This window comes from Myotis nattereri, assembly GCF_964212035.1.
Source record: "Myotis nattereri genome assembly, chromosome: 9".
Taxonomy (NCBI): domain Eukaryota; kingdom Metazoa; phylum Chordata; class Mammalia; order Chiroptera; family Vespertilionidae; genus Myotis; species Myotis nattereri.
The window spans coordinates 3,242,727-3,378,052 of NC_138084.1; the positions used below are offsets into that span (position 1 = coordinate 3,242,727).

At 57.4% G+C, this 135,326-nt stretch overlaps 9 protein-coding genes across 14 annotated transcripts; 1 reads left to right on the forward strand and 8 right to left on the reverse strand.

Moving 5' to 3' along the window:
- Positions 1-18,960: 18,960 nt before the first annotated feature.
- On the reverse strand, positions 18,961-48,282 carry AHNAK (AHNAK nucleoprotein). Of its 3 annotated transcripts, none has more exons than XM_081099729.1 (6): positions 48,144-48,282; positions 37,970-38,078; positions 37,550-37,706; positions 36,804-36,991; positions 35,293-35,703; positions 18,961-34,521 (listed from the first exon to the last, which is right to left on the reverse strand). In XM_081099729.1, exons 3-6 carry the CDS (start codon positions 37,704-37,706, stop codon positions 19,786-19,788), a joined length of 15,492 nt encoding a protein of 5,163 aa, XP_080955855.1. In that variant the 5' UTR covers positions 37,970-38,078; positions 48,144-48,282; the 3' UTR covers positions 18,961-19,785. The 3 variants fall into 3 exon arrangements, with proteins under 3 accessions (XP_080955855.1, XP_080955854.1, XP_080955853.1); XM_081099728.1 differs by having other exon boundaries at positions 35,287-35,703; XM_081099727.1 differs by having other exon boundaries at positions 18,961-35,703.
- Positions 48,283-58,139: 9,857 nt separating this feature from the next.
- EEF1G (eukaryotic translation elongation factor 1 gamma) lies at positions 58,140-68,435 on the reverse strand. The gene is made up of 10 exons (XM_081099922.1): positions 68,285-68,435; positions 67,086-67,244; positions 66,075-66,138; positions 65,784-65,926; positions 64,914-65,057; positions 63,198-63,327; positions 62,660-62,864; positions 58,807-58,979; positions 58,601-58,725; positions 58,140-58,375 (listed from the first exon to the last, which is right to left on the reverse strand). The coding sequence occupies exons 1-10, from the start codon at positions 68,294-68,296 to the stop codon at positions 58,217-58,219; spliced, it is 1,314 nt and encodes a 437-aa protein (XP_080956048.1). The 5' UTR covers positions 68,297-68,435; the 3' UTR covers positions 58,140-58,216.
- Positions 68,436-69,672: 1,237 nt separating this feature from the next.
- On the reverse strand, positions 69,673-77,313 carry TUT1 (terminal uridylyl transferase 1, U6 snRNA-specific). Its single transcript, XM_081099328.1, has 9 exons — positions 77,220-77,313; positions 75,236-75,426; positions 74,145-74,460; positions 73,891-73,991; positions 72,431-72,900; positions 71,750-71,859; positions 71,503-71,613; positions 71,236-71,328; positions 69,673-70,853 (listed from the first exon to the last, which is right to left on the reverse strand). Exons 1-9 carry the CDS (start codon positions 77,299-77,301, stop codon positions 69,727-69,729), a joined length of 2,601 nt encoding a protein of 866 aa, XP_080955454.1. The 5' UTR covers positions 77,302-77,313; the 3' UTR covers positions 69,673-69,726.
- Positions 77,314-79,734: 2,421 nt separating this feature from the next.
- MTA2 (metastasis associated 1 family member 2) lies at positions 79,735-88,540 on the reverse strand. The gene is made up of 18 exons (XM_081098127.1): positions 87,966-88,540; positions 87,323-87,390; positions 86,879-86,972; positions 84,811-84,928; positions 84,631-84,694; positions 84,348-84,465; positions 83,973-84,075; positions 83,696-83,795; positions 83,348-83,536; positions 83,173-83,247; positions 83,034-83,092; positions 82,773-82,870; positions 82,503-82,642; positions 82,023-82,251; positions 81,760-81,849; positions 80,991-81,109; positions 80,748-80,890; positions 79,735-80,535 (listed from the first exon to the last, which is right to left on the reverse strand). The coding sequence occupies exons 1-18, from the start codon at positions 87,991-87,993 to the stop codon at positions 80,370-80,372; spliced, it is 2,001 nt and encodes a 666-aa protein (XP_080954253.1). The 5' UTR covers positions 87,994-88,540; the 3' UTR covers positions 79,735-80,369.
- A 159-nt stretch (positions 88,541-88,699) lies between these two features.
- EML3 (EMAP like 3) lies at positions 88,700-98,620 on the reverse strand. Of its 3 annotated transcripts, XM_081099731.1 has the most exons (22): positions 98,301-98,620; positions 97,368-97,539; positions 97,008-97,292; positions 96,789-96,896; positions 95,468-95,535; positions 95,176-95,299; positions 94,786-94,956; positions 94,518-94,587; positions 94,321-94,431; positions 94,010-94,105; positions 93,488-93,643; positions 93,199-93,340; positions 92,619-92,770; positions 92,415-92,540; positions 92,200-92,331; positions 91,726-91,793; positions 90,837-90,925; positions 90,668-90,765; positions 90,450-90,537; positions 89,619-89,717; positions 89,213-89,343; positions 88,700-89,127 (listed from the first exon to the last, which is right to left on the reverse strand). In XM_081099731.1, the coding sequence occupies exons 1-22, from the start codon at positions 98,320-98,322 to the stop codon at positions 88,924-88,926; spliced, it is 2,712 nt and encodes a 903-aa protein (XP_080955857.1). In that variant the 5' UTR covers positions 98,323-98,620; the 3' UTR covers positions 88,700-88,923. The 3 variants fall into 3 exon arrangements, with proteins under 3 accessions (XP_080955857.1, XP_080955856.1, XP_080955858.1); XM_081099730.1 differs by having other exon boundaries at positions 97,008-97,539; positions 98,301-98,339; XM_081099732.1 differs by lacking the exons at positions 95,176-95,299; positions 97,368-97,539; positions 98,301-98,620 and having other exon boundaries at positions 92,619-92,800; positions 94,786-94,898; positions 97,008-97,232.
- A 71-nt stretch (positions 98,621-98,691) lies between these two features.
- Positions 98,692-101,075, forward strand: ROM1 (retinal outer segment membrane protein 1). Its single transcript, XM_081099735.1, has 3 exons — positions 98,692-99,700; positions 100,061-100,307; positions 100,420-101,075. Exons 1-3 carry the CDS (start codon positions 99,111-99,113, stop codon positions 100,627-100,629), a joined length of 1,047 nt encoding a protein of 348 aa, XP_080955861.1. The 5' UTR covers positions 98,692-99,110; the 3' UTR covers positions 100,630-101,075.
- B3GAT3 (beta-1,3-glucuronyltransferase 3) lies at positions 101,073-106,316 on the reverse strand. The gene is made up of 5 exons (XM_081099733.1): positions 106,027-106,316; positions 104,886-105,060; positions 102,645-103,005; positions 101,927-102,217; positions 101,073-101,556 (listed from the first exon to the last, which is right to left on the reverse strand). Exons 1-5 carry the CDS (start codon positions 106,106-106,108, stop codon positions 101,458-101,460), a joined length of 1,008 nt encoding a protein of 335 aa, XP_080955859.1. The 5' UTR covers positions 106,109-106,316; the 3' UTR covers positions 101,073-101,457.
- A 4,025-nt stretch (positions 106,317-110,341) lies between these two features.
- Positions 110,342-127,359, reverse strand: GANAB (glucosidase II alpha subunit). 2 transcript variants are annotated; one of them, XM_081098138.1, is made up of 25 exons: positions 127,307-127,359; positions 123,888-123,992; positions 123,633-123,741; positions 123,254-123,381; positions 119,800-119,979; positions 119,332-119,397; positions 118,536-118,605; positions 118,280-118,367; positions 118,098-118,194; positions 117,673-117,853; positions 116,983-117,136; positions 116,566-116,801; positions 116,362-116,488; positions 116,176-116,255; positions 115,807-115,950; positions 115,613-115,709; positions 115,208-115,309; positions 114,794-115,037; positions 113,923-113,987; positions 113,679-113,755; positions 113,495-113,569; positions 113,209-113,322; positions 113,014-113,126; positions 112,773-112,873; positions 110,342-112,667 (listed from the first exon to the last, which is right to left on the reverse strand). In XM_081098138.1, exons 1-25 carry the CDS (start codon positions 127,342-127,344, stop codon positions 112,558-112,560), a joined length of 2,901 nt encoding a protein of 966 aa, XP_080954264.1. In that variant the 5' UTR covers positions 127,345-127,359; the 3' UTR covers positions 110,342-112,557. The 2 variants fall into 2 exon arrangements, with proteins under 2 accessions (XP_080954264.1, XP_080954265.1); XM_081098139.1 differs by lacking the exon at positions 119,332-119,397 and having other exon boundaries at positions 127,307-127,346.
- Positions 127,360-127,623: 264 nt separating this feature from the next.
- On the reverse strand, positions 127,624-132,142 carry INTS5 (integrator complex subunit 5; the record flags this gene model as incomplete). The annotated part of the gene is made up of 2 exons (XM_081098140.1): positions 127,624-130,767; positions 132,063-132,142. 2 exons carry the CDS (start codon positions 132,140-132,142, stop codon positions 127,788-127,790), a joined length of 3,060 nt encoding a protein of 1,019 aa, XP_080954266.1. The 3' UTR covers positions 127,624-127,787.
- Between the last annotated feature and the right edge of the window lie 3,184 nt (positions 132,143-135,326).

The following is a 135,326-nucleotide window of genomic DNA, read 5'->3' on the forward strand; positions in this document are numbered from 1 at the left end:
CATGCACCTGAACTCTACCAAGCCCACATCACTCAGGCACGTGGGGCCGCGTGTTCGGACCACAGGTTCAAGCTCACAGCTGCAGCTGTTGGCTGTCACTGTGCTGGGAGGGCCCTGCCCTCCAAGCTGGGACCTGCACGTGGCTTTGCCATGAGAGGACCGTGCCCTCTCATCAGCCCGAGGCTTGAACCTGCCCAGACACTGCAGCCGCTCTCCCCAGGGGGCAGGTGTGGTCAATAGCTTGAGCTCCCCTGGGCCTTCCTGAAGCCTCATTGGGGGTCCCCACCAGCACCATCTCGGAGTAGGCGTCCCATCAGGAAGGAAAGCACCCCCCCCCCCACACCGCACCACCCGGCACAGGACTCCTGGCCAAACCAGGATTGTCCGGCAGCGCCATGGAAACGGTTCGTGGAGCACGTGGTGCTCTCGATGGCCTCCACGGCTTGCTTTCCCGTGTTTGCTCGAGGAGCACAGCATCGCCAGAAGTGGCGGTTCCCGGAAGACAGGAACTTGGAGGCTGATGAACAGAGGAGTCTGGATCTTCAACTTGAACTTGTGAATTGTCTTATCCGCGCTCCCTTCTGACACAACGTCTACCTTCCCGGGCCCCAAGCTTGCAGAGGGGTGCTGGGGCGGCTTCAGTGTTTCCTCAGCCATAAGGAACAAGCAAGCCCTTCATGAGTCCTCCCTAAGGCTGGGCATGGGCTAGTCACCCTGGCACCCTGTTCGGAGAGCCTGGCACGGCGTCCCAGTGCTCCGGAAATGCTGTGGCTTGGGCAGATGACCAGGGAGGGAGGGAGGGAGGGAGGGAGGGAAGGAGGGAGGGAGGGAGGGAAGGAGGGAGGGAGGGAGGAAGGAAGGGAAGGAGGGAGGGAGGGAGGGAGGGAGGAAGGAAGGGAAGGAGGGAGGGAGGGAGGGGAACTCTGCCATTTGAGAGCTTGTGGGAAGAGAGGAGCCAGGAAAGAGGGCAAAGCCATCCTAACCACACAGACATTAAGACAAACGGCCTGGCCATTGTGGCTCACGGGTTGATGTCAACCTATGAACCAGGAGGTCACGGTTCGATTCCCAGTCAGAGCACAGGCCCGGGTTGTGGCTTGATCCCCAGTAGGGGATGTGCAGGAGGCAGCCGATCCATGATTCTCTCATCATTGATGTTTCTCTCTCTCTCCCTCTCCCTTCCTCTCTGAAATCAATAAAAATATTTTTTTAAAAAAATAAAAGACAAGATGTCAGTAAGCCAGGGGAGGAGAGGGCTTCCAGGAGGGAGGGCACAGCACCAAGTGCCCAGACACTCCCTGGGCAGAATAAAGGAGCAGTGGGCGGGCCCTGGAGTGATGGGAGGCCAGGAAGAGGCTGTGGACCCATCCCAGCGGGGAGGGGAGGGGAGGGGAGGGAAGGGGAGGGGAGGGGAGGGGAGGGGAGGGGAGGGGGGAGATACACTTCCCCTGAGGGACACTTGCATGCCTTTAGCAGCCAGCGGCGTGAAAACGTCCACAGCTGGTTGAAAGCCCACACAGCTTCGTCCCATCCCACCGACCCCTCCAAATCCACAGCTGATCAAACGCCCCAGCAGGCGGGCCGCGTGGTGAGTGACTTCACAGAAGCAATCTCGCCTTTTCCGGGAAGGACTTGGCTGCATAATTAAGCGCTCGAACACTCGCCCTTCTCTTCCCATGGGCTCGTTGTTCAATTACAAAATGAAACTCAAAATAATTCTGAGTAACCGCAGAAGAAAGGGATGTTTCTTTCGCTCAGAACGGCCTGAATAACAGCGGCGCACACACCAGCACTCCGCCTGCGCCCAGCAGCTCCACGTGAAAGCTAACTCCTTAGGGCCGTGGGTCTCCGCCTCTGGCCCTTAAATACGGCTCCTCGTGGGGTGGCCCAACCATAGAATTATTTCCGTGGCTGCTCCATAACTGTCATGTTGCTGCTGTGATGAACCGTCATGTAAATATCTGATCTGCAGGATGGTCTGAGGCGGCCCCTGTGAAAGGGTCGTTCGACCGCCAGAGGGGTCGCGACCCACAGGTTGAGAGGAGCTCGGAAGGGAGCGCTGCTACTGCTCCGCTTCCGGCCAGAAAACGCTAAGCTTAGCTCGGAGGGTTCAGGGTTCGAGTCACTCGCCCAAGAGGAACAGCCAGGAAGTGGCAGCGAGGAACTGGCACCCAGGCTGCCAGGCTCATGGACCCACGCTCAAAACTGGCCAACCCCCCACTCGTGTGTTGCCGCATCTGTTAGGAAATACGAAAGACAAAAGTCCACGCCAAAGTTACCAGAATGCCCCAAACAAGAAGTTATCCGAAGGAAGGATGGCCCGTGGCCACGGGTACCGTTCCTCGCCGTGTCCTGCGGGGCAGCGTGGGCGCTTCAGAAACGACAGTGTTCGTACTGGACCCGGCACCAGGTCGGGCAGCAGCCGGGCACGAAATTCGGCTTCAGTGCATTTCAGAAAACGGAACCACCACATCGTCAAGCAAAGGGTTTTCTGGTGCAAATATGGTACCTGATCCCGGCGCAAAATGAACCTGAAACCATGAGGACAAGCCGCACTGTCTTACAACCCTGTGCTCCCTCCAGAACCGGGAGCCTTAGCCGGGAGCCGTGACCAACTCCACCACACGGGGCGGGGATCCGATCGAGGGCCCTAAGCTGATCGGGCCAGTCGCAGGAGCAAACTTTCAGGGAGGAAAATCCCTCCACAGCCACCCGTTTGGTGTTACCCTGAAGGCAGAGGGTTAGGGAAACAGAAGACAGAACCCATGACATCAAGGCGGGAGGGGGGGGGGGTCGCCCTGAAATTAAACAGTGTAAAGTTTCAGATGCTCCTAAAGCTTCTCCTTGTAAAAGGCTCTGCTCTCTGGAAAATGCTGTCCACGGTGAGGTGTGCGCTTGGACAGGATTAAGGCCTGCCCTCGCTGGACTGGCTCAGCGGATAAGAGCACCAGCCTGCAGACTGACGGGTCCTGGGTTCGATTCCTGCCAAGGGCACATGCCCAAATTGCGGGCTCATCCCCAGTAGGGGGCATGCAGGAGGCAGCCGACCAATGAGTACTCTCATCCTTCATGTTTCTCTCTCTCTCCCTCTCCCTTCCGCTCTGAATCAATAAAAGCATATGAAGAAAAGAAAAAAAGAGGAAGGCCCGTGGTGTAGCTTCTGATATACCAGGAGATGGGCCTGCTATCATCACAGCCAAGCCAGGGGCAAACCAGCAACTTCCGCTGCGTGTGCTGAGCCGATCCAGGGAGAGACCTAGAGGTGGGAGCAGAGGGCGACGTTGGCACCGTCATCCCAGGGCACGGCCACTGTGGGGCAGGAAAGAACGTGGAGGAAGGGCCGCTGTGGCCGCAGAGAACTCGGAGCCTCTCTAGAGAGAGGGGACAAGCAGGGGAGAGAGCTCATTCCCGGGGCCCTCCAAGACCCAGGCTCTTTCTCATGGAGGGGGCGTCGGGGGGGAGTAAATTGAAAACCAATACCGTGCAATCTTAGGTACGGTTCCCTGTAACCCAGCAAACTGTAGATGTCTGTGTTCATACACAGCTATGTCCAAAGGCACAGAGCACAGTCCCCAGGGTGCAGGCCCAGATGACGGACGGCAGGCGTTACGCGAAGGAGGAGTGGCCAACTGAGTGTGAGACAAGGAGAATTCTCCTGTTGTCTCAGTTCTTTACAAAAATGAACGGCTATGTGGTGTCATGAAAACGTCAGGCCTTGGGAATGTCAGTCCTAACGATGTCCACCTGCCCAGTCGAGTGCTGGGAGTATCTTACCCACTGTGGTTCTTTCAGCAGGAGGAGGCGTGCTCAGCAACTGCTTATTGGGCACCTACTATGGGCCAGCCATTGTTCTAGACCAGGGGTCCTCAAACTCCGGCCCGTGGGCCACACGCAAATACAAATATTGTATTTGTTCCCGTTTTGTTTTTTTACTTCAAAATAAGATATGTGCAGTGTGCATAGGAATTTGTTCATAGTTTTTTTTTTTTTTAAACTATAGTCCGGCCCTCCAACGGTCTGAGGGACAGTGAACTGGGCCCCTGTTTAAAAAGTTTGAGGACCCCTGTTCTAGACTTTAGAGAAATATTAAAAATATCTGCCTTCAGCCCTGAGCGGTGTTGCTCAGTGGTTAGAGCATCAGCCTGTGCACCAAAAGGTCAGGAGTTCAAGTTCCAGTCAAGGGCAAATGTGTCTCTCTCACATCAACGTTTCTCTCTCCCCCTTCCTTCCCTCCCTCCCTCTCACTCTCTCTGAAAAGCAATGGAAGAACAATCTCACGTGAGGATTAACCAAAAAACAAATCCTATATAATAAAATCCTAATATGCAAATCGACCGAAGGGTGGAATGACCAGTCGCTATGAGGCGCACTGACCACCAGGGGGGCAGATGCTCAACGCAGGAGCTGCCCCCTGGTGGTCAGCGTGCTTCCACGGGGGGGGGGGGCGGGGGGGCGGGGCGTCGCTCAGCCAGAAGCCGGCTCTCTGCGGCAGCGCTAACGATGTTCGACTGACAGCTTAGGCCTGCTCCAAGTGGGTCTAAGCCATCAGTCAGACATCCCCTGAGGGGTCCTGGACTGCGAGAGGGTGCAGGCCGGGCTGAGGGACCACCCCCTCCAGTGCACAAATTTTCGTGCACCGGGCCTCTAGTATATATATAATCTGCCTTCATGGAGTTTTAACCCAGGGGCGTTTATGTCATCATCCCCTTTGTGGGAGGGCCCTCTGGGAGTGTCAGGGGTTGGTACAATATGCCCAGTGGCAGGGGCGTGACCGAGATGGGCTCTGGGCCTCTCTTCTCACGAACAATGAAATTGCAGACAACCTTGACCTGGGAGAGAGGAAAAGGTGGGAGTGGATTAAGGGTTTAGTGCAAGCGCACGGCCCCTGGCTGGCCCCTCACTAAACTCTCCGTCTGCTCCAACCAGCTGCACAAGTTGGGGTGCCTGCAGTTGGACAGCTCCAGAGCCACTCCCAGGCCCCACGGAGGGAGTGAGAGCCAAGTGCGGAAGGGGGAGGGTGCGGCCAAGCAGGCCTGGCTTAGGGGATCCCGGCTCCCTCCTCCTGGTTATCGGTACAGTCCCCTTCCCAAAGGGGCCGCGGAATGGAGGACGGTGCGTGATCAGCGAGCGAGTGGCACGGGAATGGAGAGGCGAGGAGCCGAGTAGAAGCTGGCCGTGCCCCACCTCGGCCCAAAAAGGGGAGGACAGCCCCTCACCAGCCACCTGCACCAGGGCAAGGCCAGCGGAGAGCCTGGGGTCCTCGGCCCCCTCGCTGCCCCTCCCCCGCATCCCCTGTCCCCCGCACTGGGCACCTGGCTTCCAGCTCCACTGCCTGTCTACGCTGAACAGACTGGGGACAGGGCAGGGGAGGTGACTCCTGAGGGCCCAGCCTGGAAAAGGGGAGGTGAGACTAGACAGCTTCCGGTGAGTAGCATTTCGCACGCAGACATGCGGCCATTCCTTGTGCCGTGCACCTAAGCATGACATGAAACCTCCGTAAAACTGGAGAAACGCAGAGTGGCTCTGAGTCTGAGGTTTAAGCAGAAGATGAAACGGACACGTGAAAGGGAGAAGGTTAAGGGAGTCCCAGGCCCAAGTGCATTTACAGGACAGCCAGGAGTGGGCCTGTGGCACACAAAGGCATGACTCACCCGCCGTGAGCCTGCAGGCGCCCTTGACAAGCCAGCAGCGGAGCGGGTTCAGGCTGGGCGGCCTCTCCCAGGGCCTCAAACCACAGGTCACGGGCACCGGGCGGCCCCACCTGCGCCGGGCCAGCCTGCTTCCCTCCCATGTCGGTTCACACGGGTGCTGGACGGCCGGGGCCGCCTGATTGGCCCAGAGACTCCTGTTTGCTCAGGACGCCCGGCTTTGCTCACCGTCAGCGTCAGGTTGGAACCTGTTCCTCCCCGACCTACGTGTACGTGCCGTCGCTCAGAAAGCCGGCGGAGAGCACGCGGGGCGCGGTGCGGGCTCCCAGGGCTCCGGGCGTCCACGTGGGCTTGGAAGCGCCCCGCCGGCTGACTGGCCTGCAGGTCCCTCTGAAGACCCACCTGCACTGCCTTCCTTTCCACAATGAGGAGACGCCCTGGGAGGCTCCTGACCCACCACTGCCACTGCCACTGCGACTGGCCCAGGCGATCGCTCTGCGGACCAGGAGCCAGCACAGCCTCCTGCGCCAGCTGCCGCCTGAACGACTCTGCGAGGGGCTGGGCACGACACTTCTCTCTTGAAAACCACTGTGAACTTCACAAACGCCCGCATCACAAGCACACGGTCCCCGGCCCACTTCCCCACGAGGTCTCTTTTCTAAAAAAATATGTTTTTATTGATTTTTAGAGAGAGGAAGGGAGAGGGAGAGATAGAAACATCGATGACAGAGAGGCACATCATCGATCGGCTGCCTCCTGCATGGCCCCCCCCGCCCACCCCCGCCGCAACCCTGGCATGTGCCCTGACCGGGGAATCGAACTGGCAACCTCTTGGTTCCTGGGTCGTAGCTCAACTATTGAGCGACACCAGCTGGGCCCCCTAGGACAGTGATGGCGAACCTATGACACGCGTGTCAGAGGTGACACGCGAACTCATTTTTTTGGGTTGATTTTTCTTTGTTAAATGGCATTTAAATATATAAAATAAATATCAAAAATATAAGTCTTTGTTTTACTATGGTTGCAAAGGTCAAAGAATTTCTCTATGTGACACGGCACCAGAGTTAAGTCAGGGTTTTTCAAAACGCTGACACGCCAAGCTCAGAAGGTTCGCCATCACTGGCCTAGGAGATGTCCGATCTCAATGCCTCAACATCTACTTTCCAGAAGGACTTTGCCCGCACCCGAGACACCCACATTCACCGACCCCGCCTCGCTGACCCCCAGGAGGCTTGGGAACGCTCTGAGAGGCGGCCGTGGCGGCCTGGCCCAGGGGGACAGCGCAAACGCCCCCCCCCCCCGTTCTCCCCCCACCCCCCCCCCCCCCCCCCGCCCACACGGCAGCAGCTCACAGCCGGTGCCTCCCAGCAAAGCGCACACGGGCCTCTCTCCTTCTGCTGCGCTCAGTCCTGGCGGAGCCACTTCCCCGCGTCAGTCCCTGCAGCCCAGCCCCAGCGCGCTTCGGGCGGAAAACATAAAAATGATAAAAATGTCACTAGGAAGGAAGGGAGGGGAGGGGGGAAGATAGCAACAACAAGTCAGGTACTTGTTGTTTTAGTCTTAATAAAACAAAGCCGGGGCCGGGCACGCAGAATCTCATGAGAAACGTGCACTTTTATTGATTTCTGAGAGGAAGGGAGAGGGAGAGAGAGAATCATCCGTGATGAGAGAGAATCATGGATCAGCTGCCTCCTGCATGTCCCCTACTGGGGACTGCGCCACCACCCGGGCATGTGCCCTGACCAGGAATCGAACCCGGGACCCTTCAGGCCACAGGCCGGTGCTCTATGCACTGAGCCACACCGGCTAGGGCAGAAAGATGAATTTTTTAATTAGTAAAAGTTAAAGTGACCCGTTGGGAGCAGAATCATGAAAAGTCACGTTCCCCAGGTTCAAGCAACAAGTGACACTTCCAACGTGAGTCGCCGCTTTGAGATCAAACGGGCCAGGTTTGGGGAACCCCCTCCTCCTCCACCGCACTTCCTTCCCCTCCACTTCCTTCCCCTCCCGCGTCCTCGGCTTCCATTCTGGGCCGTCACATTTCAGCTGCCATTCTGGACCCCACCCTCCGGGGGGCAGCTGGTTCGCAAACCTTGACAACAGCCTATTAGGGAGCCAGCTCTGGGGGTGTGTGTGTGTGTGTGTGTGTGTGTGTTTATTGGGGGGGGGTTGTTTGTGGGATTTTGTTGTTGTTGTGTTTAATCCTCACCTAAGGATTTTTTTTTGTAAATATATCTTATTAATTTTTACAGAGAGGAAGGGAGAGGGATAGAGAGTTAGAAACATCGATCAGCTGCCTCCTGCACACCTCCTACTGGGAATGTACATGCCCTTGACCAGAATCGAACCCGGGACCTTTCAGTCCGCAGGCCGACGCTCTATCCACTGAGCCAAACTGGTTAGGGCACCCAAGAATTTTTTCCCATTGATTTTTAGAGAGAGTGGAAGGGAGGGGGAGACGAGAGAAACATCGATATGAGAGAGACACATTGATTGGTTGCTTTGCCACAGGGACCCAGGATGGAACCTGCAACCGAAGGTTAATGTACCCTTGACCGAAATCCAACCCACAACCTTTTCTGTCAGAGGGCCAACTCTCTAACCACTGACCCATACCGTCTAAGGCGGTTTTGTTTGTTTTTATTTATTTTTAGACAAATCTAGATCAATGCCTTGGGAGACCAGGGAGATACACAGTAATGGACAGGAGGAAGATGGGAGGACATGGCGCTAAGGGGAAGGGTATGAGTGACAAGATGGTGCTAGGAGGGCTTCCCGGTTCCTGCCGTGTGCCGTGTGCCGTGCGCCGTGTGCCTGGCACTGTGCTGGAGGCATGCTGGGGTACAAGCCAGCCGCACCCCCCTCCTTCCCGGAGTTGCTGACTGTCGGATGGCGGAGGCAGACAGACAAGCAACCGGTCACTGACAATCTAATATGAGCAGGTGCTGAGAGCAGGGAAACGCAGAGCAACATGAGCACACGGACGGGCGGACGGATGGACGGATGGACAGTGGGGGGCCCGGGGGTGGGGAAGTCAGGGAAGAAGGAAACGCTCTCTAAGCTGAGACCCAGAGGAGGAGGGGGAAGCCGCTTAGAAAGCCAGGGGCTGGAGAGGGCGGAGTGGGGAGAGCAGGGGGGGGTGGGTGGCCAGGCCGGCATGGCCTGAGTCCTCAGCGGCAGGGTCCTCGGGGGACGGGTGAGCACCCCACCCCGGGCCTGCTCAGAGTCCTGCCAATTCCTTTCCTTCTCTGGGCGACCCTCCTTGCAGTGCAGCTGTCTCCATAAGCATTCCTGTCCAGCTTGTCCCCCTTTTTCCCTTTTTTTAATGATTTTAGAGAGAGGAAGGGGCGAGGGAGGGAGAGAGAGAGAGAGAGAGAGAGAGAGAGAGAGAGAGAGAGAGAGAGAGAGAAAGAGGTGCTGTTCCACATCTGATGCATCCTTAGCTGAGTCTTGGTTGTGCCCCGACCGGGGATCGAACCTGCTGCCTTGGTGTGTGGGGACGACGCTCTAACCAACTGAGCTGCCCGACAGGGCAATGCCCATGAACACAGAACGGAGCTCGCAGTCCGTGGGGAGTCGAGTGAGCAGGGGGCACGCCCACTCCGTGTTTTTTCCTGTGCTTCTTTCTGCCGCCAGAAAAGCCCTCCCAGCGCTCCTCCGTGATTACGTAACAAGAACACGGCCAGCAAACGCGGGCGGAGACACGGGATCCGAACGCTTCCCCTTCGGAAACTGTAGAACCCCGACGATGACGACGGGCGCTGGCAGGACGCACGCAGGGCTCCCCTCGAGCCGGCCAGGGCTGGCCTCGCCTCCCTCGGCAAGCACCCTATCTATCCAAGGTGTTTATTTCCTTCTGATAAACAGTACCGTGTAATTTCCCATTTTTAGGAACAGTAATTACTTCAAACAAAGAGCAGTTAACAAAAACAGTACTTGCTAGCGGAGGGAGTGGTATTTCTCCCTATGAGGACAGCAGCTCAGTTAAAAAAATAATAATTTTTTTTCAGAAGACAGAACCTACACAGAACCTAGAGACAGAAGAACTTCGCTGGAGAGAACATGGCAAAAGATCCTGGACTGAACCTGACTACAGAAATTGGCAAGAGAACCTGACTAGAACCTGGTGACTGAACCTGGCTGGAGAACCTGGACAGAACCTGGCTGGAGAACCTAGCGAGGGAACATGGCTACAGAACCTGGCTGGAGAACCTAGCAAGGGAACATGGCTACAGAACCTGGCTGGAGAACCTGGAGAACCTAGCAAGAGAACATGGACACAGAACCTGGCTGGAGATCCTAACCAGAACATCGCTGAAGATCCAGACCAGAACTTGGCTGGAGATCCTGGCTAGAGATCCTGGCTAGGCTGCTGATCAACTGAACGCTGTCTCCGTGTCATTCCTTCTTCGCCGACTCCGTCTACACCTTTGGGGACCCCTGGACCTGTTGTGGCAGGACCCCAGCAAGGTGGGGCAAAAGTGGGTTTATATGGAAAACAATATAATAATGAATAAATAATTATGTAAGAATAAACTCTGTATTTCGTGTACTCACAACTATAAACTTAAAAAATAAAAAATTAAAAAAAAATAATAATTTTTTTTAAGAAAGCCCTTGGCTTAAAGCATTCATTTGTCTCTTCAATAGGATTCAAGAGACAAGTAACATGTGGAAAAGGGGGTGTTCAAATGGAGAGAGGAGAGCAAGGCCTCCCAGACCAGCTGTGACCCCTGATGTGCCTGGCCGAGGGTGCGCACACCTGACGTGCCCCCCACCCACAAGCACATTCCTAGAATTTATTTTCTAGGGATTTGGACCATCCACGCCGGCTGCCTCCACTCTCTCACTTGGCCTCCCTAACCTGCCTGAAGGGCCCACTTGAAATTTAAGTTGTGAACCGAACTCACACTCTTCCAAGTAGAAAATGCCCATCACTGTCCTGCCAGCTCACATTCCAGCCCGCCCCGCGGTTCCAGAGGTGGTGGCGGGCGCCCTGGAGGAGAGGGAAGGCCCGGGTAAAACGCAAAACCCAGGCCGCCGGACACTGCCTGGAAAAGCCAGACATGACCTCAGACCTAAAGCCCCCCCCCCCCTCACCGGGGCCTGAGTGGGGACCTAAGACAGGCAGGGGTCCCAGGCCTGCTCCTGCCCCAGTGCCCCAGCCCAGGGAGCAGCAGCTGGGCATCGGGGCTGTCGGGTCCAGGTCCGGGGGCAGGGAGGGGCCGGGGGGCAAGGGGTGCAACCACCCATGCCGCTTGCGACACTTTGCTAAAAGGCTCTCCTGTCCCAAAATACGCACAGAGGCCGCCCACATAACCGCAAGGAGACCAGTCACCCCAGTGTTAACACCTGCAGCGCTGGCCCCCAGCACAGCAGTGCCAAGCTGTCTGCGCTCAGTACAGAGTGAGATGGAGAGGATCTGGGTTAAGAGAAAAGCAGATGTCCCAGCGCTGCTAGGGGCTCCGGGACCCCCAGGGTGAGGGGGCTCCCTTCCGCCCGCCACGCCTAGGAAATGGGAACTTGGCCCCGAGCAACTTCACCACAGCCTCCCGAGTCCTCCTTCCCCCGTTCCCCAACCTCCAGGCCAACCGTTCTCAACCTGTGGGTCGCGACCCCTTTGGGGGTCAAACGACCCTTTCACAGGGGTCGCCTAAGACCCTCGGAAAAAGCGTATATAAATTACATGTTGTTTTTGTGATTCATCACTATGCTTTAATGATGTTCAATTTGTAACAATGAAATTGGGGGTCACCACAACGTGAGGAGCTGTATTAAAGGGTCGCGGCGTGAGGAAGGTTGAGAACCACCGCCTCTGGGCCCCACTCCCCACCCCGCCCCACCTCACCCGGCCATGGCAGCCCAGAGGTGGCTAAAAAATCTGCCTGGCAACGGGTCACGGGACCAAAGTGTGCCCTGGCGATTGGCAGTTCAGACAAACGGGGCGTGGCGTCAGCTACTGGGGGGACTCTGCTCCTCCCTCCCCTCCCTCCTGCTCCTCCGGGACCAGGGGTCTCTGGGCGACCCCAGGATGGGGGGGGGGGCGCGTATCAGTGCGTCCCCTGGTTTCTGGCTGGACAGGGAACTTGACGTTGCCCGCACACTGCTTCCCTTAGGATGTAAGTTCATTTGGAGCCCAGGGGACTCTCAGAGATGGGGAGCGGCGGTCAAGTCCCCCAAGGCCACTGGGCGCTGTCCCTGCTCACGGTGGGCCCTCTCCTCCCTCCTTCCCTCTCCTCCCTCCTTCCCTCTCCACGCCCTTGCACGTCTGCAGCCGCTCCCTCCAAACTCCCCCTCTCCTCATCCCCCCCACCCCACCCCCCGCCTCCTCCCCTCGGGCCCCCCAGCCTCTCCGCACCGCCTCAGCCTCATCCTGGGCTCGCTCTTCTGTTTGCTCCATTGATTCCTTCTCCCCTCGCGTCCAGAATGAAGAGCCAGTGATCCGACCTGGTGGAGGCCGGTTCCTTCTCCCCGGCGGGGCGCCGGTGGGGGTGCTGGGTGGGAGAGTCCCCTCCTGCTCACCCGGCTGATTCTAGCAGGTTCTAAAAAGCCGGAATTGGCCTCAGCCTGGAGCCAGGCAGGGCTGGCAGGGACACCCCAGGGAGAAAAGGGGGGACACATGTTGTGGAGAGCGGCTCCAGCGTTTGGGCAGGTTCAAGCCTGGGGCTAATGAGAGGGCACGACCCTCTCGTGGCAAAGCCACGTGCAAGTCCCAGCAGTTAAAGCCAAAGGCTGTGGCTGTGAGCTTGACCTCATGGTCCGAACCTGTGGTCCCAGGAGGCTGAGTGAGGTGGGCTTGATGGAGTTCAGGTGCGTGTAATTGAGTAGATTCGAACCCCGAGAGAACGTTGTAAACATCTTGACCCACCCTTACTCAATTCGTGGAATCTGCTATAAAATAAAGACTCGGCTTGCAGGCCGGGGCGCTGTCTCTCTAATCCAGTGGTTCTCAACCTTCTGGGCCTTTAAATACAGTTCCTCATGTTGTGACCCAACCATAAAATTATTTTCGTTGCTACTTCATCACTGTCATGTTGCTACTGTTATGAATCGTCATGTAAATATCTGATATGCAGGATGGTCTTAGGCGACCCCTGTGAAAGGGTCGTTCGACCGCCAAAGGGGTCGCGGCCCACAGGTTGAGAACCGCCGCAGGGCAGTGTCCCATCCAGCCCCAGCTTTATTCTCTCATCTGTCTTCTGTAATCCTTCACCAATCCCCGCAGATTCACCCATGGCCGTGCTGGGGCGGCACAACATGTAATACTTTCAACAATAAAGATTTCAAAAAGAGAGAGACTCCGTCCACAGTTGGGAACAACTGAGTTCTGCCCGAAATTCCTCCCTGGAGTCCCCATCACATTCCCCAAGCTCTCTCTCCCCCAGAAAGGGGGCTTGGCCCCACAGGGCCCCAGCTGGCCAGGGGGCTTCCAGCTGCCAGGATGGGCCGCCAGGGACCAGGTGGGGCTCATTATAATGCAAATGCTCTAATCGCCTTTCTCCCTTATTTATCCTAGTTCTGGAAGCCCTCACTCTGGAGGGAAGAGACCCAGGGTGACACTGGCCAGAGGGACAGGCCGCTGCTGAGAAGGCTGACCCTGGGCCAAGGGTTCACTGTGCTGGGGACCTCGAGCCTCCCCGCCCCCTTGGGCAAACTGGTAAGAGCCTTTCCTTTAACTTTCTGGACTGGACCGGAAACCAGCCAGGCTGCCCGGAGTCTGAGTTACATTCTCGGTGGTCTGTGCTTGCTCCCCCACCTCCCCACCCATCTCACTTGCACCCTCTCCGCCTGCAGCGCCCTCCCCGGCTCCCCTCCACACCTGGACGCAGCGCACACTGCGATTAGCGGTCTCCCCGGAAGCTGCCAGCGAGGCAGAGAGCGGCCTCTCCACCCCGGCCAGACCCAGTGCGAATCCTGCACCTGCCGCTTACTAGTCGTGTGGCCCTGAGCATCTTGCCTGACTTCTCTGAGCCTCTGTTTCTTTGTGAAAAAAAACAAGACGCTCGTCACGGGGTCCTGTAGGAAGTCACACACACGAAGCACGTACAGTCCTCACGCAAAGTAAGCGCCCGCGGGTCACAGCGAACACCGACAGTCCGTCCTATGCGCTGAGCACATTGTGTGTGTTCGCTGACGTCGCCCTGGCCACACAGCGCTGAGACAGGTACGAATCCCCCCTGCTTGCTAGATAAGGAAACTGAGGCACAGAGCGGTCCGGTAACTTGCCCAGGACCCCGCAGCGAGGAGGCGGCGGCACTGAGAGCTGTCAGTACGCCTCGGACCGGTCCCTACTCCTGGGTGGGCTGGCTGAGGAGCGGGGCTTTGAGAACTCCTGGCTATTTCTGGGATCTTGTTGAAAGGTCAAGGCCCTGCAAATTTCAAAAGACATCTTCCATTTCCTAAAACCTCCTCAGAAAAACATTCCCAGCTTCCTCGGGGAAAACAGCAGTGGCATCATGGGAAAGGAAACACGCAAAAAGTAATTTATTTTTTTAAACCAGAAGGCTCGGGCTGACCCCGGCGGAGTCATCTCTTCCCAGCTGTTGGTGAAGGCCCAGCACTGGCTTCGCTTCTCCCGTCCTCACCCTCCTGGCCCTTCTGGCCGGGGCAGAGCCGAGAACCCGTGTGAGATCTGCAAAACATAGAGCCCTGCGTGGGCGAGAATGCCCCGTCCAAACAGAAGGCCTTTTCTTTCTTGGTGTTGTTTGCTTTTGTTTTGTTCGTTAATCCTCACCCGAGGATATTTTTCCATTGATTTTTAGAGAGAGTGGAAGGGAGAGGGAGAGACGGAGAGAAACATGGATGTGAGAGAAACACATCGATTGGTTGCCTCCTGCACTCGCCCTGGCCGGGGCCGGGGAACCTGCAACCAAGCTCCGCGCCCTTGACCGGGATGGAACCCGGGACCCTTCAGTCCATGGGCCGCTCTGTCCATGGAGCCAAACCGGCTAGGGCAGGTCTTTTCATTCTTTTTTTTTTTTTTAAATATATTTTATTGATTTTTTACAGAGAGGAAGGGAGATAGAGAGTTAGAAACATCGATGAGAGAGAAACATCGATCAGCTGCCTCCTGCACATCCCCCACTGGGGATGTGCCCGCAACCCAGGTACATGCCCTCGACCGGAATCGAACCCGGGACCTTTCAGTCCGCAGGCCGACGCTCTATCCACTGAGCCAAACGGGCTAGGGCAGGTCTTTTCATTCTTAACCCTTCCCACCCCTCGGCCCCACGGCTGGGAAGGCTTCCCATCCAGGCCAGGCCTCGGGCTGGGGGTGGAAAAGAGCAGAGGGTGTGGAAGGGAACGGGAAGCGCCCTCCTCAGCAGAGCGCTCCCCACTCCCCAGGCGCTGCGCCCTGGCAGCCGGTGCTGTGCTGGCAGCGGCAGCCTCTGGGAGCCCTGTGCCTGGGGAGGGACGCCGCGGCCGGTAAGCAGCACATGGCACCCCGGCCTGTGGCAAGCATTCATGCCCCGCATTCTTTGTCCTCGTGAGGAGAGACAGAGGGCCGCTCTGTACTGCGACGCCCAGAGCCAGGACGCAGGACGCCACTTCCCAAACCCCCCCGCCCCCCACGGAGCGCGCCAAGGCCGGGCAGGCCCGCATGCCACCGGCCCGTTAAAGTGTGCTTGCGAAAGAAACTTGCCCAAACTTGGACTTGTTTCTTGAAAATGTGGGTTTGCTTGTTAATTCCAAAGGGAAAGCAGGGCGCTGGTACCATGGAGAAACTGGCCCGTCTCCTTAGCCCAGGGTCCGGAGAAGGGCCCATCCCGTGGTGCTCCTGCCCCCAAAATGCAGCACCTGAATCTGACCACGAGGAAACATCGGGCAGGCCCAGCCTGGGAGCCCTCTTCAAACCCACGGCCCCATCGGCGTCCCAAATGACAGCCAAACGCTGAAGGAACCACAGGGGCCACGACACCTGTCATGTGGGATCGTGGGCGTGGGCTGAAGCCTAAGGAGGGAAGGCATTGCCCTCAGGAAATGATGGGCCCGTTAGTGGAATTTGCGTGGACCTGTAGGTCAATAATAATCCCTCCCGGGTAAGTTTTCTGAATTTGGTCATTGTAAGCCGGTTCTACAAGAGGCGTCCTACCTGCTAACGTGTTCTAAAGGGTCATGGTGTCTGCAATTCGCTCTCAAATGATTCGGCAAAAATAACCATTATAACATCTAGAGAGAGGGGGGGGGTTAAAACAAACAAGTAAAGGCATGTGGATAAGCATTGTCTATTCTTGCAACGTCTCTGTCGGTTTGAATTCAAAATAAAGACCCTTAACAAAAAAACAAAGCCCCAGCCAACGTGGCTCAGTGGGTAGGACGGCGGCCTGTGGACTGAAGGGTTCCGTCCGGTCAGGGCACAGGCCGGGCTGCGGGCTCGATCCCCAGTAGGGGACGTGCAGGAGGCAGCCGGTCCATGATTCTCATCATTGAGGTTTCTCTCCCTCTCTCTCTCCTTCTCCCTTCCTCTCTGATATTAATAAAAATTTAAAAAATAAAGAACACGAACATCTGTGACACGCTTAGCTGAATCTCCCAGATGCTATTCATGTCACAGCGACTGTGCGACACCAGAGAGCAAAGGTGGGACTCTGACGACGGCACACACACACACACACGTGCGCACACGTGCACATGCACATGCACATGCACACACACACACACGTGTGCACTGGCCACGTGCAAAGCCCCGGCGGGTGCTGTTTTGCTTGGGCCAGTGGAGCCCACACCGGGCCCGCAATGCAGCCGCTGCTCAGCACACCTGGTCCCGCTTACCCCCCACAGGGAAGTCGGCTGGGCTACATTCCAATCACGTCTTGCTTTTGACCAGGGCAGCCCCATCCATGCACCTCCTTAACCAGCCTGGCTCCTGGAAGGACCGTCGGCTATTGGAACGGCCATGCCTTATCCATGTCACAAAGGGGGAAACTGACGCCCAGAAGGATCTTGATTTGCCCACGGTCACTCTAACCCAGCGGTTCTCAACCTGTGGGTCGTGACCCCTTTGGCGGTCGAACGACCCTTTCACAGGGGTCGCCTCAGACCATCCTGCTTATCAGATATTTACATGATGATTCATAACAGCAGCAACATGACAGTTATGAAGTAGCAACGAAAATAATTTTGTGGTTGGGTCACCACATGAGGAACTGTATTTAAAGGGCCAGAAGGTTGAGAACCAACCCCACCGACTCCCAGGCTGGTGTTGTTTTTGGGGTTCTGTCCTGGGAACCTTGGAGCGTCTTCCAGGCCTTTTGGCTTTTTGCAAAAATCAAGAGGGAGGTTTTTGTTTCCCCAAGAAAATGCTTTTTTAATGCACAGGTGACGTTGGGAGCAGTCCCGGAAAGAGGGAACCACAATATTCTCCACCTCGGGCTCAGGCTGGGCTCCCCGGACCCCTCAGGCCCAGGGCAGCACCCGCTTCCGTGGCCAGCTGTGCCCTGCCCGCTCCCCCAGGGCTGAACTATCTTCAGCCGGGATTCCAGTCCCTGCAGGGACCCTGACGGACACAGGAATGAGTCTGGGTTGATGAAAAATATTTACTACTGCTTGTGAGCACGCGATGCATTCCAAAGTAATTCCCTTTCCCAGTGTCCCCTGAGCCACACGCTTCCCACGCAGGCGCCCCGGCAGGCTGCAGCCCGCTGCCCGCTCCTCTCCAGGCGGCACCCGCCTTCCCAGGCCCCCCGGTGCTGCTCCCACGGGACTGGGGCCTCCGAGTTTAAGACCCCGCAGCTGCGGGGACTAACTTGGCCCATCCCCCTGGGGGCTGAGAGAGGGCAGGGTGGGTGGCCACGGTGTCAGGGGGAGCAGGAGGAGAGGGGCGATGAGAGTGGGCGGGCAGCCAGCAGGGGCCGCCACGCGCCACGCGCCACTGCAGCCCCTGGCGCCCCGCCAGGCGCCCCTCGGGGAACAGCCCCTGCAGGACGGAGGGTGCTGCGCGGAGGCACTGCCTCACCAAACGCTCCTCCCGTTTGAGTGGCCAGCGGCCAGTTTACTCTTCCATCTTACTCACCAGCCCTGCCTGTCCCCGCCGGTGAGATCTGGTCTTGGGAGGCAGGGCCCCATCCCCGTCCTCACCACCCAGAAGCAGCATGTTCCCACCTTCCCAGGGCTCGGAGCATTGGTGGCCCACACCCACCATACCCCTTGGTCTGTGGAGGATGCTGAGACCCGGGGGCTCCAGAAATACTAGCTTATACTAGCTCTCTCCAGTGCTTCATGAGCATCCCTGGCTGTGTACGCAAATGCACCCCACAGTCACCCACTCATCCCACCCTCCCGACTCCAGGGCCACACCCCACAGAGCTGTCAGCTTCAGAACGGAGGGCCAGGAGTTGGGCCTGTGGTTGAGTGACAGAAGCGCCCTGGGAGGTGCAGGCCCATCGGGACAGAAGGCAGCGGTGGAGGCGTGTGCCAGGTGTGTGTGTGACCTCCGGTACGCGTGTGCCCTCACTCGAGTGTGTGTGGAGGGGCTCAGACTCCATCCACACCTCGTGCTCTCCGCCATTAGCATGTGGCTGTGCCATGGGCGCTGCACGTGTAGATGTGGTACCTTCGCAGCGATAGACGCCCAAACACCCCAAGGGACTCCGGTCCTATGGATACTCTCCCATTCCATGGACGAGGAACCTGAGGTTCGAGGAGGGTGACGTGTCTTGCCCAATTCACAAAAGCAGCCGTGGGTTGGCCATCTTGTGAAGAGCAGCGAGAGGCTCAGACCCAGCCCTTGTAACCCAGCTCTTTCCAAAACCGACAGCCACCCCGGAGCTCCACCCCCCGGCCAGGGACACGGGCTGTGCTGGCTGAGGGGATGAATGGGCGGAGCCGGCAGACATTGATCTGAAATCCAAGCAAGGGTAGGTGGGGTTCGCACTGGGCAGGCCCCACTGCTGTGGGCAGGAACCCGGAGGGCGGGGTGGGGTGGCGGCTGGGATCTGGCCTGAGGGTGATGGCGGAGGCTGCAGCTCCGGGGAAGGGGGTGGGGGGGCTTTGTCTACTTGCTTTGAGGTCAGAGGGCACTTCCCACTGCCCAGCCATGACCAACATGAGGGGCACTTCCTGCAAGGTGAGGAGTAGGTCCCGGCTGGGCTGCCAGCGAACCAAGCCTCCCCTGACTTCTCAGCGATGGTGCACCAGCCTCGCCAGGAGCATCAAGACCCAAGAGTTCCGCCCACCACCCGTTACTGACCCAGCGATGCTGCCACCGGGCGGGCCCGGACCCGGACCCGGATCCAGATCCCGTGGGCACTGTCGGGGCTGGTGCGCAGCCTCCTGGGGCTTCCTCCCCCAACGCAATGCAAAGGCGCGGACATCAGGTTAATAAACAGCTTTATTTGCCTCTGACAGCATTGATTCTCTTACATTCTTAATTAAGTTGCCATTAAAGTGCGGGGGGGGGGGGGGGGGAGTTCTTAATCACGGTAACATTTGTTAAAAGAAACCAGAACTAGGATCGGGAACAGGGTGGCCATGAAGAAAACGCTCCCCTCACCGTGCCCAGAGGGGAAGCCCCGCGTGAGCCGAGGGCCGGCCCAACTGCACACAGATTCTAACTCCCTCTCACCCCGAGCACCACGCAGGCGGGACACCCACGCGGGGGGGGGGGGGGGGGGGGCAGCAATGCTCAGCGTTTCTCAAGAAACACCCCCAGGCCCCGCCCGCCCGCTCCTCTGGGCCATCGTGGGGGGCTTGCGGTTTGAGCGGACCCAATCTTAGGAGAAACGGGGTCTGGTTCCCTTTACTGCCTTCTCCCCCACCCCACCCTCACTAACAAACACCCGCAAAGTCATTGCAATGAGAAAGTAAGTGGGTTTCCGATGACCCCAGCGCTACCCATGTTCAGTAAAAATAAGGGTAATAAACAAAAGCTTGCGTAGTAAACAGGAGTTCTCCGCGTTCAATGCAAAAAAATAAAAATAAAGAGAAATCTGAAGGCAAATACTGTTGACTCTGCACGCGGCTGGACAGACCTGGGACTCTGAGGCGTCGGGAGCCCGGGGCCCGGGCGGCGGGCCGGCCAGCACCTGCCCTGCGAGGCCAGCTCTTGGCCTTGCTGCTGAGCTGCGGGCGCGCTGCTCTCTGAGGTTATATACAAACACACCCAAGGCTGTCGCGTTTATACATGTATGTACACAGACTACTCCTTCTTTGTGGACACCGCCAGCTCCACCTCGGGCAGCTGGATGCCGACCTTCGTCCCGCTGTCGTTGCTGGAGGAAGAGGACAGTCGGGACTTCTTAGAGGCCAAGGACACGCCGCTCCCCTGTAACTTGCCGGCCTCGTCATCACTTCCAGTCACCTCATAATGACCTTTGCTCTTTGACCCTAATCCACCAAAGGTACCAAATTTCAGCTTCCCGTGTTTCCCTTTGACCTTTCCGCCCTCCAGCGACACTTCGCCGCCTTCGAACTCCAGAGTCCCGGTGGGCGTGGACGGCGCCGAGAACTCTCTTTCGTCGCTGAAGGAGTTGGAGCGGTGCCGCGGCTTCCTGCTTTTAAACAAGGAGAACTTGGCTTTGGGCGAAGATGCTTCGGCCTCTGCTTCTCCTTCCAAAGAGCCCAGGCTGGCCTTCGAGCTCTTCAGGTCCCCTTTGGACCCCGAGATGGAGGCCTCTGGCGAGCCGGTGACGCCGCCTTTCCCTTTCGGTTTGGAGAAGTTGAACTTGGGCATTTTGATTTTGGACTTCTTCAGTCTGGCGTCGGGCTCTTCCCACTCGCCCTCTCCGGCACCCGCCTGGGCGCTGGCCTCGCCTTTGGGGAAGTTGACATCCACCCCCACTTCCCTGCCCACCAGCTCGCGGCCAGAGAAGGTGAACTTGGGGATTTTCATCTTCGGGAATGTTACTTTTCCAGATCTGCTTTCCAAGTGACCTTGGGGCCCGGACACGCTCAGCCCAGGACCGTGGAGTCCAATCTGGCCTCCTTTCCCGCCTCCTTCCACCTTTGGTCCTGAGAAATGAAGTCCACCGGCAAGCGTGGGCGCACCCAGGTTGAGAGCAGAGACCTGGGGGCCTTTCCACTCGACCCCAGAACCTTTGGCGCCCAGGTGCCCTTCACCCAGGCTGATGTCTGGGGCACTGACACCCCCTGAAACATCCACACCTCCTTTGATTTTCGGGCCCTTCAAGCTGACACCAAGCTCGGACTCAGGAGAGGCCATAGCAAACGAAGGTCCTTTCACGCTAATGTCGGGAGCGGCCCCGTGGACACCGATCCCTGAACCTTTCAGGTCACCTTTGATTTCAGGGCCAGAAACCTGCCCCGTGGGGAGTCTCACCTTCCCCCCCTGCAGCTCCAGACCGCACGCAGGGGCCTTGATGCCAGGCATGTGGAGGTTCCCCTCCAGGCCGTGAACACTCACGCCCGGGAGCCCTCCTCCGACGGAGGGCCCTTGCAGCTCCCCACTGCCCCCGAGGTTCCCTCTCACTTTTGGTCCTTCCAAGTTCAAGTCCACGTCCGGTGCCGAGATTTGGGGCCCTTTCACGTTGAGGCCTCCGAGGTTCACATCCATGCCTGGCCCCTTCAGTTCTCCAGTCACCTGGGGCCCCTTGATGTTAATGTCCAAGTCAGACCCTGGAGTGGAGATGCCAAACTGGGGCAGCTTCATTTGGGGGAGTTTAAGGCCACCTTCAGGTGCCTCCCAGCTTAGATCCGGAGCACCGACTGATACTTTAGGGCACTTGATGTCACCAGAGACAGCCAGGTCTCCTCCCTTCACACTTGGTCCTTTCAAGTTCAGGTCGAGATCAGGTCCAGAGACTTTTGGCATAGAGAGGTTCACGGAAGGCAAGTCTACTCTTGACCCCTTCAGAGACACATCAGGCCCTTCCAGCTTAACCCCCGGTGCGCTCAAGCTTCCTTCAAGCGAGGGCAGCTGGATCTCCGCTCCCCCACCCTCCATTTTCACGCCGGGGACGCCGATCTTGGGCATCGAAAACTTGGGGAACTTGATTTTCGCTTCTGGACCTTGCAGATCTATGTCTGGTCCTTCCAGGCCCACACTGGGGACATCACCCTTTATCTTTGGTCCTTTCAAGCTCACGTTCACATCGGGGACGGAGACTTGAGGGGCAGAAATGCCGAAGGACGGTGCTCTGACTTTAGCATCTGGGCCTTCAATGTGGATGCCAGGTGCGTCCACATTCATCCCTGGCGCGGAAATATCCAGGTCACAGGCCTGGATTTCGCCCTCCATTCTGGGGCTAGGGAGGGAGGCCTCCGCTTTAAATTTAGATGATTTAATGTCAAATTCTACATCAGGGAAGTACATCTTTCCAAACATAGGTTTCTTGGTTTTAGGAGATTTCACATCGACTTTAAGTGTGGCATCCGGCCCGGCAACATTCACATCTACATCAGGAGCCTTGAGACTGGCATCAATTTCGCCGCCAGGAACGTTCAAATCAAATCCTTGTTTCTTGGTTTTAATTTTGGGACCACTCATGTGAATCTTAGGCATTTTAAACTTACTTTTCTTGCCCTTGCCACCGACACTAATTTCAGGAGTCTCGACGTTCAGCTCTGCCTCGGGAACAGTCACATCGACCGAGGGTGACTTGAAGTCAGCTTTGGGGCCTTTTGCCCCAAATCCAAACTTGGGTTTCTTAAGTTTGGGAACTTTAACATCTGGCCCCTCAAGATTAACATCTGGGCTCTCCATGTGTACATCTAAGGTTGGCGCTTCTAAGTCAACTTTAGGCCCCTTAAGGTCCAGTTCACCGCCTTCTAATTTGGGCCCAGAAATTCCCATTTTGGGTGTCTTGAGATGCAAATCAACATCAGGAACAGTTACTTTAGGGGCAGATATATCCAGTGATGGCATCTTCAAATGTGGGCCACTGAGTTTGGCATTAGGGCCTTCAAAATCCAGACCTGGACCTTTCAAGTCTACTTCTGGGCCTTTGAAAGTACCTTCAATCTTAGGGACAGACACATCAAAATCTCCTTTGACTTTGGGTCCCTTCAAATCTAGGTCAACATCAGGCATGGAGATTTTGGGAGCTTTGATATTTATCTCAGGCATCTTGAACTTGGGACCCTTCAGTTTCGCATCTGGGCCTTCAATATTCACATCTGGAACATCAATGTCCATCTTAGGTGCTGAGACATCAAAGTCGGCCTTGGGCAGGTTCACATCCACATCTGGGCCCTCTCCTTTGAAGCCCGGCATGCTGAACTTGGGCATCTTCACCTTGGGCATCTTCAAGTGCCAGTCGGGACCATGCATGTCCACGTCAGGGACATCGATGTCCACTTTGGGCCCTTTGATGTCAATTCCAGGGCCCTTGAGGTCACCTTCCACCATAGGCAAAGAAACATCCACATCGCCCTTCATTTTGGGGCCCTTCAGGTTCAGATCAAGATCTGGCATGGAGATCTTCGGAGCTTTGATGTTCATCTCAGGCATCTTGAACTTGGGGCCCTTCAGTTTCGCATCTGGGCCTTCAATATTCACATCTGGACCTTCAATGTCCACCTTGGGTCCTGAGACATCAAAGTCGGCCTTGGGCAGGTTCACATCCACATCTGGGCCCTCTCCTTTGAAGCCCGGCATGCTGAACTTGGGCATCTTCACCTTGGGCATCTTCAAGTGCCAGTCGGGACCATGCATGTCCACATCAGGGACATCGATGTCCACTTTGGGGCCTTTGATGTCAAGTTCAGGGCCCTTGAGGTCACCTTCCACTTTGGGCAGAGAAACGTCCACATCGCCCTTTACTTTAGGACCCTTCAGGTTCAGGTCGACTTCAGGCATGGAGATCTTGGGTGCTCTGAGATGCAGGTCAGGCATTTTGAACTTGGGGCCCTTGAGTTTCCCTTCTGGGCCATGAATGTCAATGTCAGGAGTGTCTATGTCCAGCTTAGGGCCTTCAATATCCACTTTGGGGCCTTTCAGATCTCCTTCCAGTTTAGGAGCGGAAAGGTCCAAATCTCCTTTTACTTTAGGTCCTTTCAAGTTCAAATCAATGTCACTCATGGAGATTTGTGGGGTTTTGAAATGCACATCAGGCATCTTAAACTTGGGGCCTTTGAGTTTCCCTTCAGGACCTTCAATGTCCACCTCTGGCCCTTTCAGATCACCTTCCACCTTAGGCAGTGAAAGGTCCACATCGCCCTTCACCTTTGGCCCTTTCAGGCTTAAGTCAAAGTCAGGCATGGAGATCTTGGGAGCTTTAATGTTCATCTCAGGCATCTTGAACTTAGGGCCCTTCAATTTTGCATCTGGACCTTCGATATTCAGATCTGGGGCAGCAATATCCACTTTGGGGCCAGAGATATCAATGTCAGCTTTAGGGAGGTTCACATCCACTTCAGGGCCCTCTCCTTTGAAGCCCGGCATGCTGAACTTGGGCATCTTCACCTTGGGCATCTTCAGGTGCCAGTCGGGACCGTGAACATCCACATCTGGGACATCGACGTCCACTTTAGGGCCTTTGATGTCAATTCCAGGGCCCTTGAGGTCACCTTCCACCTTAGGCAGGGAAACATCCACATCGCCCTTTACTTTGGGACCTTTCAGGTTCAAGTCAAGGTCAGGCATGGAGATCTTTGGAGCTTTGATGTTCATCTCAGGCATCTTGAATTTGGGGCCCTTCAGTTTTGCATCTGGACCTTCGATACTCACATCTGGACCATCAAAGTCAGCCTTGGGCAGGTTCACATCCACATCTGGGCCCTCTCCTTTGAAGCCCGGCATGCTGAACTTGGGCATCTTCACCTTGGGCATCTTCAGGTGCCAGTCGGGGCCGTGCATGTCCACGTCAGGGACATCAATGTCCACTTTGGGGCCTTTGATGTCAAGTTCAGGGCCCTTGAGGTCACCTTCCACTTTGGGCAGAGAAACGTCCACATCGCCCTTTACTTTAGGACCCTTCAGGTTCAGGTCGACTTCAGGCATGGAGATCTTGGGTGCTTTGAGATGCAGGTCAGGCATTTTGAACTTGGGGCCCTTGAGTTTCCCTTCTGGGCCATGAATGTCAATGTCAGGAGTGTCTATGTCCACCTTGGGTCCTGAGACATCAATGTCAGCCTTGGGCAGGTTCACATCCACTTCAGGGCCCTCTCCTTTGAAGCCTGGCATGCTGAACTTGGGCATCTTCACCTTGGGCATCTTCAGGTGCCAGTCTGGGCCGTGAACGTCCACGTCTGGGACATCGATGTCCACTTTGGGGCCTTTGATGTCAACGTCAGGGGCCTTTAAGTCACCTTCCACCTTAGGCAGAGAAACATCTACATCACCTTTCACCTTAGGACCTTTCAGATGCAAATCAAAATCAGGCATGGAGATCTTGGGGGCTTTGATGTTCATCTCTGGCATCTTGAACTTGGGGCCCTTCAGTTTTGCATCCGGACCTTCAATATTGACATCTGGCATTTCAACATCTACTTTGGGTACTGAGACATCAATGTCAGCCTTGGGGAGGTTCACATCCACATCTGGGCCTTCTGCTTTGAAGCCAGGCATGTTGAACTTGGGCATTTTCATCTTGGGCATTTTCAGGTGCCAGTCTGGGCCATGAACGTCCACATCTGGTGCATTAATGTCCACTTTGGGGCCCTTGATGTCAACTTCAGGGCCTTTCAGATCACCTTCCACCTTAGGCAGGGAAACATCCACATCTCCTTTGACCTTAGGACCTTTCAGATGCAAATCGAAGTCAGGCATGGAGATCTTGGGGGCCTTGATGTTCATCTCCGGCATTTTGAACTTAGGACCTTTCAGCTTTCCCTCAGGTCCCTCAATATTCATGTCAGGGCCTTCCAGGTCCACTTTGGGTGCTGAGACATCGATGTCAGCTTTGGGCAGGTTCACATCCACTTCTGGGCCCTCTCCTTTGAAGCCCGGCATGCTGAATTTGGGCATTTTCACCTTGGGCATCTTCAGGTGCCAGTCTGGGCCATGGACGTCCACATCAGGGGCATTCATGTCCACTTTTGGACCTTTGATGTCAATCTCAGGGCCTTTCAGATCCGCTTCCATCTTGGGAAGAGAAACGTCCATATCACCCTTCACCTTGGGGCCTTTCAGGTTTAAGTCAATGTCAGGCATGGAGAGCTTGGGAGCCTTTAGGTGCATCTCTGGCATCTTGAATTTAGGCCCCTTCAATTTCCCCTCTGGGCCTTCAATGTTAATGTCAGGAGTGTCAATGTCCACTTTGGGGCCCTTGATGTCCACCTCAGGGCCCTTTAGGTCACCTTCCACTTTTGGCAAAGACACGTCCACATCGCCCTTCATTTTGGGGCCCTTCAGGTTCAGATCAATGTCAGGCATGGAGATTTGGGGAGCTTTGATGTTCATCTCAGGCATCTTGAACTTGGGGCCCTTCAGTTTCGCATCTGGACCTTCAAGACTCACATCAGGAACATCAATGTCGGCCTTGGGAAGGTTTATGTCCACATCTGGGCCCTCTGCTTTGAAGCCCGGCATGCTGAACTTGGGCATTTTCACCTTGGGCATCTTCAGGTGCCAGTCTGGGCCATGAACGTCTACATCAGGGGCATCGATGTCCACTTTGGGCCCTTTGATGTCAATCCCTGGACCTTTCAGCTCTCCTTCCACTTTGGGAAGAGAAACATCCACATCACCTTTTACCTTGGGACCCTTCAGATTTAAATCAATGTCAGGCATGGAGATCTTGGGAGCTTTAATATTCATGTCAGGCATCTTGAGTCTGGGACCTTTTAAGCCTCCTTCTAGACCTTCCACATTGATTTCTGGGCCCTCAATGTCCATTTTGGGAGCCTCTATGTTGATATCTCCTTTCGGCAGATCCACAGACATATCTGGCCCTTCTGCTTTGAAGCCAGGCACACCAAACTTGGGCATTTTCATCTTGGGCATTTTCAAATTCCACTCTGGACCGTGAACATCCACATCAGGTGCATCAAGATGGACTTCTGGTGCCTTAATATCCACTTGGGGTCCTTTAAAGTCACCTTCTACATCAGGGCCTGCCACATTCAAGTCTCCTTTGACTTTAGGACTTTTCAGGTTTAACTCTACATCAGGCATAGAAACTTTAGGGGATGAAATACTGAGGAAAGGCATTTTGAACTTGGAGCCTTTCACTTTTCCTTGGACTTCGACATCAGGAGCGTTGATGTCAACTTTCGGGCCTGTTACATCAACATCTGGCTTTTTAACTTTGACATCCACCTCAGGTGTCTGGACTTTGGAGCCCGAAAAATTAAATTTGGGAAGCTTAAAACGAGATTTCTTTGACTTGCCTTCAATATTGAGCTTAGGACCAGAAATGTCCACTTCTGGGCCCTTTACATCCAACTTGGGAGCTTTAATGTCACCTTCTAATTTGGGCCCAGAAACATCAACCTCTCCCTTAAGCTTTGAACCTTTCAAATTCAGGTCAATTTCTGGCATGGAGATCTTGGGCATGTTTACATGCATGTCAGGCATCTTCACTTTGGGGCCTTTTAGTTTGCCTTCTGGACCATGAATGTCAACAGCCGGAGCATCTAGATCTACCTTCGGGCCCTTGATATCAAGAGTAGGCCCTTTCAAATCACCTTCTACATTTGGAAGTGAAACATCCACCTCTCCTTTCATTTTAGGGCCTTTAAGATTAAGGTCCAAATCTGGCATGGAGATCTTAGGAGCTTTGATGTTCATCTCTGGCATCTTGAACTTGGGGCCCTTCAGTTTTGCATCTGGACCTTCGATATTCACATCTGGACCTTCAATGTCCACCTTGGGTCCTGAGACATCAAAGTCAGCTTTGGGCAGGTTCACATCCACATCAGGGCCCTCTCCTTTGAAGCCCGGCATGCTGAACTTGGGCATCTTCACCTTGGGCATCTTCAGGTGCCAATCAGGACCATGAACATCCACATCAGGAACGTCAATGTCCACTTTAGGGCCTTTAATATCCACTTCAGGAACTTTAATCTCACCTTCCACTTTTGGTAAAGACACGTCCACATCACCTTTCACTTTGGGGCCTTTCAGGTTCAGATCAATGTCAGGCATGGAGATCTTAGGAGCTTTGATGTTCATCTCAGGCATCTTGAACTTGGGGCCCTTCAGTTTCGCATCTGGGCCTTCGATATTCACATCAGGACCTTCAATGTCCACCTTGGGTCCTGAGACACTGATGTCAGCCTTGGGCAGGTTCACATCCACTTCAGGGCCCTCTCCTTTGAAGCCTGGCATGCTGAACTTGGGCATTTTCACCTTGGGCATCTTCAGGTGCCAGTCTGGGCCGTGAACATCCACGTCTGGGACATCAATGTCCACTTTGGGGCCCTTGATGTCAACTTCAGGGCCTTCAACTTTAGGCAGAGAAACGTCAACATCACCCTTTACTTTGGGACCTTTCAGATGCATGTCAAAGTCAGGCATGTTGATCTTGGGGGCCTTGATGTTCATCTCAGGCATCTTGAACTTAGGACCTTTCAACTTTCCTTCTGGCCCTTCAATGTTAACATCAGGGCCCTCAATGTCCACCTTGGGTCCAGTTACATCAATGTCAGCCTTAGGGAGGTTCACATCTACTTCTGGGCCTTCTGCTTTGAAGCCTGGCATGCTGAACTTGGGCATTTTCATCTTGGGCATCTTCAGGTGCCAGTCTGGGCCATGAACATCCACATCTGGAACATCAATGTCCACTTTGGGGCCTTTGAGATCAACTTCAGGACCTTTCAGATCTCCCTCGATCTTGGGACCTGTGACATCCATATCGCCTTTTATTTTGGGTCCTGTTAGGTTAAGATCAATATCTGGCATGGAGATCTTTGGTGTCTTAAAATGCATATCAGGCATCTTAAATTTTGGACTTTTCCACTTTCCTTCAGGCCCTTCAATATTCACATCAGGACATTCAAGGTCCACTTTGGGTGCTGAGACATCGATGTCAGCTTTGGGCAGGGTCACATCCACTTCAGGGCCCTCTCCCTTGAAGCCTGGCATGCTGAACTTGGGCATTTTCACTTTGGGCATCTTCAGGTGCCAGTCTGGCCCTTGTACATCCACATCTGGTGCAGCAATGTCCACTTTGGGGCCCTTGATGTCAACTTCAGGGCCTTCCACTTTAGGCAGAGAAACGTCCATATCACCCTTGACTTTGGGACCTTTCAGATGCAAATCAGGCATGGAGATCTTGGGGGCATGGAAGTGCATGTCAGGCATCTTGAACTTAGGGCCCTTCAGTTTTCCTTCTGGGCCCTCAATGTTCACGTCTGGGGCTTCAATGTCAACCTTGGGTCCGGAGATGTCAATATCAGCCTTGGGTAGGTTCACATCCACTTCTGGGCCCTCTCCTTTGAAGCCTGGCATGCTGAACTTGGGCATTTTCATCTTGGGCATCTTCAGGTGCCAGTCTGGGCCTTGAACATCCACATCTGGGGCATCAATGTCCACTTTGGGGCCCTTGAGGTCACCTTCCACCTTCGGCAGGGAAAGGTCTATGTCTCCTTTCACCTTAGGACCTTTCAAATGTAAATCTACATCAGGCATGGAGATCTTTGGGGCTTTGATGTTCATCTCTGGCATCTTAAATTTAGGCCCCTTGATTTTTCCCTCTGGACCCTCAATGCTCACATCTGGGGCTTCAATGTCAACTTTGGGTCCGGAGACATCAATGTCAGCCTTGGGCAGGTTCACGTCCACTTCTGGGCCCTCTCCTTTGAAGCCTGGCATGCTGAACTTGGGCATTTTCATCTTGGGCATCTTCAGGTGCCAGTCTGGGCCATGAACTTCAGGAGCACTTATGTCTACTTTGGGGCCCTTGACGTTCACATCTGGTACTTTAATTTTACCTTCTACTTCAGGCACAGACACATCGACATCCCCCTTGATTTTCGGTCCTTTCAGATTTAGGTCCACATCAGGCATAGATATATTTGGGGCTTTGAAATGCATGTCAGGCATCTTGAACTTGGGGCCTTTCAATTTGCCCTCAGGTCCTTCAATGTCGATATCTGGCCCACTGATGTCACCTTCCAATTTGGGAACATCGACATCCACCTCTCCCTTGACCTTGGGGCTTTTTAAGTGTAGATTAATGTCTGGCATGGAGATTTTAGGAGCTTTAAAATGCATGTCTGGCATCTTGAATTTAGGACTTTTCCATTTGCCATCTGGGCCTTCCACAGCTACATCTGGCATGTCAACATCCAATTTGGGGCCCTTAACATCCAATTCTGGACCCTTTAGCTCTCCTTCCATCTTTGGGGCTGAAACATCAAAGTCTCCTTTAATTTTAGGCCCCTTTAAGTTGAAGTCAACATCAGGCATGGAGATCTTGGGGGCATGGAAGTGCATGTCAGGCATCTTGAACTTGGGCCCTTTCAACTTTGCATCAGGACATTCGAGATCAACGTCAGGCACCTTCACATCCACGCTGGGGCCCTTCAAATCTCCCTCCAATTTCGGCACAGAAACATCGACATCGCCTTTGACTTTGGGGCCTTTCAAGTGTAAGTCCACATCAGGCATGGAGATCTTGGGGGCATGGAAATGCATGTCAGGCATCTTGAACTTGGGACCCTTCAGCTTTCCCTCTGGTACCTCAAGGCTCACATCTGGAGCTGCAATATCAACCTTGGGTCCGGAGATGTCAATGTCAGCCTTGGGCAGGTTCACATCCACTTCTGGGCCCTCTCCTTTGAAGCCCGGCATGCTGAACTTGGGCATTTTCATCTTGGGCATCTTCAGGTGCCAGTCTGGTCCATGCACATCCACATCTGGGACATCAACGTCCACTTTAGGTCCTTTGATGTCCACATCTGGCACTTTCATTTCACCTTCTATCTTGGGCACTGACACATCCACATCCCCTTTGACTTTGGGGCCTTTCAAGTTGAAGTCCACATCAGGCATGGAGATCTTGGGGGCCTTGAAGTGCATGTCAGGCATCTTAAACTTGGGCCCTTTCAACTTTGCATCAGGACATTCGAGATCAACGTCAGGCACCTCCACATCCACCCTGGGGCCCTTCAAATCTCCCTCCAGTTTTGGCACAGACACATCGACATCGCCTTTGACTTTGGGGCCTTTCAAGTGTAAGTCCACATCAGGCATGGAAATCTTGGGAGTCTTGAAGTGCATGTCAGGCATCTTGAACTTGGGACCCTTCAGCTTCCCTTCTGGTACCTCAAGGCTCACGTCTGGGGCTTCAATGTCAACCTTGGGTCCGGAGATGTCGATGTCAGCCTTGGGCAGGTTCACATCCACTTCTGGGCCCTCTCCTTTGAAGCCTGGCATGCTGAACTTGGGCATCTTCACTTTGGGCATCTTCAGATGCCAGTCTGGTCCATGCACATCCACATCTGGGACATCAATGTCCACTTTGGGCCCTTTGAGGTCAACATCTGGCACTTTCATTTCACCTTCTATCTTGGGCACTGACACATCCACATCCCCTTTGACCTTGGGGCCTTTCAAGTTGAAGTCCACATCAGGCATGGAGATCTTGGGGGCCTTGAAGTGCATGTCTGGCATCTTAAACTTAGGGCCTTTTATCTTTCCTTCAGGACATTCAATATCAATATCTCCAACATCCACATCCACCTTAGGGGCTTTCACGTCTATTTCAGGAACTTTCAAGTCTCCTTCCACTTTAGGAAGGGAAACATCGACATCGGTTTTCAGTTTAGGAGCTTTCAGGTTAAGTCCAACATCAGGCATAGAAATTTTGTGTGTCTGTATATTCATGCTTGGCATCTTGAACTTGGGGCCCTTTAGTTTCCCCTCTGGACCTTCAAGAGTCACATCTGGAGCATTAATGTCCATCTTGGGTCCAGAGACATTAATGTCGGCTTTGGGCAGGTTCACATCCACATCTGGGCCCTCTCCTTTGAAGCCTGGCATGCTGAACTTGGGCATTTTCACCTTGGGCATCTTCAGGTGCCAGTCTGGGCCATGAACTCCCATGTCTGGTGCATTAATGTCTACTTTGGGTCCTTTAATGTTGACATCAGGAGTCTGTATCTCTCCTTCTACTTTTGGGACAGTCACGTCATAATCTACTTTCATTTTAGGACCTTTCAAATGCAAACCAACATCTGGTATTGGTATCTTCTGAGGCTTTATGTTCATTTCTGGCATCTTAAATTTAGGACCTTTTAGTTTTGCATCTGGACCTTCGATATTCACATCTGGACCTTCAATGTCCACCTTGGGTCCTGAGACATCAAAGTCAGCCTTGGGCAGGTTCACATCAACTTCAGGGCCCTCTCCTTTGAAGCCCGGCATGCTGAACTTGGGCATTTTCACCTTGGGCATCTTCAGGTGCCAGTCTGGGCCATGAATATCCACATCTGGAGCACTGATGTCAGCTTTGGGCCCTTTAAGGTTGACATCTGGCACTTTTATTTCACCTTCTACATCAGGCAAAGACACATCCGCATCTCCTTTTAGTTTTGGTCCCTTAAGATTCAAATTCACATCAGGCATGGAGATCTTGGGAGCCTTGAAGTGCATGTCAGGCATCTTAAACTTTGGACCCTTCAGCTTCCCTTCTGGTCCCTCAAGACTCACATCTGGAGCTTCAATGTCAACCTTGGGTCCGGAGATGTCAATGTCAGCCTTGGGCAGGTTCACATCCACTTCTGGGCCCTCTCCTTTGAAGCCAGGCACGTTGAACTTGGGCATTTTCATCTTGGGCATCTTCAGGTGCCAGTCTGGTCCATGCACATCCACATCTGGGACATCAACATCCACTTTGGGTCCTTTGATGTCAACATCTGGCACTTTCATTTCACCTTCTATCTTGGGCACTGACACATCCACATCCCCTTTGACTTTGGGGCCTTTCAAGTTGAAGTCCACATCAGGCATGGAGATCTTGGGGGCCTTGAAGTGCATGTCAGGCATCTTGAACTTGGGACCCTTCAGCTTCCCTTCTGGTCCCTCAAGGCTCACGTCTGGAGCTTCTATGTCAACCTTGGGTCCAGAGATGTCGATGTCAGCCTTGGGCAGGTTCACATCCACTTCTGGGCCCTCTGCTTTGAAGCCAGGCACGCTGAACTTGGGCATTTTCATCTTGGGCATCTTCAGGCTCCAGTCTCCACCTTGTACTTCCACATCTGGTGCTTTAATGTCTACACTGGGCCCTTTGAGGTCCACATCTGGAACTGTCATCTCACCTTCTAGTTTTGGTGCAGACATCTCTAGATTTCCTTTCATTTTGGGTCCTTTAAGATTGAGGTCAACATCTGGCAGAGTCATCTTAGGAGCTTTGAAGTGCATCTCAGGCATCTTAAACTTGGGGCCTCTCAACTTCCCTTCAGGTCCCTCAAGGCTCAGATCTGGAGCACTAACATCAATCTTGGGTGCAGAAAGGTCTACATCAGCCTTGGGCAGGTTCACATCCAATTCTGGACCCTCTCCTTTGAGGCTGGGCATGGTAAATTTGGGCATTTTCATTTTGGGCATCTTGAGGTTCCAATCAGGACCATGAACTTCAACATCTGGGGCACTGACATCTACTTTTGGCCCTTTCAGGTCACCTTCCAGCTTTGGCACTGTAACATCATATTCTCCCTTTACCTTGGGACCTTTCATGTGCAAGTCCACCTCAGGCATGGAGATCTTGGGGGCCTTAATGTTCATCTCAGGCACCTTAAACTTGGGACCCGTCAGCTTCCCTTCAGGTCCTTCAATATTCACATCTGGAACGTCAACATCCACCTTGGGTCCTGAGATGCCAATGTCTGCTTTAGGCAGGTTCACATCCACTTCTGGGCCCTCAGCTTTGAAGCCAGGCATGCTGAACTTGGGCATTTTCATTTTGGGCATCTTCAAGTTCCAGTCTGGGCCTTGAACGTCCACATCTGGAACATCAATGTCCAACTTGGCACTTTTAAGTTCAACATCAGGAACTTTAATCTCACCTTCAGCCTTTGGCGCCGAAACATCGTATTCTCCTTTTACACTAGGGCCTTTCAAATGTAAGTCCACATCTGGCATGGAGATCTTCGGGGCCTTGATATTCATCTCGGGCATCTTAAATTTGGGTCCTTTCAATTTTCCTTCTGGTCCCTCAATTCTCACATCTGGAGCAGTCACATCTACCTTGGGCCCGGAAATGTCCACATCGGGCTTGGGCAGGTTCACATCCACATCTGGGCCCTCTGCTTTGAACCCTGGCACACTGAACTTGGGCATTTTCATCTTGGGCATCTTCAGGTGCCATTCTGGGCCGTGAACATCCACATCTGGGGCATTAACGTCCATCTGGGGGCCTTTCAGTTCCCCTTCAAGTTTTGGTACCGTTACATCGTACTCTCCTTTCACCTTGGGGCCTTTAACATGCAGATCTACGTCAGGCATGGAGATCTTTGGTGTCTTGACACTCACTTCAGGCAACTTCATATCGGGACCTTTAAGTTTGCCCCCCAGGCCTCCTATGTTGACATCTGGAGCTTCCATGTTGACGCTGGGCCCCGTAATACGGACATCTCCTTTGGGTAGATTTACATCTATGTCTGAGCCTTCTCCTTTGACTCCTGGAGTGCTGAACTTGGGCATTTTCATTTTGGGCATTTTCAGGTTCCATTCCGGGCCATGAAGTTCCACATCTGGGGCGCTGACATCCACTTTGGGGCCTTTGACATCCATCTCAGGGACTTTGACTTTCCCTTCTACTTTGGGGAGGGTGACATCTACACCCCCTTTCACTTTAGGTGCAGCCACATTTAAGTCTACATCTGCCATGGAGATACTGCAGGTTCCCATTTTTCCAGAAGGACCACTCAGCTTCGGTCCTACCAGAGTCCCCTCTAGGCTGGGTGTCTCTATGTCCACTTTGGAGCCTTTAACTGCCACTTGAGGGCCTTTGACATCACCTTGCATTCCCGGAGCGGAAACCTTAATATCTCCTCTCAGCTTGGAGGACCCAAGGCTCAGATCCACATCCTGCATGGAGATTTTAGGTTTCTGAATAATCATTTCAGGAGTCTTGACTTTAGTACCCTTCAGCTTCCCTTCCAGCCCCCCGGTAGCAACCTCGGGCAGGCTGACGCCCCCAGAGACCCCAGGAAGAGTCATGTCACCTGTGGGTAGTGTCACGTCAATTCCAGTTCCCTCTCCCTTAGATCCTGACACAGAGAATTTGGGAGTTTTCATCTTGGGCATATTTAGTTTGCCTCCAGGCCCATGAATATCAACATCAGGGCCTTGACCTTCCACATGGGGGCCGGTGATGGTGCCCTTGATTTGGGGAGCAGAGATGTCCACCCCTATGCTCCCCTGTGGCTTGGCACCTTTCAGGCCTAGGTCTCCCTCAAATGATGACCCGGTAATTTGGGGGCCCTTCAGTTTCCCCTTAAGCCCCTGAACCGTGCCACAGGGAGCACCGACTTCCACCTGAGGGGCCTGGATGTTCCCACCGATGGTCATGCCTGCCTGGCCTCCCTTGTGCCCCACAGAGAATTCAGGTGCAGAAACACTCAACCCTGCCTCTGGGGCCTGGTGCTGGGGCCCTGTTGAGACACCAAATTTTGGCATCTTCATGGTGGGAATTTTAATTTTCCCATTATTGTCACTCTCAAGAGATGGGCCCTGAACCTCCACTGCCCCACCGCCAAGAGAAGACGAAATGCCCACTCCTGGAACGTGGATCCCCCCTTTGCCGCCCAAGTCCAAGCCCTTTGCACCGACACTGATGTCTGGGCTTCCCACCTTTACCCCAGGCACGGTGACCTGCAGCTTCGAGTGGCCAGCACCATGGCGCTCTGGTCCCGAGGTGGCAATGGAGCCTGCTCGAATGTCCACAGCAGAGCCTGTGGCCGGAGACGCCGCCCCCGAGCCCGAGGGCAGCCTGATCATGGTCTTCCCAGACTGGGTCTCCACATCCACAGTGGAGATTTCGGTCAGCTCGTGCCGTGGAATCTTGATCTTGAACTCGGGGCTGCTGATGTCGATGTCCTTGGCTCCCTCCCGGCCCGTCACGTCCACAGTGTAGGCCGTGACCCTTCTGGTCACCGTGATGGTGCGGCTCTGGGTCTCCCCAGGCTCCCCTTCCACTCCGTCCTCCGACTTCAGCCGGGGCTTGATCTTCGTGGCATAGATGCGCCGGTACTCCTCGTCATCCCCGCTCTGCAGAGAGACAGCCCGGCAGAGGTTGCAACAGAGTCTGCCTGAGTTACCGACGCCCGGCCGCAGCCCAGCCTTTTCCCAAAGAAGCCGGGACCAAAACAGGGGTCCACGGAGCCTCCTGGGGCAGAGCACAGAGGGCTGACGAAAGGGGCTGACCACCACATCACAGGAGGAAAGCAAATTGCGTGGGGCAACTCCGGAAAGCAAAAGCCATGGGGCGACGAGGGTGTAGACAGCTGGACTGCACGGTCTGGGAGAAGGATTTGCAATCAATTCTAGACTCAAGTCGGCCAGTCAAGTACCCAGGACGCCTCTGGGTGACCAGCTCTGCACTGACTTGACCCTAAGGCTCTCAACTCTCAACTCCCTGGTGTGTTTGTTTAAGCAGGAGGGGGACCCTCCCAAGGATCCCCGAAAGCTGGGTGGAGAGTGGCTGTGCTTGGGCGAACTCCCCCTGTGAGCACCCATTCTTTGTTGCATAAACAAGTCGTCAGAAGGAGCAGGGAATCGTCCCACAGGCGCTTTGCAGCCCAGCTTCCGACTCACAGGTGAGTCCAGGCCTCTGGAAGTAGAAAAATGCTCTGTGAGCGCTGGCCAGTGCGGCTCAGTTGGCTGAGCATCATCCCGTGCACCGAGAGGTCGCCAGTTGGATTCCTGTCAGGCTGCCTGGGTTGCAGCTCAATCCCCAGTAGGAGGCGTGCAGGAGGCAGCCGACCAATGTTTCTCTCTCCCTCCATCTCCCTTCCTCTCTCTCTAAGATCAATAAAACACATATTTGAAAAAGAAAAATGTTCTGTGAGGCAGAACTGGGCACCTGTGAAATCATTCCCAAGATCCCGGCAAAGCGCTGGGGCCCAGCAGCATGAGCGGCGCCCGGCTGCGGCGCTCTGAAGAGGCTGACTTAGGGCAGCACCAGCCACGCGGCACACGTGGCACAACCAGGAACAACCAGGCTGACTCAACAGAGTGCAGAGGGTGAGCTCAGGAGAAGGAACGGCACGAGAGGCCCGCAGGCAGGCAGAAGCCTCGGGAAGGGGCACCGGCGGGGGGCAGGCGGCGCTGCCGGAGCTCAGGGCGCGGCTGGCCGGCGAGGCACTCACCAGAACCACCTCGGAGGTGCGGGAGCTGAAGACTTCGTGCGTCCAGGTCTGGCCCGGCTCAGGGGAGCGGTCCCCCTTCCGGTGCAGCTTCAGGCCCACCGTGTGGTGCCCCATGGTGCTCAGCAGCTGCGTCACCTCGCCCGACTGCAGGTTGTCAAAGTAGATGGTGGCACCCACAATCTGGTCCCCTGAGCCGGGAGGAAAAGAAGCGGGTCTCAGGAAAGCAACACACACACACACACACACACACGCACATCGAATGCATGACACGCACGCACGCACACGCACACATGCACACACGCACGCACACACGCGCACGCGCGCGCGCACACACGCATGCACGCGCACACACACGCACACACGCGCACACACACGCACATCGAATGCATGTCACGAGAGGCAGCTGCGGCAGTGCCCACTGTACAGATGAGAAAACTGAAGCTTAGACAGGTCCTCTGATTTGCCCAAAGCGGCCAGAGCCCGTGAGCGGTGGAGTTGGAACTGAGGACGGGGTCCCCGCCCCTCCTCACACGACCTCCTCCCCCAAGGACTGGGGGCGGGTGACGGACACAGGGTGGGCACACAGGGTGGGCAAGAGAAGGTGGGGCTTGGGTACTGACCATCCTGCTGGCGCTGGGACCAGGCCCTCCAGGGCCACGTGCCCACTTCTGCGTGCCCCCTGCCCTTCCCTCCACCACCCCACCCACCCCAACCCAGCACCCGGCCCACACCCCGAGGGGACTCACCCTCCTTGACCACCCCCGTGCGGGCCGCAGGGGAGTTCTGCACGACCTCCTGCACGAAGACGCCATCGTCCCTCTGGGCAATGGTCAGCCCGTGGGAGCCGCTGCCCTGCCAGTTGGGCAGCAGCAGCTCGCGCGTGGTCTCCTCCTCCTTCTCCATCTGGGACGGGGGAGGGGAATGAGCTGAAGCGATGAGCGGTGAGAAGGCGGGGGTCTTGGGTGGGTGGGCTCCCGGGGAGTGAAGCTCCGTCTGCCCCGGCGGAGATGCCCGAGGAGCAGCAGAGCGGACGGGCAGTGGATGCCACCGGCCGGGAGGGCCCAGCCCCGCCGCGCCCACCGAGCCCCGCCTCCCGATGCCACCCCGGGGGTCTCCACCCCCCACCCCGCACCTCCACCTCTCTCACCACCCTCCCCCCTGCTGACCTTTTGCAGGACTCGTCCAGGAGCGAATGCCTTGCCAGGAGCCCGCCCCTCCTTCCGGTCCTCTCCTCGGTCCTGTCCTCAGTCTCTCGCGGAGTCCCGGTCACACAGCCTGGGGAGAAGTCCACAGTGAGGCTGCACTCCACCCGCTGGCGGAACCCCGACCCGCGGCCACGCCAGCGATGGCGGGTGCTCTGTTCCCCAGGCCGGACCCTCGCTGCTGCCATCCGTTCCCTGCAGGCGTGACTCAGCCTAGAAGCCCGGAGAGGGGCTCAGGAGGCCAGACTCGGTCAGATCCCGGCTCTGCGCCCTCCCAGCTGGCGGCCCTGGCCAAGCCCCTGCCCTTCTCTGAGGCTCCATTTCCTGATCTGTGAGATGGAGATAAAGGCGTCGGTGAGGAGGAAGGAGAGAGCGGGCGTGCAGAGCTCCGCATGCAGGAGCCTCAGGACGACGCCAGCTTCAGGAGGGAGACGCCGGCCCCAAAGGACAGATGGGAAGACCGAGAGTCACAGGCCGATTGCCCCAGGTCCACAGTGAGGAGGCAAGTCTGCTGGGCTCAGACCCAAATCTGTACCTCCTTCCCTGGCACCCTCTCCTACTGGGCACCCTGTCCTACCGGCACCCTGTCCTCCCTGGCACCCTGTCCTCCCTGGCACCCTGTCCTCCCGGCACCCTGTCCTACCAGGGCTGCAGCTCTAACCGGTGAGACTCCTCAGAGCAGATACTCCTGCAGTCTCAGCACCGGTGGCACCGGCAGGCCTGGGAGCAGGTTGGGAACAGTGACTCTGGGTCGCCCTGTCCAACTCAGTCCTCAGGACCAGAGACCCTCTGCGGCTGGGAGCCGAGCCCTGTCACAGGCAGCAGCTGGACAAAGGAAGCCCAGCCCCCAGGCACTGGCCCCCGCCCCAGCGGCTGGAGTCCAGCTGAGCGGCCTCAGGGACCTGGTGAGTCAGGGCCCATCTGCTGCCCACGCCGGGCGGAGCCAGGCCCCAGGAGGAGCAGGCAGCAGCAGAGGTGCCCTGAGAAGTGCCCTGGACGCGGCCACAGCCTACAGCCACCCACACGAAATGGTGGCGCCCGCGTCACCGGCAGCAGGTCCGTGAAACGGGGGGTGGGGGGGGTTGCACTGTAAGTCACGGAGCACCTGGCCCAGCACCCCGCCCGCCCACAGCTGTGCACACGCAGGAATGAGTCAGCGGATCGATAAAGGTGAGCCTGCTGCCCGAGCCCACAGGCGCAGTGCATAGCGCGTCCCAGCAGACTGAAGGGTCCCGGGTTCGATTCCGGTCAAGGGCACATGCCCAGGTTGCAGGTTTGATCCCCAGCCCTGGTCAGGACCCGTGTGGGAGGCAACCAATAGATGTGTCTCTCTCACATCGATGTTTCTCTCTCTCCCCCTCCCTTCCACTCTCTCTAAAAATCTCTGGAAAAAACATCCTCGGGTGAGGGTTAACAGAAATAAAAGATCCAGGTGCACATGCTGATCGCCTCCTGTACACCCCACAGTGATCGTCACCCCACTCCACTCTTGATCCTCTAACAGCGGTTCTCAACCTGTGGGTCGCGATCCTTTGGGGGTCGAATGACCCTTTCACAGGGGTCGCCTAAGACCATCGGAAAACACATATATAATTACATACTGTTTTTGTGATTAATCACTGTGCTTTAATGATGTTCAATTTGTAACAATTAAATTGGGGGTCCCCACAACATGAGGAACCGTATTAAAGGGTCACGGCATTAGGAAGGTTGAGAACCACTGCTCTAACAGTTACTGAATGCACTCCATGTGCCAGATATGGAGATTTAGAAGACTCAGTTCCTGTCCCGGATATAAATTATGAGCCAGGTAATCTCGGTATGACCAGTTTAGCCTCGGAATGTTCCAGAAGGCTTGGGAGAATTGGGGGGGGGGGGGGGGCGGGGAGGATGAAACATAAGTGAGCTCTTGAAGGTGTAGAGTTTGCCTCTGAGAAACGGGATTATCCATGGGCATTCACGGGCACTCAGCAGTTCCAATGTCGGGCAGATCACAACGGGGGGGGGGGCAACTTCATGGACCCCAAGTGCCCCCACCGCCTGAACTCACACCTGCGGTTTGTGGCTAGGAGCAGAGCCGTGCAGGAGGGCGGCCTGCTGGCACGGGTGTGAGTGGGGGCAACATCCCCTCCCTGAGAGCAGCAGAACGGGGAAGTCATGCTGACCCTTCCCATCGTGAAACAGCAGAGCCGGAGCCTAAACTGTGCCCCCCGCCCCCACCTGAGAAGCCAGCCCTGGATGGACGAGCACCAGGCAGGATGGAGAGCTGACCGCCTGCCAGGCCTCCGATCCCTGCAGCACCGACCGCCTGGCACCCCAGCTTCCTCCTTGAGCGGGGCCCCGTCTCTCAGCCTCGCATCCTGGTGCTGAGCCAGCAGCAGGTGAGGGGGGAGAGCCAGCTCACCCTCGCCCACATCTCGGCCCCACCCTCCCTGCTTCCCCGATGAGTCACTGCAGCCACAACAGCTCCAAACATGCTAAGGGTCACACCTAAACGCCAATCGACAATCGACAAAGTGCTTCCGGGGCCAGACCCTGCAGCCAGAGGGGCTGGGGCTCCAACGGACAGGACACGGGCAGTGGGCTTCCCTGCCAGCCCCTCAGGTGGAGCCCCAAGCTGGATGCAGCCCCAAATCGGACAGAGCCCCAAGCCGGTCGGAGCCCTGGCAGCACAGCCGGGAGGCTCGCGAGGGACTGCGCCACGCCTGGGCCCGGCTGCCGACGAGGAGGGGGAAGGCCAGCCGGGTAGAGAAGGGCCCACCAGCCGTGAGAACGGAGGCCTCCGGTTGGCCTTGGCAGAGCCCCCGCGGGCCTGCCAGCCAGGTGGAGCTGCCAACCACCCTGCTGCTCTGGCCCGGCCGCCTCCTGGCACAGCGGGAAGGACTCCCGGCCACCTGATGCGGGCCAGGCCGCCGGCTGGGCATGGGGGTGCTGGCAGGGGACTGGAGGCCCCGGGGCCAGGGCCTGTTCTCTGCATTTGGCCCCAGCCCCCGTCTCCCCCACCCCTGGAGCCTGTCCCAAGCGAGCTGGTCCTTCCTCCTCCCACACCGGTCAGGGGGAGCCGGGCACCCCACGCAGGCCTGTGGCGCCGTGAGCCATTCTGCACATTCAGCCAAGTGTCACAGCCCTTGGAGCTGTGTGGCCAGCGCGGTAGCCACATGGGGTCCTTTACATGTAAGTGAGCTGGAATTCAATTTAAAATTTAGTTCACTGGCCCTGGCCGGGGGCTCAGTGGGTTGGAGCTCTGTCCGGTGCACCAAAGGGTTTCGGGTCCAATTCCCGTTCAGGGCACTTACGAGGCTGTGGGTTCGATCCCCTGGTGAGGTGCGTAGGGGAAGCAACCGATCAACATTTCTCTCTCTCTACCTCGCTTCCTGTCTCTAAGAATTCAATAAAAACATATCCTTGGGCCCTAGCCAGCTTGGCTCAGTGGATAGATCGTGGGCCTGCGGACTGAAGGGCATGTACCTCACTTGCCGGTTTGATCCCCGGCCTGGTGGGAGCATGTGCAGGAGGCAACCAATTGATCTGCCTCTTTCACATCATTGTTTCTCTCTCTCTCTGTTTCTCCTCCTCCCTTCCACTCTCTCTAAAAATCAATGAAAAAATATCCTCAGGAGAGGATTAAAAAACACACACACACAAGCATATCCTCGGGTAAGGATTTTAAAAGTTAAAAAAAAAAATTTGCTGGGTCAATGTGTCTCAGTGGTTGAGCATCGACTTAGGAACCAGAAGGTGGAGGTCATGGTTTGATTCCTATTCAGGGCACCTGCCCGGGCTGCAGGCTGGATCCCCAGTAGTGGGGGTGCACAGGAGGCAGCCGATCAACGATTCTCTCTCATCATTGATTTCAGAGAGGAAGGGAAAAAGAGCATCATTGATTGGCTGCCTCCGGCATGTCCCCCACTGGGGATGGAGCCCACAACCTCGGCATGTACCCTGACTGGGAATCAAACCGTGGCCTCCTGGTTCATAGGTTGACCCTCAACCATTGAGCCACGCCAGCTGGGCAATAAAAATATATTTTTTAATTTAGTTCATTGGTTGCATTAGCCACATTTCAAGAGCTTAACAGCCACAATGGGCACAGAGAGCATTTCCACCTGCAAAAAGGTCCCAGCGTGCCTGCTACTTACACACGGGGAAGCGAGGTCCAGAGGTGAGCATGGGGAGCACTGGGCCCTCGCCCATGGCCTGCGGGCTGCCCGCTTGCCCCCCCCCCCACCTGACACCGGCTCACGGTGTCCTGGTGAAGGGCAGCAGGGCTGGAGTGGGACCCTGGAAGGCAGAGGGCTGCTTGCAGGGCAGGGAAAGAGGGAGAGGGTGAGGCCACTCCGCTAAGGCTGAGAGGACACGCGTCTGAGACTTCAGGACAGAGTGTAATTCCAGCCAGAGGCAGCGAGAACGAGGCGTCCTGTCCATTCAAAACCTCCGAGAGGATGTGCAGAGCAGGCCTGCGCACACCTGGAGCTGGGGCCACACCTGGGCGGGTCCAGGAAGAAGACTCCTGGTTTCCGCCAGGTGTGAGCCCCAGGGGCGCATCCTCTCCCCTGTACCCCCGGGAACAGAGCCCCTTCTTCCCAAGCCGATGGGAAGCCAGAAACAGGGCTGGGGCCGGCATCCGTGTCCAGATGACAGGAACAGATACACACCCCCGAGGGACAGGCCCTGGGCCTCCAGGCCTCCGCACCCCAAACCTGAAGACCACATACAGACCAGGGAGGCACGGGTCCGCTCATCACCCAGCGCCGGCTGGACTAGAGGTGACACCCGAGGCAGAGAGCACGCCCGCCCGCCACGAAGGGGCCAGAACAGCAATGCAGCTCCCGCGGGGAGCCCACCACCACACACACAGGCCAGGGACGGGCAGGGCCAGTGCCCAGAACAAAATGACTCAGCGCCAGAGGGAGAGGCGCCACCAGAGGGGAAGCCCCAGCACCAATCACAGGACCAAGGGTCGGCCTTTCAAAGAGAGACACACCCCGAGGGGCCACCTCCTCTCACCCCGCTCACCAGACATCACAGAGGAAGCGAAAGCTCCCCAACTGAAGGGCACCCGGCAGGCGGGCGAGCTCTGCGCGTTCCACGCCTGGGGTCCCGTTCCATCCCCAAATAACTCTACGTGATTAAAAATTCATATCCTTATTTCAGAGATGCAGCAACAGGCCCCGGAGGGAGGTGACTTGCCCAAGGACAAGACGGGGTGGGCACGCACGCCTTGCAGCCTCTGACACCGAGGCCAGCTCGGGGGACGAAGGCAAAATACAAACACACAGGATGAGCAACCACAGAGCGCGATGCGTGGGGGGGGGGGGGGATAGAGACACAGAAGAGAAACCTGCACGGAGGTGGGTGGAGTGAGAACCAGGGGACACACCCACAGGAAGGTGGGGACAGCAAACCCCGAGCGGGCCGCGTCCCGGCACCCCCGAGCCGGGATCTGAGGGGTCTTTTACGCCCTAAACCCCGCTCACCTGTAGACTCTCTTGGGCCCCAGCAGGTCAAGGCCAAGAGCACCTTCCCCCTCTGGGGCTTGGCCAGCACAGGACCCCAGAGGCAGGCACCGCAGGGCGGGGCAAATGTTCCCCCCACGCCCCCCCACCCCCAGAAATGGGAACAGCCCTGGCAGGCAGACCCGCATCCAGGGGGACAGGAAGGAAGCCAGCTGATTCTGGGCGGTACCCCCAGGGGCACTTTCAGCTTGAATGAGGTGTGTGTTGGGGGGATGGAATCACCAGGGAGAATTAGACATTCACCAGGGACACATTCAGAGAAAGACACACGGATGCATGCACACCCAGCACACGGACATGCTCTCAGCCCCATTCCCTGCTCTTTTTTTTTTTTAATAACTCCATTTTATTTTATTTATTTTTTAAAATATGTTTTTTGGGTGTTTTTTAAAAATATATTGTATTGATTCCTTACAGAGAGGAAGGGAGAGAGATAGAGAGCTAGAAACATCGATGAGAGAGAAACATCGATCAGCTGTCTCCTGCACATCTCCTACCGGGGATGTGCCCACAACCAAGGTACATGCCCCTGACCGGAATCGAACCTGGGACCTTTCAGTCCGCAGGCCGACTGAGCCAAACCGGTTACGGCTGGGGTGCTTTTTAAAATATGTTTTTATTTATTTCCGAGAGGAAGGGAGAGGGAGAGAGAGCAACATCAATCGGCCGATTCCTGCACCTCCTACTGAGGATGGAGCCTGGCATGTGCGCTGACCTGGAATCCAACCAGTGACTTCACAGTCCATGGGACGCCGTTCAGCCAACTGAGCCGCACCAGCCAGAGCCCCATTCCGCATTCTGAACGCCCAGAGCAGGCCCAGGCCCTGCCCAGCAGGGAGGGCACCTCCACCTGGTCACCCCCACCCCGCCCACCCCCCCAGCACACCGGCCTCTCTTCTCCCTTGTGCCTGGGCCACAACCCAGCAGGAGGCAGCGGTGCCAGCCTCATCCCTCCGGCCTCTCCAGCTCCCAGCCGACTCTGGTTTTCCGCACCCCGACTGCCAGGGTGTTCCCTCCTGCCCCAGCCCACTGCGGCCTCCGGACTCCGCTCTGCCCTACGGCCTTCCCCCGCCCCCTCCCGGCCACTTCCCCAGTGAGTTCCCAGTTCTCACTTCCAGTGGAGGGAGCTTCCCTCTCTCTCCCCTGACCAGGAGGGACTCCCCCTGTCCCCCCAGCCCCCTGCCCCGTGACAGCACTGCCCGCTCCAGCAAGTCCCCACACCTGGCCCGGAGCCAGCGAAGGGTGGGCCTCAGTGACAGCTTGGGAGCTGCCCCCTGGCCCCACCGGCACCCTGACCATAGCCCCCCACCGATGCCCAGCTCGCCACCCAGCGGTCGGGCCAAGCCACTGCAGGGCGCTTGGCTGCCAGAGAGCCGCCCCCAGCCCAGCTCAGCTCCAGGCACTTCCCCTTCCCCTGGAACCTCCGCTCCGGCCCCGGGGGACCCGGCAGGATGCCCCTCCCTGACCCAGCGCAGCGCGCGCTCAGCCTCACTCCCAGGTCTGTCCTCGCCCTCCGGCGGGCTCCCGACACACACTCCAGGGTCTGGAACCCGTCCCGGACGGAGAAAGTCACTTCCGTCGTTACCTACAGCCCCTGCAGGCGCCAGGACAGTCACCCCGTCCCTGCCCCACCAGCCACAGACACACCCATTGATGACACACCCAGGCCCATGGCAACGCAAGGACCCCCGACAGAGGGACACCTCTCACAGGTAACAGCACACACCTCGCGGCTGTGACAGCGCAGACGCCCGGACCAAGGCCACAGTGAAGCGTGGCGCCCTGGGCCCAGGACCTGCACAGCCCCCAGGCCCCTGATGGGGACGAAGGCGGGCAGGAAGGAAGAGGGGCTCCACCAAAGCACACATTCCTGCTGAGCCCTGCGGGGGGCCCCCCTCGGCCCCACACCCCTGCACACTGACATGGAGGTGCAGGCGGTCAGAGCCCAGGGGAGCGGCAGCCGCTGCGGGAAGCCGTGGGGAACAGAGAGAGCACAGGCCCTGGACACTGGCCGCTGCAACTTTCTGTCCCTCTCCAGCGGCCACCTCCCTTCCCCGTGGTCAGCCAGCTCCTGGGACAGAAACTTGGGGGTGGCGGGGGGGGGGGGCGAGCCAGCTCTCCCAGTCGGCCCCTTTGTCTGTCCCCAGGCGGTTCCCAAGTTCTGAGGAAGGTGGTGACCACACCCTAAGCCCCACACACTCCTCCACCCCCACAGCTTTGCCTCAACCCCTCAAACCAGCTCCTCAGGCTCCGCTGGCGCGCTCTGCCAGGGCCAGGCTGCCAATTCCACGCTGAGCCAGAGAATCCAGCCTGCCGGGGCCGGGCACTCCCCCCAGGGCCTCCCTGAAACCCAGGTGACCCGGGGACCCCCAGCTCACGCCCTGCCCTTGGCGGGCTGGCCTCCTCCCTCACAGGCCTCCCATCGGGCTCTGAACCTCACACCCGGAACAACCCTCAGCTCTGTGGGGGCAGCTCTTCAAGGGGCTGCCCGGAGCGGGACCCTCGAACCACAGCGGGGGGCTCCGCATGGGCAGCACTCGCTCCGGTGACTAACCTGGCTGCCTGGCCGCTGGCTCTCTGACTAACGTCCCTGGGCATAACCTCTAGGACAGGGCTCCGACCTCCACCTCCAGCAGCCTGACCCAGTCCTCTCCCGCCCCCCTCATCCCACAGCGCCCGGCTCCCAGCAAGGAGGTAGCCCCTAGCCTGGGCTCCCTCTACTCCCCACCCTGCACGCGCACCTCCCGGCGCCCAGCACCTCATCCCTGTGGGGAGAGGGAAGCTTCCCCATTCAGCTTCGAAAGGAAGTGCGGGCCACACCCTGCCCAGGGTTTCCCCGACGGCGGGCAGAGAGGGGCATGGAAGCATAATCTACTCCCCCACCCTGGACCCAGCATCGTGTGCAGGCCCTCAAATGTCTTCCAAGGCACCTTCAAGCTCCCCCTCTTGCCCCCCGGCACCCCACTCCCTCGCCTTCACCTATCCCCGCAGACCCCAAAGGCAGCACTGCATCCTGCAAAATCGGTGCTGCTGGGGCCGGCTGGGCTGTCAAGGGGGCATGTGATCCCTGCAACTGGAGCTGGGTTCTAATTCAGGAAACTTTCCAAATCAATTATGGGTGCCCCAGGCGGTGCTGGGGACATCGGCAAATACCTATTCCCCAGAAACTCCAGGTCATTCTCTAAGGGCCCCCCTGCACGGGGAGACCCGCCCTGCCTGCCCACAGCCCCACGCCACAGAGCAGGGCACGCAGCTGGCTCCCCCGGCTCCTCACCACCACCTCGGCGGCCACACCCAAGGCCCGAGCACACACGACTCACAACTCTGTGGTCACAGCCAGCGGAGGCGCCAGAGCCCTCGCCCACCTGGGGTTCCGGCCCAGTTAGAGCTGTGAGGTGCCCTGTCTGCCCACTGCGCTGCCCTCCCACGCAAGGGGCACTGCCAGCCCCGCTCAGACCCACGCGTCCCTCCCAGCCAGGGCCGCCTGGGGCTGCGCCCCCCGGCCCCCTGCCCTGCAACCACAGGGGCGCCCACCGTGAGGGCGGGCCTCTCCCCGAATGGGAAGCCTTACATAACCAGCTCGCACACACCCTCGGCTCCCCCCACCCCAGCTCCACGGCGGCCCGGCCCGGCCCGGCCCGGCCCCTCCCGGAGCGCGCCGCTGCGCGCAGGGCTGCAGAGAGCGCAGCGCGCCCCCCGGCGCCGAGCCCGGCCCCCGCCCCGCTCCCCCCGCGCCCCTCACCACTCCTCCCGAGCTCTGGTTTGAATTAGTAACCGGCTCCAACCACCGCATTCCTCAGGCTGCTGGCGCCCTGCCAGGCGCTGGGCGGGGGCCGTCCGCCCGGACGGCTCGGGAGTGGGCAGGGGGAGAGAGCGCCGCCTCCGGGGGGGAAGGGGCGGTCCCACGGGCCGAGCCGCAGCGCGGTCCCCTCCCGCCCACCCAGCGCAGGAATCTCCCTAATTATGCCCCCACCCCCACCCCACCGTCCCCTGGGCGGCGCGCTGCAAACTCCCAGGCTCCGCGGCCCGAGGGGGAGCAGGAGTTTTCGGGAGAAGGGAGCCCGGCCGGGCGAGACTAGGGCGGGGCAGCGGGAGGGGGTTTGGGGCCGCCAGGAGCGGGAGGCCGAGAGGCGGGAGCACACGACTGGGTGGGGCCGGACTCGGGACGCGAAGTTCTCGGGGAGGTGCGGGGACAGGGGAGGGACCGCGGGGGGTCGCGGGGGCGCACGGAGGGGCCGGGGCCGCGGCGCCCACCGCGGGAACGTGTCCGGTCCACGCGGAACGGGACCGGAGCGCAGCGGCGCGCCGAGCCACCGCCCCGGGAGAGGGCGGGAGCGAGACCGGGCGCCAGGCCGGGACGCGGCGCGGGGCCGCGCAGGAGGGCCGCCCGTCCGGCCTCCAGAGCCACGCGGACCGCAGCGACGCTTGGGAGCGACTTTCCAACTTTGCCCAACTTGCACCCCAACTCCGGGGCCGGAGTCCGGCTCCCAGCGCGCGACGCGTCGCCTCCCCGCGCCGCCCCGGGGCTGCCTCGCTCGCCCCAAACTGGGCGAATCCCCGCCGCGGCGCCCCCACGCGCCTCGCTCCCGCCGCCCCCCGCCGCCCGGTCGGGGCCGCCCTACCTGCGCGCTCAGCACCGGAGCCCAGCCGTGGGCGCGCGGCCCGCGGTCTCGGTGCGGCGGCGGCGGCGTCGAGCCCCGGTCGGGGCGGGTCCGGCAGGCGGGAGGTGCAGTCCCCGCGGCGGAGCTGCTCCGAGTGGCCGGGCCCCCGTGCGAGGAGGCGGCTCTTGTAACTCCGGCCGAGCGGGCGGGTCTGCCCCGGGCTGTGGGGAGGGCGGGGCCGGGCGGGGCCCGAGTGGGGTTGGGACGAGCGAGCGGGGCCGACTCGGGAGGGACCGGAGGGGCTGCTGGCGGGGGTGGGGGAGTGGAGGGAGGGACCGGGGGCCAGGGGCGCGCGTGTCCGAGGTGCTGCCCCCCGCGCCCCCGGCCCCCGGACCTGGACCTCCCGCCAACGTGTGCAAAGCGCCGCTTCGCCCGCAGGAACCCGCGGCAGCTCCGGGCTGCCCACCCGGGGAACTGGGAGTCAGACGCTTTCCACGAGGACCCAGGGGTTCCGAAAGCCTCGGGGGGCTCGGGACTGCCCGCCGGACACTGGCAGCTGCCCCTCAAAGCCCAGGCCCCGCATTGGGCTCCCCAGCTCCGTGCACGCGCACCCGTTTCTCACCTTCCCTCTTTCTGGGGGCCCCCCAGCCCTCCCCTCCCCCCAGAACCGGCCTGGAGACGCTGCGCGCCTCCTGGAACCGGGGTCACCAGCGCTCCCCGCTGCTGCAGCGACACGGGGGACAGGCCTGCAGGCCTTGGAGACGCCGCCCACCTGCCCGGACCCCCGAGGGCAGCCGAGCTCCCGCACGTCCCCTACCTGCCCCGTCGCCCTCGGACCCTCCCCGGCCCCTCCCCCACTCCCGCCGGCGGGACGCTCTGTTTCCAAATTTACAGCCACTTCCCACAGCCGCTTCCCAGCGCATGGAGATTTTATTAAACGCGTAATGATGGGGTGCGGGGTCCTTCTGGCTACACACACCCCCACTTGCACACCCTCATGCGCTTCTCCCCCCTGAATCCTCTATGCTCCCTCCGGGATGGCCGCCCACCGCCCACACCCAGCCAGCTTTCCTTCCTTCCCAGAGGCAGCGGGCGGAAGGGAGACCCCAGGCCCGCACCGAGCAGGCCCGGCCCGGGCAGGAGCGCCCTCCGCACTGCAAGATCTGAGTGGGCTGGGGCCGGGAGCACAGGCCCTGTCCTCTGAAATGGCAAACATGTTTACGGGCTAAAAATACCCGGCGGCCAACTCTCTGCCAGCCCTGGGGGCTGTGTCCCAGGTCCAGTTACCCACACAGGGTACAGGCCGAGGGGGAGGGGAGAGACAGCGAGAGGAGACACGGACATGTAGACACTCAGATAATGGGCACAGGAAGGTGGAGACACATGTGCAGACATTCCGACAGGCATGGACATGCAAAGGCACAGAGAAGGCAGAGCCGTGGGCACCAGCATTCTGTTTCCCTGTCTCTGTGTCTGTGTCTCTCTGTCTCTCTGTCTCTCTCTCTCTCTCTCTCTCTCTCTCTCTGACACACACATACCCAAATAGTGACTCAAATCCCCAGCAGAGGCAGCCCCACCACACACCTCAGTCACAGCCGGACTTTCTGAGGAATCGCCTTCATTTTGTCCTGCACCCCCTTCCCAGCACCTACCTTATTTAAAGAAGAAAAAAAAATCTAAACCTTTCAACTTTGGGATGCTTTTAAAAACTAGAAACCGAAAGCTAATTGTTTCCTTTCCCGATGGCCTATTCGATGTTTTTCTTTCTTTTCACGTTTATTCAGCATTTTAAATATGGGCTGAGGATACAGATAAAGTGGCCTGTGATCCTGCAAGCGAGCCGATCCTTGTTGACGTATTTTAAATAAAATCAATAGCTCCTTAGGGTGAAGATTGTAAACCATGCACAGCAGTGAACAATGCAGTCAGCCTCTCTCCTCCCTCCCCACCCTCCTCCCCTCTGCCCAGCGGTGACCACTGAGAGCTGTTCCCCAAGGGATTTCTAACTTTATGAAATGAATCATTTGCTTCCTTGAAAGTGCAAGTTTTCCCAGGTCATACATATCAAACCCCCGGAAATGCTTCCACCTTGGTTTTCGGAAAGATGTTGTGCTGCGACCTATGCCACACAGACATAGGGTGTTTGCTGAAGCAGGGTTAGGGGAGCTGGCAGGGAGGGGCTGGAGCAGGAAAGGAAGAGAGGGAGGGTGTGGAGGCTGCGCCCTCACCCCTCACCTCAGCTCGGGCCCCCAGGTGTGGACAGCCTGGGCTGGTGTCCTGGCCCGGCGCCAGCCTTCCTGCTCCACCGTTTGCTCGGGCCGCCCTCTTGATCAACAGGGAAAAGGCAGGACCGGCTGGTTTGGGGAGCAGCCGGGGCAGAGCAGTGATCACTGTGCAGACACTTCATTCATTCAGGGGTACGACTGCGGAGTGGGTGGGGTCCCTGTGACTGGCTCTTACCCCCTTCCAGGCTACTAGGTAGAGAGGGGTAACAAGACCTTGCCCCCTCGGAAACCATGGCCCTGCCTGCTGTGAACAGAGGTGGGGAGGGTGTTCTCGGTGAGCCTATTAAATAGCCCAGGGGGAGGGAATCTTCCCAACAGTTGTGGGTTTGGTTTTTTATTCAACCGTTTTTCAATGATGTCGCTGAAGACACTCAGTAATTTCTGCCAACCCTATTCTGCCCACTGCATAACCCGCTCCCCCGCTACACACACACACACACACACACACTCCTCACCCCCAAGCTACCTGCCGGTGACTGTGTCTGACACGGCACAGGCCCTTCCATATGTTGGCTCATTGAATCCTCACACATTCTGGAAGAAAAGGGTTTCAGAGAGGGTTTGTGATTTCCCTGAAGTCACACTGCCCTCAGCAGCAGGAGTCAGCGCTCCCATGGCCCCGAAGCTCCACGAGGGCAGGTATCTTACTCTGCTGCGTGCCGGTGCCTAGAGCAGTGGCTGGCACTTAGTCAAGAGCATGTTGTGAATGAATGAATGAATAAATGAATGAGTGAACTACAGGTGCATCTGGCCCTGCCCCTGTTCTTTACACAACAGCATCCTGCCCCTCAGATTCCCCTGCTCTCAGCTTCCCCTCCAGCAATCCCCCGCCCCCCACTGGTAGGCCTGTACGCAGCTGCACAAACATTGGCTGTGTCCAGCACAGGCCCATGCCTCTGGTGCTGGTGGTGGTGCAGGTGGTGGAGAACCGGACAGGATGGGAGCTCTGCCCGCAGGCCCAGTCCAGAAGGACATGGACTCCGATGTCCCCTTACCTTGGACTCTGAGTTCCTTGCAGTTCCTACGCTTTGGAGAAATTGGATGTTATCTGTTCTGCCAGGTCACCTCACCCCCCTACACACACACACACACACACACACACACACACACACACTAGTTTTTAGTTATAATTTGTCCTCTTGGTCCGAACATCGCAAAGATAAGCTCTGTCAGGTTTCAGATTCCACATCAAAATCAGGGCTATCCAGGAATCAGGGAGGACAGACGGCGGCTGGCACGCCCTCTCGGGCTTCAGAGGCAAAGTCCCACACCACGCGGCTCCGCAGACGCCCTGGCAACGCCAGGTGAGTTCCAGGACTTGTCGTCACCGGGATACCCCAGCTTCCTCACGAGGGCCGCTCCCTCGGGGTTCCCTCAGCTGTACTGTAGTGTCTGTTGAACTTGGACTCCTGTTGCCCAGCAACGCGCCTGTTTTGTTCCTATTATGCTTATGTGTGTTTCCATAGCAACCACCAAGGGGCGCTCTGTGGGCAGGCCCCAGGCCAGGGGATTCCCCTTCCCCTCCCTCCTCACCACAGTCCCCTTCGCTGACATCAGTGTTACCGAGAGGAACAGATGCAGGCGGCTCAGAGGCATCATGGCTTCCGAACGCCCACCCCAGAAGGGAAGGGAAGTGAGCTGCCTGTCGCCGTCTCTGGGAACAGGCTTCCCGCCGGGCGCTTTGTCACGTGGACCCTCCAAGCAGAGGAATGAGGGCCAGCCCTCTCGGGGCCATGTGGGACCATCACGATCACCGGACCCCCTCCCCCAGCCCGGCCCAGCGAGCAGCGTCCCTGCCCAGCACCAGGCCCTCTCCACTCCCTTCCAGGGCTTCCTCTCTGTCCCGTCCCCAGCCGCCCTGGAGCCCATTGGGTGGTCCCGGATCCAAGCATTCTTAGCACTTACTCCCCAACCCCATTCAGACCCCGCAGCCAGGTAAGAGCCTCCAGCTCCAGCCCGGCCCAGTCCAGCCTGGGGTTCAGGCCCAGGCTTCAAAAAAGGAGTCCCTGCAGCTCAGACCAGACAGCGGAGGCGGCAACTCCCCTTTCCACCGCCCAGGCCTCCCTGAAACCTCCAGGGCCAGCAGGCCCGCTCACAGCCACAGCGAGGGGAGAGCAGGGGCAGGGCACAGGCTCTGATAGGTTCTGGGAGGAAAGGAGGCAACAAAAGATGGTCAGGGCAAGAGCAGGGAGCAGAGAGGGCTGGGGGCGCAGAGGGGGGGGGGGCAGGCCACCCCGGATGGTTGGATTACAAGCATCAGCAAGAGAAGGCCACAAAGGCTGGTGAGTTGTGGGTGTGAGGATGTGGGGGAGTGAGAAGATAATAGGAAATGCGGTCAGGGATTAAGGTACAGAAGTGGCCAGACATGATTGAATGGGGCTGTGTGAGGAGGGAGGGAGGGAGGGAGGACGGGAGAAAAGAAGAGCTGAGAGCTGGGCTGGGACTGGGCCGACAGACTTGTAAACAGCAGCCGAGGGAGGGAGCTGGAATGATCGGAGCAGCCAACGCCCGCCGCTCCCTCCCCAGCAGGGCTGGGGCGCAGGGCCGGGGCGGGAGTGGCCCAGAGAGGGGAGCACCAGCCTCCTCTCCCCTTTTTCGGAATCTGTCTCTCCCATCCTTCCCATCGTCCCCTGCCTTTTCCCCAGTTCCCGGGGGAGAGGGCGAGCAGCCCGGCTTCCGCGTCCTCTGCTGACACTTCCAAGTCTGGTTGAAGGAAATCAGGCCGAGCGGGAGGAAGGGCCTCGGCTGCCCGGGGCCTGAGTCACCACATAGTTGAGGTTCCTGTTACTGGAAGCCTGGCCGCCTCTACACCCTGTGCCCTCTGCCCGCCAGGCCCCAGGACTTGGGTCCGAGGGCTGCCCTGCCCCTGCCCCAGCCCTGCCCCAGGACTCACTCCTCCCACACTTCCTACCGGTCCAGGCTGCCTTCAATGCCACCCTCGCCCTGCTGCCCTGCTGCCCAAACCCAGGGAGCTCCGTCCACTATGCTGCCCCCTGCCTCCGAGGAAAGCATCCTCCGCTGTTCTCAGGAGCAAAAGTGACTCAGTGAGTGGCCGCAGGGACTGCAGAGACCAGCATGCGCCCCTGATAAGTCACTTCCCCTCTGGGCTCGCTTCCTCCTGGGTGAGTGAGGGCCTGCTGGGATGGTCTCCCCGGCACTGGCTGCACGAGGTACATTCTCTGTGTCTGAGTCAAAGAGATGGAGAGTCCCTCGAGGAGAGAGAGTGGGTAGAAGGGGTGTGTCTGCTGACCCCGCGCTGGCAGCGGGAGGGGTGGAGGACACGGGCGCTGCCACCGCAGGGGCAGGGCAGCCAACACCCTGCAGCCAGTGACTCAGGCCCCATATAGAGGCCCACTGGCAGCAGCACCTGGTGGCTGCCGGTGAGTCAGGGGACACAGGGATCTCCCCAAGGCACGGCTGGCCAGGGTCCACTATGGCCAACTTTCCCTCACACCTAACAAAGCGGCAAGCCCAGCCCGGCCCGCATGGCTCAGTGGTTGAGCATCGACCCATGAACCAGGAGGTCACCGTTCGATTCCGGTCAGAGCACATGCCCGGGTTTTGGGCTTTATCCCCAGTGGCGGGGGGCGGGGGTGGGGGGTGCAGGAGGCAGGTGATCAGTGATTCTCCCTCATCATTGATGTTGCTCTCTTTCCCTCTCCCTTCCTCTCTGAAATCTATAAAAATATTAAAAAAGAAAGCGGCAAGCCCAGTGCAGCCACTTCCCCAGGCTCCTCACCCACATCCCAGCCTGCAGGGCTGCCCCCTCCCCTCTGCCCTCCCTCCTCCACCGGCTCCCCGGCCCTGCCACGTCCCCTCGGCCACCCTCACTGTCCACCCCGGTCCTGGTCCCGGAGAGCCAGCCAGATGATTGCAAAAGGGCTGAGCCAGCGGGAGAGGCCCTCACAGGCCAGCTGCTCCTGCAGCGGCGGGGAGGGGGAGCGGGAACCAGAGGAGGCACATTCCAGGGAGATCCGAACAGAAACAGCCCCGAACCCTGACTGGCCAGCAGCCCCGGCCCTGGGCCCCGCCCTTTGTGTAAACAGGGTCGAGGCAGGAGCTCCCGCTGGAATCCCGAAATCGGGAAGCAGAGGTGGGCGGGCTGCAGGAGAGCGGGGGTGAGAGGCGTGAAAAGCAGCCAAACATCTCAGGTCATCAGCGACATCCTTGCCACTGACCCAGTCCCACCTGCGCAAGGAATTCTCTTACAAGGAATCGGAGTGCTGCTGGCCATCAACTGCCGTATCCCGCACCCCACCCAGCTCCCGGGGCCGAGGCACCGGGACACCCCGTAATTCCACTGCAGTAAAACGCCAGCCTCCTCCGGGAGCCACGCCAGCCCGATTAGCGCAAACAGACGCGAGCAGGTGGCGTGGTCTCTCTAACCTTTCAGGAGGCAACGCGCTAGCGCCTCAGCATTAGGGGGCTAGGGAAGGGGGGACCCCAGGATTACATTCACACATGCAGGACCCAGCACGCCGGGGACGATGCGGTGCCCTGTGGGCGTACCAGCGGGGTGAGCCGGGGAAGCCACTGCCACCCAGCAAAGCCCACCCGGCGCTGGGGGGCCGGGGCTGGGTTCCGAGGACAGTGCCCGTTGCCATGAAAACACAGTACTGCTTTCAGAAACGACTGGGTGGGGCCTCCAAAGCACTCATTCCTCTCCCTTCGACATTCTGGACCCTTCCCCCACCTCCCGAAAGGGGAAGTGGCACATTTGGGGCACGTCCGCGGCGGGTCGGGCCGCGAGCAGAGCAGCTGTCCCGCTCCCGCTCGAAGCTGCGGGTCTCTCTCGGAAGAACTTCAAGGCTTCTGACTTTACGTGACTGAAGCCAGAAGCGCCAACAAAGCTGAAACAAACCGCTGCTCTAACCAGCACCCACCGTCCGGTCATCCACCGCGGCAGCAGCGCTCGCGAGCCTACTCCCACTGCACCCGGCGCCCATCGTTTCTCAGCCTCCGTTTTTGAGGCTGAGGTTTTGCCCAGTAAGAAGATAAAATAGCCTCCCCTTCCCTCAGCCTCCCCGTTTTCCAAAACCACACCCTGCTCTCGGCCCCCTCACTGCACCCCTCCCTCTGCCTGAGACCCCAGCTCCTGCGGGCGTGGACACGCAGCACGCACTGCGCTGTGTGCAGGGAGGCCAGCTCCCGGGGGCGCAGGGGTGGCACGTGGGGAGCAGTGTCCCCGGCGCAGGTTCTCACTGGCTGCCATGGCCAGCCCGTGCCTCCAACCAGAGGTGGGAGGAACTGGGGGGGGGGGGGGCGGGGGTTGCCAGGGAATCAGGCTGGGCTCGGCGGGGCGGGAGGTGCAAGTCCAGAGCCTGCAGCGGTGCAGTGACGCAGGCCTCCCGGGGCAGGGCGGGCCGAATCAGCTCCAGATGTACTTCCCCTCTTTCCAGCCCCACATCTGCCGCTAGAAACTCCCCGTTAACCTTCTCGCCTGCCCATCTGAGCAGGAAGAGGTCCTTCCATCTCACCCTTTTGGAGGCCAACTGCGAGCCTTCCAGAGGCCACAGCCCCTCCCCTCAGGCCTCCCAGCCCACCTCTGCTTGTGGGTTACTGGCCCTCCCCCAAACACAGGCCTGGCCCCAACCACCAACCCAGCCACCCTCCTCAACACCAAACCGCCAGAGCTAGAGGCGCAGGAGGCAGGAGGTGTGGATGAGTCACTCTTCCTGCAGACGGGAGGGGGGAAGGGGGGTCGGGCAGGCTAGGAGGCGAGGTCCCAGCCCCCCAGGCCAGAGCCGGCCAATCCACAGGGACTGCCAGGCTTGCTGCTGCCCAGGGTCCGGCTCACCAGGCAGACACAGCCCCTTTCCAGTTGGACTCTTCCTGGGCCTCTCAGGCCTGCCCCCTCAAACCCACGTGCCCGGCTTGGTCTCTCCTGCCCAAACCGTCAGCTCCTGGGAAGATTACACAAGCGGAGCAGGGTGTGGTGGGAACGGGAGTCTGACAGGTTCAGTGAGGCCCCAGCCACCAGCTCAGGGCACACCCGGTCAGCACTCAGCCCTTTCAGATCCTATCCAAGAGGAGCCCAGAGGCTCAGATGCAAGACAGGTAGCAAGTCTGGACCGAGTGCAAGATGAGATGCCAGGAAGCACTGAGCAAGAACCAGCCCATCCTCGCCCAGCTGGATTCCTAACCCCCACTGCAGTCCCGGTTCCCAGCTGGCTGGAGCTCTACCCTGAAACCACCAGTCCGCTCAGTACCTGGAAGGGTCCCGCTTTCCCTCCTAAGCCAGGAGGGCACCCCCCCCCCCACCCCCCGGGCTTAGACTAAACGGGAGGGAGGGAGAAAACACCCGGAAAACCACAACCTCAATACCAAAGGCAGCCACGACTGTTTCTGCATGTGCTTCAAAACGGACTCTAATGTTTGCACGTTCACCTGAGCTGTTAACTTCATAGGGAGGTCAATGCTCTTCAGAAAAGACTAGCAGAGCAGGGCAAGAATCCCTGCAGAGTAGAAAAATTAAGCTTACCCCAGCCAGTGTTGCTCAGTGGATAGTGTCAGCCTGCAAACTGAAGGATCCTGGGTTCAATTCCGGTCAAGGGCTTGTACCTCGGTTGCAGGCTCCAGGGCGAATGCAGGAGGCAACCAATCAATGTTTCTCTCACATCGATATTTCTCTGTCTTTCCCTCTCTTAAAAAAAAAAGTCAATGGAAAAATACCCTCAGGTGAGGATTTTATTTTTAATATATTTTTTTATTGATTTTTTTACAGAGAGGAAGGGAGAGTGAGTGAGAAATATCGATGAGAGAGAAACATCGATCAGCTGCCTCCTGCACATCTCCTACTGGGGATGTGCCTGCAACCCAGGTACATGCCCTTGACCGGAATCGAACCTGGGACCTTTCAGTCCACAGGCCGATGCTCTATCCACTGAGCCAAACCGGTTTTGGCTTGGGTGAGGATTTTAAAAAAATGTTGAAAAACAAACAGATAAATAATAATTTTTTTAAAAAAATTAAGCTCAAAAGAGAAAACAGTAACCACTGATTTGAGCAGGATTAATGGATGACAATTATGTCGCAACAGGGTGTTTCCAGGCTTTAGTGACACCAAAGGGGTTTAAAATCCTGCCTCTACCAGTTAAGAAATGTCACCACAGCCTGGCCGGCGTAGCTCCGTGGTTGAGTGTCGACCTATGAACCAGGAGGTCAGTTTGATTCCTGGTCAGGGCACAGGCCCAGGTTGTAGGCTCAGTCCCATGTGTGGGGTGCAGGTGACAGCCAATCAGTGATTCTCTCTCATCATGGATGTTTGTATCTCTCTCCCTCTCCCTTCCTCTCTGAAATCAATAAAAATATATTTAAAAAATAAGGTCATCGCAGGCAAGTCATTAACCCTCTGAACCCTCCCTAGCAAGCAGGGCCACCCGGTAACCTGCAGCCCGGTCAGGGCCACCACGCGGGCGGTCAACGGTCAGACACCCATTCCTGTTGGCCCCTTGCACCCAGCGCCTCGCTCGCAGGGCGGCGGCGGGAAACGGCACACACTGCGCACCATGGGCTCCCTCCACGCGTGGACACGCCCACCTCGGGGGAACCTGGTCCCTCAGAGTCAGGTGGTCACCAAGCCCATGTCCCGCCCACCCAGCCGACACAGGAGGAGGCAGGCGACGACACCGACGCCGAGGACAGGACAGGACTCTGCCGCTCTGAGGCTCCGCCTGCTCCCCCGCCGCCCGCCGGAGCAGCGCCCTCACAGAGCAGGCAGACCACACAGGGCTTGATGTTCAGTTTCCTTTAATGACCCCCAGCGCCCGGGAGGGCGGGTGCAGGCAGCTCGGCGAGGGCAAGAGATGTTCACTTGAAGATCTTGCCCTGATTGAAGGCTTTGCCCACGTGCTGGAAGGCCCCCTCCCAGCAAAAGTACTCTCGCACCAGCGTCTGGGTCTCCGCGCTGCCGGGATCCAGCTTCCGCCACGTGTATGACTCGTAGTCCACCTGCCAGTCTGGACTCAGCTGCGGAGAAAAGCCAGGTAAGAAGCATGTGGTCAGGTTACCAGACACGGTCTCACACCTGCCACTCCCAGCTCAGACTCATGTCATCAGGTCGCAAGGCCGCTGGGGACATGCCAGCTCCGCCGGTCCCCGCTCCGGGAGGCCCCTCCACGCCTATCAGCCAGCATCAAGGTGTGCGGGCCGCAGCCTCCCGGCGAGACGCCCTCCGCCCCTGCCCCTCCTCACCGGAAAGGCGAGCTCCTGGCCTCGGAAGACCCAGACTCCAGAAATGGAGCTGCTGTTGTTGGTTCCAAAGAGGATGACACTGGCAAAGGCGTTCTTCCTCAGCTTGTCCAACCGCTGGAACATTCCTGAAGGAGCAGGGAGAACACGCGGCCTGAGATCGCATTACCGGGCCCTCCTTCCTCTTCCCAGACCCACGCTCTCCTCACCAGTGATGAGGTTGCAGCTCATGAAGGTCTGGGTGAGCTCCTCGGGGAAGCGGTACTCGGCATACCACAGGGACCAGCCGTCCTTGTCGAAGTGCTCCCAGAAGTACGGCAGCGCCACCGCCAGCGTGTCCTCGTTGGAGTACTTGCGCTTGAATTCGTCCAACACAAAGGTACTGAGCGGAGGGAACAGCAGGGTCAGTGTGGAGCAGGCCTCCTGAGGCAGCGGCGGCCCTGCCAAGAAGCCAAGGGCATTTCCTCGTGCTCCCCACCCCCAGCCCAAGTATGCTTAGCACGCGGGTGGGACCCCAGGGAGCCGCGCCCCAGGAAAGCACGGCGTACTGCTGCCCCCTAGTGGAGGCACAGGGCGGACATTCTTCCCGCCCGCCCCTCCCAGGGCTCTGTTCCCTGAGTCACATTCAGCCAGTGACTCAGTGTCTTCCCCCATCACACAGGCCTCTTGGGTGACACACTCTCATGACAGCGAGGTTAAGCAGGGAGTGTTGTCCCAGGGCCTCCGCCCAGCCTTCCACCCCGTCCTGTAGTCCTGCTGCCCGGAAACCAGCTCAGCTGCTGAACCCTCAGGTGCGGGTTATCGGTGAGCCTCTGGCACACAGCCGGGAATTCCGCCCCCCCCCCGCCCCCCTCCCCCCGGGCTGTTCTTTCTTTTCCAATTGCAAAAACATGCGCCTGAAGACCACCCACAAAACCAGCAAACAAGACAACTAGTACTTTTTACGTGTTTTGTGAAAAATTCCACTGGTGACTTTTCAAAGATGATATAGCTAGCTTTGTGCCTTTACAAATTGTTCCTTGGACACTATGACACGCCACCGAGAATTCTCTGCAAATGTTTTAATGGCTACATAACCTCCCACGGCATGACTGTGCCATGAACTTATTAAGCCCCCTTACTGAATGTCTAGGTTGGTTCAATTATTCGTTAGTTTTAATAATGCCACGAGTTGCCACCTATTTCACTCCTCACAGCAAGACCTAGAGCAGTGATGGTGAACCTATGACACATGTGTCAGAGGTGACACGCTAACTCTTTTTTTGGTTGATTTTTCTTTGTTAAATGGCATTTAAATATATAAAATAAATACCAAAAATATAAATCTTTGTTTTACTATGGTTGCAAATATCAAAAAATTTCTCTATGTGACACGGCACCAGAATTAAGTTAGGGTTTTTCAAAAACGCTGACACGCCGAGCTCAAAAGGTTCCCCATCACTGCCCTAGAGTTAGACGCCCCCTCCCTTCACAGACTCGGCTACACTGGAGCCAGGTTCCTTCCTGACACCAGAGCCCTCACCTGAGCTGTCCACGTCCACCACCACCAGATGGGACGGATGTTTCACACCCTCCTGACCATGTTTATTTTTCATGACCATCATCCCTCCCTCACCCCACAGCTCTCAGCAGCTCCTGAAACAAGCTGGCTGGAAGCCCTAACCAGACCAGAGGGAACTGGACAATGATGGTCTTGGTCTTCGAAGGCATTACCTCTGTGACATTAAGAGTCCTGGGGGAGCCCTAACCGGTTTGGCTCAGTGGATAGAGCGTCGGCCTGCGGACTGAAGGGTCCCAGGTTCGATTCCGGCCAGGGGCATATACCTTGGTTGCGGGCACATCCCTGGTGGAGGGTGTGCAGGAGGCAGCTGATCAATGTTTCTCTCTCATTGATGTTTCTAACTCTCTATCCCTCTCCCTTCCTCTCTGTGAAAAATCAATAAAATATATTAAAAAAAAAAAAAAAAAAGAGTCCTGGGGGAGCCCTAACCAGTTTGGCTCAGTGGATAGAGCTTCGGCCTGCGGACTGAAGGGTCCCGGGTTCGATTCCGGTCAAGGGCATGTACGTTGGTTGCAGGAACATACCCAGTGGGGAGTGTGCAGGAGGCAGCTGATCGATGTTTCTCTCTCATCGATGTTTCTAACTCTCTATCTCTCTCCCTTCCTCTCTGTAGAAAATCAATAAAATATATTAAAAAAAAAAAAAAAAAAGAGTCCTGGGGGAGCCCGGGCCAGCATGGCTCAGCATCAACCTATGAACCAGGAGGTCACAGTTCGATTCCCAGTTAGGGCAATGCCCAGTATGGGGTGTGCAGGGGACAGCCAATCAATGATTCTCTCTCAACATTGATGTTTCTCTTTCCCTTCCTCTCTAAAATCAATAATAATAAGTTAAAAATAACCCTGGGGGAAATTGTCCTGGCAGCCAACTGACAGGACCTACTTATTAAACAGGCGTTACACACACTCTCAAGCTGTTAAGAAACTTGATTGATTGAAGACCTCAAGCTCGCGGCCTGATTTATTTTCTGCCCAGAGTAACATATGTGACGATCTCTAGCTAATAACTAACAGTGTCGACATCATAACAGCCTATGTAATTGGGTTAGTTATCACGGCTCATTTACACACACCAAAATCCTGCTGGCTTTTCTTTTTCTTTTCCTGGTTAGCCATTTCATATAGAAGGAGGACACAAACCAATCCTCCCCCTTCAGATCACGGCGATGTTACTCTATCCCCTAAGCACAGCCACTGAAAGCTACTGGGAGGAAAGGGGGCAGGCAAACGGGGAGGAGTCCTGCTCAGTCTTGACCTGCCCCTGAGCCAGGCTCACAGCAAATCAGCTCAAAGAGACACTGTGAAGAGCAGCCAGGCGCGGAGCCTCCGGTCCCGAGGAAAACCTCAGCCACCCTCCAAGCTGTTCCCGCGTGGGAGAACAGAGCTGCTGACCTCCCACCAGCACAGCTGCTGTGCCAGCACCAGCGCGCCCCTCCATTCGCTCTATCTACCCCACGAGACGGGAAGTCCACCGCGCTGAACCAGACCAACGATGAAAGGGCGGCAGTGGGCGAGGAAGACCTTTCTCCTATCGCTTGCAAGTCCAACACAGTGACTGGGGGCAGTGAGTGAAGATGTGATGACAGGGAGGAGAGACTTCAATGGCGCCACCACACTGGACCCTCCAGGCAGAACCAGCTGGATTCGGGCCAGCACAGACTGCGATCGACCCCACCCCTATGCCCCGAGGCCTGCTGCTCCCAGCCCCAGCAAGCATGCAAGGCATCTTCCTCCTATCTGGGCGGGTGACCCTGTGCCCTCTCCATCCTACCGTCCTACCCAGCCCTTTAGCACCCGCCCCATGGCGAGAGGATGCCACGGCCCCTGCGGGAAGAGCGCGCACCTGGTGTGTCCACTCCCTTAACAAACCTGATGTGAAGATGGAGTTGCTGCCTCTGCCAGCGCCTCTCGGCCCTGGGGAGCTTCACTGACCCGGAGAACTGGGCGTGCACTGGGTGCCCCGCTTTTTCACACCAACAATCCCCCTTTTACCTTATTCTTTCCTCCAGGAACCCCCACACTGACTGAAAAGAGGGAACAGACAAGCACCCATCTCCTTCCTTCTTCCCGAGGGGCTGCACCCCCGTTTGGGAACAATGAGCAGAGGCCGCATGCAGCCCGGTCATCGCCCCCCGACCCTGTGAGCACCAGGCACAGGCCGATTCACCCAAGCAGCACGCTCCTCACTGAGCTGAGGGTCAGAGACCGACGAGCACCCCCGAGACCAATGACCCCCCCGAACTCCGGCCTGCTGCCTGCTTGCTTGCGAGAAAGGGGATTCTGAACCTCCCCGCTGCTGGATGCATTTAGAACGTACTTGCTCCTTTCAAAGCTCACCCAATTCTTAAATTCAGAAAGTCACCTGATTTGCCAACTAAAACACACCTTTCATTTTGTATGAATGACCTCAAACTCTGGGCCCAAGCCGTGCGAGGATACACTCAGGTGAGAAGGGGCCTTCTGGGTCCCATGCAGCGCTCCCCCCACGTCCCGTATCCTCACCTCTTGGGCAGGTGAGCAAAGGGGTCCTTGGCCTTGGGCTCCGCCGCCAGCGCCTGCTCACACTCGTCCATCTCCTCCTCGGCGGCGGGCGCGGCAGCCTTCTTCTCCTCCTTCCGCTCGGCCTGGGGCTTCGGCTTCTCCTCCCGAGGTCCCTTCTCCTTCCGAGGGGTGTCCTTTTTCGGCTGGCTCTCTGCAAACTTTTTAGCTGGCGCAGAGGAAGGAGAAAGGTCAGTATCCGGCCTCTGTCCGCTGCAGCACGCGGGGCCGTGGAGGACAGCGGCAGCGCAGGAGCCGGGCTCGGCCACAGGGCCGCCGGGCACCATGTCCCCGCGCACGGCCCAGTGACAGGTGCCCGGGCAGCTTTGTCAGCAGGCCAGTGAGTGCGGGTAGAAGACAAGATTCACAAAACATCAGCTACACAGGTGATGCCCTACACTCGGGGGCCCACGTCACCCACAGGCTAGACAGGAAGCCCAGGGGCTGAGACTGAGCCAACCAGCCCGGCCTGGCGGCTCACCCCCCACCTCCTCAGACTCACCATCAAACTGGGCCATCTTCTCACAGAGCTTCACCTCCCCCAGGACAGCGCGGAACTGGGGCTGGTTAATGCAGGTGAGGAACCAGCGGTTGGTGTTGGGGAAGGCCTGGCGGAAAGACGGCTCCAGGACCTGCCAGGACGGGAGGGTGGGAACAGTCAGAGGGGGGACCATCCAGAAGGTTCCAGCCAGAGACCAAGACTTGCTTCTTCCTACACCCGAGCTCCTCCGTCCCCTCACCAACAGCAGCTGCCTGGACACCTGCTTACCCTGGAGGGCGACGCCCCACCCACCGTCCTCATCTCTTTAAGGTGATCCAGTCCAACTCAATGGACGCCTGGTTCCCCCTTCACTAAGAATCTATTTAGCAGGAGCAGCATTCGTACAGTGCCTTGCTCCTTTAGCCAAGCCATTTCACACCTCGTTTCCAATCTTTTAAATTTCACGTGTTGACATAGAATTTTTTTAAAGGTTGGGATCAACAGAGGGCTATCAATTACTCATTTTGTCAAATAAATAAGTAGAAAATATGCAACAGCAAAAAGTTTGTTTCAGAATAACGGACAGACCTTTTAATTAAACAGCTTCATGAAAAACTCATTAACCATTTTTTTTAAAAAAAATGTGGTTTTTTTTTTGTATTTCAGAGAGAAAGGGAGAGGGAGAGAAACATCAATGATGAGAATCATTGATCGGCTGCCTCCTGCACACCCCCTACTGGGGATCCAGCCCACAACCTGGGCATGTGCCCTGACCGGGGATCGAACAGTGACCTCCTGGTGCACAGGGCAATGCTCAGCCCGAGCCACACTGGCAGGCTCATGTGCCATTCTTTTTAGTTTGCCAGGATCCGTGGTGGAGACAGGCGCAGCATCAGCTCTGTCATGTTGGTTCTACAGACTCGGATTCAGATTCTACTCCACCATGACCCCCACAACGGGCCACACTAAGCCGATCCCTGTAAGCCAGTGCTTCTCAACCTTCCTAATGCCGCGACCCTTCAATACAGCTCCTCATGTTGTGGTGACCCCCAAATTCATTGTTATAAATTGAACATAATTAAAGCAGTGATTAATCACAAAAACAATATGTAATTATATGTGTTTTCCGACGGTCTTAGGTGACCCGTGAAAGGGTCATCCGACCCCCAAAGGGGTCGCGCCCACAAGTTGAGAACCGCTGCTGTAAGGCCTTGGCATGGGGTCTGGCGCGAAGTAGGTGCTTTTCCCTTGCTCTCAGCACATTACTACTGACGCCCATCAGCCCGAGAGCTGCTGTTTAGGACCAGCAACATGTCATCTTTGCCCCAATAACCTCAACTGTGGGATTAGTCCCTGGGTTTATGTTTACAGAGGAAGAAAAAGGACCAAAGCGTGCCCACACCCCCACCCTCTACTACAACTAGTCAGAATGCGGCCAGCACTGAACCCAGCTCCTTTTCCAGATCTCCATGCTGAGCCTGCCGCCCCCACCCGCCTTCACCACCAAGCACAACTGGCTTCCTCAGAACCGTCTCAGCGCCACACAGACGCTCAGGGCAACGGACCACTGCGCTTCCCGGAAGGCAGGCGGCCCGGCACCCAGGCCCTGGCACCCACCGGGCCTCCCGGGCCTCCCGCGGCTCCCTCGGCGTCCCTCACACCCAAGTCCTCCAATCAGACTTGCCACTTGGTTCTACCCCAGCCGCCCTCTGCCGAGCCGATTCGCTGTACACGCACCTGCTTGTAGAGCCACAACAGGGTGCACACAACGGTGATGTCAGCCAGCGTCACGCGCTCGCCCACCAGAAAGGTCCTGGTCTTCAAGTGGGCGTCCAGCAGCCCCAGAATTCGCCTCACGTCCTCCTTGGCGGTCTCTGTGGCCTGTTGATCCAGTGAGGAAACTTACCAGTGACTAGCAATCCCTTCCCCAATAACTGAACTAAGGCGGCCTTCACTTACTCATCCCCCCTCTCAATGGGTCAGAGTCTAGGACAGCCGTGGGCAAACTACGCCCGCGGGCCGGATCCGGCCCAAAGACCGTACCCTTTTATGTAATGATGTTTACTTTGAATTTATATTAGTTCACACAAACACTCCATCCATGCTTTTGTTCCGGCCCTCCGGTCCAGTTTAAGAACCCATTGTGGGCCTCGAGTCAAAGTTTGCCCACCCCTGGGCTAGGATTAGCCCAAACATGTCACATGCGAAGCGCAATGTTACATTTGTTCACGGCGCAGGCTGGCTCATGTCCTTCCTCTCCTTTCCTTTCTTTTCCTTTTGGCTGCGTTTCCCACTGTCCTGGTCACAGCTGTGTCACGTCTTTGCACGTGAGAAGGAACCTTAGCAGTCATCTGGTCTAACCACTCCCGTCATTGGGTTTAACCTTCCTTCAGAAGAAACCCCTTCTCTGACCACCTCCATGGGTCTGACAAAGAGCTCAGACACCACCCACCAACAGCCCAGGGCTCAGACTCACAGCCCGAAGATTAGGGCCTGTTACACTCTTGGCATTCCCCCCCCTTTCTCAACCCCCTTTATTCCTCACTGCCTGACCCTCTGGAGCTGACTCCATCCCGCCTTTGGCTTCTTCCAAGTTCCAAGACTTACCTGCTTGTTGTAGTGCATGATGCCCAAGGTGGGGAACACCCAGGTACTGGCCGGGGGCACTATGTCGCTATCAGCAAAGCTCACCCACTGCACCACCTGGGCTGCTGCTTCTGGACTACTTCCCCGCAGGTCCTCATTGCTCACTGCAGAGGCGGGACACAAAGTCAGAACCCGGGGGTCCACCAACACCAGGCCAGTGCCCGAACAGTCCTCTCCTCCACTCCAGCTCACCCGCACCCTCTCCTACACCCCTCGCTTGACCCTCCCATCCACCACCCAACTGCAAGTTACCGTAGTAGGCAATGGCATTGCTCTCGAACACACAGAATCCATCATCACCTTCAAATGCTGGAACCTGCAGACAGCAGTCAAAAGATAAGTGAAACACTGGCCGGGTGCTCAGTGGTTAGAGCGTCGGCCCCCCAAACGAAACAGTCATTTCTTACTAGCCAATCCCAGGAACTAAACTGTTCTGGGTGAACGTGTTTATATAAGGCTGACAACCCTTGCTAACCAAACTCCTGATATTATCTAAAACTCAAGAACCAAAAGTATTTGAATAACTTGGTATCCCTTACAGTCTGAGGTCACATCAGAAAACCCAAAATACTTAGGTATTATCAGCTATTTGGAGAAAATCCCTCAATCAGATGAGTAAAAGGTAAGAAGCCACGTCTTACATCTCTGTAACAGTGAGAGCACCAGGCGCTCCCCCCACTGAGTATGGCTCCTCAGCCCGCTCTGCCAGCCCCCGTGGGGAAGAATCCTGCTCACAGGAGATACTTGACAGTTTGCAATGAAAACAGTCAAAAGTCATTCTCTCTTCCAAAGTAAGCCCGCAAACTATTAAATGTCACTGAACAGCTCTTTATTATTAATCATTTAAAAATTTTTCAATTACAATTGACTTTACTTTTAACTACACAGGAATCTGAAATTATCTCAAAATAAAAGGATTTTTTAAAAATACATTTTTTATTGATTTCAGAGAGGGAGAGGGAGAGAGAGGGAGAAACATGGGTGAGAATCACTGCACATCCACTACTGGGGATCGAGCCCACAACTTGGGCCTGCGTCCCGACTGGGAATCTAACCGTGACCTCCTGGCTCACAGGCCCGCACTCCACCACTGAGCCACACCAGCGGAGCTCAAAATAAAAGTTTTTAAAAAATCACTAAAATACAGGGGGGGGGGGGGGGGTCTGAAATCTCTTTAAAGATGGAGGCTACCTGCAAAGTAATAGAATCTTACAGCCACTTGGGTTCTCAGGACCAAAGACCCTCTCCCGCGCCCCTTCTCACCTTGCCTGCCGGAAACTTGCGGAGAAATTCGGGGGTGCGGTTGGTCTGGCCGAAGTGGAAGTGGGGCGGTGCGGAGAGTACGCGGACCTGAGCCCCGCTGTACTGCGCGGCGATGAGGGCCTTGAAGGCCCTCCAGTTTTCGGGGTATGTGTACAGGGTCTGTGCAAGGAAGAGGGGACCGGGCGTCAGCGCGAGGCCAGGGGTCCCGGTCCTACCCGTCACCTCCCGGGACGACTCCCCGGAATCGTCGCCGTCTGCCCCACTCACTCCCGCTTTCCCTCGGCGGGTAACCCGAGTTCTGCAGCTCGGGGCCTTGTGTAATCCGAGCAGAGGACAGACACACCGACGGCTAAATAAAGCTGCTGACAGCGCTGACCTTCCCCGAGGACACCGCAGCGGCACGGAACCCACAGCCCGAAGCTGCCGCGGCCTCCGCCTGCGGACGAACGCACCCCGCCCGCCCCGCGGAGCCCGCTTCATTCATTGATGCTGCCAGGCCGGCCGGCGCGACTGCGGGGCCGCTCACTTCAAAAGCACCGCCCCTGCCGGGGGCACACGCCCCGACCGAGTCCCACCCGAGCCGCCACGCGGATCCCGAGTGGGTCTTCTCTTCCCCCATCAACCCAGCCTCCCTGTAAGGAGCCTGCCTCCCCCTGGCGCGCATGCGACCCGCGGGCCGTCGCTCCGGTGCCGTCCGCATGAGCTGCCTGGTGTGGCCCCTCTCCGTCCAGTAACCTGGCCGGCGAGGTCCGACTGATCGGACCCACGTCGGGGTCTCTCGGCTCCCGAACCTCCCTGGTGGGCGAGCCCTGACCGTGCCCAAGTACATGCCCACAAAGACGCCCCGCTTCACCCTGTCCCTGCTATCGCCCCACCAAACGGTCGCAAAAGTTCCGTCCACCTGCCCGGATCCCACGCCTCAAGGAGTGAACCTGAGCCCCTTTCTCCGGCCCCAGGCGGCCCGGACCCGGCATCTCCTTCCGCCTCGAACCCAGGCCATTCCAACTCCTCGGCCTCCCACAGCCTCAGCATCAGTTTCTGCCCGGGGCCTGGAGGCCCGGGTCCCCAACAGCACGGCCTCCGGGCCCCGGACCCGCCCCCCGCTCGGCTCCAGAACTCCTCTGACGCCAGCGGGTCGCAACCGGGCAGAGGATGGCGCCGGATAGGGTGACCCGGACGGCCAGAGCCGGCAAACTTACCCCGGCCGCCATGGTGATTCCGCAGAGAAAGGGGGTGGGGCTCTCAGTGCTGCCGCAAAGTAAGCCGTCGGGGGGGCGGGGGGGGGCGGAGAGCCGCGGGGAAACAGCGGCCGGAAAGCGAGGACGGCATAGAAGGCACACGCACGACAGTTGTGTGGACCGCGGCCGCGAAATTGGAAAAAGGGGTGGGGCCTGCGGGTCTGCGCAGAGGAGCTCGCGCCTGCGCAGTGAGTTGCTTGACGGGCCCGCCCCTCAGGCCTGGCCAATGGGAGTCCCGACGTGGAGGGAGAAGGCGCGGAGGGAACCGGGCACCAGCCGGCGGCGGCTGCCCGGGCGGCTGCGTGGCACAGCTCCCCGCCCCGGGTGCCGCGGGGTGACAGTGACCTGATGGGAGGCTCTGCCAAGCCCCCAACGTGTTGGTGTGACAGGAGCGGAAACTCCGCCTGCAAGTGGCGGTGGGCCAGATTCCATAACCGCTCTGCTGTGTTGTTTTAAGATAAATTTCCATTTCAGAGAGGAAGGGAGAGGGAGAGAGGGACACATCATTGCTGAAGGCGAACCATCCATCGGCTGCCTGCTGCTCACTCCCCACTGGGGACCCAGCCGCAACCCGGCATTTGCCCGGACCGGATCCACTGCGGCCGAGGAAGCCCACCCACCAGCCACACCTGGCAGGCGGGGCTTGTTGCTTGACTAGAGCAGCGGTTCTCAACCTTCCTAATGCCGCGACCCTTTCATACACTTCCTCATGTTGTGGTGACCCCCAACCATAAAATTATTTTCGTGGCTACTTCATAACTGTAATTTTGTTACTGTTATGAATTGTAATGTAAATATCTGATATGCAGGATGGATTTTCATTGTTACAAATTGAACATAATAAAAGCATAGTGATTAATCACAAAAACTGTATGTAATTATACATGTGTTTTCCGATGGTCTTAGGCGACCCCAAAGGGGTCGCGACTCACAGGTTGAGAACCACTGTCTAGTGGATAACCGTCTGAAACTTAAATTGGTTTTCTCTCATTGGACTGCCTTGCAGCTCCGGGATGCTATCTCTGCAGAAGCAGGGGAGGGGCCAAGGGAGAGCAGCCCTTTCGTGCCCACCTCCTGTCACCCAGGAGTGGACAGTTTAAGACAAACTGATGGGCTGCCCTTTACCCATGTCCAGGCCTGAAGGTCAGGCAGTCGGGTGTTCTCACAGGCACTGTGCAGTACCCGCACCCGCACCCCAGCACCCAGAGCTCTGCTGAGAGGCTGCAGGCACCAAAGGGTCCCAGCCACTCCCTCCAAGTGTGACAGAGGCTGGCAGGGCGGCCAGGCCTCAGAAGGCTGCGATAAGGCTGGGGCGCGGAAGGAGGGCCGTCACCAGGTGGGAATTCCAGAAGCTGTAGCAGGTATTAAACCAGCAGCTTTATTGCCCTTTCAGGTGCCAGGCTTCACTTAAGGAGATTGCGAAGGGCTTGAGGGAGGAAAACCTGTAAGAAATGATGGAGATCAGGGAACAGGCCTTGGGAATCCTGCAGTGGGGTCACAGTGAGCGCCTGGTCGGCCTGGGAGGCAGACACCACGAAGGTCAGGAGCGGCTCAGCCTCCGGCCTCTGCTCGGCACTGCCCAGTGCTCTCAGCTCCTGGGTCACGCGAGCCTCCGTCGCCAGCCACTCCACCCCCGTGCCCGCCCCGCCCGCGGTGCCTGCCTTGGTCTGCTGCTGCAGGCATCTCCGGGCCCGCCGCCGCCCCTGCCACACTCGGTGCCACAAGGCACAGCGCCAGCTCACTGGAGAGAGCGACGCCCCCTTCCTCGTCTCAACCTGGGCCCCTTCTTCGGTGGCCTGAGGTCCTGCATGGCCTGGCTGCTGCTCTTCTCCAGGGGCCAGCAGCTTTGCAGTTGGCAGGGGAGGCGCCGCTGGCTGCCCAGGGCTCTGCAGGGCCCAGTCTTGTGTAGCTTCTCCAACCTCTGTAACCATTTCTTCCAACCCTTCTCCGCTCGGGCCCCCTGCACACGCCTGCGGCTCCTGCTCCCCGTCCTCGGGGCTGTTTTTCTGTCTGACTATTTTCAGTCTCTTGCGTGACCCTTCCCGGGGAGAACCCCCAGTCCCACCTCCCTCTGGCCGCAGTCTCTTGGTTCCCTGTTCCAGCCGGCACCCCAATGCTTCCCTTAACACCTGGGCCAGGGCAGCAGTGAGCTGGGTGAAGGGAGCAGGAGGGAAGGGGATGGGGGTTGCAGACAGCAGGGCGCTAGGGGAGCTGGGCTGCAGAAGGGGGAGCAGCCCCCAGTCCCGACCCCGGGAAGAACGGTGCTGGTACTGGAGGCTTCGGCAGTAACTGGCTGCCGCGCGGCAGCAGTTCTGTAGCCGCCCGGCTACCCTGCTGGTTACGTTGGCTGCCACATTGTGACTCAGGTCAAAGGGGTCCTGGAGATTCATGGGGCCGAGACGCAGGCCTTCCCAGCGGTTGGAGGGCAGGTCCCCCGCCACAGGCAGTGCCTGACCCTCCCGAAGGGACAGCAGTGAGCCACGAAGATCCCAGCAAGACACACAGGAGAAGAACTGGGCCAGCAGGGAACCTGGAGGAGGAGGAAGACCAGGGAAGGGGGGTGACTCAGAGGCCAGAACCGAGACAGGCCCTGAACCAGAGCCATTCACTTAGCAGGACTTGCTTTCCCCCTTCAAGGAGCTCACCAGTGCCAGCAGCCAGGCCTCTCTGAGCCCTGCAAGCAAGAGGCCAAGCTCGCACGCTGTGCCCCTAGCAGCGTCCTCCCCTCCCCAGATGCTGCTCCTTCCCCTGGCAGCAGTGCAGCCCCCCTTTAATCCAGGACCCGACTTCTTCAGCTGTGAGCGGCAGTAACACTAGCTGACCCTAGGCGCTGTGAGGGCCATGCGGCCCCAGGAACTGTGGGTGGATGCCACCTGCCGCCATTAACATCTCCTCCTGGTCCCCACACTCACTCAGGGGCTCCTTGTTGGCGCTGGGCTCCAGTCTCGAGGCATCTCTGGGGAAACTACAGTCCCAGCCGTCCACCGCCACCTGCTCACCCTCACCTGGGAGAGGAGAAAAGGGGGGGTCAGCCTGGAAGCTGGAAGACGGGGGGGGGGGGGCGTTGGAGAGAGTGGTGACAAGGGAGCTCTCAGTCCCCTTGGAGCTCAGGGTGTCTACATGAGATAAAGAGCAGGTGAGATGACGCTAACGAGAGAGGGTGGAGGCCGGCTGCGTACCTGCTTTCTGGGTGAGCTGGGACACAGTGGGCAACACAGGAGGGTCCCTGGTCTGAAGGAAATAGATCACGAGCAAGGTCAGGGCGTAGTTATTGAGAAGGGGGCCACTCCCTGGGGAAATGATGATTCATGAGATTAGAGGTGCTTCCGGTGCCCTCCCAGGCGGGTTTTCTCAACCCTGGTTTCTGTATCTGCCTCCCTCCTTTGCCCCAACACCAACTCAGCCCCTGGGCCGTCCAACTCTCACCTGTCAGCCCTCGACCCTGAGCCCAGCAGCGGAGGGTGTACACCAGGGGCCGCACCCGCTCATCCAGCTCGGAGCAGAGACTCAGGAAGCGGGAGTTATGCAGGGCCAGCCTGGAACAAAGAGCAGACAAGGATGTTAGGGCGCAGGAACCCTCTGAAGGCATCTCCCCCAGATCTTATTCCAGACTTGGTAAGGGGAGCCGGGAATAGGCCAGGAGAGGGTTCCCACAGTGTCTGCTGACACACTGGCCTTCTGAGAGGCTGTGCAGAGCAGGCCGCATGCTACCCGTCCTCTATGCCTGTCGGACATCCACGGAGCAGATCACTGTAAGGCTGCTCAGAGCCTTCGTGTGCAGAGCAACGAAGACAGGAGGGAGGGAGGAAAGGAAGAAAAGGGAAGGAGGAAGAGAGAAAGAGGAAGTGGGGAAAGGGAGGGAAGGGAGAAACCTATTTGTGTTTAACTTAGCATTTCCCAAATCGATTCAACCATGAAACTATCTAAATCCCTTCAAAATAGCATTTCCAAACCCCCGCTTCATGGACACGGAATGGCAGCCACAGGAGGTGCGTGGCAGGAAGGACGGGACCCAACAGGACAACCTCGAGGCCAGCAGATGCAGGAGCGCCCCACACCAGGCTTCCTCCTCAGCCGCCCCTCCCCAATCACCCCCGAAACAGGTACCGGTTACTGAGGGAGACGTCCCCGTGGAGACCTGAAGGCCGATGGCAGAACTTGACCACGGGGCGCCGGGCAGAGGGCACAGTTTGGACTCGGTACACTCCAGGAACACAGCCCCGAAGAATGGACCCCACCAGCTCCAGCATGGCTCCCTGCTCGGTCTTCTCCCCCTTCGGGGCCTCTGCCAGCTCCAGAGCCTTCCCCAGCTCCCCCTCTCCCCGGTCCTCCTGCAGCGGTGAGGCTGGAGGCAGGGACTGGGGAGAGGCCAGGGTCTCGGAGGCCAAAGCCGAGTCCGGAGTCGGAGGTGCCACAGAGGAGGAAGGGATTTCAAAGTCCAGGGCTTCTGAGTCTTGGGGAGAAGCTGGGGGCTGCGAGTCTGAAGAGGATGCTGGGGTGCAGGCCAGGGCTTGAGGATCCAGCGGGGATGCGAGGGCCGAGTCCAACGACGGAGACTCCGGAGCCTTTGGGACCGGCTGTGGATGGGAATGAGCTGAGTGAATTCCTCTCCTGCTGTCCCCTAATCAAGGACCATTCGGTCCCCAAAACAAACTATGACTTACTGCTTATTATGTGCCAGGCCCTATTCCAAGGACTTTATACCTATAACTCATTTAATCTTCACAATACTTTTCTTTTCATTAAAAATAACCTTTCAATGACATAAAACAATGGTCTCTAGCCTACAGAAATGTCATTGTCAAAAAAGGCAGAGAAACTGTTCCAGGGGAAAGAAGACTAAAGCGACAACGCAAGCGTCCATTGTGAGGGCGGCTGACCAGACGGGAGTGTGTACTGCCCATGAAAGCCCTGCCGAGCTTTACACCTGCTCAGCGTAACATTCCCTCAACGTGCTAACGGCACTGTGTTCTGCACACGCTAGAGCCCCTCGGTTCCGAGGTGGTGCACGCTGGAACAGGAAGGGGTAAAGGCGTGGTGTGCAACCTGCTCTCAAATGATTCAGAAAATACAGTGTACGTGTGTAGAGACGATGATAAAGGAAATTTTCTTTTAAAAGTAACCCTTTTTGAGGGGCTGGAGGTAGATGGGAACTTTATACTTTCTGCTTAATTTTGCTGTGAACATAAAACTCTGAAAAATGTAATAACCCTTTCCTATTCCAAAAGCAGAACCTGTACCTCAGATAGTAAAAAACACAGAGAAGCAAAAAACATAACCCCAAAATGACCTCATTATATGTCCTATTATATATATATATTTTTCCAGCCAAAATAAGATATACATGCCATTTTGAAATCTGGGCTTTTTCCTGTTACAAATGCCATCTATCTCATGTCAGTTCATTTGCATATCAATCCACATCCACATTCACATTTCTCGAAGTACAATATCTTTCAGGCAGCTCCTATGATCCCCTCTTAACAGATGAGGAACTAAGGCCTGAGAGGTGACCTGCTTGCCCCGTCACATAGCCATTCCCACTGACGACCACCCTGGTCACTCACCGGGGGCTCTTCCAAGTCACCCAGATCCAGGAAGAGGTCAAGATCACAGTCATGGACGTCAAAGCTGTTTATGGAAGAGCCAAAAGGGTGGACCACACAGCCTGGGTGCGGAGCAGAGAACAAGGTCAGGAGACATTGGGGGGCTAAGCGTGGAAGCACAAAGATGAAAGAGCCACCGAGCACACACGGCCAGCGGAGGGGGCACCGGGGAAGCAGGCGGGGGGACAGCATGGGCTCGGGCGGGAGGCGCTCACCGGGGAAGAACTCTGTGAAGACCTCTTGGATCAGCGCCACCACGAGGCTCCGAAGCTGCCGCTCGGCCTGGGACAACTCCCGCAGCCCCACGAGCTTCACCATCTGCGCCCCCACGTCCGGGGCCTCGGCCAGGGCTGTGGCCAGCTGGTGACTGTCGGGGGCCGCTCCTTTGGGAGATTTGGAGGCCGGCCTCTGGAATTCTTTCTGTTCCCGTGGCCGGACGCGCAGGCGCTGTCCCCCCAGGCTGTGCTGGGGCTGGGACAGAACAGCCTCCCGGGAGCCCACGTCCCCCATCTCCACGATGGCAAACACTCCCTGGGAAATCACAACAGGGGCAGGGATGACGGGTCCGCAACCAAGAACCCAAACGCGTGGTCTGAGAGGGGGCACGGAAGGTTAAACGGGGAGCACCCTGTGAACTGGGAATGTCTGCTTGCTGTTTCTGGAGCAACGGGAAACATTTGGACAAGCAAGTCTCTCCTTCACTTGGATCCCACACATGTTACTCACCCCAGTTGGCCTCTGAAAGTCTCACTTTACCTATCCCATTGCCCCACTCTTCCCAATGACGTGATTTCACTGGTTATATTGGACCCATCCCCTCACCTTCCTGCTGTGATTAGAGTCATTTAACGTAGATGAAGAATCCACGCAATGAACACTGTGCGAGATAAAATCATAAGCCCTGCCTCTAACTTACCATCTAAGCATGAGGGCAATAGGATAGTCGTGTTGCTATCTTGTGGCTGAGTTCAATGATGTTCACTGGGCAAGGGGGTGGGGGAAACTGGGGACATGTGTCAAAATGAACCATTTTTTAAAAATTCGGCTCCAAGCAGCGCCTAGTGCAGTCAGCAGTTAATGGTAATTGGCAAGTAAGAGACTGGCCGAACAAGTAAACAACCAACAAGTACCCCATGACTAACCCGGTGAACTGAGAAAGTTCACGTTGGGTGTTATTCACAAAGCTGACCCAGTCCATGGGCAAGCCGCGTTAGGAGCTGGCCAAAACGGACGCCTGGTTCCTCTCATCTCTTTTGCTGCGTGGAACACCTGACTCCTCATTTACCCCCAGACGCATTCATTCTACCTTGTCCTTATCCATGACGACACTGGCCACAGGTCCAAACGCCTGGAAGTACTCAGAAAGCTGAGTAGAATCCACATCCCGGGGGAAGCCACTGACAAACACACTTCGAAGTCCCTGAGCCTTTCGGGCAGCTCGTAGTTCTACCAGATGCCGGTGCTTCCGGCCTCCCAAGTGGGCATCCAGGCTGGGTCCTGCAAAGACAAACACGAAACAAAAACTTCCAAACTCGCTCCTCAGGGTGCCTGTTACCCGCCCCCCTAAATCCTACTGACCCTTCCAAGCCATAGAAAGCGTGAACTTTGAATAAACGAACTCCTGGCTCCCTCTGCCTTCCTCTTTTGTCCGTCTTTACATATAGTGCATTTCAAGCGGTTCCCAGAACTGACTACACTACAAGTATTTCTTTTTTAAAAAAAATATATTTTGTTGATTTTTTACAGAGAGGAAGGGAGAAGGATAGAAAGTTAGAAACATCGATGAGAGAGAAACATCGATCAGCTGCCTCTTGCACATCCCCTACTGGGGATGTGCCCGCAACCAAGGTACATGCCCTTGACCGGAATCGAACCTGGGACCCTTGAGTCTGCAGGCCGACACTCTATCTATCCACTGAGCCAAACCGGTTAGGGCTACAAGTATTTCTTAAACCAGCGGTCACCAACCGGTGGTCCACGGACCACTGGTGGTCGGTGAGGTCCGAAAGGTTGGCGACCGCTGTCTGAAACCATCTGTAAGTGCTACGAAGAGCAACACCTGCAAATTGTAAGAGAAAAAAAACACAGCTAACTTGTGCAAATAATACATAGAAGAACGAAATATACCAAGACCCTAGACCAGCAGTTCTCAACCTGTGGGTCGCGACCATCAGGAAACACATATAGCATATCAGATATTTACATTACGATCCCTAACAGTAGCAAAATTCAGTTATGAAGTAGCAATGAAAATAATTTTATGGTTGGGGGTCACCACAACATGAGGAACTGTATTAAAGGGTCGCGGCATGAGGAAGGTTGAGAACCGCTGCCCTAGACTATTTCCCATGGGTCATCTCTGAGTATGGTATAAAGATTACAAATGCCAAGATAGGAAGCCACACTGTCCAAGTTCAAATCCCAGCTCAATCAAGCCGAGATCTTGGGCAACTAACTCTCTTTGTGCATCAGCTTCCTCAGATATAAAACCGAGGTAACAACAGCACATAACCGACAGGAACTGTTCACACGGCACTTGGCAGAGAGTCTGGCACGCGGCGCACGAAGGAAAAGTTTAGCTGCCATTATGTTTATTACATTTTGAGTCAGCTGCTCGATGTCATCACTGTATGGATGGGGCCAGGGAAGACTGGGTTTCCGGCTGGCCCTAGTGGGACGTAGCAGCGGTGCCATTCACAAAGAAAGAAAGGAAAAAAAAAGACTGGGAGGTCCTGTTAGGGAATATCGTGATTCTGACTTCAAAGGTCAAACCCGAGGTTTCATGGAGCGCCTGTGCTGTCATACAGGACCTTGCCAACTTTTAGAATCCCACCTGCCGGCCATGCTACTCGCCCTTCCTTGCCTCTGCAGGGCTTCCCTGGCTCCATTCCTGGCTTCCCTGGCTCCATTCCTACCTTCCCTGGCCCCGCCGCTCCGCACACGGCTGCAGAGCACGGAATGGCCTCCACCTCTAGGTGGCGTGCTCCCGCATTCCCTCCCCCCGCACCCCCCCGCACCCCTGCAGAGCCCAGCGGGAACCCCAGGCGCACAGTGGATGTCCAACAAGTGGCGGTCAAAGAGGGGGTACAATGGGAGGTTTCGGATGGCGGGAAGGAGGCTGTAAGGTGGTGGGGCTTCCCCCACTCTAAGTCCTTGGGCCGGACGGAGGGAAGACGGAGGTGGGCGACACTACCTATCGCCGCTTGGCAAGGATGACCTGTTACCCTAACTTTCGCCAGGACCCAAAGACGAGAGCCCACAACCACCCCTCCTCACTAGCCACCGCTTACGGTTGGCTGTGGTGACGTGGCAGAGGCGGCAGCGGAAAGCGCCACGCGGCAGCGACTCGACATCCGAACCCACCGCCGCCATCGCGACTACCCGGTACCGACCGACTGCAACCACTTCCGCCACCAGCGGAGCTCGCGCTTCCAAATCGCAATGCGCTGGAAAGCAACTTCCGCCAGCCCGATCGGAAGTGACGTAAGGCGGCAAACCGTGTAGGCGCACACCTCCGGAAACCAGGTCCCTTCGACTCAGGGTTCCGTTTCCCGCGGGTGTTAAGGCTTTGGAAAAGCCGCCCCATCCACGATCCTTATCTGCATGCCGTAAGCCGATTGGTGTGCTCTGAGCTGTTCCGGTGCTGATTGGCCCAAAGAATCGTGAATAATCATAACGACAGACACAAAGGCGGGCGCGGGTGACAGCCGCTGTTTTCCAGCTGGGGGCGGTGGGCAGGCTGTGCTCTTCTGCGAGGGGCAGTAGAGACCCGCGCTGCTGTATGCTCCGCCCTGGGTTTCCCTGGAGAACAAACGCGGAGGGTGAGCAGCTCCGCCCGCCCCGTCCCCTTCCGGACTCCGAAGGGCCACAGCCAGATGGATGAGCAAGGCTTTGCTTCCGCAAAGGTGGGCTGCACTCATGTGGGGCCCGAGCCACAGCCACCTCAAGGCATGGGCCGAACCTTCTCTGGTGGCAGCTGAGTAAACGGCATCGGAGGAGGAGGCGCCGCTTCCCCCCCCACCCCCCACTTGTCTAGTGAGTGGTCAGTGCATCCTGACCTACAAGTGGAAGCTCAGGACAGGAGCGGGACGGCGCTGGGGAGGCCCAGGCCCAGGGAGCAGGAGCTAGAGCACTGTCGATGGGCGAAGCCGCCCTTGCTGTGGTTGTCAGCTCGTAGCTGTGGCCTCGGGAAAGAGCCTCAAGGTCTGCAACCTTAAGCAAGTGACAACTGCTGAGGCTGTGCCCCTCTCCAAAGGAAGTGTGCAAGGAGCACAGGATAGACGTCTGATCTCTCCCCTAAGGTGCGGAGACCATGAGAAAGACACCTACTAAGGGCTCCTGGTGGCTAACTGGATTCAAATTTGTTTTTGCTCACCTGAGGTTATTTTTCCCATTGTTTTTCCGAGAGAGTGGGAGGGAGGGAGGGAGGGAGACATCTGCCTTCCCCACGTGCCCCCACTGGGCGTGCCCTTGACCGGGAATCAAACCCATGACCCTGGTGCTCTAACCTCTGAGCACATGGGTCAGGGCTGGACTCAAATTTTATTTTTTTTTAACCTGGGACCCATCAGTGCACAGGTTGATGCTCTATCCACTGAGCCAAACCAGCTAGGGCTCAAATTTTATATTTCTTTTCTTTTTTTATTTCAGAGAGGGAGGGGAAGAGAAACATCAATGAGAATCATTTATCAACTGCCTCCTGTACACTCCACACTGGGGATCGAACCCGCAACCCAGATATGTGCCTTGACTGGGAATCCAACCGGGACCTACTGGTTCATAGGTTGATGCTCAACCACTGGGCCCCACCAGCCCGTTTGGCTCAGTGGATAGAGCGTCGGCCTGCGGACTGAAGGATCCCAGGTTCGATTCTGGTCAAGGGCACAGGAGGCAGCCGATCAATGATTCTCTCTCATCATTGATGTTTCTACCTCTCTCTCCCTTACTCTCTGAAATCAATAAAGATATATTTTTTAAAAAGTAAAAACAAAAATTAAAAAAACAGAGCCTAGCAGGAGCCTCTCCCACGACCTGCACTTCGGGCAGAAGCCTGCACAGAACTACAGGGTCCTGCCAGCTGCACCAGCCCTTGGAAAGGAGCTCCTCACCGATGACAGCGCCTTTGGACCGTTCCCACTGAAAGGACTTGGAGTCCTCGTTTGCGTGAGGACAGATCACTCTGAAGGCTGCCCAGAGCACAGAGCTACCTAGCTGGAGAGGCCTGGCCCCAGGGTCACCTCACAGCCGAGTTTGGAGATGGCACCACCCATCAGTTGGCAGGCGCTTTGCCTACTGGGCCTTGCGACCTCGGTCTCTCAACTCTAAAGGGCAGGAGCACTAGAGTGGGCCCTGACATGAAGGCAGCTGCTGAGGCCGCCTTGGGGACCCAGGAAGCAGCACTATGCAAATAGACTGGAGCGAGGTGGTAAGATCTTGCAGTACCGCCCCCGAGTTGGCTACCTGTCTCGCTCTGGCCTCCCAACAACTCCCAGAATTCCATAGGAAAAGGAAAAGGAGAGTTAAGAATTAGGAAATAAAGAAGCATCTTCACACACACATACCCATCCTGTGGAGGAGTCCCATCCAGAGAACCAGCTCATCCCAACTGCTTTGAATAAACCTGGGTCACCACAGGGAACTGGGGAGCAGTTTGGGCCCCACAAGAGGGCCACCTGCCCAGGCTGCACCTCACAGAGCTGCTCCCAGGGCAAGCCCCATCTGTACTTTCTTGTCGTCCTTTATTTTCCAACTGAAGACACACACCCCCACACACTCATGGCAGAGAACAGCTGAGCCAGGAGGAGCTGAAGAAAACAGCTTTTTATTTGTTACTGTAAGAACCAATTACAGAATCGACATTTAAAAAATGGACAAAAGATCTTTATTTCTGAGAATTGGCGTACAAAAGGCGGAGGGGACAAAGGGAGGGGAGGAAAGAGTGAGCATGGGCTGGGTTTGATGCCAGCTTAGGAGCCTCAAACTGTTTAGCAAAGTCCGGACACCGGACAGGAAGAGAAACCCCCGTTAGGAAAAAGAAAAAAAGAACAGACATGGCAGTGCTCGCCCCCTCCCCCAACCAGGCGTCTGTTTACTCTTCCCCTCCCCGTCCCCTTTCACAAAGGGAGGCAAAATTTTTAAAAAATTAAAAAACCCTCCCCCTAAAACTGTCCAAGACAGCTGTGGGTCCTATCCCCCCAAAGAGGCCAGGTTCCCACCACGGGTCAATTCCTGCAGTCCGCCTTCATCACCAGGCACGGAGGAGCAAGGGAAGGAGACAGCCTTGAAGTGGTAACACCAGAGGGCGCCCAATCCCTCCAAGGACACACACTTGCTCCCTCCTTCCCTCCCTCCCTCCCTCCCTATGACACTCAAGAAAAGGGAACTTGGGTGAACTGGGCACCCACCCTCTAGCTTCCAGCCCCCCTCCCTTCCCCAGAAGTTCAGTCCTCCAGGACAATGGGCTCATTGGTGCTGGCAGGATGTGAGGGTGCAGGCAGAGAGACGGGGGGCCTCACTGCCATCAGCGGTGGCTTCACCTTCAGGGGCAAGTTGGGCCTGCGGGCAGCTCGCCGCATCTCCAGGTGAGTCAGAGCTTTCCGAAGGGCCCTGGCCAGGAAGAGGAGAGGGGAATCCAGAAGCCTACGACCCCAGCGCTGCAACCCCACACTCCACATGGCAATTCCTCCAGCCATTCCTGCCTGACACCCCGAGCCTGCACCCACGCTCCCTGTTGCTGGCCAGGCTCAGACACTCCTATTTCCCATGCCACCAACCTGGGTTGCCAACATCTCAGCCCCCTCCCATGGTGGGCTCCCTACCTGGTATCTTTTGTGGCCACAAACACCACAGGATTGGGGGCATCCGCTGGGTTTAGTTTCTGACGCTTGGCTGCTGGCTGGGAGCTTGAGCGAATCCCTGAAGCCAGGGGCCTTCCATTGGCAGAGAAGGGAACCCCTGCCATCTGGAAAAGGGTGGGCAGCACAGTGAGGGGCCTCTCTCTCAGCCCCGTCATAAACCAAAGCCCGCCCCCTCGGCGTGGCCCACGCCAGCCTGTCACTCACAGCCTCATAGGCCCGTTTCACCATGATGCCCCCCAGGCCTCGGCTCTGGGTCAGCTGGTTTCTGTTGATGGGTGTCTTGGTACCCCGAGGTGTTTTTGGTTTCAGAGGTGCCTGGGCCACTTCAAGGTAAAAAAACAAACAAACAAACAAACAAAATAACATTCACACTTCCTTTTCTCTATGCAGTTTCCCTGGGCATCCCTAAGCGTAGTGGTGGGGGAGGGGTTTGACAAGCAATTACCAGTACAGTTGACCCTTAATGTGGGGTTAGGGGTACTGACCCCCACACAGTAAAAAAATTCCCCAGATAGCTTTTCCTTAAAGTATATTTTTATTGATTTCAGAGAGGAAGGGAGAGGGAGAAAGAGATAGAAACTTCAATGAGAGAGACTCATTGATCGGCTGCCTCCTGCACACTCCCCACTGGGGTTCGAGCCTGCAGCCTAGGCATGTGCCCCTGACCGAAATTGAACCCAGGACCCTTCAGTCCACCGGCTAGGGCACCCATATAGCTTTTGACTCCCCAAAAACTTAACCAGTATTTCAAAAGTCACACAGGAGTATGATCTTGTCAAATCAGTATGGTCATATGGATAGCTCATGAGAAAATATTATTAACCTACAAGAGTACAGTTTGTTAAGACCAAATCTCTAAGGCCTGCATGGGAGAGGAGGTTTCGACAGTAAAAGGACTGAGAGCCTAACACCAGCCTAACTGGTTCCCCATCCTATACCCACCCTGTACCCAGTCTGGTTCCCCATCACATACCCAGATCTTTGACGATAGTTGCTAGGGGCAGCCGCACCAGAGGGTGAATCTTCAATGGAGTCTTGGCGGCCTTAGGGAGTCGAATGGAGCCTGGAGAAAAAGGTGAAGGGGCTTATCTACTCAGGCCTTTTCTGGGGCAGGAGCCATGTCTAAATCTTCACAAACCCCTGAGCCTACTATCCCCACTGTCACTGAACACCCAGAGACACACTGGCCTCTGGCGGGGCAGCCCTAACCGCCACCAGCTCAGCACTCCTGCTTACACTCTGCCTTGATGGCATTGGCATTGATAGGGGCATAGGGTCGCCGAGCAGCCCTCCTCGGCTGTAACAGGTCCCTGCACATGCGTCTGGCAAGACGGGTCAGCTTCGTGGTCTGGAGCAGGAATGTTTGCCTGTTCTTAGCCAGCAGCTTGGCCCGGTTGGCGCTGGTCGTATAGGGGGAGAGACTTTGGGCTTCAGGTCTCGACAAATGACCCCTTGAGTGTGGCTCCTGGAAGGACATAGGAAAAAAGAAAAACACAGATGGATACTGAGGCTCCCTTTCTGCCATTCTCTGAAGAGAGCTATTTAGTCCTGACTGATCTCTACCACCGTCCTGACCTCCTGGCTCCTATACCACCTTGCTCCTCCCTCCCCAACACATCAAGCCATCGCCATACATGGAGCTGAGTATTCTGGCCTTCACCTCAGTTCACACCAAGATGCTACTGCTGTCCCCTTCCTGCCCCCGTCAGTCCTTACTGTTGTGCCCCGAGCAGCCCCCTCAAGCTGGGTCGGCGTCTTCAGCCCCCCGTACTTCTTCCAGTAGATCCAGCAGGAAGCACAGAGGCGGCACTGCATGTTGGGCGGGCCCCAGGCGTACCACTGAGCAGACTGTGTGGCTGAAAGAGCAGAGAGGAGGTGGAGGTCAGCAGGGGGAGGTGGGGGGGCTGCCACTTGAGCCCCTCAGGTTCTTGGGTCAGAGCAGACCTCTCCCCACCCCCCGCATCCCTGGCCCTCCCTGGAACTCACTGTGGCAGCTCTCGCAAGTCAGGCCCTTCTGGAATCCTGCCCCGTTCATGCCAGGTTTTGAGCCCACAGAGATGATCTGGTTGGGGTTTGGTTTGGTGCTAACAGGGGCAGGAGTGGGGAGAAAAGAAAAGAATTCAAGGAAAACAACCCGTTTCCACCTTGTCTCTATAATAACGGGCCCTGCCTCCTGCCCAGCCCTAATGGCCGAGGACAGCACAGCTGGGGGGAGGAGAGGGAGCCGCGGGCCCCGCCATCACTCACTAGGTGGGGATGTAGACCTGTTTCAGTTTGCTGTCTGCTTCCGCTGCCTTCAATCTCTTCTGCAGGAAGAAGGACAGAGACGGGTCAGAGCGCATCTCAGCAGGAGGCCTCTGGCGCAGCCCCCTGGCCCTGGTCGTACCTGCTGGATGTAGCGGTCTGTGGTTTTCCACATGTAATAAAACTGGACTATGCTGGCCAGTGACTTCCAGGGCAGCTAAGGAGGGCAGAGGGAACAAGGGTGAGCTCGCAGCTGGGCCCAGGTCCTGGTCCCTCACCGGCCGTCTCTTCCGCCTCCCTGAGCCCCACCCACTTACAAAGTCCTGGCGAATATCATTGAAATCCTTCCCGTACTTCTCCAGGGCCTCCTCAAACAGCATGGCCTCGGAGGCGGACCATTCCTCCATCTCGTCCCGGCACAGCACTGGGCCCCCCTGGGGCACCAGCGTCGACATGGCCTTGGCCAGGTCATAGCCGTTCCTCTGCAGTGTGTCCATCGCATGGAACTATGGGCAGGTAAGAAACAATGTGGATGACCCGAGCCCCTCAGCATGCTGTCCTGCTGCCCTTTAAACACTCCCATTCGCTCAGAGCCGCCCTCTCCTGTCCCAGGCTCCGCAGTCCACAAAGCCCAGCCTGCCCGCCACCCACCAGCGCCTGCTCACCAGGGTGATATCTCGAGAGGCAGCGGCTGCACTCATGTGTAGGCTTGGCTGCCGGATGGAGCTGCTACAATCTAGGGCTCTGGCGAAGGTCCCCACCGCTCTGCGAGGGAAACCGAGGCGTCAGGAGGGAAAGAAAGCGCAGGCGGGCTGGGGAACTGAGCCAGATGAGGAAAAAGGACCACACCCAGGCCAAAGCGAGGATGCCCACCCGTAAGAAGAGGGCGCAGAACTGCGTTCACACCTCCCCCGTCCTTCTTCCCCATCCACCCACCCTCACCGGGCCACCACGAGAAACTGGTCGATCTGCCGGTCTGTGAGAGGGTTGTCTGGGTCCCAGACCTTCATCTCCATCTTCTGCTGGTTCCGGTTATCAGACTCCCCTGAGGAAAGGGCAAGGCATCATCAGGGAGAGAGAAGGGAGGTGGCGGACAGGTCCCAGCAGGAGATGAAGGCTAAGGTGCCATGGGTTCCATCAGGCACCTGGACTCTCACTTATCTGCCCACTGTGCCCACTGTCCCTTCCAGCTCCGGAGGCTACATTCTGTCAGGGTGACGGCACTGAGCGTGCAGACCGGCCCTGCACAAGCGCAAGCACACGACTCAGAGGCTCTGATGTCAGCTAAGCCAGCAGCCAGTCTGTCCTGCTGCTTACCCTCGGCCAGGCGATCTGGGATCTCAGCTTGGAATTTGCAACCAACTCGGATCTCCCCCTGGTCGGCAAGCAGCGTCTTCTGCACGGGGTCAAACACCAGGGAGTAGAAGAAGCAGTCCTGGCGGGGAGGAGGGGGAGGTGAGCAGGGCAGCAGTCCTCAGGGCAGGGCCAGTGCCCGCAGAGTCCCCGAACACACGCAGCCTGGCAGCCTGCGCCTCCTCAGTCCTCCTTTCCTCTTGCCTCTTGGGGAAATCCCCCCCTTCTCCCAACACCTCTTTCTCACCTCCTTTTCCAGATACTGGCTCAAGATATCTGTCTCGTTCAAGAGGGTCACGCTGCATTTTCCACTACAGGAGAGAGGTCAGAAGAGGCTGGGTGAGCACCTCACCCCAAAGCGTCCCGCTCACCACCCTCCTCTCCTCTCCCGAAGAGCGTGCTGGCCAGGGGCCTGACCGCCCCGTACCGGATGTGGGTGGCTGGCAAGGACTCAAACTGCCGAGAAAGAAAAAGTTCCCGGTGCTTCAGTTGGTGTCGCTGCTGCTCCGACACCCCTGGCTGCTTTGACTCCTCTTCAAACTCCCCTGGGAGATGGAGGAGGAAGAAACCAAGTCAGAACTAACCCAGCAAGCGGCCAGCGTGAACAGCCTCGCCCGGGGAAACCAATGCGTCCCGGGGGGTTTCCTCACCCCCCCCCCAGGCTTCTGCCTTCCTCACCCCCCCCCAGGCTTCTGCCTTCCTCACCCCCCCCAGGCTTCTGCCTTCCTCACCCCCCCCCAGGCTTCTGCCTTCCTCACCCCGCCCCCAGGCTTCTGCCTTCCTCAACCCCCCCCCAGGCTTCTGCCTTCCTCACCCCCCCCCCAGGCTTCTGCCTTCCTCACCCCCCCCCCCGGCTTCTGCCTTCCTCATCCCCCCCCCCAGGCTTCTGCCTTCCTCACCCCCCCCCCAGGCTTCTGCCTTCCTCACCCCCCCCCAGGCTTCTGCCTTCCTCACCCCCCCCCAGGCTTCTGCCTTCCTCACCCCCCCCCAGGCTTCTGCCTTCCTCACCCCCCCCCAGGCTTCTGCCTTCCTCACCCCCCCCCCAGGCTTCTGCCTTCCTCACCCCCCCCAGGCTTCTGCCTTCCTCACCCCCCCCAGACCAGCTCTCCCCCACCTCTCCATCGCTAATGCTCTTGGGAAAGGGCTGCTGAGGACAAACCATGGCACAGAAACACATCCCACCCCGGTGCCGTGCTCAGACACCAACCAGAAAGCCGAATCGGCCCCACCAGGCGGGCAAGAATGTCACCTTGTCTCCTCCTTCCTACCCCAGCCTGAGGGCCAGAAACGGAGTACGATGAAAAAGCATCACCTAAGGTGCCGTCGCACACTTCCTCTTTTCAGATTTCAGGAGATTCTGCTCTTAAACATCACAGGCAATCCTAACCGCCCCTCGCTTTCTACTTGGCTAAGTTTGTTTGTGGGGCTTTCAAGGGCAGTATCTCAACCAGTGCCAACACCTTCCTCCCCAAGGAGCTGCAACTTGCCCCGAAACCTTGGTGGAAAGGGTTAACGTGGCGGGGTGCCAACCAGAGTGGGAGGGGGCAGAAGAGCCACAGGCCCACATGCAGTGGTGCATTGTTCTGAACCACAGGGAGAAGGTGGGGGGTGCCACAGGCTCCACCCCTCGCCTGTGAGCTCCGGAAACCCTGTGCTAAGGGAAAGGGGACCACACCCCCCCACACCCCTTCTGATTGGACAAGGCCAAGGTCAGCCCCTGCCAGATGGAGCTGGAAACCCCAGAAGGCCAGAGACCTTGTTAGGCCCAGCTCCCCTGTAACCCCTTCATGCCCAAACCAGCCTGAAATAAGGAAAATCATTTGGGAAGGAGGAACAAGTAGGGGAAAGAAAGCCAAAGCAGGAAAGAAAAAAGAAATAAAGAAAGTTGAGAGTATTTTTTTTTGAAAGAAGACGAGAGCATAAGGAGAAGGAATAGAGAGGAAAAGGAAAAGGTGTAAAATGGAGTGAAGGAGAAACAGGAGACGAGAAAGAGGAAAAAGTGCAGGAAAACTCCCTGTGCTTCCTATCCTGTCCCTTCACCTGTCCCGCCACGTCCTGATCAGGAATCAGCCTGCTCCCCCACCACGCAGGCTTCTAAGTACCATCTCCTCCCCTGCACCTTGACCTTGGTCACCAGCCATCGTCCCAACAGAGCCAAATGCCCCGAAGAGTCCTGCCCCTCCAGACCTCCTCCTCACCCCCCATGTACATCCAACCACCTCAAAACAACAAATAAGTAAGTAAACAAACCGCCCCTCTAACACACTCCATTCACACACACACTCCCACACCGGCCACGGTCTGGCTCTCCTTACCCGGCTCCCAACCCCAACGTGTGAGGACAGGCCTCCCTCCACAGACCAGGCCCTTCCCACCCCCAAACGCACACCCTGCCTTGGGCATGCTACCAGGGGAGACACCTGCGAGGACATGCCCGGGCCTCAGACGGCGGGGGGCGGGGGGGGGGGAAGGGGTGCGGGGAGACAGACACTCACGCGCATTGCTGTCCGCCAGGCTGTTGAGGCTGCTGGAGATGTCCCTGCGCCGGAAGAGGCACACCACCTTGGCCTCCACGTTCCCATTTGCAGTCTAAGCGGGGGAAGGGCGGGGGAGCCGGTCGGTGAAAAGCGGAAAGGCACGACTAACAACAGTCAGTTTCTCAGGGACGCACCAAACCCCAGAAATTATAAATAAGGGCGCACGTCTAAGGACAGGCTTCCCAGCCCCTTTCCTCCGCCCCCGGGACAGAGTCAAGTACTTTTCCCACGGAGCTCAGCAGCCCTTCCTGACGCACGAATGAATGAATGACTATGAATGGGTCCTGGGGACGGCCGCCCGCTCGCTCTCTCTCCCACTGAAGTTAGAGACCTCAGCAGGCAGAGACCTCCGGGGGGGGGGGGAGGGGGAGGGGGAGGGGGAGGGGGCGCCGCTCCACTCACCTTGTTGAGCTCCTCAATCCGCCTCACCAGGTAGGGATTGCTGGAGGAGTTCTCAAAATAGACGTAATCTGCGGGGGGGGGGGGGGGGGGGGCGGAGGAGATCAGAGGAGGGGGGCCGGGGGGGGGCAGAGACAGGCGGGGGGGAGGGACAGCGGGAGGTAAGGGTCCTGGCAGACAGGACCCTGGAAAGTGGAAGTGGGGAGACTAAGAGAAAATGAGGGGCGCCCCCACCCCGACCACCTAGCTCCAGAATCCGACCTTTCGAAAGTGAGCCCTAAGTTAGCAAGAAGCAGGGGGCTGGCCTAGAGTCCCAACTCAGCGATGGGGCTGCACCCCCGTCTCCAGCGTAGGGCCCCCAAGTGGCACAGCGATCGCCCCGGCCCCCCGCGCCCCTCCCGGCTGGTTAGCTCCCGCGGGACCCCTTTCCCGAGCCCGCTCCCCGACAGGGGGGCCCCGACGCGGCCGGGCTGCTGCTGCCCCAGCCTCAGGGAGCCTCCGGGAGCCTCGGGTCCGGCCTCCTGGCCGACCCCGCACCCCGCTCCCCGTTCCGGTTCCGGTCCGCGCTCGGGACCACGCCGCCGGGGCCGAGCCTCTCGGGACCCGGCTCCCACCCGGGGCCCCGCAGCCCCTGCCCGGTACTCACCCCCCACCCGGTACATGTTGGCCGCCATGGCCGTTCCCGCCGCCGCCTCCGGCCGCACAATGGGCCCGGGAGGCTGGGGGGTACGCTCGGCCCGAGGCGAAGGCCGGGCGCGGGGCTGGCGCCGCGCGGAAGTCTCGGTCGGGCACGCGCAGCCGGCACCGCCGCCGCCTCAGCCGTCGCAGCTCATCTCCGCCCGCAGCGCCGCGCCGCCGCCACCGCCGCTCACGCCGGACGCCGAGGCCCGGGCCGTCGCTCGGCTTCTTCCGGAACGAGCTCGGCTGCGGCGGCTCGGAGCCGGCTCGGCCCCGGCCCTCGCGGAGCCGCTGCAGACGTTGGGCCCGCGGCCTCGGCTTCGCCTCCTCCCCGAGCGCCTTCGGCGGACGGGAGAACAAGGCGGGCGCTCGGCTCGGGTCGGAGAGCGAGACCCCGGCGCTCGGCCACTTCCGGAAGCCGCTCGGCTACCTCCGGCCCGCCGCGGCCCGCGCTCGGGTATTTCCGTGGCGGCTCCGTCCCGCCTCCGGGGGCGGGCGAGGAGCGGGCTTAACCCTCTCCTGGCCACGCCCGCCGCCCCGCCCGCCGCCCCGGGCTTCGCGGGGTTATTTGCGAGCGGCTTTCCCTGTCGTTTGCCTGAGTGGCGCTCGCTCGCCGCCCTCTTCGCGCTCCTCTGGCTCCGCACCCCCACCCGCTCCTGGCCCGGCGGCACCCCGCCGAGCCCCACAAAAGGACTGGGAGGCGACTTTGCTTTTGGTTTATTGCCCCTCAGCAGGCAGCGGGAGTCGGGGCCCAGGCTGGGGCGGCCCGGCTCGGCCAGCGGGTCTGTACAGTGTGTGCTGGGGTGCTGGCCGCCCCCTCCAGGGGAATGCGCGATTGGGAATGTCTCCGAGTCGAGGAAGAGGTCGGCCCCTAGTCCCGGGGGCGGAGCCGAGCGGCAGGGCCCGTGGGTCCCGATCCGCGGCGGTCAGACGTCAAGGGAGGAGGCCGGGGACAGAGAGGGGGTTCGCGAGGGCGTGGCGGGCGCCGGCCCCGAGCCCCCGGCGCCCAGCACTCGCCACTGGAAGATGCTGGCGTCCTTGCCGCCCAGCGAGATGAGGTGCGAGTCATCGTGGGTGAACCGGACGCTGGTCACGTGGCTGCCGTGGCCGCCGTACACGAGGCTGGGCGCCTGCGGGCGGGGGGGGGCGGGAGGTGGAGTTGCGGGGGCTGCGAGGCCGCGCGGGGCCGGCCCCCCGCCCCGGGCCCCGCCTCACCTTGGCGCGCGCGCACGGGTACTGGAAGAGGTGCACTTTGCAGAAGTCGTCGGCCACGGCCACCACGCGCTCGTTGTGGGAGCGGCACAGCGAGTTGATGTCCGTGCCATCCGAGCCGTCTGGCCACACGCCTGGCAGCACAGCGGCCGCTCAGCCCGGCCTCCTCCTGCCTCCGCCCACAGCCCCGAGCTGCCCCGCGCCGGTGCTCCCGGCGCCGCCTCCGCCCACCGGCCACGTTCCAGGCAGTCCTTCCCAGGGAGCGCCGAGGAGCGCGGGGGCCTCCGGGCTGGGTCTGCCGGGTGCTGGACACCCCCCCACATACGCACCCTGGCCACCCCCCGCCTCCCTGGACACCGCCCAGCATTCCCAGCCCGGGGCGCGCTCCCCACCCTGCGCCCCTGCTCACCGTAGACGTGGAAGCCCAGCACGCAGGTGTAGGTGGCCCACTCCCGGTCCCGGCTCTCATAGCGATTCCTCAGCAGCTTGCAGCCTTCACCCACGTTCCCTGGGGAGAGGGCGCCCACCCCGCTCAGCCCTCACCCGGCCGCAGAGGGGAAGCGGCTCGGAAGCCAGGTTGGAAAGGCTGACACGGGAGGCCGGGGCATGTGATCTGGTCACCGCAGCAGCCCTCGGCCCGGCAAACCCAGCCCCGTGCTGCCTGGGCGCTCCCAAGGCTTCTGCCAGTTCCTCCTCCCTGGGCACCGCAGTCCCGCCACACCTGCCCTGAGGAACTTGTCCGAAACAACCTTTTCTTAGGATATTTTTCAACTCCCTCAAATCCTTGTGGGGAAAAGATGGTATAAAACTGCGTGTTTGCCCTAACCGGTTTGGCTCAGTGGATAGAGCGTCAGCCTGCGGACTCAAGGGTCCCAGGTTCGATTCTGGTCAAGGGCATGTACCTTGGTTGCGGACACATCCCCAGTGTGGGGTGTGCAGGAGGCAGCTGATCGATGTTTCTCTCTCATTGATGTTTCTAACTCTCTATCTCTCTCCCTTCCTCTCTGTAAAAAATCAGTAAAATATATTTTTAAAAAAAACTGCGTTTTTTTCCCCCAAATTAGTTACTCCTATGTGTATAATCCTGACTCCAACCCCATCTCCACGTCCCCATCTGACAGCCCCTCCTCCTGGAGCCCCCCACATATCCTTCACCTACCCCCCGCAACCAGGAGCCTTCACACACACACAGAGCCCACCCCAAGGACTCTCTCCCCATGCCCACCCTATTGCCACTCACAGTAAAGGATCTCATAGTCCCCAGAATTGGACATGATGAAGTTCCCGTCCTTGGACCAGTCAAGGTGAGTAATAAAGCTGGAGTGACCCTGGGAGCAAGGGTCAAGAGACTAAAAATGGAGCCCCCATTCCCGTCCCCTAGCCCCCCTAAGTGCCTTGGGCCCTTTGAGGAGTTTCCCTGCTATGGCGATGCCCCACCCGCCACCCCAGCTTTCTCACCACACAGCGGCCAAAGCGGCTGGACTTGGCACCATCACTGGAAACACTATAGATGTAGATCATGTTGTCATGCGAACCAATGGCCAGGTGTAACCCATCTACAAAGACAGTCACTCAGACAGGGAAGGACCAGGGACGGGTCTGGGTCCGGGGCGGGGGTGGCTCCCACCTGGGCTGTACCGAACCACTGAGAGCTGCTCATTGCCATCGGTGACGTCAGACACGATCTCTCTGGTCTCCGTATCCAAAACCAGCCACCTGGAAGGGAGGGGTGGGGAAGCAGGTGTGAGGACGCTGACACGTCGGAGAGACTCCGAGACGCCCAGGGGAAAGCTGTGAGGCAGGCAGAAAGGCCCTACTGCGTTCTTTTTTTCCCTTTTTTTTTCTTTTTAATCCTCACCAGAGGATATTTTCCCATTGGTTTTCAGAGAGTGGAAGGGAAGGGGGGTGGGGAGGGAGAGAAACATCAATGTGAGAGACACATCGATCGGTTCCTCCTGAATGCACCGAAACAGGACGGGGCCGGCGATCGAACCTGCAGCCCAAGTACATGCCCTTGACTAGGAATCGAACCCACGACCCTTAGGTGCACAGGTGATGCTCTAACCACTGAGCCGCGCCGGCCAGGGCCCCACTGCATTCTTACACTGGGAAATGGGAAGGGGCCACGGGCAGATAAGAGCTGAGGGGCTTCTGATGCCTTGGGAGAAAGGAAAAGGGCTGGACTGCAAGGGCCTTGGGGAATCTGTAGGCCCGTCACTCTTCGCCTCCCCTCTGCCCTCCCATCTCCGCAGCTTCCCTCTGCTGAGCTGCCACCTCCTCCATCCCGGCTGGAGGGGAAGGTGTTGGGGGAGGGCGCGATGGCAGTTGCCACCGGAGACAGGAGGCCCAGGCTGCAGGGAGAAGCACCGAGGAACAGGAAGGTGCAGTTGGGGCTTGGAGCAGCCAGTGGTCACGCTGCTTCACACACACACACACACACACACACACACACACACACACACGCCATCGCCAGGAACCCTCCCTACACCCCCTGTTTCCCCCCGGGTCCCTCTCACCTCCCCGTGTTCAGTCCCACAGCCACCACCGCCCCACTGGGGTGGAAGTCTGCACAGAGGCCCGTCTCCTGGGGGGAGAAAAAGGTCAATTCAAGACGCCTTTCTACTGAGGGACCCAACAGACGCCTTGTCATTCCAAGGAGGGGCAGGAAGGACGGGCGGTGGGCCGGGAGCGCAGGCAGGTGTGTGCGGGCAGAGCTGAAACGAGGTGATATTCAAAATGCTGAGCCACCAGAACTGAGAGCTGGGTGGGAGATTAACCGTCAGTTGCTGGGGGGGGGGGGAGGGATGGGGGGACGGGGTGGGGGAGCGGGTACAGGAGGCATCAGATCAGAAGAAGGAACATTTAGTAGCCACACCAGGACAAACCAGCTGCCTCCGGGGAGCAGAAGGAAAGGGGATACTGAGGAAGGCGTGGGGGCCACAGGAGTCACGGCAGGGGTGGCACTGGGGACCCGGGGACCCGGGCTCTACCTTGAGGTCGATGCTCCAGGCCAGCGCGTGGCCCTCCCCGTCCCACAGGCAGAGCTGCCTGTCGTGGCCGCAGGTGAGGAAGCGGTTCTGGAAGGGGTGTGTGCACAGCCCCCAGAGCTCGTCCGTGTGGCCCTGCAGCAGAGCATGCGTATCGCCTCTGCCCTCCCGCCCTCCCGGCAGCTCTCCCCACCACCCCCAGCCCTCGGCCCCCCAACCTGGATCACAGGGGAGAAGCCCTGGGCCAGATCTCCTCGCAGCAACGCATTCTTGGTGGTTCCCACCAGCAGCTCAGAGCCCAGCCGCTCCGCGATGGCCCGCACAGCCCCGAAGTGTTCAGGAATCTGCAGTGGTGGCAGGAAGTCAGGGGGCACCGGCCATTCCTCTCCCCCCTCCCGCCCTCCACCCAGCCCAGCCCTCACCTCAGCTTCCTGGAGGGCCACCAAACCAGGCCCCCACTGTACCAGCCGCCGGTCCCGCCCGCCGCCACTCAGCACGGTCCCGTCCCGCCGGAGACACAGGGCGAAGATGGAACCTTCATGAGCATGGGCCTGAGCCACAATCCCATAGGTCTCTGTTGGCACAGTCCTGGGCAGGTCAGGCTCTTGGGGTGCAGGGAAGTGGGGAAGGGACAATCTAGGCAGTCACAACAGAGCAGTAACCCCAGCTGCCTGAGGCCTGCTGGTTACCGTCTCTGACTCGGGCTCTCGTTCTTCCCAGTTTACAGACTGGACAACTGAGACTCAAAGAATTGAAGTCACTTCTTAAAGGCCAGACCATTAGTGGCAACACTGGGATCTGAACCCAGGACCTGGCAGGCCCCAAAGCCCCAGCCCTTTACTCTCTGCCATGCTGCCCGTACCTTTCTCCACGGTCCCCCAGACAACTATCAGCTCTCACGGTAAAAAAATAAAAATAAAAAATGGGAGGGGCAACCCTGTTCTCTGTTCCCATAAACCCTCTAGGGGGCTAGACTTCCCAGATGCCACCCCAGCCACATACCTTTGGCTCCGCCCCTGCCTGGAGTCTTGGAATCTGAGAGGCTCCGCCCCCAGGTGAGAATGTTCCCCTCTGAGTCCCCCGTGAGGATGTCTCCATCCGGGAGGAACACAAAACAAGGGATAAACTTGGGTTTCTTGTATTTCTAGGGGAGAGGTGAGGCCACAGGGGAGGGCAAAGACCAAAGGTCACGGGGCAGCCGGGAGGTGGGGAGCACCGGGGTCTCCAGTCCTCCGAGCACTACTTCCATCTCCATCTGCCCTCCCCCGCCCTGCACCCATCCACACCTCACCCCAAAGACACCCTGTTTCCGCGTGAGGGTCCCATTCCCAGGGACCCCCGCTGCACCACTCCAGTTCCAGAAGTGCACGTGCGATTTCCCGCTGGTGACAATGCAGCTGCTATCACGAGGGCTGAAGCCGACAGCCAGGACCGAGTCATTTGTGCTCTGAAGAGAAGACACTGGATTCAGCCACCCCGAGCCCTCAGCACCCTCATCCCATTGACTCTTCCTCTGCATCCTGACTGTGCGTCTGCAGGGATCCAGAAGCCCCGGGGCACCCTTCCGTCCACACCCTGGGCCCCGAAGAGCAACTGTTCCTGATTAGTCACCCGCCTGCCTGGCATGATCTCCTGTGAGGCCAGAACTTCTGCAGTCCCCACTGCTCAGCCTCTCAGAGGCTGGGAGGCTGGGAGGCGGGCCCAGGCGACAGCCAGAAAGGAAGTAATAGGTGGGTAAGTCTGGACTCTTGGGGCCCACCACTCCCACCTCCAACCCCAACCGGCGGTGTCTGCAGGCCACCCGGCCCCTCACCTTGATCTCAGCCAGCTTCGTGCCGCGGCCGCAGTCCCACACGGACAACATGTGCTCATTGGAATCGTCCACCACGCAGAGAAAAGCCCCCTGGTCCTGAGGGTGGGGACAGGCGGGAGGGGCTGAGTGAGGACCAGAGGTCTGGGAGTTCACGGTCATTAGGCAGCTCACACCATCACACGTGGGGAGGGGAGGAGAACCGGCTGGGCAAGGGTCAGGCAGGCCAGGATGTCTGAGACTTCCTGATGAAGTTAAAGAAGGGGGTTCCCGGAGAAGAAAGATGGGGGTCTGGAGGCTTCGGGCCAGCTCACCACCACTGAAAAGGCCAGGGCCCCCACGCCCCGCTCGAAGGCCCCCAGTCCTATCTCCTGCAGCTTCAGCAGCGTCTCCGAGTCCCACACGTGAACCACAGGCTGCAGGGGCTGGAGCGGGAGAAGGGGTCAGGCGGGGGGGAGGACAGCTGGGCGAGAGGTTCCTCCTGCCCGCCTGGGTTTGAGTTTGGCCTTACCTTCCCATCCTTATCCACTCCAGCTGTCTGTCCTGAGGCGACGCGAACACCATCAGGGTGGACGGCCAGGCTACGTGGGGGAGCAGATGCTCTAAGGAAGGGGGTGGGTCTCTCAAGGCCACCCAGGCCGCCTCTCTAGGCTTGCCGAGCAGCAAGGCAACGCCTCTCTCCTGCTCCTCCACACCCGCCCAGGCCCCCTGTCTGCCACGCCCAGCATCCCCATGCCTAGAGCTGCCCACTCCCGGGCCCCGGGCCCCGGGCCCCTCACCATCGAACGCAGTCCGTGTGGCCCCGGTAATGTCTCTGGCCGCCACCTCCAGGACCCCCTGGGCCTCCCCCAGGCCGGTACAGCACCACCACACAGGCGATAAAGTAGACCACCTCCCCAGAACGCAGCACAAACAGATTAGAGCGGGAGTCACGACCCCTGTACCCGTAACTGGAGTGGGCATCGCGGTCAAGGAAAGGGTCAGACCAAGGGCAGGATGAGGAAGAAAGGAGAACAGAGCTTCTGGCTGGCAGTGCTACTGGCAGAGGATGGTAAGAGAGGATTCAGGGGGTTCCCGTCCCTGCAGAGCCAGGAGGAAACCATAAACGGGGGGGTGGGGGTCCCAAGATGGGAAAGGTGGTTCCCATGGGCCTGGAGGGGGCAGGATACACCCAGTCAAGGCTGAGGGTCTCCGGGGGCGGGCCGCTGGGCAGCTCCTCAAGGCTGCGGATGCCAGATGGGATGTACATGGTAATTGGGCGGCCGCGAAGGAACATCTTCACTGAGATGCCTTCTACAGAGAGAAGGGGGGTGTCAACCACCACCCTGCAGCCCCCCTCCAGGAAAGCCAGAGCAGAACTCTACCCACCAGACCTCACAGGTCGCCCCAAAGTAGCTCTTGGGGCTCTAGCCCAAACCCTAACTCTTTCATCCAGATTCTTCCAGAGGCTTCTGCACTTACCCAAATTGTAGTTGTTCCTCCGAGATCCCGGGCCCCCAGGGCTGGAGAGGGGGTCTTTCCCGCCTCGGCTGTTGGGAAGACAGAAAAGCATAGGGTTTGGGGTCAGGTCCCGAGATACACGTGCAAAGGGGCCGAGCACAGAAGGGAGGCTACTCGAGGCCACAGTCACCCCCGCAGTCAAGGCCTGCGATCCGGGCACCCAGGCCCTAGAGTAGGCGGGACTTCCGGCTCCATCTCAGACCCGAGCCCGTGAGGCTGGGGGCCGAGCGCATGGCACCAGGCCACAAGGCTTGCAAGACACAATGCGGAGTGACAGGGAGGAGCCCTTTCCTCCAGACCCGTGGTCGGCAAACTGCGGCTCGCGAGCCACATGCGGCTCTTTGGCTCCTTGAGTGTGGCTCTTCCACAAAATACCACGTGCGGGCACGCACGTACAGTGCGACGGAAACTTCATGGCCCATGCGCAGAAGTCGGTATTTTGTCAAAGAGCCACTCAAGGGGCCAAAGAGCCGCGTGTGGCTCGCGAGCCGCAGTTTGCCGACCACTGCTCCAGACCATCAGGCCTCTGGCTATGGAGCTTTTCACGTCCCCATCCAAGAAATGGGACAAAAATGAATCCAGAATGTACCCCAGGCCTGCCCTTCGGGGCTCTGGGAGGTAAGCAAGAAAGCCCTTATCTCTCAGAGGAAAGTAACAGAATTCCAGAGATCACCGTCACAGGTGATAAGAGGTGGTGATACCTCTGCAGAGAAGGAAGGCGACCAAGGGCAGGGCTAGAATGACCACTCCCGGCCCCGAGGCCTGTCCACGCTCTGAGACAGCTACGCTCAACCTCGGGGACTCGCCTTTGCTCTAACAGTCGAGTCTGGTAAATTGGAGAAAGGGGAGGGGCTGAAACTCTGAGAAGAGTCACCCATGAAAATCATGGAAGCTTCTGGAAAAGCCTCTTGGCACCTCAAGAGGTGTACAGTGATGAGGAGGAAAGGGCAAGGGACTAGAGTCAGGGAGAGTTGCGTTGGAGCCCTGCCTCTAGCTGTGTGACCCCAGACAGATGACTTACCCTCTCTGAGCCCGCCTCCTCACCTGGACAGTGAACAGCATGAGACCACCTACCCCCCAAGGATGCCGTGGGACTGAGTGAGATGGAGGAGGTCGAGGACTTAGCACAGTGCCCAGAACACAGCCGGCCCCCACGCGTGCTGGTTCCCTTCTTCCTGTTGGGCAATGAGGCCCCCCCCACCCCACCCAGGGAAGCGAGTGAGGGACGAGGAAAGTCAAGAGCCTGGGCCTGGGGTGGGGCAGGTTGGGGAGCCTCGCCCACCTCTCTGTGCTCCCTGACCGCAATAACAGGTTGGCCGAGGACGCTGCCTTCCGGGAGAGCTTCTGTCGAGGCCGCTCTGAGGGCGATGAAGAGGAATTTCTCCGCGCCCTGAGAGGAGCAGTGAGCAGGTGAAGGTCATCCGCTCTAACCATGCTCCCCAGTCCTCTCCCTGCCAACCCCCCCTAACCCCCCGCCCCGCCTCGGCCACAGGACACTCACGTGTCAGTGCACTGGGGGGGCTGTACAAGCCTGAGGATGCCCGGAGAGCCCGTGCCCCCCGGGGAGCCAGCGCCCCCAGGGGAGCCAGTGCCACTGCTGCTGCTGCCCCCTCCTTCAGACTGGGTTCCACTAGGCTCTTCACTGCCCCCCTGAGGGGCCGCGGGCCCATTGCTCAGGCCAGGGGTTCCTGGGGATGCCTCCATCCCCACCTCCGAATCCGTCTGGGTGCCCCGGCTCACCAAGGAGGGGCTGCGCGGGGGTGGCAGTCCTGGGGGGGCTGCAGGGCTGCCGAGGAGACAGGGAATCAGTCCATGCCCGCTGAGCCCCGGGAAGGAGGAAGAGGGGGGACGACAGGCATACCTGGCCCTGGTGGGAGCTGCCGGGCCCGGGTCCTGCAAGGAGGGGGGGGGCGCCTGCAGCCGAAGCAGGCGCAGGGCTTCGGCCAGGGCGGCCTTCACCAGCTCCATCTCCTTCTCCTGCACCTGGAGCCGCTGGCTCAGGGCCTGCAGGGCCTGCTGAGCAGGGCCCTCGCCTGGGAAAGGGGAAGCGCGCTCAGAGGCCCCGCACCTGGGGGAGCTGGCAGCTTCTTTCTCCCCGCAGCTTCGCATGGGTGCAGGAGGACTGCGGCCCGAGGGGAGGAGACGGCGCCCAGGGCCCAGGGCCTCCTCCTGGCGGGCAGGCGAGGAAGCTGGCAGAGCGCCTTTCCTGCCGCCGTCCAGGCCTCCGCCGGGCAGGGCGGACCGGGAGCGCGGGGGGAGCGCGGAGTGCTGCCCGCGGGCGTGGGAACCACAGCGGGAGCCGCAGGACGGGTGAGGGCCCACGGGCCACCCGGAGCAGCTCGGTCTCCGGGGAAGGCGGGAGCCCGAGCAGGCAGCCCCGGGACAGAGCGGGGCCACGGGGTGAGGACCAGGAGGAGAAATGCAGTGACAGGAGAGGGCACCGGTGCAGACAGAGCCACGGGGCAGGTCCCGGGGAACCGCTGGGGGTCAGAAGCAAAAAGACACGAAACAGCAGGAGAGGCCCAGGTGCCGGGGGGGGCCGGGGGACATTCAGGTGCGGAGCCACGGGGGGTGGGGGTGGGGGTGGGGTGGGAGGATGACGCGGGTACGTCCGAAAGGACAGCAGCAGAGGCCCAAGGACCGGGAGGGCGACCCGAGGGCCGTGGAGGATGCTCCAGCCCTGGGGCCGCGGAGCACGCGGGCGCCCCTGGACGGCCGTCGGGCACCAGCAGCGCCGGACCGGCCGGCCGCGCGCTCCGGGAAGGGGCTCGCCGCCCGCCCGCCCCGTACTCACCGGGCCCCCCGGCCCCATCCATCCGGCCCCCGGGCTGGCTCCGAGCGGCGGCAGCGGAGGAGGCGTCTAAGCCGCGGGGGCCATGGCCCGGGAGAGGGGAAGGGGAAGCACCCTGGGGCGCGCGGGGCGCCGGGCCACCCCCTGGGGGCGCTGTCGGGCTCGGGGAAAGGGGCTGGAGGGGGCGGGGGCGCGGGCTCGGGCCCGCCGGGGCCTCGGGCTCTCCCGGGGCCGCTCCGGGCTCCCGGGGGTGGAGTGGCGGGGCCGTCGCGGGGCCCAGCGCCGCTGCACAAACAGGCGCCGGACGCGGAGCCGCCAGGAAGCGCGGGAGGGGGGGCGGGCCGAGGGGGGGGCCGGGCCGCCCGGTAACCCCTCCCTGTCCGGGCCCCGCGGCTCAGCAAGGGGCGGGGCCAACCCGCTGACCCCCCGGCCCCCGGCCGGCCTCCGCCCTCGGGGCCCTTCCGGGATCTCCGCCCCCGGACTCCCTGGGGACGCGGAGGGCGCGTGGACCTCGAGGTCTCCGCCCCCGGCCCGCCGCCCCCCGCCGCCCCAAGCCCCCCGGGGCCCAGCCGACCAGCCCCTCCCCCTTCCGGGAGGGGCCGGGGCGGGGCTTTCCCCAGGGGCCAGGCCGAGGCATCCCGAGTTGGCGCGGGCCGGGGCGGGCGCCGGGCGATTACGGCTGGGGGGGCGGGCGCCCAGGGTATTGGGGTCAGGGTGGCATTAGCGCAGCTCAAGCCGGGCTGGGCTGACTCAGCGCCTGGCCCCGACAGCCCGTCCCTGCCAACCCTGCGCTTCCCGGGGCGGAGATGGGAGATGGCGCCCGTGCTGCCCCTGGCGCTGCCGCTCCAGCCCCGCATCCGGCTGGCGCAGGGGCTCTGGCTCCTGTCCTGGGTGCTGGCGCTGGCCGGTGGCCTCACCCTCCTGTGCAGCGGGCACCTCCTGGTCCAGCTGTTGCACCTTCGCACCTTCTTGGCTCCCTCCTGCCCGTTCACGGCCCTGCCGCAGGTGGCCCTGGCCGCGGGAGCCGTGGCTCTGTGCACCGGACTGGCGGGCGCGGGAGCCAGCAGGGCCAGTTTGGACGCAGCTCAATACCCGCCCTGGCGAAGGATCCTGGGCCCCCTGCTGGTGGCTGGCACGGCTGGGGGTGGCGGGCTGCTGGTCCTCGCCCTGGCGCTAGCCTTAGCTCTCCCTGGAAGTCTGGACACGGGGCTGGAGGAGGGCCTGGGCGCTGCCATGGCTCACTACAAGGACACGGAGGTGCCTGGGCACTGCCACGCCAAGCGGCTGTTGGATGAGCTGCAGCTGAGGCACCACTGCTGCGGGCGCCACGGGTTCAAGGATTGGTTTGGGGTCCAGTGGGTCAGCAGCCGGTACCTGGACCCCAATGACCAGGATGTGGTTGAGTGAGTGACCTGCTTCTCTCCTCTCCCCCTCCTCCTCCTCCGTCCTTTAAAACCCCACCCCACCCAGCCGGCAACACATAGAGCTTAGTGACTGAGGGGATGGGTGACAGCTCCGCCATCTATTACTGTGTGGCCCAGGGCGGCTGCCGAACGCCTCTGGGCCCGTGTCCTCATCGGTAGAATGGAGGTGATGACAGCATGTCTCACAGAACTGCTGTGGAGACAGATGAACTGAGCCTGCCTGGCACACAGGAAAGCAGTTAGAAATGTCTCCTCTCATTGTCCCGTGTCAACTGTGCCTGCAGCCTCTCCCCCAGGCCGCTGGTTCCAGGCACCCTAACCCTGCCCCTCCCTTCACAGCCGCATCCAGAGCAATGTGGAAGGCCTGTATCTGACTGACGGAGTCCCTTTTTCCTGCTGCAACCCCCACTCACCCAGGCCTTGCCTGCAAGACCGGCTCTCAGACCCCCACGCCCACCCCCTCTTCGATCCCCGTCAGCCCAACCTAAACCTCTGGGCTCAAGGATGCCACGGGGCGCTGCTGGGGCACCTGCAGGGGCTGGCGAGCACACTGGGCAGCCTGCTGGCTGTCACCTTCCTGCTGCAGGTGAGTCAGCAAAGTGTCTGAGGCCTCCCTCCACCGGGACTCCTCGCTGACTCCAACCCCGGGGCCCTGGACCCGCGGACCCGCACCGACCTCTTCCCCTTGCTCTCCCCAGACTCCGGTGCTCCTGGGCCTGCGGTACCTGCAGACGGCACTGGAGGGGCTTGGAGGAGTCATCGATGGGGAAGGGGAGACCCAGGGCTATCTCCTGCCCGGGGGGCTGAGGCACAGGCTGAGAGCTGCCTGGCTGCAGGGAGGGGCTGCCCACAGGCCGGCACCCGGGGCGGCCCCTGCAGAGGAGGCACCGCCTGGGGGGGCCGCCTGAGGCCTATTGGGCTGGAGCGGGGCTGGGGGTCGGGCAGAGGGAGAAGGGGTGGAGAAGCAGGAAACCTCACAACCCTTTCGCCAAGGCCCCTGGTGGGGAAGTTGTGTGTGTGGCGGGGGGGGGGGGGGGGGGGTCCCTGGGATTAGAGCGGTTAAGAATAATTAGCAAGCTGGACGGGGTAGGAGAAAAAACGAGGGGTCTGAGGGCCTAGAACAGCCCAGAAACAGAAATCCCAGGAGGTGGGCAAGCGGCATGGGAGGCTGAGAGCTTCCCTGCGGACTCAAGGAAGCTTCCGGACTGACGCCGCTGGTCTCCTCCTCAGGGGTGGGTCCTGAGAGAATGGCTTTCTGTCTGAGAGAGAAGCCAGGAGGCCAAGGTTCTGACCCCGGTGAGAATCAGAACGCAAGAAGCAGACTAATAAAACGAAAAGAATGAGAGGCCCCTCCAGGTGGAGATTTTTTTATTCTGGAGGTAGGAGGGGTCAGCATGCTCAGGTGGGGAGGGTCCAGCCCAGCTCCTCCAGCCCCCCGCCCCCCGTGCATGCCCAGCCCCAGTAAGTTACCCAGTTACTCAGCTGCCCTCCCTCCTGAGTCTGTCTGTCCTGCTCCGCCCCAGACAGGGCTGACCCGGCTCAATACAAGGGCTGCTTGTCCCCAGCTGTGGGCAGTGCCACATGGCAGGCTGGGGGCGGGGGAGCAGCTGGGCTGAAACGGCAGGGGGGCCGCCCCTGGCTCTGAGGGGTCAGGACGTGGAGAGCCGCACACTGGCAGCCAGGGGCCCGGCCCCACAGGTCTGTGCCTGGCGAAACGGCAGTCGGTGGGGCGTCCATCACACCTCCACGGCGGGGTCTGAGCCGCGGCCCTGCCGCTGTAGCTGCTCCTCCTGCTTCATCTTGGGCTTCTCCGTCCGCGTGTGCCACACCAGGACCTGCCCCGGGAGGACTCCGTCAGAGCCGGGCCCAGCCCGAGCCAGGCCCCTGGGCCCTCGGTGTGACCGGATTCTCCAACCCCCTCTACACAGCGTGGGAGCCTCGGTGCCTCGAAAATGGGGCCTTAACCCCTTAACCTCTGTGGGCCATGCAGGTGCCAGGACACTGGGAGACAGAGTGGCAGGGCCCCACTGTCGTCCTCTGGCTCCCGCTGCCCTTCAGGAGAGTAAGCAAGGCTGCAGCTGAGTTCCGAGGGTGAGGGTCCCTCCTGCTCAAACACCTGCCCCGGGATCCTCCTCCCAGGGCCTCACCCCACTTCTCCCATCCCCTGTCCACCCCAGAGCTGCGTGCCCACCTCCCTCCTCTTACCCGGGTGCAGTTGGCAGCCCGTGGCTCCAGGTCCTTGGGGTCCACCAGGTGGCTCAGGAGACTGCTCTCCAGGTGGCCCCGGGGAGCGGTTGCGTCAAACTGGGCATTGGGCTTAGCCAACAGCAAGGGCAGGGCCACTGCAAATCCCGCCATATCCACTGGGAACGGCCGGTTGGGCTCCCACGCCGTGTGGAAGCCCACAACCCGGCCGTCCTGTACCCGTGGGCCCTCGAACCGCAGGCCGCCCACCAGCCCCACAGGCCACACGGAGACACCGCGGGTCCAGCGCATCTAACAGAGGTGGGAGACAAGAGACAGACAGGGAGTGGCCCAGCGGACGGGGAGCAGCAGGAAGGACCACCTGGGTCCTCTGCTCCATGTCCCCCCTCCTCACCCAACAGCTGAGAGCAGTGATGGCGAACCTTTTGAGCTCGGCGTGTCAGCATTTTGAAAAACCCTAATTTAACTTTGGTGCCGTGTCACATATAGAAATTTTTTGATATTTGCAACCATGGTAAAACCAAGATTTATATTTTTGATCTTTATTTTATATATTTAAATGCCATTTAACAGAAAAATCAACCAAAAAAATGAGTTTGCGTGTCACCTCTGACACGCGTGTCATAGGTTCGCCATCACTGGCCTAGAGCAACAGTGATAACCAAGGCAACAGAGGAAGCTGGCCCACGGCCCCTTTCCCGGCCCTCCCCGTGCTCACCTCCTCAAAGAGTTCCCGGCTGTAGGTGTTGTCATCATCAGCAAAGTACACAACTCCCCGGGTCCCCGGGGGCGGAGGGTCCTTCTCTCCCCCGACAGCGCCCCCTCCGCTCCGGAGCCAGTCCAGAGCCCTGTTCCGTTGCTCTACGCCGCGGGGACGAACCCAGCCTGGCTCGCCCTCCCGGAGCCTCTGGGCCTTGGGAGTGAGGACAGCCAAGTGTGTGAAGAGGAGGCCAGAGGCAGCCAGCAGCCTGGAGACCAACGGGGTGGGGCCCTCGGCGTCCTCCACCAGCAGCCAGTGCAGCCGGGGCACCAGACTCAGGGTCTGGGACAGTCGCACCAGCTCGGCCTTCTGCACTAGCCTGGAGGGGGAGAGGCAGCAGCAGGGAAGGGGGCAGCCCCCAGCTGCCACTCCAGCCAGCTAGCAGACACAGCTTCTCCCGACCCCCTTCTGGCATCCCCAGGGCCTTTCCCCAACTCGTCTTGCCGTCAACTTCACAGGGACATTCACCTGCCCTGTCCTCCCACTCATGTGTGTCACCCACCTCAGCCCTGGGAGGCACTCGGGGAAGGAATCACATCTGGTTTGAATGCCAGGTTTGTAATTAGGGGCGACATCTGGGTGAAATGGCTCACTCTCCCCAAGTCTGTTTCCTTGGCTGTAACATGGGAATGACAGGACTCTACAAGGTGGTTTTAGAGATTAGATAAGATAATGGTTTTCTAAAACACCAGTGGGACCAGGTCCTTTTCCTTCTGTGCTTGGGTTTCCAGGGAGAGGGCTCTAGGGGAGTCCCTCGACTCACTCCTCGTCAGGGGAGGATGGCTTATCCGCATTTAGACAAAGAACTGGGAAGTGCGGCCAGTCTCTTCTAGGCTTCGTTCTCCCTCAGATCGGCCTGCCAGCCACAGGCTTGGTGGTGTGTGTGTGTGTGTGTGTGTGTGTGTATGTGGTGTGTATTGGGGGGGGGGGGGGTTCTAGAGCGGCCTGTGCCTAGATGGCTCAACCATCTGATTCCAGGGAGCAATTAGCAGGCCCTTTGGCTGCAGATCCCAAACCACAGTTTCCCACTTGATTTGTGTGAGTAATAAAGGCTACATTTTAATTAAAAACAAAAAAAGCACAGCATTTAGCCCTGGAACTTGTGGGTTCAATGCAATTCCTGGTCAGGGCACATGTCCAGGTTGCAGGCTCGATCCCCAGTAGAGGGCATGCAGGATGCAGCCCATCAATGTTTTGCTTTCCCATTGATGTTTCTCCTCTTTCTCCCTCTCTCTCTCTCTAAAAATCAATTAAAAATATATTTTTTAAAAATAGTGCAGCCCGCCGAAACCAGTTTGGCTCAGTGGATGGAGCGTCGGCCTGCGGACTGAGGGGTCCCGGGTTCGATTCTGGTCAAGGGCATGTGCCTGGGTTGCGGGCACATCCCCAGTGGGAGATGTGCAGGAGGCAGCTGATCGATGTTTCTCCCTCATCGATGTTTCTAACTCTCTCTCTCCCTTCCTCTCTGTAAGAAATCAATAAAATATATTAAAAAAAATAAAAAATAAAAAAAAAAAAATAAAAAAAAAATAGTGCAGCCCTTAGCACAGTGCCTGGTAAGAGTAAACACATTGTAAATATCTAATGTAACTATTTCTAGACCCTGGTAAAAGCTACCAGACTAAGTCCTTCTCCCTTTTTGAAATAGTTTAAAAAAAAATTTTAATCCTCTCCTAGGTTAAATTTTTATTGATTTTATAGAGAGAGGGAGAGGGAAAGAGAGAGACGTAGGTGTGAGAAAGAAATATCGCCCCCATTGGGGGATATGTGCCCACTGGGAATTGAACCTGAGACCCTTCAGTGCATGGGATGACACTCCAACTGAGCCACACCAGCCAGGCAGGACCAAGCCCTTGCCTACTCCAAGCTAGATAGGGTTCTCAAACTTTCTCACCAAAGGATCCCTAAGGAGAGAGAGTGAATTCCGTGGCAAGCTCCAAATTTCTTTGAAACGATATTGTTCTATCTTAAAATTTCTCAGGGATTTTGTGTCCCACTTCATAGCACACCCCTATCTCTTTTAGTAGAAAATAACCATTTTCCCACAAGTTTTTGAGTAAAGATGTGGTTCATTTCCCCTGTCATTTGGCACGCCCTAGTTTGAGGAACATTCCTTGGCCCAATGCCTCCCCCAAATCCTCTCCATCAGCGCCCACCTCTTGGTCCATGCAAGCCTCTTGGGTGCACCAGAGGCCATACCTGGCATAGGTGGGGGTAACAACATAGATAGTAGGCAGGGCCTCAGGCTCAGGGGGCTGGGCAGGGGCAGGGGCTGGACGATGGAGATCAGCTTGCAGCTGGGAAATCCTCAGATCCTTCTGCCGAAGCTGCTCTGCTGCTGCCCGCAGCGGGGGGAGGCAGTCACATGGCTGGCCTGGTCCCGGGAAGCAGGGGTCGGGGCAGAGAACCGAAACACAGCACGTTCAGTGTCCCAAAGGCCCATCATGTCATCCCATCTAGTGCAGGAATCGCCTTACAACCTCTCAGACAGCCCTCTACACCGCCTCCAGCAGCATCCCCGCTCCAGCTCCAGTAAGTCCCATCTGTTGCCATTTTCATTCGGATACTGAGCTGATGCTCTGCCTCCATCCTTCCTCCCCGCTGGTTCTAATTTTGCCTCCTGGGGCCATAAAGAAGAAGTCTATCTCCCTAAGCCCGGGCGGTCCCAAATACCGGAGGGTCAGCAGTGGCCCTGTCTGTGCGACCGAGGACTCATTAAGCTGATGGTTCCGTTGCTGGATAAGCATTTACTGAGCGCTCCTCCGGGAGGCGCTGCCTGAAGGCTGGGGAGGCAGCAGGGAGCAAGGCAGACGCGCTCCCTGGAGGAGGCGGGCACCAAGCAAAGAACAACACTGCGAATTGTGATGAGGGCCGAGGAGGGAGCAGACAGGTTAGAGCACAAGAGAGAACCCAGAGAAGGCAGCGCTCGTCTAGATGCGGCAGGGAAGGCCTCGGCGGCGGAGACCCTGGGGCGAGACCTGCGGGCTGGGAAGGCGGGGGAAGCACCGCAGGCGGAGGGAACGGGTGAAGAGCTTGGAGAGCAATGAGCGTGCGGGGCTCCGTGAGCCTGCGGGTTCCGTGACTGTCACGGAGCCAGAGTGACCGGAGCAGAGCGAGCGAGAGGGTTGGGAAACGGGGTGACGGCGGCGGGACCGTGCGGGGCCCTGAACGCAGGAAGGAGCCCGGATTGCCTCCGAGGTGCGGGGGAGCCGGGCTGCGCTCCAGCGAGAGGCCCGCGCCCGGCGGCCGCGGAGGGGGTGTCGCCGGGCCGCGCCGGGTGAATGGGGTCCGCACCCCGCTCATCCCCAGGGCGGGGAGCACCCCGCCCCGCCCCGCTCACCGAGCTGCACCAGCGCGTAGAGGAGGCCGGCGATCGACACTAGGAAGTAGACGAGAAACACGTTCTTCAGCTTCAGCTTCATGGCCGAGCCGCCGCCGGCGACCGGGCAGGCGGGGTCCCGCCGGGACGAGGGGTCCCGCAGGGACGAGGGGTCCCGCCCCCGCCGGACAGCCTGCAGGCCCCGCCCCTGCAGCGGCCCCGCCCCGCGGCCCGCCTTCCTCGCGCTCCCCTCGACCAGCTCCCGGGAACTGGGGCTGGGGAGCCGGCCCGGGCCCACATCCGGTCAGTCTGGAACACCCCCAGCCCCCCGGGTTCACTTCCGGTCCCACCGCCTCGTTCTGGGAACCTCGGGAGGTGACGTCATATCCGGCGTGTCGAGCGCCCTGGGCGGCTGTCAAGCAGCCGGTGGGAGCACGTGGGCGGGGCTGGGAGGCCTTCCCCTTGAAGTCCCGCCCTTGTGCCCAGGTTTTCTCCTTCTATTCATCCCCCCACCCGTCAGTCACAGCCCAGTCACAGTAGCTCAGTAAGTACTTGTTACCGGAGTGACGGAAATCCAGGGCCTGTCCTGTGTTCTAGGTTCGTCTCACACAGTCCTCGCCATAATCCTAGGCGATAGATGGTATTGCCTAATTTATAGATACGCAACTAAGATCAACAAAAGTTATGTGTCAACGCAAGAAACATTCAGGCCTGCAGAGAAGTTTTGTGAGTTGAAACAGTCAGACAATTGCCAGAAGCAAAATTTCTATGAATTGAGAACATACACCAGAGAATGGCAGTTTTGCATCTTATTTTACACATGACAGATGACATAGGTGGGCTACCTGAAATCTATTGGTGATAGGTTAGGGAGGCAGGAGAAAGCAAAATGAGGAAACCTTTGGGATCTAATAAAAAGTAAAATGATAGACACACACTTCTTTTGCGTAGGGGGTACAGGATAGTTAATAGTCAACAATTAATTCAGGCCCAGGCCGGTTTGGCTCAGTGGATAGGGCGTTGGCCTGCGTACTGACTCAAGGGTCCCAGGTTTGATTCCGGTCAAGGGCATGTACCTTGGTTGCAGGTACATCCCCAGTAGGGAGTGTGCAGGAGGCAGCTGATCGATGTTTCTCTCTCTTCGATGTTTCTATCTATCCCTCTCCCCTCCTCTCTGTAAAAAATCAATAAAATATATTTTTTTAAAAAACACAATTAACTCAGTACGAGGGGATTTGTGGTTTCCACTCTGGTTCCGTACCTGTGCTTTGAGGGTTGGAGGGAAAAGAAAATTACTTTGACCTTCCAAAGGTGTGTTATCTAGATGCAAAAGGCAACAGACAAGGCTTAATGAAGGTGAAAATGGAACTTTGTCAGGAACATGGCTACCCACCATAATAAACTGCGTTTAGTTAAGAAGTTTTACTTTCAGACCATCCTTTGTGATTACGTCAGGTCTCTGAGTTTGTAAGGCCACCACGCAGGCCTTCCCTGAGCGCGTCAGGCTTACTATGTGGCTTCTTTCCGTCCATATATGTCATTGCCATTGTGCAATTTTCTGCATCCTTTCTAGATACATGATTCCAGGTATCCTCTGACCCACATTTCTCAGATGATGGTGGGGGCTTAATGAGGGCAGGGGTGGGGGGCAAGGCAGTGAGCTGTCTCCTAGGGAACTGACTGAAATATTTCCTGAGTTGAGGAATTTAATAAACACATCCTCTAACTCCTGAAATGAAGCAAAGTTTTGCCACCCAAAATATGCCTTTTGGGGATATGATTTTAAGCTGATTATTTTTAAGAAATGACTCAAGCCCAGCCGGCATGGCTGTGGTTGAGCGTCGACCTGTGAACCAGGAGATCAGGATATGATTCTGGATCAGGGCACATGCGGGGTTGCGGGCTCGATCCCTAGTGTGGGGCATGGTGCAGAAGGCAGCTGATCAGTGATTCTCTCTCATCATTGATGTTTCTCCCTCCACCCCTCATCTCCCTTCCTCTCTGAAATCAATAGAAAAATATTTTTTAAAAATGACTACAGAAGAGTCTTTTACCTCCCCCTGACCTGCCTAAAGGAATTCAGAGACAGAAAAACCTGCTTACAGAAAGGGAACTGTCACCTTAGGGCAGTGATGGCGAACCTATGACACGTGTGTCAGAGGTGAAAGCGAACTCATTTTTTTGGTTGATTTTTGTTAAATGGCATTTAAATATATAAAATAAATATCAAAAATATAAGTCTTTGTTTTACTATGGTAGCAAATATCAAAAAATTTCTATATGTGACACGGCACCAGAGCTAAGTTAGGGTTTTTCAAAATGTTGACACGCCGAGCTCAAAAGGTTCGCCATCACTGCCTTAGGGTCCTAAGAGCTAAGAATGGCAAGTCTGTTAGACTCCCCTCTGCCTCCCGTTGTTTCTGGGTGGCCAGGCAAGGATTTGTTTACCAAATGTTTGCTCTTTCTCATCTACCTGTGAATCGCCTACTTTCCATTTGAAGTCCCAGACTCCTGCCTCCCTCTGCTCCGGGCTTGTGGTCGGGCTTATGGACCTTAACTGCCTGATTTATCCTCAGGTCCCATATTCTCACAGACCCGAAGGTTATTTCCTCCTAATAATCTCATCCAATTTATTAAACAAGTCACAAATCAGAAGTGTAAAAGCTATTTTCCCTCCCCACACTCATTAGGTACAAATCATCTGCCAGTGGTTCTCAACCTTCCTAATGCCACGACCCTTTAATACAGTTCCTCACGTTGTGGTGACCCCCAATTTCATTGTTACAAATTAAACATAATTAAAGCATAGTGATTAATCACAAAAACAGTATGTAATTATATATGTGTTTTCCGACGGTCTTAGGCGACCTCTGTGAAAGGGTCACGACCCACAGGTTGAGAACCGCTGAAGTAGTCATTTTTCCCTTAAAAAAAAAACAAGCTAGTTTTCTTGTAAAATCGTCTCTAAGACTGTGGTCAGTCTACAAAATGGAAAATTATTTCCTGTCACTAAAACAGTGGGAACATTTTTTAAAATGCTGCTAGCTGATGGTGGGCAGTAACGTCCTAGGCCAGTATCTTCACTGACAAGGGCAACCTTTACCTTAACGGAGCCTGTCTGTCCTTTTGCATCTATGATAACACGCCCTTGAAATGTCTGGGTATCTTGTAACTTCCCTTTTTCTGGAGCCCCTGGGGCACAACCAAATGTGCTGGGCGCCAGGACAGAGACCACAAATTCCTTCATTATCATGTTAATTGATCCTGTACCCACCTAAGTATGTGTCCTTCATTTTACTTTTTTATCCAGTCCCAGGGGTTTCCCTGCTTTGCTTTATTCCTCCTCCTTAATCTATCACCAATGAATTCCATGTAACCCATTGGAATTACGTCCCTCCTTTGATTGCAATGTATAAATACAAATGTAACCCCGCCATTTTCCGGAGCATTATCTCAATTCGCTGAGGTTCTGCTTCCCGGCGTATGTGGACAGTTTGGCTCAAATAAACTCACAAAAATTCTTTTAAAAATAAATAAAATAAAATGCTGCTAGCTAAAGAGAAGCAGCCTTCAGTGTGAACATCTGGTCATATAGCTATTTCTCTTCAAGAGGGACCCTATCAGCCCTGGTCACTATTAAATAGGCCTACCAAAATCTTGTCAACAAAAAACATCCAAACCTGTAAAGAACTTTAGTTCATTTGAGCCAAACTGAGGACATATACCAGGAAGCAAGTCCTCAAATGCTCTGGAGAATGGCAGTTTTGCAGCTTATTTTATACGTTAAAATCAAAGACGTAAAGAAGGTGCATGAAACCCACGGGTGGTCGACTAAGGAGCAAGCATAGCAGGGAAATATCTAGTATTGGGTAAAAGGCAAAATGGGGAGACACACACTTGTTTACATGGGGGAGCACAGGACAGCTACTAAGATTTATAGCACCTAGAGCAGGGGTGGGCAAACTTTTTGACTCGAGGGCCACAATGGGTTCTTAAACTGGACCAGAGGGCCGGAACAAAAGCATGGATGGAGTGTTTGTGTGAACTAATACAAATTCAAAGTAAACATCATTACATAAAAGGGTACGGTCTTTTTTTTTTTTTTTTAAATATATTTTATTGATTCTTCACAGAGAAGAAGGGAGAGGGATAGAGAGCCAGAAACATCGATGAGAGAGATCGATCAGCTGCCTCCTGCACGCCCCCCACTGGGGACGCGCCCGCAACCAGGGCACATGCCCCTGACCGGAATCGAACCCGGGACCCCCCCGAGTCCGCAGGCCGAGGCTCCATCCACTGAGCCAAACCGGTTCGGCTTTTTTTTTTTAGTTTTATTCATTTCAAACGGGCCAGATCCGGCCCGCGGGCTGTAGTTTGCCCACAGCTGACCTAGACACAGTATGCAAGGAACACATTTCATGCTCCGGTCCTGTGTCTGGGGACTGTCACTGCACCTCCCAGGGGTAGGAAAAGAAAATTACTCTGACATTTCACAGGTATGTTACCTGCCCTGGCCCGTGTGGCTCAGTTAGTGGGCAACCTCCCATGCACTGGTTCGATTCCCGGTCAGGGCACATGCTCTGGTTGCTGACTCAATCCCTGGTAAGGGGTGTGTGGGAGGCAGCCCATTGATGGGATGTTTTTCTCCCTCTCCCTTCCTGTATCTAAAAATGAATTAAATTAAAAAAAAACACACACAAAGGTATATTATCTTAAATAGACAGAGCCCTGGCTGGGTGGGTCAGTTGGTTGGAGCATCATCCCATACACCAAATGCTGCAGGTTCAATTCCAGGTCAGGACATGTACCTAGGTTGGGGGTTCAGTCCCCAAATGGGATGCATGTGTGTGTGTGAGCAATCAATATTTCTGTCTCTCCCTTCTTTTCTCTAGAAGTTGATGGAAACATGTCCTCTGGTAAAAATTAAAATATTAAAAAGACAAAGCTCACATTTAGATTGACCTTTGCTAAGGAAGATATAGGCCTAAGATGTGACTACCAGCTATGACCTTCCCAGTGTGGAATTTGTGATCAGACTATCCTGTGTGGCACCTTTACACACACACACACACACACACACACACACGTATATGTGTATATTTTAAAAATTGACTTCAGAGAGCGAGAGGGATAGACAGAACATCAATGATGAGAGAGAATCATTGATCAGCTGCCTCCTGCACAACCCCCACTGGGGATAGAGCCTGCAACCCGGGCATGTGCCCTGCTTGAGAATTGAACTATGACCTCCTGGTTCCTAGGTCTATGCTCCACCACTGAGCCACGCTGGCTGGGCCTGTGTGGTAACTTTTGGCCACCGAGCTGATCATGTCTGCCAGGTGCCTTCCGAGCGCTTCAGGTTTATTGCATCACCACTTTTTCATTCACAATCTGATGACCTCAAGGGGCTCCTCTATGAAAATATTGGCATCTAGCAAACTGAGACAGTCTTGCACTTTTCATTTTTCTGAATGGACAAAGGCTTATGCTGAGGCTACATACAATGTCAGGCCTGCAGGATTCTAATGGGTCTATAGTTCAGGCCAGAACTAGAATCCAGACACCAACCACTATTTATCGTTTATCTCTTTATTGTTTCTCCTTTTATCAAAACCTGTCACAGCCGGGGGCCAAGAGGAAGTAAAAAAAATTGTCACAAATATGTCCCCTCATCCCCAGTTAGTCTTCCCTCACCCCCCACCCCCACCCCGGGCTTCGGGCCCACCCCGGGCACACATGATCATCTCCCGCCCCCCTCTGCCTTCTCCCAGCAATAAATACAGGTGACTGTGATTCAATGAAACCACAACTGATTTCTCCATCTTGAATGCCCCTCAAGGGGACAAAAAGGGGACAAAATAAGTGTAATGCCCACTCCCACTTAAGAAGTGGAAACTTCTTTCCCTTAGGACGGGGGGCAGAACTGCCCGTCAGATCTGCAGCAGCTCTAGAAGGAATGGGAAAGAGGAAAGGCTGGAAGCAGAGGGAAGAGAGGGAAGAGGAAGTTCTCCAGCAACCTCACTCGTTTGATCCATTCGCCCCTTCTCAGGTAAGGGGTGGCCCAGTGTGCCAGTGGGACACAAAGGGGAGGCCTGACAGAGGAGAGGCCAGAGGAAGAAATACAGAGGGAAGCAGCCTGGTCGGGAGGGGCGGGGTCGGAGAAAAGGAGCTCTAAAGCTCACTGCCCTCACTTCTTCCAGGGAATGGCACCCACACCCCGAGAGGCGTGAGTGGGGAGGGTCTGGCGGGTTCAGACGCCCAGAAGGAAGGAGAGAAGGGAAAGCAAGGGCCCTGTGGTCCCCAGGTCTTCACAGGTGAATGTGCTCCAGACAGAGGAACAGAGTGAAGGGAGGCTCGGGGGTGTTGGGGGGGGGGGGGCAGGAGATCACAAGAGGAGCTCACAGCCCAGAGACAGCCCTCCTCCTGCCCAGGTGCTGGCAGAATCCGGGTCTGGGGATAAGAACAGTGACGTCTGGGGAAGGTCAAAGTCCAAGGCAGAAGGAACAGTAACTCACATCACAACGGCACCCCTCCCCCCCAGCATCCCTTGGGTTATCGCAGGTGAATACTCCAGTCAGATGCCACGTTGACGCCAGGCTTGCGCAGGATCAGCACAGAGGTCTCAGGGTCGTGCTGGAAGGACAGGCGGCTTTCGGGAGATCCTGGTGGAGGAAGGAAGCGCCGTAGTCACAGCAATAAACTCCCACACACCAACTGCTTTCCTGCAGACGGGGTCCCCAGCCTGCCCCGGCCTCCCCTCTCCTCACCCTTCGTCTGGAGCACCACGGCTGCTGGCTTTCCAGCCCCCATTATCACCACCCGCTCGATCCAGATTGGCGTCTCAAAGTGGCCTTTGGGGTCTGCTGAGCTGGAGGGAGCAGGATGGGAGTAGATGTCAGAGTAGAAGGAAGGAGGCGGCCCAGAACAAGAAAAGGGCCCAGGGAGCTGTGAGCATCCCTGAGGCCCAGCCGCCCCAGCAGCTGCCAAGGCAGACGGGCACCTCATTACCTGGAGACAAGGGCATTGCCAGAGAATGAGAATCGACGCAGCAGGAACGCATGCTGAGTCTGGTAGTTGAACGTGTGCCCATCATCTAGAAAGAGCTCTCCTTGGGCTGTACCCTGAGGAGGAAGTGGACAGGGGAGAGCTGAGCCCAGGAGGGAGAGAGGCCCATCCATCCCCAGGGGACTGCCATGCTCTCACCTGTGGGCTGAGTGCAACAAAGAGCGTGATGGGGTCATCCTTCATGCATTCGGAAGCGCGCCGCACTCGCATCCACCGAGGCACAATGGTCCCTCCGCGCTGGAACACGGGGATCTAGGGCAAGAGCAGCGCTGGGGTGAAGCTGCCTGTTGTCCAACTTGGCCTTGCAGTCTCCTTTGCTGCTGCCCATCCGTTCACATGTGGGTACTGGACCCCAAAGCACACACTGTCTCCGCCTGGAAGCCTACAGGCAGTCAGAGCTGGGGGGCGGGTCAGGCATACTCACACTGCTTAGCGTCACAGGCAGGTACAGGGTCTGAGGACCATGATGTTTCTGGTAGCTCTGAATGTCATACCACACCTGTGGGCGACAAGATAGACTTGGTCACTCACCACACAGGCCACCACCGCAGGTACCCCATTCGGCCTCCACCATCCGTTATTTCCCACCACACCCTTCCTTAACTCACCTCCCCTTGGCCAGGCAGATAGACCTGCACGCCATGAGCCCCGGCGTCTGATACAGGGTGAACCAGCAACACATCCCCTAAACACCAGAATCAACGCAGAACTCAAGTTCCCAGCCAGGAAGCACCACAGCACCTGCCATGCACCACCAGCCTCCCCTCCTCCCTCCCCGTGTGTTCACAGACCACCTCCCACACGTGCTTACTTCTCAGCCCACCCACCACCAACTGTCCTCCCATTTCTCACCAAGCAGGAACTGGTCATCTATACTGAAGGTGCTCACATCCTGCGGATAGTGTACCCACAGGGGCCTAGGAAGGAAGGAAGACAAGAAAGGAACACACTTGCTGTTTTGGCAGATGTCCACGATGCCACCCCGGGAGCTGCTAAGAACAGCACAGGGGTAGGAGCCAGGAGCTTCCAGCCAGTGTCGGGGGGAGGGCCTCAGCTCTGCAACCCCAGCTCTGCTTAGGCACTAACTTCCTCGCCCAGCTCCCTGCCTCCTCCTGCCGCCCCTCCAACTGTTCTGCACGCAGCTGTCCAGTGGCCACTTGGTCATCCTGGCCAGCAAGGCCCTCCAGGACCAGGTCCTATTTTTCTCCTCCATCTCATCTCCTATCCTCCTCTGGTTCCGTACCCGACACACACTGGTTTTCCTGCTCCTGGAGCACAACGCACTCATTTCCACGTTAGAGTTTTTCACTTGGAGTCGCATCTGTTTGGAACAGTCTTTCTCTGGATCACAAAATCCATCTTAGCCATCACTCAGGCCTCATCTCACATGGCCTTCCTCTCAAAAAGGCCTGGGTGGAACCTAATTCCATTATGCTCTTCTGTTTTTCAAAGAGCTGGTCACTGCTGCCAATTTTCTTATTTATGTATTTGTTCCACAGCATAGGACACTTGTCTGCCTTGATTCTGGCGCTGGGCACAGAGATGAATAATGCCTAACCTGTCGTAAGTACTCAATAACGTCCCCTTCTATTCATTCCTATTGGTCTCTGCTTATTCTTGACCCTCCTTTACAAAGCCCTGGTGAGTGAAGAAGAGGTGCAGAGATGGAGCCCAGCCCCACCCAGCCACCTCAGCTGACGCACAGACCCAAAGAACGCCTCACCTCATGATAGGAAAGCCTTCGCGATGGGCCTGGTAGAAGAGGGTGTACCAGAAGGGCAACAGGGCATATCGCTGGCTCAAGGCATCTCGGATCACGTCGTGGTACTGAGACGGTAACAGCCACGGCTCTCGCCGCCCAGTGTCCAAGTGGGCATGTGCCCGGAAGAACGGCTGGTAGGCACCCATCTGGTACCAGCGCACAAGCAGCTCTGGCTCCGGATTCTTGAAAAAGCCGCCCACATCAGCTGGGAGAGGGGAGGGGAGAAGGAGGGTGGAAAAGAGGGTGAAGGAGGGCAGCTGCCTAGGCACGCCCCGAGGCCCCACGCTGGACTCTCAGCTCTCCATTCATGCCCAGGTCCTGTGCCCGCTACCTTGTCCCCTCCCACCAAACCCAGGACCACAAATCCCCTCTCACCCCCACAGAAGGAAAGTCCCACCAGCCCAAAGCTGAGACACATGGGGATAGAGATCTTCAAGTGGCCCCAGTCGGCAGTGTTGTCCCCTGTCCACACGGCTCCTGAGGAAGACAAGAGGGGGGGAGCTTGCAAAGAGAGAAAGGGCTCAGCCTTTTCAGCTGACCTCTCTGACCTGCCACATCGGCTCTGGGCCCCCAACGTCCTGCTGAAGAGGGCAGAGGTCACAAGATCACGTGAATGGACACCCCTCCCTGGTGCCCTGAAAGTGCAGAGCCGGAAGGGTGCAGAGGGGAGCGCTCGAGGATGGCTGCATGGACGGATTTCCCCGAGAACCAGGCCGAGGTCCACGGCTTCTCCCATCTGGCCTCCCACTCTCTCCCTCAGCTCTACCCTCCACATCTTACCGTAGCGCTGGGAGCCAGCGAAGAACGCCCTGCTCAGGACAAAGGGGCGCTCCACACCCCCAGAGCGCTGCACCAGCCCATCAGCAGTCGCCATGTGCTGAGTGGAGACAGGAGAGGGGAGGGGCAGTGAGGAGCAAAAGCCAGCTGTCAGCTGTTGCAAGTTCCCAGCGCCCAGTCCCTCTCCAGCCTCTTACCACGTACAAGCCGTAGATGTTGTGCACATCGCGGTGCTCCCAGCCCCCGTAATGCTGGGCATCCTTGAGCATGGTGACCTCAGGGCCATTGAACACAGAGGGTTCATTCATGTCATTCCAGACGTAGAGGTTGGGAGCTGAGCCCTAAGAGCACAAGGAAGAAAATGGGGACAGAAGGACAGAGGGAGAAAGAAGACAAACAGTGTCAGAGCAAAGAGCTCCTCGGAATCCAGAAAGATGCATTTCTCAGGGTCACACGGCCCTGATACTATCGGCACCCGACCACAGCAGGTTACCAAGCAGAGCACGACCAAGGCAAGGAGGTGGGGTGGGAAAGACAGGTGCAGTCGAGACAGAGGCCTGCCATACCTTATAGTCGTCAAAGTTGAACATGTTAGCCCACCAGGCCCTCATCCTGGGATTGGTGAAGTCGGGGTAACCAGCGGCGCCTAGAAGTTAAGGGTGGCTGTCAACCCCAAGGGGCATAGTGGTCACCATTCTACCTCCCTGGTCTTCTGACAGCCGCTCCCTCAGTTCTGGGGCTGCACCCCCTACCTGGCCAGCACCAGCCCTCGTAGTCAGAGCCGTCCCGCATTTTAACATAGAGACCCTGGCTCTGCAACTCCTCATGTACGCGGTAACCAGAGTCCACCTTGATGTGGGGATCCACAATGGCGACCAGCTGGGAGCAAGGAACACGGGTGGTCAGAGCTCTCCAGGGCTATGTCAGAAGCCCAACCATGGCTGTAGTCCTCTTACCTTCCGTTTCTTGGATGCCAACTTCTCCAGCATGGTGAGGGGCTGGGGGAAGCGGCTGGGGTCCCAGGTGAAGTACCGCTTGCCATCGGCGTGTTCGATGTCCAGCCAGATGACATCGCAGGGCAGGTTGTAGTCATCGAAGCCCTGGCTGACGGCCAGCACATCGGCCTCGTCCCGGTAGTTCCAGCGGCTCTGGTGGTAGCCGAGGGAGAAGAGCGGGGGCATTGCCTGGGTCCCTGCAGGTTCAGCGAGGGACGGGGGTCACCATGGCATCAGGCCAACCTGGGGCTTCTGGGGACACCCAGACATTGAGGGAGGCTTGTAGACCAAAGGGAGACTAAAGGGCACGGGACTTCTGAAAGTCACTCCCTCAAGAAGCCAAGGCCGCAGCTTCCCGTGCAGCGTGGGGCCGCGTACCTGTGAGGCTGGCGTACTGCCGGAAGATGTCGAAGACCGAAGGCCCAAGCAGCAGGAAGACATCGATGATGCCGCTCTCCGACATCCAGCGGACATCTGTCTGCGGGGTTTCCCCCGAGCCCTGCAGGTAGTCTAGCATCTTCCCAAACAGGGTCTGGAGAGGGGACCAGAGAGAGGTCCAACACCCACTTTCGTTCCCAACCCAAAGACAAAGCAGCAACGTTTCCCTCAAAACCCTCCCAACACTGGCTCCTAAGGCGTCAATCTGAGCTGAGACTAATGTCACCTCCCAGTGAGGCTTTCCTGGGTGCCACCATCCGAGGCACCGCTGCCCCACGCCCACCTCGTGACTGCCCCATGTCTTTCTCAGCACTTACCACTGAACTCGTCTCGCTGTCTTTGCTAACAGCGCTCCCTCCCTGAGCGGGAGGCCTTTTCCTACCTCAATAAGCAGTGCTGTCCCAGCACCTACAGAGTATCCAGCCCATAATGTACTCACAAGAAATGCATGAGTGTGTGTCTTCTGCAAGTGGCAGGGAACTCGCAGGCGGCTCCCGAGGCCCAGGGCCCCCTCTCTCACCCAACCCCAAATGGGCTACCCCACCAACCTCTTCAAAGCTCATGCCAGCACCCCACCAGTCTCTAGACCCGACAACGCCCTCCTTCCTGCTCCCCTGCCTGTGCGCTCACCTTCCCGGCAGTGTTGGAGGAGATGTCCACCCACGTCTCTGCGGCGTTGAGCCAGAAGATGCCCAGGTCCCGATGAGGACTGTGTGCCAGGAGCACAGGCACAGACCCGTACAGGGCCATGGGGTTGTACAGCTCGTACTGGAACACATCCAAATTGTAGAGGCGATATGGCTCCCCACCCCTGCAGGCAGACAGACAGACTGGCCTCAGGCCCTGGCACACACAACCCCCACCCCTCCCGCAGACACAGGCGAGGGATATAAGAAACGGCCCCTGCCCTTTATCAACAAAGAATCTTCCAGTGATAAAGGTGATCTGGGCACAGGAAGTGATCCATGCCTGATTGGCGTATCCAATCTGCATGCACATCTCCCACCTTCCCGACTCCTCTGTCCCCCATATCCTGAGGGCAGCCTGGGACTCACTCAGTGACCTTCAGCCTCAGGTTGTCTGCATGCTCAGGGATCCCATACACATGTTCCATGCCCGGCAGAGAGAAGTCCAAGCCCACAGACGTGGGGCCTGGAAGAAAAGTGAAGGGTGCGCTCCAGAGCTGCTGCCTGGTGAGGACTCCCTGCGCCCCTTCCCCGAGCGCTCCGTCCCTCACCATACGGCTTGCTGTCAGAGTGGGTTTTGAACGTCTCCTCCCAGGCTCCTGGCTCATCTCTCTCTGTCTTCCCCGGGGTCTCTTCTGGCTGTGAGGCGGAAAGCAGACCCTGCCCATCACACAGCAGCTCTCTCCTTCCCGCCCGTTTTCGCAGTCCCCTCCCTGACAGCGAGACGGAGCTCCGGTTTCTTGTGGGCCTTTCCGCTCCAACCTCCCAGCCAGCCCTGTGCTCCAACCACGCACCCCACACACTTGCCTTGTCACCATCCCCAGGTGTTGCCTCGGGCTGGGCGCCATCGCCCTCAGCTGGGTCTTTTGATTCTTGCCTGGAAGGTAGGAGAGCTGTCTGCTCCAATCCAGAGGGGGCAGGACAAGGGGCTAGTGGAAGGAGGGGTGAGGGAATGGAGAGCCAAGGGTCCAAAGGAACAAAGGCAGTGGAGGAGGGACTGAATGGTTACGCCTAGAGAGGGACCCCCAGTGAATATAAGTGTCCAAAGGACATGGAGAGAGATGAGGAGTAAACGCCACCAGGAGGTGTGTCCACATGGAGGCCCAATGGCCTGGGTTCGGAATGCCAGTCCTGGCTCTGCTGCCTCCGGGGAGACTCTGGCCCCAAGTGCCCTCGCTGGGCCTCAGCCTGCTGGCCTGACACCAGGTTTTGCAAAGGCCAGTGGGTCACACCATGATCAAGCCGCTACGGATAAATGCAGGGACTCGCACAGAGGGGTGCCCAAGCCTGCTTTCAAGGGCAGCTGGCAAGCAGCTCTGCTCAGAACCTAGTGCGCCCCCGCTGAGAGCCAGGAACCCCAGCAAGAGGCAGCATCTCTCCAGCCCTTGGCAAAGCAAGAAGCTCCCTACATTCCTTAGGGACTTCCCATATTTCATCTTCCTTCTCCCAGTCAGGAGGACAGGGACCAGGGACCACATGGCTGGAGAAAAAGAGGTGAGTGCAGGGCAGGGCATGGCAGGGTGTGGGGCACCTTCCCCTGGGGCCAGAGTGCAGGGTGGGCAAAGGCAGAGGAACACATACAGTACCAATGGCCATGATTTACCTAGAGAAAATGTTCTTGATCTTATCCCAAATGCTACCGAGCGTGAGACTAACTTTATCCGAGAAACTAGGGCAGGAGGAGATGGGTGGGGAAGGGAGGAGGAGGCACAAAACCAACACAAAAACAGAAACATAAAAGTGAGTTTCAGTCGACAAACTTCCAGACATGGGGGTGGGGGGAGAGGAAGAAAATAAATGTGGGGCATGTGATGGCGTGAGAAGGGGAGAGGGAAAGGCAGACCCGGCAGGCCTCTCAGAGGAGGCGCCGAAGTACAGCCCAGGGACAAAAGTGACCGCCTCCTGGTTTTTAGAGGAAACGAAGAAAACTGTGACCTGGCCTGCTTCCTACCAGCCCTCAGCCCCTACCTGGCTGTCCTACCCCCGTCTCCCCCAGGGGCCCAGTGCCAGCCCCACAACACCCTTAGGCTCTTTCAACTAGGTTGCCGGCAGTCCCGACCCTGGTACTCACGAGACCCTGGGGGCCCTCTGGTGCTCAAAACCCAGGAGTCCTCGGGCATTGACGCTGAGCAGAAGGCTGCGGTCCTCCAGCAGGTCCAGGCGGAACGGCCGTGCTGTCAGGATGATTTTATAGGGTCCCTCAGCCACGGTGAGCTCCACGCTGTTGTCGTCACGGCCAGAGACAGAAAGCCTGGAAAGAAGGTCGAAAGGGATATAAACAAGGACAAAGGACCAAGCCTATAACGGAGACACTTCAGAAGAAGGGGGTGGGGGTCCTGCCAGGAGCTACAGGCAGTGTGATAACAGTGTAGGGACAAACAAACGGACCAAAGGGACCAATGAAGAGCCTGGAAACAGACCCAAGAATACTTAGAACTTTTAAACGTAACAGGTGGCAGGCAGCCCAGTGAGATCAAGAGGACTAAGGAGAACTGTTTATTTATTTATTTACTTACTTATTTTTTTAAATGTTTTTATTGACTTCAGAGAGAGGAAGGGAGAGGGGAGAGATAGAAACATCAAGGATGAGAGAGAATCATTGATTGGCTGCCTCCTGCAAACCCCTTACTGAGGATCAAGCCCGCAACCCAGGCACGTGCCCCTGACCGGAATGAAACCCAGGACCCTTCAGTCCGCAGGCCGACACTCTATCCACTGAGCCAAACCAGCTAGGACAGGAGAATTATTTAATAATGAAGATGAAAAACAAAACTTCTGGATAGGAAAGGAAGTCCTACCATCGTGCCAAATACAAATATCAACTCCAGACAGATTATGACTTAAAATTTAAAAGTAAAATCTTTAGAAAAAAATAAAAAGAATTTCTTTTTCCCCTTGAGGTAGAAAAGTATTTAAACACAACTTAGAAAACACTAACACCAGAAGCTGTAGAAGACCGATACGTCTGGGCCCAGCCAGAATGGCTCGGCTGGTTGGAGTGTGGTCCCACGCACCGAAAGGCTGCCAATTCGATTCTTCGTCAAGGCACATGCGGAAGGCAACCAGTCCATGTTTCTCTGTCACGCTGATGTTTCTCTCTTTCCTTTCCCTTCTTCTCTCTAAGCATGTCCTCGAGTGAGGATTTTTTTAAAAACATGTTTTTACTGATTTGTAGAGAGAAAGGAAGGGAGATGGATAAAGAGATAGAAGCATCGATGAGAGAAAAACATCATCGATGGACTGCCCCCTGCACACCACTTACTGGGGATCGAGCTGCAATGCGGGCATGGCCCTGACCAGGAACAGAACAAGTGACCTCCTGGTGCCTGGGTCAACGCTCAACCACTGACCACACCGGCCAGGCTGGGTGAGTTTAAAAAACTAAAACTAAAACATTTTAAACACTAAAATTCAGAACGTCTACTTATCAAAAAACACCGTTAGGATCAACAAAAATAAGAAAAGTCAGAGACACTGTACTAGACTAGAGGAGCCCAAGGAGACATGACAACTAAACCGTAACATGATGCCCTACATGGGATAGAACAAGGCATGAGGTAGGCCACGTCAGTGTGGGTAATAGGTTAGAGCACGGGCCCATGCACCAAAGGGTGAAGGGCTCGATTCCCATCAAGGGTACCTCGGCTGCAGGTTCAATCCCTGGCCCCGGTCGGGGTGTGTGTGGGAGGCAACCAATCAATGTGTCTCTCATCTCTCCCCACCCTCTACCCCCCGCTCTCCTCCCCTTCTACGCTCTCTAAAAATCTATAGGAAAATTACCCTCAGGTGAGGATTAACCAAAAAAGAAAAAGGCATTAGATGAAAGCTAAGGAAATTTGAATAAAATATGGACTTTAGATAGTTAATAATGGCATCAACTCATTAGATAGGACAACTCTACCACAGTAATGTTAACAACAGGGGGAAACAGGAGTGGAGGGCATAAGAAATTTTCATAAAATTCTTGCAACTTTCCTAAATATCTAGAACTATTCTAAAATTTAAAAATATTTTTCCAAGGCACCTTTAGGAAAGTAGAAAGATAAGCTATAATCTGGGTAAGATAGCTGCAATATAAATGGTAGAAAATTAGTGTCATAGTGTCAAGACATGAATTTCTACAAATCAACAAGGACAAACAATATAAATGGAAAATAAGCATAGTTGGCAACTACCATTTCAGACTAATAAGCCAGAATGACAGATACACAGATGTTCAATCTCATTAATAAACTAGGAAAAACAACCAAGCCAAGACCACCACATGGTATCATTCAACACCCATTCCACTGACAAAAACGAAGTCCAACAGTACAATCTGGGTCAGTGTGGATCCCATGCTGCTGGGGGGAGTGCACACCGGTACGCCATTCGGGCGTTCCCTTAGGAAGTAGATCACCTCCACATTCTACAGCCCTGCAGTCCCCTCCTAGCTCTACACTGAAGAGACACTGGCACAGGGACAGGAGACCCCGACAACGAAGTTCATGCCAACACTTCAAATAGCAAAACACTGGAAATGACTAAAATGTTCGTCAACATAGAAACAATAAATAAGTTGGGATATAATCATAAAACATTATCAGTAGTGAAAAAATGAACAACATGCAACAGAGTTAAATAAAGTTATGTGAGAAAAAATCCCAGAAGGCATTCATTGAGATGAATGTCCCTATAAACCTCAAAAATGAACAAAACCATGTAATTTATGGCTTAGATACAAACACACCAGTATATGTATGTGTTTATATACATGCATGACACAACTGTAAGAACAAAAAGCCAAGGGACTGATAAACTTCAGAATAACAACTGTAACTGGGGGAGCTAGGGGCACAGGACAGAGGGAAGCACATGGATGGGCTGGGCGAAGGATTCATGTTAGCTTCTAAATCAGCGGTTCTCAACCTGTGGGTCGCGACCCCTTGGGGGTCGAACGACCCTTTCACAGGGGTCACCTAAATACATCCTGCATATCAGGTATTTACATTACGATTCATAACAGTAGCAAAATTACAGTTATGAAGTAGCAACGAAAATAATTTTATGGTTGGGGGTCACCACAACATGAGGAATTGTATTAAAGGTTCGGGGCATTAGGAAGGTTGAGAATCTAAATCAAACACTTAAGCCTGGCAAGTGTGGCTCAGTGGTTGAGCCTGACCTATGAACCAGGAGGTCATGGTTTGATTCCTGGTCAGAGCACATGCCTAGGTTTCGGGCTCGATCCCCAGTGGGGGCCGAGACGGAGGCAGCTGACCGATGATTCTCTCTCATCATTGATGGTCTCTCTCTCCTTTTCCCTTCCTCTCTGAAATCAGTATGATATATATATATATTTTTTTTTTTTTTAAGTGGAAGAGAAAATAAGTGAAACAGAGAAAGAAGGTAAGGGAGGGTGAGGAGTGTGGCAAGGTGCTTGTCTGCTATTGTCCCAATGTTAAGAAAGGTCAAATGCTAAGTAAAAATTTATCAGGAAGGAGAAAAGGGCCATGAAGATAGACAGGTTTTCTGAAAAGGTTTACCGAGCTGTGGGGGGATCAGCCACCAACACATCTGGCACCCGGTATCGAGGCCGCCGGGGCTCCAGTTCATCGATCCTGATCCGAGTCATGTTCTTCTGAAGGCCCTGGAGCTCCAGCACCAGCAACACCTGGGGGCAGAGGTTTGGATCTGGATAAAGTGGAGGATATACCATGGAATGACCTCTGAACCCACTCCCTCCTGAGGGGTCTCCCGCTCCTAGGCCCTTGCCTATGGGACCTGAGGTCTGAATTCCTCACAAAGTGAAAGTCCCCAGATGGCTGGACAGGATGCTGGCTGTAGGTTCCCCTTCCCGAACCCCCTCTGGCCACTTCCTCACCCCCACCCCCACCCCCACCAGATTCCCTTTTCTCCCCTGACCTTGGTGTCCTCGTTGATCAGATGGACGGTGAGGGCATCAGGACCAAGCTGCAGGGAATCCAACAAGGCTCGGTACGGAGAGAGGCCTGGCTGTATGTTTCGCTGCCGCCTGCCAAGCAAATGGTTTAGAAGATGGGAGGGTGCCCCAATGTCTCCAGGTTCCCCATCACCTGCCATGACCCCAGGCTACCCCATCGGCCACAGAGACCACCTGTTTACCCTACATCCCATCCCACGCTCCTAGAAGTCTCATACTTGCAGAAGGAACTCTCTTCACAGGTCTTAAAGTTGCTTCTATCCACGGCAAGGGTAAGTCCCAGGCAGGCCCCTAGACAAGCCAGCACCAAACCTGTCCAAGACCTAAGGAGGAAAAGGACAAAAGAGGGAACCATCAGTATGGGGTGAGAAAGGGCCGCACTCTCAGAGGTAAAAGCCAAGTCCTGAAAGACAGCTCAGAAAAGAGGAAAAAGATGGATTCCCATTAAAGAGAACAGAAGGCAGGTGCGCATGAGGTTAAGTTGTCAGGCTGAGGAGTTAGCTCATTCACACTTTCCTTTAAAAAGGCAACGAGCTAAATAAATAAATAAAAACAAAAAGGCAAAGAGCCTGGCCGTGGTGGCTGAGCGTCGACCTATGAACCAGGAGGTCACAGTTCAATTACCGGTCAGGGCACATGTCCAGGTTGCAGGCTCAATCCCCGATCGTGCAAGAGGCAGCCAATCAATGATTCCCATCATTGATGTTTCTCTCTCTCCCTCTCCCTTCCTCTCTGAAATCAGTAAAAAATATATTTTTAAATGCAAAAAATGTACAATTCAATGGTTTCTAGTAACAAACAAGCAAACAAACAAAAAAGGCAGAAAGGGGACCAAGGACCTTCGGCCGTCAGAGGCCTCAGTACTGACTCTGGTTACATCAGCCTCAGAGCAGGAGCTGGAGCGGCCAGCCCCAGGGGAGGCGGCGGAAACAAAGCAGCCATGCCTTTCCAGGGGAAGGCACTGGGTGGGGCGACAGTGAAAAGGCTAAAGATGCACCTCAGCCTGCCTGCTCATCACAGCTGCTAGGGCCCCAACATCCCAGCGCCCTAGGTATCCAGCTCCTCCCATCGCCACTCCTTTATCTTCAACGTAAGTCACCACTCTCACCACCCAAGTCTGAAAAGAATAACAGCTAACTTGTATTGAATCCTATTGTACCCCAGGGACCTGGCTAACTGCTTTCTCTCCCTGGTTTGCAACTCCGCCTGCAGTTTTTAAAAATGTCAAGTATTTCTTCCCTGAGGGTGGCACAATAGATTAGAGCAGGGGTGGGCAAACTTTTTGACTCGAGGGCCACAATGGGTTCTTAAACTGGACCGGAGGGCCGGAACAAAAGCATGGATGGTTTGTGTGAACTAATATAAATTCAAAGTAAACATCATTACATAAAAGGGTACGGTCTTTTTTTTTTTTTAGTTTTATTCATTTCAAACGGACCAGATCCGGCGGCTGGATTAGAGCATTGTCCCAATAAGCCAAGGTTCGGGTTTAACACCCCCATCGGGGCACATCCTAGAACCAACCAAATGTATTAGCATAACCAACGGACACAGACACTGGGGCGGTGGGGGCTTGCCCTCAGGGTGGGGGTGTCAATTGGGAAAAAAGGAGACATATGTAATACTTTAATAAAAAAAAAGAATCAACCAAATGAATGCATAAATGGACCAACAAACCCGTTCCCTCCCCCACCGCCCCCCTCCTCTCTAAAATCAATTGTAAATAAATAAATAAAGTCAGTGCCTGGGTCTCACGCACAGCGATTCTGAACTAACTGGTCTGAAGAGGGGCCTGGGCATCAGAATGCTTTAAATCTCCCTAAACAACTCTCATGGGGTTAGGGTTCGGAATCGCTTCTTTAGCTACACCACCTCCTTCCCCTTCCTTTGTTTCTTGGTGACTGCAGGCTGAGGTTTTTCCCGGAAGGGAAAACAGGCATACAAGGCTCAATAACCCCTCCAAGTCAGGGGTGAAAGTGGGACGGCACTGGCCTCCGCCTGCCCCCGGGCCCCCGGACTTCCTGCCGCACAATACAGCGCACTGACCACGGGCAGGCCGCCCGCTGAGGACCATCCCCCCCACGGCTCCCACCAACCACCACCTCCCCGCCGTAATGTCAAATGACAGAGGGGGGATGTAACCGCTCACTGAACCGCGTTCCTCTGCAGGACACAGTCACGCGATCTGAGCGTATCCTGCACAGGGGTCCTCACACCTTCGCGTCCGCGAAGAATCCCCGCCGAGCTTAGGAAAGGAAGACGCTCGGGCCGGGAATCTGCGGCTTACACGTGCCCGCCCAGACACCGAGGCGGGCAGTCCAGAGAGGGGAGAAACACACAAAACCACAGGCCTCTTCTAAGCATTCAAACTCTGCAACCTGCTCATGGGGAAGCCACAGGGCAGGGCCCGCTCTGCACACGGCACCCAGCACTGGCCTCGGCACCTGCTTGGAAGCTCAAGGGGCAGAAAACCAGCAGAAAGGAGGCCACAGAGCACAGCAGGCCGGCCAGCGCCAGACAGGAAGCGGCGGCAAACACCAGGCTGTGGCTGAATCGCCCAGCGGAATAAGCAGAGGCCAACACGCAGAAGCAATGCTACCGGGCGCGCAACAGCAAGGCATGCGGCCGGGTGCTGAGCGCGGCCATGTCCACCCGCTAAGGCAGCAGGAGCCAGCGGCACAGGGAGTGAAAGACCCCCTGCAGTCCCACTGGCACGCTCTGTGAAATGGGTTTGCCTAGGTGCCGGGGGATAGGATTTCTAAGAGATCGCTCAGTCGTGACCTGTTGGGGTGCCCCGAGTGCCCCGGAGCCAGAGGCGGCCCAAAAGCCAAGTTGGGGATGAGCAACAGGGCAAGCGGCACCGCTGACCGTTTGCGGCCGGACTTCCAGGAGGTGTGTTACGACCCACGCTTCCTTCATGGGGCACAGTCCGCGCCTCCCCCACCCAGCACGTCCCTCAGGTCCTGGCAAGCGCTTTGTGGGGTCGGTGATTCTTCCGAACCGGTTGTTGTTTTTCTGTTTGTTTTTTTCTGGTAATATAAACCCGAGAGCGCAGACCAAACCCTTCGATTGCATGTTGTGTTTGAGCAACATCATCCAGGCCGACTGTGAACTCTGGATCCTGCCCCAGCTGTGCCCAGTGAGCGTGAACAGCGAACACGCCAGGGCTGGGGCCCACGTGGAGGGCACGGCAGGGCTGGGGCTCTGGCGGTGGGGAGCGCACGAAGGGCAGTGCAGGCCGACTGCCGGCGGGACGCTGCGGTCCCGAGGCCCGGCCACGTCTCGGCCCCCGCCCCCCCCCCCGCCCCCATGGCCCCGAGCACGGCAGGAAGGAAGCGGCAGCGCTCATCGCAGCGAGCCGCCCGGGAAGGGAGGCGGCTGGGAATGGCCACAGCCAACCAGGGCGCACGGCTGCGGCCTTTTAGAGCCGCCGGAGCAAGGACCAAAAGTATGGGCTCCCAACGCCGCGCGGGTCCACCGCGAGGAAGCGGGGGGCGCTTGAAGCAGCCTCCAGAGAGACAAAGTCCTCGCGACGCCGGGGAGGCGGGGCCTCGGGAAGACACTCAAGAAGAAGAGATTATGGGGCTTGGGGGGGTCTGGGGCGTCCCGAGCGCGCCCCGGGTTCCGGACTCCTCACCGCCTCCTACGCGCAGCCACTGCCGCTACCGCCGCCATCTTGTGCCGGGTTTGCTCCTTGACCCCGAGCCTCCCCTCCCCCTGCGCGCGTTGAGCCACGTAGCTTAGCGCCCGCCCCTTCCGGCTTTCGGATTGGCCCGGCTCCGGGCGGCTGCCCCATTGGCGGACCTCGCACTCTAAATGCTCACGGGGGTGGGCGGATCAGGGGCGGGGCTTACGGCCTGGGGCGGGGCTTACGGCCGGGGCCGGGAGTGTCCAGAGCCAGGCGCTGTCTTATGTTGCCGGATGTAAGCTCTAAGCATCACGGAGGCACTGGACTGTTTTTCTCAAATCGGCAAATTTTATTTAGAAAAAAAAAGTAGAGGGAAAAAGTGACAGCGCTCTTTACGCTAAGGTCTCAGGAGAGAAACCTCCATCTTTCTGCAGCACCTTAGCCCCGTCTCACTGCTCAGACATCCTCAGCGTCTAGAGCGAGGAAAAGGCTATGTCCCCTGCCGGAGCAGAGTGGACGGTGAAGCTGCCTGGAAACGGCCAGAGAAAAGGCCCAGGCGGTCAATGTTGCGGTGGAGGACACTATGCAGCACAGCCAGATGGGGTCCACCTTCACCCCCTCCCTCCCTGGAGAAGTCCCGGATGAAGCGTCCGCGCTCTGACTGGAAGATAAACTTCTGGGGCAAGGGCCCATGCTCCCGGAGGAAGCCCCAGACACTGAGCAGTAGCAAACGCACTTCGAAAGGGGCCAGCTGGCTAAATACCTCATGCATATTACCCAGGGCAGGTGGCAAGAGGCTCCCCTCGGCCATGACAGCCACCAGGGTGCAGGATGCCTCCAGGTGCCAGGGGGAGTGGGCTGTATCAGGGTGGCGAGAGGCTTCCCAGTGGCCCAGGAGGGCGGCCAGCAGCCCCCGCAGGAGCACGGAGCAGTAGCACAGGGCTGGAGGAGCAGCTGCCACCAGCTTCAATAGCTCAAAGAGCAGGGGCTGTTCCCGGAAGCGCCGGCCAATGCGGAGATCCCGCTCCACGGTGGCCCGGGCGTGCTCCTCGGGAGGCCAGGCTAGCTCGGCACCAGCTGCATCAGGACACACACTCTCCACCAAGGTCACTGCCACAGCTTTGGCAGCCTCCGGGCTCAGGGTGGGAGCCCCCCAGCCGCCCCCACATTCACTGCCCCCAGGGGCACTGCAACAGTGCACCAGGAGGCTAAGAAGGCTCTGGGTGTTATAGATCACTTCCTGATGATTTCGTGACTGGGCAAACTTCGGTGGCTTTAGGCCACGACCGATGACTCCAGCATGGAAAACAGACCAAATCCCTCCCGGACCTGGCACAGCTGCCGTGTGCCGCCGGTTTGTGTCCAACAGGGAGGCAGAGGCCAAAGAAGCGGAGACAACGGAAACAGTCTCGCTGTCCTCATCCACTTCCCCACCAAACAGTTCTGTGTGGCCCCGATGTAAGGCTCCTTCCACTAGCAGCTGCAAGACAGCCTTGAGCCCCGCAGGGGAGGTCTGCGAGAGGCGGGTCAGAAGTCGGGAGGCTGAAGCCACACCTGGGGGGCCATGCAGCCTCAGAGAGGCAAAGAAACGATGCACCCCAGCTCTCACCAGTCCCAGGAGTTGGGAGGGGGACAGGGCTCCTGGAGGAAAGGGACAAATGGCCAGGAGGGAGGCAGCAGCTTCTGCTACTTCCTCCTCAGGATGTAGCAGGAGAGGAGCCAGGTCAGAGAGATGGGCTGAGGCAGACTCCCCAAACCGGGCTCCTAGGGCTGCAGGGCCCTCGCCACCCTGCTGTTCCCACCCCACGAGCAGTGCCAAGTTGCGCAGGAACCGCGCCGTGAAGGGAGGCTGCAAAGTCCCTGCGTGCACCCGAGCCAAGCAACTTCGGAAGGCCAGCGGCAGGAGGCCCGAGAGACTGACCACCAGCCCTGCATATAGCTGGGTGGCCAAACTCAACTCTTCAGGGCTTCGGGCCCGGCTCAGGAGATGGCCCAAGGCCTCAGGTCCACAGCTAGGCCGAGTGTAGACCGAGAGCAGGCCCAGGAGCTGGTGTTGCCAGAGGAAGCGCTTCCGTTCCAATCGTAATGTCTCTCCACACAGCTCTCCAACATGGTTTCTTAGCGCATCTAGAAAGGGCACGGGGCGGGGGGGTGGGGGTGGGCCCAGCACCCCTTCCCCAGGAGGCCCTCCCCGGTGATGAACCAGTTTCTGCAGATGTAGCAGCAGCAGCTGAATCAGCCGGTCACAAGCCTCGCGCACAGTATCCGGCACAGCCAGGCCCTGGGTAGTGATGACCGAGGCAGGCATGGCTGTGTCCACCAGGAACTGCAGCAGGCGGTAGGCACCTGCCCCGGAGGCCTGGCTCACCAGGTGCACAGCCAGGTTGAGCATGTTGTCCAGCTCCTCCCGGGGGAATCCCTGCAGGTGTTGCTGAAGCTGACTCAGCACAGCTGGGGGCTTAAGGCAATCCACCAGCTCTCCAGAGACTGTGCCCAGCAAAGCTGGTGACATGACTGCCAACTGCAGAAGGAAGGGAACTGTGGCCTGAAGGGAGGGGTCCCCACTCCGGCCCCCAATGCCCCCCGCCAGGCTATCATGGAACATTCGCAGGAGCTCCCGTCGGATGCTGTCTCCATGACGGGAGGCCAGGTGCCCTAGGATGCCCACAACTGAGGCAATCTTGGGTACCCGCTTCTCCCCAGGGATAGCAGGAGATCCAGGGAAGGGGTCTGTAGAGGGGATTTGAGAAGAGCTTCCACCAGTGCCACCAGCTCCACCTCCAGCCCCGCCATGAACACAGAAGTCCTTAAGGCCACAGGAAAGAACTCGGGAGATGATGGTGCCAGGAAAAGAGGAGCCAATATGGGCCACAACCCAGTCAAAGTGTGGGGAATGCTGGACGGAGGTATCCAGCAAGGCGTCCACGCAGGCATCTGGGCAACTACCGATAAGAGCCGAGAGGCACTGAACATAGATGTCCATTAACGTGCGCGTGGCCCGACAGCCCATCCACAGCTGCAGCAATTCGTTGAGGGAGCCAGTGGCATGGGGCACACACTGGTGCTGGCCCGAGTATGTGCTGCTCAGCTGCCCCATGAGGTCAATGGACCACGCGCTAATCACAGGTGCCCAGGCCTTCGGGTTGGCCCGGATGAACTCGGACAGCACCTGCTGTACCTCCTGTACCACATCCTCCAGACCGGGTCCCCCAGCGGGGACGTGGGAGGGTGCAGGCGGGCGGAGATGAGGCGGGCCAGCCATAGGGCTTTCGTCCAGGGCAGCCAGGTGGGCCCGGACACTTTCATCAAAGACGCCTCGCAAGTGGTCGAGCACGGCAGCCCGAGCAGGTGGCAAAGAGCGGAGGAGGAGGAGACCACAGCGAGCATGTTCCCGGGCCGAGAGCTGGTGGCCCAGAATGGGGTCGACACCCGTCAGAAAAGCCTTGATTTCCTGGGACAGCTCCTGAGCACTGCAAGGAAACAAGAGACAGACTTAGTGTGTTGGAGATGATGGGCAAGGTACATTCCCTCCGTGAGCTTGCTTCTTGTTATGTAAAATAGGGATAACTATAACTCCCTCATGAAATAATGTTCATAAAGCACTCAAGCACCATATCTATTTCACACTCATCACCCAATAAATATTAGCTATTTTTCTTCCAATAATATCATTATTAGATAACTCTGGGAATGTGTTAGGTACTTTTTAAAGTACTTTACCTGTATTATTTCAATCCAGACAACAGCCCAAAAAGGTAGGTATTATTATGATCCCATTTTACAGAGAAGGAAACCAAGGTTAAGTAATCAGATTATCAGCTCCGAGAGGGTAGTAACCATTTCTGTGCTCTTCAATACTAAATCTTCTGTAGAGGTGCCTGGTGTATAGGAAGCACTCAATACATTTTTGTTGAATCGAGTATATTTAAAAACACTTTTCCAATGTTACTGCATGCTCCACCACAACACAAGCACCCTGCACCTTACTCTTCACGGGAAGCAAATCTCCCTCCCGATACCGGTTCCTTCCCATATTCTGCAAGCATCCGAACCACCCACCACTTGGATTCCACATACACAGCCACCACCTGCCCAGCACCCTCCAGGTGCCCAGGAATCAAGGTGTTCCAGGGCGCAGACAAGGCAACACCTTTCAACCCTTCTCATCCCCTCCCAAAACATATGGGTTCAGTCTCTGAGGTTCCGTGTTATGAGAAGAGGCAAAATCCCCTTCCTCTCACTGCCCTTTTTGCCAAAGAAGACAGCATCCCCTAGGGTTCTGACTGTGCCATTCCTCTCTGGATCCTCCAAAAAAAAAATTTTTTTTTAAAAATCCCACCCTGGCAGGAGTGTTTCCGTTGGAAGGGAAAAGGCTGGAAATTATCAAAGCATTCTGTGAATTCCTGGGCCTGGGCTCTCGGGGAGTCCACGAAGTCAGGGGACCCTGGGTTTCTCTCCTCCGGGCTAAAGGGGGCAGGACAGCTGGGGTCCCAAGGGTTCTGATGCCCTAACTCTTGGGAGAGCAGGGCCAGGTCCGGAGTACCCAGGCGCTGGGTTTCGCGGGAGGCAGTCCCGAGGCCGGGGGAGCGCGGGCAGGGGAGCCCGGAGTGTGGGGGAGGCAGCCCCCGAGTTCTGGGGGGACCCAAGCAGGACTCTCGGAGACCCTGGCGCGGGCTCTCGGGGTAGGATCCGGGTTTCTGCCGAGGAGGCTGGGGGATCGGCGCGGGGCCGCGCGGTGGGGGAAGATGCCAGGGGCGCTGACTACCTGAGCGGCGCGGGACCGTGGGTGGCCGGGGCCGGCCCCGGAGGCCCTGGGGCCCCGGGAGGGTCGCACAACGCGGACATCCCGGAGCCCGAGCCGGAGGCGGGAGTGGCGGGGCGCAGCGGCGCATGCGCGCTGGCGCGAACCCCCGAAAGGCACGAGCGGCGACGAGGCCTCTCCAGAAAACCCATCCGGCGACTCCCGCGGGCCGCGCACGTTGGTTCCGCTCCGCGCCGCGCCGCGGGCCCCGCAGCAGAGCCGCCCAGCTCGCCGTCACTGCCGCCTTTTTCTTTTTTTCAAAGGGCCATGGATACACAGACGATTCGATTGTTCTTCCTAAAGCCCAAACTACAAAATGTTCCACTTCACGACGTTTCTAAAAAACGAAGCACTGGGAAACATTTTATTTAAGGAACAGTGACCATGTAGAAAGTAGTAAAGGAGAGAAGGGACGAGGGAAAGCGGAAAAGAGACGGAAAGAAAGAAGAGAAAATGGGTAAGAGAAGAAAAGTAAAGAGAGGGAGAAGCAGCCCGAAGTAAGCTGGGCGTCTTCCCAGCCCAGCGTGGCCCTCCGACCCTCTCAGTGTCCACTGCTCAGGCTGCGCTGTCTCCTGCCCGCACTTGCCCGCACCTGCAGAGAGGAGCCTGGTCCCTGCGTGCAGCCAGCACACCTCGGCCAGGGCCCCGCTCCAGCCGTCTGCCTGAACCCCAGCTCTTCCACTTACTGGCTGGGTACTTTATTTAACTTTTCCATGACTGCTCCCTCTGATGGAGATGAGGGTGGTAACAGTACAGCCACCTCACAGAATTGTGAAAATTGAAACCAGGAAATGTGGTAAGCAAGCACTTAATAAGCATTAGCTATTTTTATTGTATTTCTTGCACAAACTCCAGAAAATAAGCTCTTTGAAAACAGGAACTTTATATATATAAACAATTATCTTCATATATATATATAATAAAAGGCTAATATGCACATAGACCCAAACGGTGGAATGACTGGTTGTTATGATGTGCACTGACCACCAGGGGGCAGATGCTCAAAACAGGACTGTCCCCTGCCCTAACCTGTTTGGCTCAGTGGATAGAGCATCGGCCTGCACACTGATAGATCCCAGATTAGATTCGGTCAGGGGCATGTACGTTGGTTGCGGGCACATCCAGTGGGAGGTGTGCAGGAGGCAGCTAATCAATGTTTCTAACTCTCTTATCCCTCTCCCTCTCTGTAAAAAAATCAATAAAATATATTTAAAAAAACAAAAAACAGGAGCTGCCCCCTGGTGGTCAGTGTGCTCCTACAGGGGGAGCGCCACTCAGCCAGAAGCCAGGCTCATGGCTGGGGAGCACAGCGGCAGTGGCAGTGGCGGTGACAGCAGCACTAAGGAACCCTTGGGGGATGTCCACCTGCCAGCTTAATGGGGAGCGGGCCTAAGCCAGCAGGCGGACATCCCACAAGGGGTCCTGGACTGTGAGAGGACACAGGCTGGGCTGAAGGACCCCCTCACCCCAGTGCACGAATGTCATGCACTGGGCCTCTAGTATATATATAAAAGGCTATTGCCGAAACGGGTTTGGCTCAGTGGATAGAGCGTCGGCCTGCGGACTGAAAGGTCCCAGGTTCGATTCCAGTCAAGGGCATGTACCTGGGTTGCGGGCATATCCCCAGTAGGAGATGTGCAGGAGGCAGCTGATTATTGTTTCTCTCTCATCGATGTTTCTAACTCTCTATCTCTCTCTCTTCCTCTCTGTAAAAAATCAATAAAATATATTTAAAAAAAAAAAAGGCTATTATCTTCATCACCTGCAATAGTGTCTGCCTGGCACTTAGTAGGTTCTTTTTTCCCATTATAATAGCCATCTTTATTTGTAAAAATCCACATATCAAATGTATTCTTTCGGTCTTTTTATGATTTCCTTTTTACAAAAACAAAAAGTCACATAAACACCTTCCCCACTGTCATTCCCACAGATGGATGTTTGCCAGGCAGCCTCCCCCCCGCCCCCCCACTCCCCACATATAGCTACGTGCTTCATTCTGGGACGGCTCGCTTCCCCAACATGCTTCGGTGCTTCCTACCAGGGTGGAGTTCTGAGTCCTAAGACTGAAGTACACAAAGGGGTGGGGGAGGGTGCGGAGTGTGGCACGATGCTCAGGCGTGCAGGGCGGGCTCTAGTAGGTCTCCTTCTCCACCCAGCCTCCAGGGCTTCGCCTGATGACGAGTTTTCAGGTTTGTCATACACGAAGAGGAGAAGAGAGTTCAGGAAGGCACAGAACCTCCAGGTAGGTTTGAGGGGGTTCATCCTCAGGGCGACTCCCATTCCAGGGCAGTAGGAAAGGAAAGCAGCGAGGGCCATCTCCTCAAAGAGGCCAAATATTAAGATCTTGTTCTTCAGCCCTAGCCGGTTTGGCTCAGTGGATAGAGCGTTGCCCTGTGGACTGAAGGGTCCCAGATTCGATTCCAGCCAAGGGCACATGCTCAGGTTGCAGGCTTGATCCCCAGTAGGGGGCGTGCAGAAGGCAGCTGATCAATGAGTCTCTCTCATCATTGATGTTTCTATCTCTACCTCTCCCCTCCTATCTGAAATCAATAAAAATATATTTAAAAACAAATTTTGTTCTTCATCCTCTGCTGGAAGACAGAGTTCCTCTGGGTCCTGCAGATGACCGCATCGGCCCACTGCACCACCACGATGCTGACAAAGAAGGCCGTGTGGCAGGCGAACTCCACAATCTTCCTCCTCATAGGTCCACTGCTGCCCGTAGCTGTCCTCCATGTCGTTGACCCAGCGGTCATCCCAGTCCACTTGGATGCCCAGCTGGTTAACCGGGAGGAAGCCATGCTCAGCCAGAATCACAAAGTGAAGAAGCCCCTAGGCCCTGGATCATACCAATCTGCCCGTCGGCCATGCTGATCAGCTGCTCGGTCACCAGCTTGTCCGATTTGTCTTTCTTTCTTTTTTTTTTTTTTTAATATATTTTATTGATTTTTTACAGAGAGGAAGGGAGAGAGATAGAGTTAGAAACATCGAGGGAAAGAAACATCGATCAGCTGCCTCCTGCACATCTCCTACTGGGGACGTGCCCACAATCAAGGTACATGCCCTTGACCGGAATCGAACCTGGGACCCTTCAGTCCGCAGGCCAACGCTCTATCCACTGAGCCGAACTGGTTAGGGCGGGGCTGTCTCTTCATGATGTGGCTCTCAGCTGAAGAGCAGGTGCTCAAACAAAAACTTGTACCTGAATGTTTGTAGCAGTACCACTTA

Coding starts and splice junctions, on each gene's coding strand:
- AHNAK (XM_081099727.1), bottom strand. CDS start 37,706: ATGGAGAAGGAGGAGGAGACCACGCGCGAGCTGCTGCTGCCCAACTGG. Junction 36,992..37,549: donor CACGGGGGTGGTCAAGGAGG/GTGAGTCCCCTC, acceptor CTCCCGGCTCAG/GGGACCAGATTGTGGGTGCC. Junction 35,704..36,803: donor GCACCTCCGAGGTGGTTCTG/GTGAGTGCCTCG, acceptor GTCTCTCTGCAG/AGCGGGGATGACGAGGAGTA.
- EEF1G (XM_081099922.1), bottom strand. Junction 65,058..65,783: donor TCATGCACTACAACAAGCAG/GTAAGTCTTGGA, acceptor CTGGATCAACAG/GCCACAGAGACCGCCAAGGA. Junction 58,980..62,659: donor TTTGCTCACCTGCCCAAGAG/GTGAGGATACGG, acceptor CCCTCCGCTCAG/TACCTTTGTGTTGGACGAAT.
- TUT1 (XM_081099328.1), bottom strand. CDS start 77,301: ATGGCGGCGGTGGGTTCGGATGTCGAGTCGCTGCCGCGTGGCGCTTTC. Junction 72,901..73,890: donor GTGACTTGGAAGAGCCCCCG/GTGAGTGACCAG, acceptor TCCCATCCACAG/CCGGTCCCAAAGGCTCCGGA. Junction 70,854..71,235: donor CGCCAACAAGGAGCCCCTGA/GTGAGTGTGGGG, acceptor CTCCTCCTCCAG/GTTCCCTGCTGGCCCAGTTC.
- MTA2 (XM_081098127.1), bottom strand. CDS start 87,993: ATGGCGGCCAACATGTACCGGGTGGGGG. Junction 83,537..83,695: donor CCTCTCGAGATATCACCCTG/GTGAGCAGGCGC, acceptor ACCTGCCCATAG/TTCCATGCGATGGACACACT. Junction 81,110..81,759: donor AACTATCGTCAAAGATCTGG/GTATGTGATGGG, acceptor TTTACCTTGAAG/TGGCCCAGGCACCTCTGAAA.
- EML3 (XM_081099730.1), bottom strand. CDS start 98,322: ATGGATGGGGCCGGGGGGCCCG. Junction 94,588..94,785: donor CACACGGACTGCGTTCGATG/GTGAGGGGCCCG, acceptor TCCCCCACGTAG/CCTGGCCGTCCACCCTGATG. Junction 89,718..90,449: donor GGACTATGAGATCCTTTACT/GTGAGTGGCAAT, acceptor CCCTCTCCCCAG/GGAACGTGGGTGAAGGCTGC.
- ROM1 (XM_081099735.1), top strand. CDS start 99,111: ATGGCGCCCGTGCTGCCCCTGGCGCTGCCGCTCCAGCCCCGCATCCGG. Junction 99,701..100,060: donor AATGACCAGGATGTGGTTGA/GTGAGTGACCTG, acceptor CTCCCTTCACAG/CCGCATCCAGAGCAATGTGG. Junction 100,308..100,419: donor CTGTCACCTTCCTGCTGCAG/GTGAGTCAGCAA, acceptor TGCTCTCCCCAG/ACTCCGGTGCTCCTGGGCCT.
- B3GAT3 (XM_081099733.1), bottom strand. CDS start 106,108: ATGAAGCTGAAGCTGAAGAACGTGTTTCTCGTCTACTTCCTAGTGTCG. Junction 105,061..106,026: donor CTACGCGCTGGTGCAGCTCG/GTGAGCGGGGCG, acceptor TCCCGGGACCAG/GCCAGCCATGTGACTGCCTC. Junction 102,218..102,644: donor GCCGGGAACTCTTTGAGGAG/GTGAGCACGGGG, acceptor CACCTCTGTTAG/ATGCGCTGGACCCGCGGTGT.
- GANAB (XM_081098138.1), bottom strand. CDS start 127,344: ATGGCGGCGGTAGCGGCAGTGGCTGCGCGTAGGAGGCG. Junction 116,489..116,565: donor TGGCATCCAAGAAACGGAAG/GTAAGAGGACTA, acceptor CCTTGCTCCCAG/CTGGTCGCCATTGTGGATCC. Junction 112,668..112,772: donor CGTGGTGCTCCAGACGAAGG/GTGAGGAGAGGG, acceptor TTCCTCCACCAG/GATCTCCCGAAAGCCGCCTG.